This window comes from Panthera onca, chromosome B2 (assembly GCF_046562875.1).
Source record: "Panthera onca isolate mPanOnc1 chromosome B2, mPanOnc1 haplotype 2, whole genome shotgun sequence".
Classification (NCBI taxonomy): domain Eukaryota; kingdom Metazoa; phylum Chordata; class Mammalia; order Carnivora; family Felidae; genus Panthera; species Panthera onca.
In genome coordinates this window covers 34,848,532-34,979,498 of record NC_138343.1, presented here as the reverse complement: position 1 = coordinate 34,979,498, position 130,967 = coordinate 34,848,532, and the positions used below count along the sequence as shown (strand labels likewise).

The 130,967-nt window shown below is 41.0% G+C and overlaps 2 protein-coding genes, 1 long non-coding RNA gene and 1 pseudogene across 5 annotated transcripts; 2 read left to right on the top strand and 2 right to left on the bottom strand.

Moving 5' to 3' along the window:
- The first annotated feature begins 22,126 nt into the window (after nucleotides 1–22,126).
- LOC132666994 (uncharacterized) lies at nucleotides 22,127–30,091 on the top strand. The gene is made up of 2 exons (XR_013555399.2): nucleotides 22,127–22,384; nucleotides 29,909–30,091. It is a non-coding gene; the product is annotated as an uncharacterized LOC132666994 (long non-coding RNA).
- A 2,007-nt stretch (nucleotides 30,092–32,098) lies between these two features.
- On the top strand, nucleotides 32,099–80,332 carry STK38 (serine/threonine kinase 38). 2 transcript variants are annotated; one of them, XM_060615342.3, is made up of 14 exons: nucleotides 32,099–32,385; nucleotides 37,270–37,402; nucleotides 47,976–48,027; nucleotides 48,932–49,054; nucleotides 50,874–50,957; nucleotides 54,967–55,090; nucleotides 57,321–57,475; nucleotides 62,661–62,763; nucleotides 63,574–63,635; nucleotides 68,901–69,018; nucleotides 70,293–70,416; nucleotides 70,608–70,703; nucleotides 71,767–71,861; nucleotides 72,338–80,332. In XM_060615342.3, exons 2-14 carry the CDS (start codon nucleotides 37,272–37,274, stop codon nucleotides 72,466–72,468), a joined length of 1,398 nt encoding a protein of 465 aa, XP_060471325.1. In that variant the 5' UTR covers nucleotides 32,099–32,385; nucleotides 37,270–37,271; the 3' UTR covers nucleotides 72,469–80,332. The 2 variants fall into 2 exon arrangements, with proteins under 2 accessions (XP_060471325.1, XP_060471326.1); XM_060615343.3 differs by having other exon boundaries at nucleotides 37,267–37,402.
- LOC132666993 (large ribosomal subunit protein eL38 pseudogene) lies at nucleotides 40,960–41,389 on the bottom strand (annotated as a pseudogene).
- KCTD20 (potassium channel tetramerization domain containing 20) lies at nucleotides 77,787–115,657 on the bottom strand. Of its 2 annotated transcripts, XM_060615338.2 has the most exons (8): nucleotides 115,496–115,657; nucleotides 93,139–93,344; nucleotides 90,231–90,504; nucleotides 87,332–87,434; nucleotides 86,853–86,973; nucleotides 84,891–85,088; nucleotides 82,994–83,104; nucleotides 77,787–81,694 (listed from the first exon to the last, which is right to left on the bottom strand). In XM_060615338.2, the coding sequence occupies exons 2-8, from the start codon at nucleotides 93,296–93,298 to the stop codon at nucleotides 81,402–81,404; spliced, it is 1,260 nt and encodes a 419-aa protein (XP_060471321.1). In that variant the 5' UTR covers nucleotides 93,299–93,344; nucleotides 115,496–115,657; the 3' UTR covers nucleotides 77,787–81,401. The 2 variants fall into 2 exon arrangements, with proteins under 2 accessions (XP_060471321.1, XP_060471322.1); XM_060615339.2 differs by lacking the exon at nucleotides 115,496–115,657 and having other exon boundaries at nucleotides 90,231–90,478; nucleotides 93,139–93,253.
- Nucleotides 115,658–130,967: the final 15,310 nt, after the last annotated feature.

The following is a 130,967-nucleotide window of genomic DNA, read 5'->3' as shown; positions in this document are numbered from 1 at the left end:
GGGGAATAATTATAAAAGGCCTTCCATTTTGGACGCCTGACTGGCTCAGTTGGTAGAGTATGTGACTCTTGACCTTGGGATTGTTAGTTCAAGCTCATGCTGGGTGTACAGATTACTTAACAAATAATAATAAATAAATAAATAAAAATAAACAAATGGGGGTGCCTGGCTGGCTCAGTCAGTTAAGCATCTGACTCTGGATTTCAGCTCTTCCAGGTCATGATCTCGCGGTTTGTGAGTTCAAGCCCTGTGTCTGGCTTTGCACTGACAGTGTAGAGTCTGCTTGGGATTCTCTCTCTCTCCTTCTCTCTCTGCCCCTCTCCTGCTTATTCTCTCTCTCCCTTAAAATAAATAAATAAACTTTGAAATAAATACAAATAAATAAGTAAAATTAACTTCATCTCTTTCTTTATACTTTTTAACTGTGCCTACCAGTACTTTTAAAATAGCATGGTTCACATTATATTTCTATTAGGCAGTGTTGATTTACAGGGACAAATGAAAAATAACCACACATGATTATGATAAACATTTAAGAACTCATTTTAGTGGGGCATCTGGGTGACTCAGTCAGTTAAGCATCCAACTCTTGATTTCCACTCAGGTCATGATCTCACGGTTAGAGGGTTTAAGCCCCACGTCAGGCTCTGCACTGACAGCTAGAGCCTGCTTGGAATTCTCTGTATCCTTCTCTTTCTGCCTGTCCCCTATTCACATTCACACTTACTCTCTTTCTCCCCAAAATAGACATTTTTTTAAATAAAAAAATAAAAACTCATTTTATTTCCATATCCTTGACAAGTATTTGAAAATAGTGTTTCTGGTACTTATATTATTTAAGCTTCTTTTTTTAAACCTAATTGCTTTGATAGCTCGATAGCTTTTCTATGCTTTTTTAAATATAATCCCCTGAAACAGTTTTTTGGATCGTATTACGTACTTAACAGTCATTTATTCATTCAAAAAGCATTTATTAGGTACCTTCTATTTTCCAAACACTAAGATGGATTTAGAGGACAAAATAGCCCAAACAGAGCCTTGGGCTGCTGCCACCATGGAGCTAAGTTCTAATATAGGGGGGAGTTAGAGAAAGAATAACACAAGCAGTCGTGAAATTATTTATGTGGAAAATTATCTGGAGAAGAAAATGTTGCCCTAAGAATATATTATAGGAGGAGAGCCTGGGTGGCTCAGTCGGTGAAGAGTCCGACTTCGGCTCAGGTCACAATCTCGCAGTTGGTGAGCTCGAGCCCCGCGTCCGGTTCTGTGCTGACAGCTCGGAGCCTGGAGCCTGCTTCGGACTCTGTATCTCCTTCTTTCTCTGCCCCTCCCCCACTTGTGCTCTTTCTATCAAAAATAAATAAATGTAAAAAAAAACTTTAAAAAAAGAATATATTATAGGAGAGAGTGGCCTGATTAAGTAAACCAAAGAAGGCTTCCCAAAGAAGACACAATTGAGCAAAAGCAGCAGGGCAAAATTTGTGAGAGGCATGAGAGAATGTTCCTGGAAGAGGGTACAGAATGTGTAAAGTTCCTGCAGTAATTTAGAGGAATTAAAAAAAAAAAGTGAGGAATAGATTGGAAATTTTATTAATGTGTAGAATGTTCATTTTATATATGTATTTATTCATATATCAACAAGTACTTACCGAGTGCCTACTAAGTGCTTTCCAAGAAGCAAGGTGAATCAGTCACAAATATTACACAGCCATCAAAAAGGATGAGTTTGCACCATTTGTGACAACATGGATGGACCTCCAGGGTATTATGCTAAGTGAAATAAGTCAAACTAAGAGAGACAAATAGCATATGATTTCACTCGGGTGGATCTTAAAAAAAAAAAGTGAATAAAAAGCAAAATCAAACCTGTAAATACAGAGAATGAACCAGTGGTTGCCAGAAGAGAAGGGGTGAGGGAAGTGCAAACTGGGTGAGGGGAGTGGGAGATACAGACTTCCAGTTATGGAATGAATAAGTCCCGGGAATAAAAGGTACGGTATAAGGAATATAGTCAAAGATACTGTGATTGTGTATGGTGACAGAAGGTAGCTACGCTTAGGGTGAACATAGCTTACTGGATTAGCTTTTGGAATCACTATGCTGTATTCCTGAAACTAATGTAACATCGTGGGTCAACTATACTCAAAGATTTTTTTTGGCTTTGGATTCTCTCTCTCTCTCCCTCTCTCTGCCCCTCCCTTGCTTGCTCTTTCTCTCCCTCTCCCTTTCTCTCTCCCTCTCTCTCTCTCTCAAAAAAATAAACTTAAAAAAAATGAGTGCTGGGGCGCCTGGGTGGCTCAGTCAGTTAAGCGTCCGACTTCGGCTCGGGTCATGATCTCACAGTTTGTGAGTTCGAGCCCCACATCCGGCTCTGTGCTGATAGCTTAGAGCCCGGAGCCTGCTTCAAATTCTAGGTCTCCCTCTCTCTCTGCTCCTCCCCCACTCATGCTCTCTCTCTCTCCTTCAAAAATAAATAAAAAACATTAAAAAAAAAATGAGTGCTTACTATGTTTCTCTGTGGCAGGCTCAGATAGCTGCTACAATGCTATGTTAGAAGTATGAATACCGTGGAGACTTTCCCCTCCTCCACATAGAAGATTATATGTGGCAACCGGACTTTTTATTTTCAAGGGGGGAGGGGCTCTTGTGCCTGAAAAGGAATAATTGATTAACTCTGGTGTTTTGATTTATGTTAAATTAATCAGTTTCAAATTCTTGAATCCATTTTTTTTTGGTATGTTTAAGCTAAACTTCTAATCGTTGTTATTTTATTTTCTAAGAATCTACTGTTTCTTAGTAAGATCAATAATTCTCACTGTCCTTAGATAAGTCTTAACTAGAATCAGAAATCTGGGGTGCCTGACTGGCTCAGACAGTAGAGCAACTTTTGAGCTTGGGGTTGTGAGTTTGAGCCCCACGTTCTGAGCTGACAGCAGAGAGCCAGATGTGGGGCTTGAACCCATGAACCATGACATCACGACCCAAGCTGAAGTTGGACGCTCAACCAACTGAGCCACCGAGGAGCCCCAATACATTTAATTTTCTGAAACATTGCAAAAGTCTATTACAGCAGACTGAAAATTCTAACACGCAAGATCTCCAGTGTTCATGGATTGAAAGGCTTTACTATTGTTAAGATGGCAATACTACCTAAAGCAATCTATGGATTCAATGTAATCCCTATCAAAATTCCAAAGGCCTTTTTTGCAGAAATGGAAAAGCCAATCCTCAAATTCGTATGAATTTGCAAGAGGCCCCAAGTAAACAAAAATAGTATTAAAAAATAAGAACAAAGTTGGAGGACTCACACTAATTCCAAAGCTTACTACAAAGCTTTGGTACTCAACTGATTGTAGTATTCGCACAAGAATAGACATATAGACCAATGGATAGCATTCAAAGTCTGGAAATAAAGCCATGCATTTATAGGCAATCGATTTTTGTCAAGGGCCAAGACTATTCAGTGAGGAAAGAATAGTCTTTTCTACAAATGATGTTGTGACAACTGGATATCCGCAAGCCAAAAAAAAAAAAAAAAGAAAAAGAAAAAGAAAAATGACGTTGAAATCCTACCTTATACTGTATAAAAAAAATTAACTGTAAATGTATCAATGACCTAACTATTAGATCTAAAACCACAAAACTGTCATCTTCATGATCTTGGATTTGGCAACGGATTCCTATATATGACACCAAAAGTACTAGCAACAAAAGAAAAAATAGTTGAATTGAACTTCATCAAAATTAACAATACTTGTGCACTAAAAGGCATTATTTAAAAAGTGAAAAGGCAGCTGCTGTGTAATAAAGAATTTGTCTGGTCAGTGTTCCAGGTTCCTGACACTGAGCTTCTAAAACCCTTGGAATTTCCTGAGCAACCACATGATTGGAAGGTTGGGACATTGAGCCAGGCCCCACCCACTGCTGGGAAGAGAAGGATGGGGGTGGGAGCTGGTGATTGAGTCCTGTAGCCAGTGGTTTAATCAATTAAACCTATGTAAACAAATTCTCATTAAAAACTCTACACAAGCTCAGTGGAGCTTCCTAATTGGTAAATACATTGATGTGCTTGAAGAGTGATGCACTCTGATTCTATGAGAAGAGAATACAGAAGCTCTGTGTTGGGGACCCTCCCAGACCTTCCCTTATGCATCTCCCTAGTTTGTTCCTCCTGACATACATATATATATATATATATATATATATATATATATATATATGTATATACACACATATATATATATATATATACACACACACACACACACACACACATATATATATATATATATATATATATATATATATATACATATATCCTTTGTTTTATTTGTTTATTTATTTTAAATAATCTCTACACCCAACATGGGGCTCAAACTCAGGGCCCCAAGATCAAGAGTCACGTGGCCTATATTCTTTATAATAAAAACGGAACAGCAAATATAGCGGTTTCTTGAGTTCTGTGGATCAGTCTTGTGAATTACCAAACCCAGGGTGTCGTGGAAACACCTACATTTGTAGCCACGTGTTCAAGGGTGCAGGTAGCCTGGAGACATCCAGATACTGAGGCTGGTGTCTGAAGTGGAGTCAGTCTTGTTGACTGAGTGCCAGTCTATGCTAACTTTGAGTGTCTAATATCAGACTGAATTGTAGTACCCCAGTTGGTGGTGCAACAGGTTGGGGTTGAAATGGAATAACAACCTACAGAGTGGGAGAAACTATTTGCAAATCATATATCTGATTTAAAAAAAATCATATATCTGTTAAGTGTCTAATATCCAGAACTAGTATAGGGCACTCTTACAACTCAACAACAACAAAAGAAGCAACTCGATTTAAAATGGCCCCTCCCCTGCTCATGCTCTGTTTTCTCTCTCTCAGAAATAAACATTGAAAAAACAAAAATAAAAAATGGCACAAGAAGAGATGCTCAATATCATTAGTCATTAGGAAAATGCAAAATAAAACCACAATGAGTTACAACTTCACACCCATTCTGAGGGCCATGATAATAATTTTTTTTAACAAATTTCTTCTTTTTTAAGTTTATTTATTTATCGTTGAGAGAGACAGAGATAGCATGAGCGAGGGAGGGGCAGAGAGAGAGGGAGAGAGAGAATCCCAAGCAGGCTCTGCGCTATCAGCACAGAGCCAGAGGCCAGGATGGAACTCACAAAACTGAGATCATGACCCAAGCCAACACCAAGAGCTTAACTGACTGATCCACCCGGGCACCCTATAATAATAATTTTTTTAAAGGAAAATAACAAATATTGGTGAGGATGTGGGGAAATTAGAACCCTCATGTAGAGCCAGTGGGAATGGAAAATAGTACAGCTACTACGGAAAGGTTTTGCCATTCCTCACAAAAGTGAACATAGAATTACCTTACGACCTAGTAATTCCACTTTCAGGTATATACCCCAAAGAATTGAAAATTGGTACTCAAACAAGAACATGAACATGCATATTAGCACCAATATTCGCAATTGCCAAGAGGTAGGAATGTTCCAAGTGTCCATCAATGGATAAACAAATTGTAGCGTACGTAAATGTAGGGATAAAAGTGAAATATGATTCAGCTACAAAAAAAAAAGTACTGATATATGCTACAAAATGATAAACTTTCAAGACGTGCCGCTGAGTGAAGGAAGCCGTCACAAAAGGTCACGTATTGTATGATCCCATTGATAGGAAATATTCAGAAGGAGTAAATTCACAGAGATAGAATGCAGGTTGGCGTTGTCAGGGATGAGTGGTGAGCAGATTCATAGTGGATGCCGAGGTTTCTTTTGGGATGACAAAGATATTTTGGATCTAGGTAGAGATGGTGGTGGTACTATATTGTGCAACTGAATTGTTTACGTTAACATGGTTAATTTTGCATTATGTGAGTTTCACCTCATGATTTTGCGGTTCATGAGTTCGGAGCCTGCATCGGGCTCTCTACTGTCAGCACGGAGCCTGCTTCAGATCCTCTGTCTCCCTCTCTCTCTCCCCCCTCCCCTACTCGCTCTCTCTCTCTCTCAAATAAATAAATCTTTAAAAAAATTTTTTTAAGGGAAAAGAAGAAAGAAAATTGTAACAAGCAAAAGTATCCTAAGCCTTTAAGCAAATCTTATAAATCCAATATAACAGACTAAATATTTGTGTCCCCCCACAATTCACATATTAAAATTCTAATCCCAACATGATTGCATTTAGAGGTGGTCCCAGTGCGGTTACATGTAGAGGTGGGCCTCCAAGAAGTAATTAGCTCATGAGGGTGGAGTCCTCATGAATAGGATCCGTGATCTCGTAAGAGGCCAGAGGACTATCTAGCCCTCTTTTAACCACGTGAAGACACTTGGAGAAGCAGGCCGGTTGCAACCCAATAGAGGGCTCTCACCAGAACCTGACCGTGCTGGCACCCTGATCTTAGACTTCCAGCTTCCAGAAATAAGTTTATGTTGTTTGTTTTTCCTTTTAAATTTTTTTTAATGTTTATTCATTTTTGAGAGACAGAGTGAGCTGGGGAGGGGCAGAGAGAGAGGGAGACAGAATCCAAAGCAGGCTCCAGGCTCTGAGCTGTCAGCACAGAGCCCGATGTGGGGCTCGAACTCACTGACCACGAGACCATGAACTGAGCCAAAGTCAGATGCATAACCCACTGAGCCACCCAGGCACGCCAAGTTTATGTTGCTTATAAGCCACGCAGTCTACCGTACTTTGTTAGAGCAACCCAAGCTAAGACATTTATCAAATCTATAGATATGATACATCAGAGTTTTGACCCTCGACGAAAATGTGGGATCTGAACACTGACTAAATATTTGATGACATTAAGGAATTATGATTAATCTTTAAAGAACTATGCTAATGATTTTTAAAGTCCCTATCTTTTGTTGTAATTCCTTTTAAAAAATGTTTGTTTTGAGAGAAAGAGAGCACCAGCGGGGGAGGGACAGAGAGCAAGAAAGAGGGAGAGAGCATCCAAAGTATGCTCTGTGCTGTCAGAATTTGAGCCGAAATCAAGAGTCTGAGCCACAGCTGACTGAGACACCCAGTCGCCCCACTCCCGTCCACTTTTCGTTATATGTTTGAAATTTTCCACAATAAAGTAAAAGGAAAGGGAGAGAATCCATAAGAGGAGAGCAGGAAGAAAAGGAGAAAGGGAAGAGTTATCCTGTAGCTAATGTCATAAAAATGTAGCATTTTATAGATTATGGCACATTTTCAGGCAGTTACTTAGAAGGGACAGGTGAGCTCCCAGCTTCTTCGTTTAAAGGCCAGCCTGACACAAAGACAACACTAAATGTTCATCAGAAATGACTATGAAAGATCTCATTCCCAGCCCTGTCCACACTTGCCTACAGGCTCTGCAGCAGTCAGTTCTCTCAGGCTTGGCCTTAGAGCAAAAACAAACTGTGAGGTAGGGACCCCTAGCAATAGTACCCCTTGCTTCTGGCGTCTTCCAGCCTACCTGAGCAGACCTGGATTGCTTCCAACTGCTTGCCACATATTTTAGAATTTAAATTACAAGTATACCTAAATAAAGCTTTATTCTCCAGATAAAAACCTGTAGCTTGTTTCATGAGTTTTTGTTTGTATTTTTTTTCCTTATTTTTGAGAGAGAGAGAGAGAGAGAGAGTGAGCATGGAAGGGGCAGAGAGAGGGGGAGAGAAAAAAATCCCAGGCAGGTTCCACACTGTCAGCACAGAGCCCAATGCGGGGCTTGAACCCACGAACTGTGAGATTACTACCTGAAACCAAGAGTAGGAGGCTTAATCGACTGAGCTACCCAGGCGCGCCCCTACATTTGTTTTAAAGTTTAAGGGGCAGGGCCAGCAAACGAGGGCTTGTCATCCCAGGTTAGAGTTGATAGTTTTGTTCAAGTTACACTTCCTCCCTCTCAATCACCATGTTGCATCTAGGGAAAGTTAAGTCCTCTCAAAGTGTGGCACAGAATCAAAAAGTTTGGGAAACGCGGAGTTTCAGGTTTTCAAACTTTTTTTTTTCTTTTTTTTTTTTTTAATGGTGGGGAGCGGGGCAGAGGGAGAGAGAATCTTAAGCAGGCTCCATACCCAGCATGGAGTCTGTCCGAGGTCTCCATCCCACGACCCTGGGATCACGACCTGAGCCAAAATCAGGAGTCAGAGATCTTCAACCCCCTGAGCCACCCAGGCGCCCCTCAAACTTTCATTTTCAGTTGGTGATCCAATTTCCCCTGGACTGGAATGTCACATGACCACTGAAGTTTGGGAGTGAGCTGAGGGTTAATTTGAGTAGTTGCCTGTTCCTGACACTGCCTACCCCCCCAAATACCTTTCTCCACATGTAGCCCCTCCTCCCCCCAACCCAGCACACCCACTAATCTTTCACCCTGGGGTTTTCTCTAGAATTTATCCGACTTATAAAATGTAACTTTACGCTTGAAACAAGTGGAAACTGGGATACGGAAAGGTTAAGTAACTTGCCCAAGGTCACACAACTTGTAAGGAACGGAGGTGGGGATTCGATGGAGGTGACTCTGGAGCCTGATGATTATTTGAAGAGTGCAGTGTAGCCATGCTCAGAAATTGTGGCCGTTTGGAAAGGCTGCCTTTGACATCTCTGGGTGTGTGTGTGTTTGTTTTTTCAGCTCCAAGGAACAACATGTTACAAGAACACATGTCCTTCCTTGCTGGGCCAGCCCCCTCTGGCAGCTCTGTTCTTGAGCCTTTTTCTGATTTCAGCACCACCCTCTTCCCCCCAGGGTGGGGCCTGAACGTCAAAGCCTGCCTCAGTGTATTACCTTATTTGGTTCTCAGACCCACAAAGAGGTCTGGAAAAGGATCCAGCCTGAGTAAAAGGATTGCTTGTGCAACTAGGGGATGAGAAATCTCTATTTCACTGACCGTGGTTGGTGCTCTGGAAATCACACATACAGGGAAATGAGTTTGCTGAGAAGAAAATACAAGAAGCAGCTGAAGAGGGGCTGGTAGAGGCGTCAAGATGTCACAATTTCTAGTGTGAGCTTAATCCTGTGTTTGGAAAGAGATTTGTCTTTCCATGGCTATCTTTCTTTTTTCCCCTTTTTTTCTGAATTTCTAGGGTCTACACATCAATCTGTAATTTATAGCCAGGGAAACTCAGTCCTAGAAAGTGTAAAAAAATTAGGTAGCGCGTCCCATAGCTGTCATAAGTTGGCATATGGCTTACAGGTAGCACTTAACAGCCTTTTTTAAAATTTATTTTGGGGCGCCTGGGTGGCTCAGTCGGTTGGGCGTCCGACTTCGGCTCAGGTCACGATCTCGCGGTCCGTGAGTTTGAGCCCTGCGTTGGGCTCTGGGCTGATAGATCAGAGCCTGGAGCCTGTTTCAGATTCTGTATCTCCCTCTCTCTCTGCCCCTCCCCCATGCATGCTCTGTCTCTCTCTGTCTCAAAAACGAATAAACATTAAAAAAAAATTTTTTTTTAATAAAATTTATTTTTATTAATATGGCTTTTTGTTTTAAGTTTATTTATTTATTTTGAGAGCGAGAGAGAGAAAGCATGAGTGGGGGAAGGGCAGAGAGGGAGGAGAGAGTGAGAATCCCAAGCAGGTTCCACACTGTCAGTGTAGAGCCCCATGGGGGGGCCAGGTGCCCCTCTCCCTCCCAATGCTCTTATTTATTCCATGAAATTCTCTGAGGTAGATGTTCTCATTATCTCTCTTTTATGGATGAAAAAACTGAGGCACAAAAAGTTAAGTCACTTACCCAGTGTCCCAGAGCTCAGAATTACCAGAGCCAGGTTTGATCCCTGTAGTCAGGATACTAACCACAGGCCCACACTCTTCTGAGCGCTGCCCCCCACACCACAAGTATCTGGAATCCTAGTCTATTTAACCCTTCACATATTGGTTCCTTTTCTTTTGCATCTCTGTCCTCTCCCTCCCAGTTTTTTATTTCATTTCATTTCACTTCATATCATTTTATTTTATTTCATTTCATTTATTTATTTTTAATTTTTTTTAATGTTTTATTTATTTTTGAGACAGAGACAGACAGAGCGTGAGCAGGGGAGGGGCAGAGAGAGAGCAAGACACAGAATCTGAAGCAGACTCCAGGCTCTGAGCTGTCAGCACAGAGCCTGACGCGGGGCTCGAACTCACAAACCGCGAGATCATGACCTGAGCCAAAGTGGGACGCTTAACTGACTGAGCCACTCAGGCGCCCCTATTTATTTATTTTTTTACTTATGTAAGTAATCTCTTCACCCAGCTTGGGGCTTGAAGTCACAACCCCAAGATCAAGAGCCGCATGCTCTACCAACTGAGCCAGCCAGGTGTCCCTCTCCTTCCCCATTTTGGAAGTTCCCAACTCTGTGGCTCTTCATTCTCAGGGCCCTTCAGGGTGCTTCTTCCTCTACTGCCTGCTAATGCAGGGAGGCTTCATGGTTTCCTCTTGGTCTCTGTGGGGCATTCTGATTGAATGGGGGGCCACCAAACGTGGAGTGTCCCAGTTGGGTATGGGCTGGCGGCATATGCAGTGAAGGAATTCACCCAAGGCAGAACGAGAGAGATAGAAGTTTATTGACTGCACTGCAAGGGAGCCATGGGCAGGACAGAAACTCTGATGAGGTGGTGGTGAGGGGCTACACTTTTAGGGCAGAGTGAGGGAGTGTGGGGATGTATGGAATTTTCCCCTTTTTGGTAATCTAAGGGACTGCGCCTGGTTGTAATTGGTCAGTTAGGGCCTATGGCTGTTTCAAGGTGGGTCACCTAAAGAGCCTGTGTGCATTCAGCCCACTGGTCACTGTGGGTCTTTTGACCTTACTCAGGTTTCCATTGAGCAAATTTGTTGACTAAAAGTGGCCTCTACAGTCTCCTCCTGGCTCCCTATATGTCTCTCTCCATAAGGAGCTTGGCTACTTTCAGGACCTAAGTTCTTTGCTTTCTCTTTGGTGGGGTGCTTAGTCCTTCATGCTTAAAACATATATCCAGGAGCACCTGGCTAGCTTAGTTGGTGGAGCACGTGACTCTTGATCTCGGGGTCTTGGGTTGGAGCCCCACGTTGGGCGTAGAGTTTACTTAAAAATAAAATAAAATTTAAAGAACGCAAACATCCAAATATGATACATGCCCTTCTGTTCCCAACGTTCTTCAGACCCCCAATTCACTCTATCCTATGCCCCACATTTGGGTCTCACTGCTTTCAGGCTACTCTTGACTGACCATGAGCCTCATGGCCTTCATACCTGGCCCTGCCTACTTCCTAGTCATGTTGTCTTTCCTTTCCAGAAACAAGCTACATACCTCTGTATCTGGTCCCCTTTGCCAAGAATCCCTGGGTTTTTCAAACTTTTGATCCCAACAGTAACAAGTACATGTGACCACACAAGCCACCTACTACCCACAAGTACATGACCCAAGGGTGGGCAGTGTCTCGACAGTGTTTGACAGCACTGTGTTCATGTTCAACTTAGAATATAGGTGCCAGGTCATACCAGTTAGAATTCCAGTCCAGTCTGTGTCCACACCCAGGGGAGTTATTCAAAATATTTAACCCTGGTTCAGCCTGGACCCTAGCTAATGAAAACAGTCATGAGAGGGTGGTGAGAGAAGAGATTGGGGTTCAAGCTGGGCAGGAGACAGGCACTGGGGTACGGATGGGCGTTCTCAGAGTAGCAGCTATTTAGCAACAAACACAGAAGTCTTTGAATATTTTAACAGCTGTTACCTCTGTTCCAGAGCCTTCCAGCTGAAAAACCAGCCCTGTGTACCTACTCCTTAGCTTCCGTGTCCCTTACTGACTCTGCCATCTAAACCTGCTTTCAGATTCCTGGCTTTTCTGCTTCTTGGTACTTTCTGCCCCATCCTGACTTGGAAATTAGCCCAGTAGGTCACCCCTAATTAATTCTAATTTCTGAAAGAAAACAGTCAGCTCAGAGAGAAGTCAATGAAGGGGGCTTTAATGGCAAAAGAATGCATTCCAGGCCTGTCGGGCCACAGAGTTTGGCTTCTGTGCCACACCGCAGGTGCTGGAAGGGGCAGCACAACAGACTGTGAGACACTTGGTAATGGTCCTGCTGCAAATGAGGGAGTTAACAGCTGGGAGGTGAAACGGTTCTCCATAGAGTATGACCACGTTGCTAGGAAGCAGGCGCCCAGCCTGGGCATACCGTGACAAGTCTTCAGAGTTCCTTGGCAACCGAGACGTTTAATTAAATCTAGAAGCAAACTCCTATCAGGATTCTTGGCTGTTGGCTGAGACTGGGACCTTGAGCAACTTTTCAGTATCAAGCTCTTTTGAGTCTCACTATCATGTTTCATATTGCAAAATGGGAAAGGGAGAATGGCCTGCCTGACTCAAAATGGGGTGTAAGGATTAAAACAACTCTTTGTTTTGAAAATGGGCAACTGAAGGGAGAGACTCAAACATTTAAGTTCTGTTCTAGTGGGAACTATATTTAGGGTAACTATGTAACCTCAGTTGATGAGCAAAAGCTCTATTTTACTAAGAACGCCAGCTAATCAATGTAGAGGTGATGTTAGAAGTATAAAATCAGGGGCGCCTGGGGGACTCAGTTGGTTGAATGTCTGACTCTTGATTTTGGCTCAGGTCATGATCTAACGGTTCGTGGGCTCAAGCCCCGCATCAGGCTTTGTGCTGGCAGCGAGGAGCCTGCTTGGGATTCTCTCTCTCTCTGCCCCTCCCCCACTCAAGATATCCCTCCCTCTCTCGCTGTCTCTCAAAATAAATAAACAAGCATTAACAAATTATTTAAAATAAAAGAAATATAAGGGGCGTCTGGGTGGCTCAGTCAGTTGAGTGTCTGACTTCGGCTCAGGTCATGATCTCATGGTTTGTGGGTTCGAACCCCACATCGGGCTCTGTGTTGACATCTCTGAGCCTGTAGCTCGCTTTAGATTCTGTCACCCTCTCTCTGCCCCTCTCCCGCTCACACTCCATCTCTCTCTTTTTCTCTTTCTCTCAAAAATAAATAGACATTAAAAAATTTAAACATAAATAAATGTAAAATCAGCATGTTTAAAAACATTTTTTTAATGTTTATTTATTTTTGAGAGAGTGAGAGACAGAGCATGGGCAGGGGAGGGGCAGAGAGAGAGACGCAGAATCCGAAGCAGGCTTTAGGCTCTGAGCCATCAGCACAGAGCCCGGCACGAGGCTCAAACTCATGAATTGTGAGACAGTGACCAGAGCCGAAATCTGACACTTAACCGACTGAGCCACCCAGGCGCCCCATAAAAATCAGCATCTTGCAAGCTCTAATAAAATTGATTCAAGCAAGGATTGTCAACTGGTGTTAAAAGCATTAGGTACTCTACCCATTACAGTGGCTAAAATTAAGAACCCTGACCATACTAAATGTTGGTGAGGATATGGCGGAATTGGAGCTCTCACGCAGTGCTGGTGGGAATGTAAAATGTACAACCACTTTGGAAAACAGTTTGGCAGTTTTTTCAAAAGTTAAATATGCATCATACAACTCAGCCATTCCACTTCTAGGTATTTACCCAAGAGAAATGGAAGCATATGTCCACACAAAGACTTATACATGGATGTTTGCATCAGATTTCTTTGGAACCACCAAAAAAACTCTTGGAAGAGACTAAGGGTATGACTCATAGATCCCCTCAGCCATCTCAATAAAAGAAAAAGCTAGAGATGGGATTATCTAGGAAAGATAAGTGGAAGAATCTCTTATCTACCGCAGTGAATCCCCATGACAGGCACAGGAGACCCACAAGGCTATTGAGAAGGTTATACTCAGTAGAACTGCTTGGACTGAAGGGCGCCAAGTAGATAAAATGAAAAAAGGCTGTCAGACCCCACAAAGTCTACGGACAGGAAGCAGGCTGATAAAACTCCTCAGCTGTGAACACATATACCTTTCCTGAAAAAGGAAGGATGACAGGATGAAGCCTCAAACCCAGAGAACAGAGCTGAGAGCCAAAGGATTATTCCCAAGACTTGAAACCTGATGGAGTTTACCTGACTGAATTTTGGAATACTTGGGACCAGAGATTTCCTTTTTTCATTCTAGAATAGGAATGTCTATAACTCTTATTCTATGCCAGTCCCACCATTGTCTTTTGGGAGCAGAAAACTTTCTAGTTTCACAGGTCCACAGATGGAGAGGAACTTTGCCCCAGGATGGTCTATATCCAGAGTCTCACTCATATCTAATTTAGGTGATTTCAATGATGAGATTTTAGGCTTTGAGTTCATGCTCTATTGTGTTCAGATTTGGGGGATCTTGGAATGGGTGAATATATTTAGTATAAGAGATGGACTTAAATCTTTGGGGATCACAGAGCAGATTGTGGTAGGCAGAATAATCGTTCCCCAAACATGTCTGCATCCTAATCCCTAAAACCTATGAATGTGTATGTTATATGGCAAAATGGAGTTCAGGTAGGATATGGAATTAAATTTAATCAGATGACCTTAAAATATATTATCCTGGATTATCTGGGTAGGCCCTATATAATCAAGAAGGTTCTTAAAAGTGGAAGGGGGGACACGTGAGTGGCTCAGTTGGTTAAGCATCCGACTCTTGGTTTTGGCTCAGATTGTGATCTCGTGGGTTTGAGCCTGCATCAGGCTCCACGATGACAGCATGGAGCCTGCTTGGGATTCTCTCTCTTTCTCTCTCTCTCTGACCCTCCCTCGCTCATTCTCTCTGTCTCTCTCTATCAAAATAAAATAAATAAAAACTTTAAAAAAAAAAAAATGGAAGAGAGGGTGCCTGGCTGGCTCATTTGGTGGGGTGTACAACTCTTGATCTCAGGGTTGTGAGTTTGAGCCCTGCGTTGGGTGTAGAGATTACTTAAAAATAAAATCTTTACAAAAAAATAGAAGTGGAGAGAAAGAGAGGAGTATGAACAATGGTCAAAGAGATGAAATGTTGCTGGCTTTTCAGGTGGACCAAGGGGACCACCTGCCAAAGCAGTGGGCAACTTTTAGGAGCTGGAAAAGGCAGGGAAATGGATTCTCCTCTCAAGCGTGTACAAAGGAATGAAGTCCTGCTGAGATCTTGACTTAAACCCAGTGAGACCCATGTTGAACTTCTAACCTACAGAACTGTAAGATAATAAATTTTGTGTTGTTTTAACCTACTTCGTGCTAATTTGTCACAGCAGCAATAGAAAATCAACACAGGGGGCACCTGGGTGACTCAGTCGGTTGAGCGTCCGACTTTGGCTCGGGTCATGATCTCATGGTCTGTGAGTTTGAGCCCCGCGTCGGGCTCTGTGGTGACAGCTCGGAGCCTGGAGCCCTGCTTCGGATTCTGTGTCTCCCTCTCTCTCTGCCCCTCCCCCGCTCATGCTCTGTGTCTCTCTCTCTCTGTCAAAAATAAATAAACATTTAAAAAAATAACACAGTACTCTTTAAAAATGTGCCATTTATTGTTTGCTATACCTAAATAATTCAATGAATGGTTGACAGAGAACTGGATGCACAAATAGTCTCAGTTAATAACCATATTGGTTCATTTTTAGTGTCAAATTGGAGGAGTAGATGTAATTATATTGTGGGAGAATCAGGCTATCATTCCCCTTAAGACTGGTGAATTTCAGCATCAGTAATGGGTCTAGACATTAGGTGTCTTCTGATGATGTAATATGAATACATAACACTACTAAAACTATAGTCTAGCCAAAATGTCTAAATTAAGTCTGTCACACATTTATTTATTTATTTATTTATTTATTTATTTATTTATTTATGTCACACCTTTAGATACAACTTTTATTTTTTATTTATTTATTTATTTATTTATCTATTTATTTTAATGTTTATTTATTTTTGAGACAGAGAGAGACAGAGCATGAACAGGGGAGGGGCAGAGAGAGGGAGACACAGAATCCGAAACAGGCTCCAGGCTCTGAGCTGTCAGCACAGAGCCCGACACGGGGCTCGAACTCACAGCCTGAGAGATCATGACCTGAGCCAAAGTCGGCCGCTTAACCGACTGAGCCACCCAGGCGCCCCTAGATACAACTTTTAATTTACAGTAAATGCAAAGTGCAAGGTAAACACTGGTGCAAAGAAGTAAACAGAGAAATCAAAAACTGAAACATTCTGCAGGACACTTGGCCTGGGCTCTCTGAAAGTCAATGTCATGACAAAAGGATCAGAAGACACTAAGGGTCATAACCAGATCAAGGAATATACCAATACTGCTTTCAGCAAACTTGCTAAGAAGGATATTTGGGGGGAAATTTGAATATAGTTTGGATATCAAATAAAACGAAAGTCTACAGGAGTGAAGAGAAAGAGATTGTTGACTGAAAAAAAGGTTCACAAAATAATATGTAGGATATAATTTTATTGAATTAAAAACTAGGTATATAAAAAAAAGATACAAATTGATGTTAACTAAGATCTTAACAGCGGTAATCTCTGGTAATGGGATGATGCTATTATGTTTTTGCTTAGTTGGATTTTCTAGCTTTCTACCCTTACCCTGGACATGCATGATTTTATAATAATAAAACATTATTTTTAAAGGAACATTAGGATTACATGAGACATATAATTTTTTTCTTAGATTTTTATTTAAATTAAAAAAAAATCTTTATTTGTTTTTGAGAGAGAAAGACAGAGTGGGAGTAAGAGAGGAATAGAGAGAGAAGGAGGCACAGGATCTGAAGCAGGCTTCAGGCTCTGAGCTGTCAGCACAGAACCAAACGTGGGGCTCGAACTCGTGAACTGTGAGATCATGGCCTGAGCCGAAGTCAGACCCTTAACCGACTGAGCCACCCAGGGGCCCCACAGATTTTTATTTTTTATACATTCTTGTACCATTTCCCTTTGTAGGGAGCAGGAGCTTAGAAAGATGAGCTTTTTAAATGATTCCATCCGAAATATACATTGGAAGCAAACAATATCGAAACAACCAGTGGGCAGGTGTAAAACATTCCATTAATACTGTTTTGTCTACCTAACAGTAAACATTGGTTCTGTCCCAACCCACAAAATTGATTTTGTGGTCTCCAGAGCAACTTGTTTTAAAGGACACAAATAATACAAACAAAACATCTGGACTACATTAAGCACACCTATGATTACTTTCGTAGGTCTACCACCATGGTAATAACTAACATTTACCGTGTGCTCACAAGATGCCCAGTATGCTTCTAATGGCTTTGGTTGTATTCATTCACAGGTTTTCAAAACTTTTGGATGGTGACTCACAGCAACATTTTACAGAGTAATACAGCACAGTCATACATATATACATACTTTCATACTATATACAACAGAAACGAAACTTTCAGAAAACAATTATGGGGGTGGTGCTGGGTGGCTCAGTCAATTGAGCATACGACTTTGGCTCAGGTCATGATCTCCCGATTCATGGGTTCAAACCCCACGTTGGGCTTTGCACTGATAGCCTGCAGCCCGCTTCAGAGCCTCCGCCTCCCTTTCTCTCTCTGCCCCTCCCCTGCTCGTGCTTGCGCTCTCTTTCAAAAATAAATAAACATGAAAAAAAAAAGACCAATTACTTACCTTATGTGCAATGCAATCTGATATCTTCTATTTAAAAAAACAAAAATGCTGGGGGCTACTGGGTGACTCAGTAGGTTGAGCGTCCGACTTCAGCTCAGGTCATGATCTCACTGTCCGTGAGTTCAAGACCCTCATCGGGCTCTGTGCTGACAGCTCGGAGCCTGGAGGCTACTTCGATTCTATGTCTCCCTCTCTCTGCCCCTCCCCTGCTCAAGCTTTGCCTCTCTCTCTCAAAAATAAACAAACAAAAAAATTTTTTTTAAATGCTGGTTAACTCATTAAATTGATTTCATGATTCACTAATGGTTCTTGACCTACAGTTTGAAAAAACGTTTTAACTCGTTTAATACACACAGACATGCATAAATTCCTATGCAGTAGGAACCATTATTGTACCTATTTTTCAGAAGAGGAAACTCTGGCACAGAGAGGTTAAGTAACTTCCCTAAACACACACAGCTAAAGATGAAGTGGGAGAACGAGAATTCTAACTCAGGGAGTCAGCACCAAAGCCTGTCCTTTGAACCACTCTCTCATATGACTCTCATCCCACCAGCCACATGGTGACAGATGAGTCTCGGCTGATATGTGTTTCTGATTCCACAAACAAGTGACTCACATAGTATTTGAACAGGGTATTGGCATATTTGACATTATGCAGATTTAGGGAGCATAATTTCTGACTTTTGCATTTCATGATGAACAATAGTTCTGTGTGAAGAGCATAGGCTTCAAAGTCAGATAATTCTGGGCTCCACATCAGGAACAGATCCAGATTTGGTGAGGACTGAATTCTATACAATATTGAAAGCTCCTCTTAAGGAGAAGACTAAAGCTTATGCATGCAATATTAGGTGCAGGCCCTTGAAAGAGTTCCATGTAAGACAGGGTACCTTGAATTTCCTTAGTTTCATTAGCTTCCCATTTAATTTGCCTCTGTCTGCCCTTTATTAGCCTTTTATTTCTGACACTCAGTTTTCAAATCTCTGAGATAGGATTAACAATACTTGTTTCTGGGGCACCTGGGTGGCTCAGTTGGTTGGGCGTCTGACTCTTGATTTTGGCTCAGGTCATGATCTCAAAGTTTGTGGGATCGAGCCTCAAGTCAGGCTCCATACTGAGCCTGCTTGGGATTCTCTCTCCCTCTCTCTCTGCCCCTGCCCCACTCATGCTCGCTCTCTCTCTCTCTCTCTCAAAATAAATAAATAAGCGGTAAAAAACAAAACAAAACAAAACCCACAATTCTTGTTTCTTACGGATGCCAGAAAATGAGCTCGAGGGCCCAGCACGATGTTTATTGAGTAGGTATGCAATAACTGATTGCTAATAGTAATATACAATAATAATGATGATGATGATGAAAAAAAAATAGAATTCTTCAATTAGGAGCCAGTTTTTGAGCAGGCTTTTGAAATTAAAAACATGATATGGAGAAAATTATGTTGTCAGTTCATTTAAGCCTCAGCTCTGCAACTCAGCTCTCCCCAGAGTCCAATTATTTCAGTTTTCTCCAATGCTGTCTCTCCAAAGAGAAGTCTAAGTGAGCATAAAAACAGCTTCCAAAAACAAAGGCAGATAGAGAGAGTATCATGGGAGAAAGTCATCTGCAGGGGCCCCCAAAGGCCAGATTTCCATTGCACGGATGTCAACAAGAAGAAAAGATATTAATCAGCCAAAGAGAGCCAGATCTCAAGGTGCATTTTGGTGTTGAGAGAGAGGCAGCTGGACAGACCTCATCCTGGTCTGTGTCAAGTATAGCCACCTACAGGCAAACATTTGGTGCTTTGTTGTTCTGTTGTGTCCTGAAGGATTATCACAAAGCAAGAGGCCTCTGGAGTTGGCTTCCTGCCTCTTGAGAACCAGCAGTATTTGAAGAAAAAGCATGAGGTCACTTTGCCTTTGACTTGCATCTTAAATCCTCCTCCCAGGGTTTGAGATTCTAAAAAAAAAAAAAAAAAAAAAGTGTGTGTTAATACAGAGTACTTGAAAATATAATGGGAGTCTTTCTCAAACATGTGGCTTCTCCTGGTTATCTGTGGGTTTTTTTGTTTGGGGTGATCATGCTGTTTCATTTAGGTCATACACAATAAATGGGGACATGTGGGAAGACCAAGGTCAGAAGATGGTAGGAGGTATTTAGATTAATTAGGTAATTAAGGGGAGATATGGGGGTGATCATTAACTTTCTTGCTAGCTACATTTGGGCACAAGCACATGTTTAATTTTCCCTAATATTTATAAATGACTCATACCCTCTGCAATTCAACAACCACAAAATCTTCACATTTTGCTCCAGAAATTTCTCTGTGTAAAGCTGAAGATCAAACAACCCTTCTTTGGGGCGCCTGGGTGGCTCGGTCGGTTAAGCGTCCGACTTCGGCTCAGGTCATGATCTCACGGTCCGTGGGTTCGAGCCCCGCGTCAGGCTCTGTGCTGACAGCTCAGAGCCTGGAGCCTGTTTCAGATTCTGTGTCTCCCTCTCTCTCTGCCCCTCCCCTGTTCATGCTTTGTCTCTCTCTGTCTCAAAAATAAATAAACGTTAAAAAAGTAAAAAAAAAAAAAAACCAAAAAAAACAACGCTTCTTTTTCTAACTCTCTGGAAAAATGATTTTTTTCCCCTTCTGCCATATCTGTTTATCTACTAAAGACATCAGGAAGTTCTGGATTCATCTATTATCTCCAAATCCATATTTCCCCAGATTCTCAATATCCCTACTATTGTGTCAGGAGGCTACTTTGGAATATCAACTGATGGCTTTTGTCCCCAGGATTTTGTCCCGTGCATGACCTTTTCCCCCATTGGGTGAACTAAATCTTTGTGGTCTCAATTCAGGCAAGGGTGGGCCCAGCTAAAAGAGGAGTCTTTTCGTGACTTTGCAGCCAGGACCCTGCGGGAAACAGAAAAGACTCAGGTGAAAAGACAACACCCAAGGTTTGGAAGAATCTACTTGACCTCTACATGAGATCAGGATCCCCTGACTGAGGAGATGGTGAGTGGAGAATTCAGAAGCTTGTGTACTCCAGGCCCTGTTTTGTGTTCCCTACAACTGGGCCAGGCCTTCTGGGGTAGGGGTTAGGAACAAGGATGAGGGGAGGGAGCTTCTATAATTGTTTTGGTGGCTTCAGTGGTTGTCGTTAGGCGAAATTTCATACAAGGAGGTCGTGTGGCCACCATCAGGCCACTTGGGGACTGATGCTTCAATCATTTCCAATGGTTGCTTTGGACAAGGTCTGGAAAAACATAGGGAAAAAATTAAATGTGTGAGGACAATGAAGGAAAGTATTCAGATCCTTTCAAACTAACATTCATGAGGACTGTGAGCTGTTGGTACTTTTCACCCGGGCAGCACATTAGGTGATATACAAGAGCAAAGAGCCACCCTCCCCTGTGCCTTGCCACCACCGCAGTCCCTGGAAATTAGATACAACTCAGAGGGAACATCTGGGGGGTGCAGAATGAGCCTAAGACATCTAATTGCAATCTGTGATAATTGCTACTCAGGCAAAACAGGGAACTGTACAGACAGGTCTGGGGGAACGGGGAAGGTTGCCTTGTGCGGAGACCTGAAGGGTGAGTTAGAGAAAACTAGGTGTTCGTGAAGGTAGAAAGCAAACATGGTCCCTGGGCTGGCATTTACCAGGTGAGCCACCCCAAACCATTTATGAAATGTTGTCATAAGGAAAAGAACAATGGAACAAGGATAAGGGACAGGCCAATACTGGTGAATGCTGCAGAGAGGTCAAGCAACGTGAAGACCATTGGATTTAAAGAATACAGAAGACACTGGTGTTGCCTTTGTCAAGGCTGGTCTCAGCAGACTGTGGGATGGAAGCAAAATTGCAGGAGCCTGAGATATGTGGGAGGTATAGAAATGAAGATGGTAAACAGAGACACCTCATGAAACGTGGCTGGGAAGGGAATGGTAAAGCGTAGTAGGTAGGAGTCCGATATGCGGTCAAAGGAAGAGGCTTTTAAAGCTTTTTTTTTTTTTTTTTTAATTTTTAAATTTTTTTTAGTTTATTTTGAGAGAGAACACGAGAGGGGGAGGGGCAGAAAGAGAAGGAGAGAGAATACCAGCGCAGAGCCTGACGTGTGGCTCGGACTCAGGAACCACGACCCTATGACTTGAGCCTAAACCAAGTCAGCGGCTTAACTGAGCCGACTGAGTCACCCAGGCGCCCCAAAGAGGCTTTTAAGTCGGAGGTTCTTTGAACGTGCATCAACATTTCTAGGAAGCAGCAAGAGTGGGTAAAGGAGAGCGGAGAGGGAGGGTGGACACCCAGTTGCAAAGGACCCCTGAGGGACTAGAAGTGACACAAACCGAAGCCCATGTAGGAACTCGGCCTAACCAGGAGGAGAAAAGCCTGAGAGTGCAGATGTCTGTAGATTTGGTGGCAGAAGGCGAGGGAACTGTCTGATGGTCTCTGGGAAGCGGGAAGTGATAGAATCTGCTAATTGGGGTGTGTTGGTGGGTGGGGAGGTTGGTAAAATCAAAGAATTGAAGAAGGTGAAAAAGATTTGAAATAGCTAGTAGCGCGGGTACAAATTCCAGACGCACACAAAACCCCCTTCTATTTCAGTGCTTTTATTCCGATTTCGAGTCCTCACTCCTCTAGGTGGCAGACGCTTCATCTGGGTCGGTTCCAGAAGAGCCGATGGAGAGGCAGTCTGATTCATGGGTGTGGGGCTCAGAGGAGGGCTGTGGGCTGAAAACACCAATCTGGGGGGCATCAGAACACAGTTTGCCCAGGAGTCACCGATGTGGCTCAGGGGGAGAGAGGAGGACACAGAGCTAAGCTTGGAAAAGCTCCAACATCTAAAGGTCTAGAAGAGGAAGAAGCAGCCGAGGAGATGCAGAGACAGGAAGAAAAGCCCGAGAATGTCATATCACAGAACTAAGGCAAGTGAATATTTTAAGCAAGTGAAATAAGAGGTCGACTAAGATTAGGATTATAAAATATCTGTGGGAGTCAGATCTTCTTTCTTTGGGTTGGGGGAACAATGACAACAAAACAGTGAGAAGACATAATAGTAATCATAATGACTACTTTTTATCAAGTTCCCAGTGCCTGATTATATTATTCAACCAGCTAATCGATCAGTCACGTTCACGAGAACGCACCGTGTGCCAAACTCTGCTATGGACAGTGTTTCCTCCCAAGGGGCTCATCAGGGCCCCTCAATCATTCCAATGATCACACAATAAAACACGACAATATTTCTACATCTCCTGTGGTGAATGGTGGATGAGGCTCCCGAGGCTGCCTGGGCCCCTTTGGCTACACTGAGGGCTGGGAGATGAGGTATCCCCTACCTCTGGTCAAGGTTTTTCCTATTCTTTTAATAAGTATGATGGTAGAGGAGCTTTATTGTCGTGAGGGCAGAGCTGGGAACCACCCAGAGGAAGAGCTGCCCGTGGTCATTAGGGGGGTAGTCAGAGCTTCGGAGAATGAGGGAGGTTTCAAAAGTTAGGTGCTTAAAAAAAAAAAAAAAAAGCTACATTAGATTGTTCAGCTTTCGGTAATGAGAAAGGAGTAGGGAGAGAGAAAGAGTGGGAGAGACAGGGAGAAAAACTTATTCTAAAAATTAGACAGAGGCAAAAACTTATTCTAAAAATTTGGAAGAGGGCACCTGGGTGGCTCAGTAGGTTGAGTGTCCGACTCTTGAATTCGGTTCAGGTGATGATCTCGGGGTTGCTCCTGCTTAAGATTCTCTCTCTCTCTTCCTCTGTCCCTCCCTCCTCCCCCTTCTAAAAAAAATAAAAATAAAAATTAGGAAGACTAAGCTTTGAGGGTCTTGAAGCAATCTGAGGTTCAACCTTAAGAGTTAGGAGGTGAAAATACTTGTGAGTTTCTGTCTGGCACAAGTTGGCCTGTAGGTGCTGATACCTTCTCTGATTGTGCGTTGTGCACAATGGGAAGCACCTTGAGAGAGAATCTTGCTCCTACAATAGAGTGCAGCTGAAAATAGGACTTCAGGGATGAAATGAGACTGTCAGTTGAATAATAGAGTTCACTATTGAAAAGAACCCCTTTTAGATGAATTCGTTTTGGTATATCTGTCACTGAACCATTATATAACCCTAAACAAATGAGGCAGTTTTATTTGCCTTGACATGAAAGGATTTCTGGGGCACCTGGGTGCCCAGTAGGTTAAGCATCCGACTGTTGATTTCAGCTCAGCTCGTGATCCCGGGGTCATGGGTTTGAGCCCTGTGTCAGGCTCTGCACTGTCAGTGCAGAACTTGCTTGGGATTCTCTCTCTCCCTCTCCCTCTGCCCTCCCCCCGCTAATGTGCACGTGTGCGTGCTCTATCTCTTAAAGAACATTTTAGGGGCGCCCGGGTGGCTTAGTCGGTTAAGTGTCCGACTTCAGCTCAGGTCACGATCTTGCGCTCCGTGAGTTCGAGCCCCGCGTCGGGCTCTGTGCTGATGGCTCGGAGCCTGGAGCCTGCTTCGGATTCTGTGTCTCCCTCTCTCTCTGCCCCTCCCCCGTTCATGCTCTGTCTCTCTCTGTCTCAAAAATAAATAAACGTTAAAAAAAAATTAAAAATAAACTCCTTAGCACAGCTGGTCTAGGCCTTTAGAAAAAAAAAAAAAGAAAGAAAAACATTTTAAAAAAGGAAAAAAAAGAATTCTCGAGATGATTTTCTTTTATTTAATTTTTAACGTTTATTTATTTTTTTAGAATTTTTTATGTTTATTTTTGAGAGAGAGACAGAGTGTGAGCAGGGGAGGGGCTGAGAGAGAAGGAGACACAGAATCTAAAGCGGTCTCCAGGCTCTGAGCTGTCGGCACAGAGCCTGATGCAGGGCTCAAACCCATGAACTGTGAGATTATGACCTGAGCCGAAGTCAAATGCTTAACCGACTGAGCCACCCAGGTGCCCTGTTTATTTATTTTTGAGAGAAAGACAGAGCGTGTGGGGGGCGGGGGTGGGGGCAGGGGCAGAAGGAGCGAAACACAATCTGGAGGAAACTCCAGACTCTGAGCTGTCAGCACAGAGCTGGACATGGGGCTCAAACCCACCCACAAACTGTGAGATCATGACCTGAGCTGAAGCCGGACACTTAACTGACTGAGCCACCCAGATGCCGCACCAAGATGGTTTTCTTTAGTGAGAAGTACAAGGTGCCAAACTGTCTTTAGAATGCTATTTTTAGGGCACCTGGCTGCCTCAGTCGGTAGAGCATGTGACTCTTGATCTTAGGGTCGTGAGTTCAAACCCCACTTTGAATGTAGAGCTCACACACACACACACACACACACACACACACACAAAATAGAATGCTGTTTTCAAAAAAGGATATATATGGATATGTTTGTGTATGCAAAAACTATGGAAACAAGAAACTAAGGAGAAAACCGGCCCACAGGGAGGAGAGCTTGGTCACCAGGGATGAAAGTGGGACATTTGCATTGTATACTCTTTTGCATTTTGTACCAAGTATAAGTATTATTTATTTAATAAACAAAATATATGTAAATACATGAAAGTTGCCTTTGGTGAATCATTTTGCAAGGTTCATTTGTAGTGCAAACAACCACTCCCTCATTTGCTTTGGAAATGTTGACATTTCTGTCCTGGATTTTCTTAAAGCATGAAATACCAGAGTCTACAGACCACACCCTGAGCGTTCTAAATTTGAGGTCACTGACAAAACCAGCCATGCAAGTGTGACTTTCCAAAAGGCCAAACATCGTCAAGAGAAGCAGAGTGAGTAGCAGGGGGCTTAATGCATGCCCAGCATCTGACAAGTTCAGAGGAGTGGGTGGAAGTAGGACAATATCCTTTCTTTATAAATGGGGGAACCTAGAGGCACCTGGGTGGCTCAGTCGGTTAAACGTCCGACTTCGGCTCAGGTCGTGATCTTGCAGTTTGAAAGTTCGAGCCCCACATCAGGCTCTGTGCAGACAGCTCAGAGCCTGGAGCCTGCTTCTGATTCTGTGTCTCCACCCCCCCACCCCCACCCCCATCTCTGCCCTTCCTCTGCCTGTGCACTCTCTCTCTCTCTTAAAAATAACTAAATAAACATTTAAATGGGGGACACTAAAGCCTGAAGGGGAAGAGACGTGCCTAATAAAGATATCATGCCATTTGTGTCAATAAGGGAGAAAAATGACTCTATATGCATATGTGTGTAAAGAACTCTGGAAGGAGGGGCACCTGGCTGGCTCAGCTGGAGGGGCATCTGCTCTTAATCTCAGGGTGGTGAGCTTGAGCCTCATGTTGGGTATAGAGATTACCAAAAATAAATAAATAAATAAATAAATAAATAAATAAATAAAATTTTTAAAAAGAACTCTGGAAGGAAACACAAAACACTAATACCAATGGCTAATTATGTGGAAATGGAAGGTGAGAAGTGGGAGGGAGGGAGACAGAGGTAGGAATGAGATTTTCATTTTGAACTTGAAAGAATCCTTGATCTATTTTTTGAATAGAACCCTGTTTTAAAACTTTATAAGGAGAGAGGCACCTGGGTGGCTTAGTCAGTTAAGCGGCCGACTCTTGATTTCGGCTCAGGTCATGATCAGGTTCATCAGTTTGATGAACTGTGTAAGGCCCTTTGCTGACAGCATGATCTGTTTGGGATTCTCTCCCTCTCTTTCTGCCTCTCTGCCCCTCTCTCTCTCTCAAATAAATAAATGTTAAAAAAAAAAAAAAACACTTTATAAGGAGAGATGGGCCATGACATCTACATGACTTAAAAATTCAGTTTTCAGGGGCACCATCAATTAAGCGCCTGTTGATTTCGGCTTGGGTCGTGATCTCACTGTTGGTGGGTTTGAGCCCCGTGTTGGGCTCTGTGCTGGCAATGCAGAGCTTGCTTGGGATTCTCTCTCTCCCCCTCTCTCTGCTCTTCCTCCACTCATGCATGCTTTCTCTATTTCTCTTTCTCAAAAAAATAAATAAATGAATAAAAATTAAAAATAAATAAGTTAAAATGTTTTCAGTTTTCAAGGAAGATATCATGAAGCTATGGCCTCAGAGATAAAGAATGTGATGTTGAAACCACAGGTCAAATCCTGCCGCTTCAAATGCCAATGACTGTGACTGTCTGAATTATTTTATCACATTGAGATTTGTTTGAGATAGTATGGGCCATCAGCTGGCTTAGATCTCATTTTTGATATTAGGCAGATTTGTCAAAATCATGTAATAATAGCCCATTGCTAGTTTGTGGATTCAGTCGTATGGAAAGGCACCAGAGGGGAGGAGAAAGATCAGTGGACAGCAAGTCAAGAAACCTGCTTCTAATGGAACTTTGCAATTTAATGTACCTGTGACTATGGGCAACTTAATTCCAATCCATAGGCCTATATCATATTTGTAAAATGGAAGGATTAGTTGAAGTGATCTCTAGGTTTCTTTTTAGCTTGGATATTGGGTTTTGAAAGCTTTATTCACAATTTAGAACTAAAGGGGAATTTATGAGATCATATTTCAAAGCCAGGAAGTAGTAACAGTCTGTTGGCTCTTTTGCTCCTTTGATCAGAAGCTACAGAAGAACTAGTGAGTGATCTTGGCCTCTCTCTCCTATAACCACACACCCACACCCTGATGGCAAGTATCTAGATCTGTGTTCCTCAGAGCGTCTGTTTAGGGAAATGCCAACTAATGTTCTATGAGACATCAAATACATTTATGGCATCTTGTATAATAAACGTTCCTGATGGAGAGTCACAATGCTATTAAACGTCCCGAGAAGGCCTGCCATAAGGAAATTCACATAATTTTACTTAACCCAGCATGTTTCAAACATACGGAAATAGAACACTTTGGCATATCCTATCCTCTGTTTGGAACAAATGGGATTCACACGCCTACATTTTTAGGGAATTTATGAGATCAGCTATCAGTTGGCAGTTAGGACAGTTCTGGGACCTCTGCAAATATGGGAAGATTTAGTACATTCCTCAGGGAGCTTGGGAGTCTTGTGATTCTCACAGCTCTCCACCCCACCAGTTAAAAGAAAATCTTTCAACAGTGGGAGCCTCAGGACCTCCTTTGTTTTGCAGGAAAGTTCCCATCTAAGCAAGGAGGTCGGTGACATCTCTTTCACTGCTGGTTTTGATTTATTTTTGCTTTGGGGAACTTGTTTTCATCACTCTTTTTGTTCAACAATTACTGTTCTCTTTCTTTCCTAGCTCCATAAGGTTTGTATAATTTCCTCCCTCCTAATATTTTCACTACCAAACGGGTAGGTGGGAAAGGTTCATGCATCATTTGGGTACTGAACCTGCCGGTGCTTCACATCCTTCATTTGTTTTTGAGAGTTTTCAGCCTCAATTCCCAAAGAAACACTGACTCATCAGGACACACACACACACACACACATGCATGTGCATAGTCATTTGGAAAAAATTAATTTAATCTGTATTTCTTTTTTTAAAATAGTTTATTTATTTTTTAATTTATATCCAAGTTAGTTAGCATATAGTACAACAATGATTTCAGGAGTAGATTCCTTAGTGCCCCTTACCCATTTAGCCCATCCCCCCTCCCACAACCCCTCCAGTAACCCTCTGTTTGTTCTCCATATTTAAGAGTCTCTTATGTTTTTGTCCCCCTTCCTGTTTTTATATTATTTTTGCTTCCCTTCCCTTATGTTCATCTGTTTTGTGTCTTTTTTTTTAATGTTTTTATTATTTATTTTTGAGAGAGAGACAGAGCGTGAGCAGGGGAGGAGCAGAGAGAAAGGGAGACACAGAATCTGAAGCAGGCTCCAGGCTCCAAGCTGTCAGCACAGAGCCTGATGTGGGCCTTGAACTCACGAACCGCAAGATCATGACCTGAGCCGAAGTTGGACACTTAACCGACTGAGCCACCCAGGCGCCCCCTGTTTTGTATCTTAAAGTCCTCATATGAGTGAAGTCATATGACATTTGTCTTTCTCTAATTTCACTTAGCATAATACCTTCTAGTTCCATCCACGTAGTTGCAAATGGTAAGATTTCATTCTTTTTGATGGCTGAGTAATACTCCATTTGTGTGTGTGTGTGTGTGTGTGTGTGTGTGTATACATACACATACATACATATACATACCATACATATAATACATATTATATATATATACACATACACATACACACACACATGCATACATATATATACTACATCTTCTTTATCCATTCATCTATCGATGGACATTTGGGCTCTCTCCATACTTTGCCTATTGTTGATAGTGCTGCTACAAACATGGGGGTACATGTGTCCCTTCGAAACAGCACACCTATATCCCTTGGATAAATACCTAGTAGTGCAATTGCTGGGTCGTAGGATAGTTCTATTTCTAATTTTTTGAGGAACATCCATACTGTTTTCCAGAGTGACTGCACGAATTTGCATTCCCACCAACAATGCAAAAGGGATCCTCTTTCTCTGCATCCTCACCAACATCTGTTGTTGCCTGAGTTGTTAATGCTAGCTACTCTGACAGGTGTGAGGTGGTACCTTATTGTGGTTTTGATTTGTATTTCCCTGATGCTGAGTGATGTTGAGCATAAAACCTGTATTTCTGAAGACTTCTCAATTATTTTGGCCCCATCATTAAGCAGTTTAAAGAAAATACAAATCTCAAAGCAGGCAAAAACGTACTATGCATTGGCGTACCTGTAAGTCTGAAACCAAGAAACAATACGAAAAGCTACTTTTGCACTTAGTTCCTTTTTTACTTTGAATTTTTCAGGATTTCTGCCTAAGCAAACCACCTTAGTTTTCTTTTTAAGATTTTATTTTTAAGAAATCCCTACACCCAAAGGGGAGGTTTGAACTTACAACCCCAAGGTCAAGAGTTGCATGCTCCATGAACTGAGCCAGCCAAGAGGCCCCAAGATTCCCAGTTTTATAACAGGTTTATTTAAAAACTCTTGGAAAACCAATAACCTGTTAGTATACTAAATTATTCTTCAACCCCATGGGACTTGAGTTACATGGTATGATTAGCACTTTTTTGTAAGTAAGCTCTACGGCCAAAGCCCAAAGCGGGGGCTGGAGATTACAAGAGATCAAGAGTTGCACACTCTGCCAACTGAGGTAGCCAGATGCCTCAAATATTAACACTTTATGTCTTACTCTTTTCCCCAGTTCCAGACCCACTAGCCTTTTCCTTCTCTAAACACTGCCCCAAATTGTTCTTTGTCCCAGGGAAATCACCTGTTTCTAATCCATCAGGCTGACCTGCCATAGCTTCACTGGCTGAAGCTCATCCTTTTGTCAAAGACCACATGGGGCACCTGGGTGGCTCAGCTGGTTAAGCGTCTGACTTCGGCTCAGGTCATGATCTCACTGTTTGTGGGTTCGAGCCCCGCATCAGGCTCTGTGCTGACAGCTCAGAGCCTGGAACCTGCTTTGAGTTCTGTGTCTCCCTCTCTCTACCCCTCTCCTGCTCACACTATGTCTCTCTCTACCTCTCAACAGGCATCTTACCCCTGGCAGTGTGTGTCTCACCCACTGGAAGCAATGACATCAGTTGCCTCTGAATATTCCTTCCATGAGAAGATAGGAACCGTCCTCAGCTCCTGCTAGCCCAGAGCTGCTCCAACTTTAACATGTATACAAATCCTGTAGGATTCAATTAAAATACATATTCTGATTTAGAAAGTCTGGGCAAAACTGAGATTTTGCATTTCTTTTTTTTTAAGGTTTATTATTTTTGGGAGAGGCAGGGAAAGAGAGAGTACACAAGCTGGGGTGGGCAGAGAGAGAGACACACAAACACAGACTCTAAAGCAGGCTCCAGGCTCTGAGCTGCAAGCGTGAAGCCCAACGTGGGGCTCGAACCCACAAACCGTGAGATCATGACCTGAGCTGAAGTCAGACGTTTGACTAAGCCACCCAAGTGCCCCAAGATAATACTTTAATGCAATATTTAAAAAATAACAATTAATGTGAAAAATGCATGATGAATAAAATATCAGCATTTAAAATAAAGACAGGATCCAACAACACCAGTATTAGAGCGAGGCAAGTAAGGCCAAATTCTATGGGTTGTAGGGTCAGACCACACTCAGTCTAGGGTGGGTATTAAGTGACTGGTGGCACTTAGGTTTTGTGCCTGCTTCCTGGCCACAAGTGAGTCTAGAAGAGCAGCATATTCTGGCTAAGCTATTCTGAGGAAAACCTTAGTATTTATTAGAGTTAGGGTAGAGATAAATCACTATAGAACTATAGAGAATAGAGGACAAAATACCTCTTGTGAAACTGGGGAGGCTCCAAGGAAAAGATAAGGTTTGAGCTGGGGAAAAGGGAAAGCAGAAAGAATATTGGATTTGCAATCAGAAAATGGGGTTCCTTTCTTTGCTGCTTGCTTTACTAGCTGTGACAATTCAGGCAAGTCACTTTGCTTCTCTGATTGTAACTCTTTATGTGTTTACACTTTATGTGTAAAAACTCATCCTATGTGACGTGCCAAAGATTTGTGAGGATGAACTGAGATTAAATGAGTGAATGGGGTTTCTAAACTGAAAAGCACTATGCAAACATCTTGGACTGTTATTAAGTCCATAAGGAGGGACAGGATTTTGACAAAAGGCATTGAGGGAGAAGGGCCTTTGGGCAGAGAGAATGAAAGGTGAAGTGGTTTTTGTACGAGGCTAGACAAAAGGAAACTGGGCTTTGAAGTCTAGGAAGATGAAAGCAGTCAAGGAATGCCTGTGTTTAAAGACCATTAAGGAAACAAAGCCCAGGACCCCAGGCTTGAAGGGTAAAACCAAGCTCTGTGGTCTCACAAGTACTCAAGAGTGAGACACCTTACTCTCACATTTTGCTTCCTAGATGGTCTTTTTGAAGGCAGGCAGGCACTATGTCTTACTTATCTTTGTTTCCAGCAGCCTGACAATTTCTGGCCAAGTGCACTGCGCTCAGTTCTCAAGGAATGAATGAGTGTCCGTCCAAAGGCTTGGGACCTCTACCCCAAGGGGTGGTACAGATTAAGTGGTTGGGTAGCTTTGAAAAGCAGGTTCTTCTGTGCACACTGGGATGCTCTCCTGATAGCCTGGTGTTAAGAGAGCTCACCAGATCCTAGGTAAGGACGGCACTCTTAAGGAAGAGTAAGATGGGGCCAAGGGCTCTAGCCGTCTTATTGCTACCATGACTGAAAATCAAGGGAAGGTGGGGGGATGACGACTACACGTGTTAACATTTAATAAAACTACAGATGAGTGTGAACACGCAAGCACACACAGACGCACAAATGAGTGCACGGGAAACTGGTTAAATCTGAGTAAGGTCTGCAATCTAGTCAATTGTATTGGCGTGGCCAGTTGTATTGTGCCAATGTCAATTTCCTGGTTTTGACAATGTAGCATAGTTACGTAAGCTGGTGAGGGAAGCTGGGTGGGTGATGGGTATATCGAGACTTCCTTGTATTAATTTTACAGCTTTTTGTAAGTCTAAAATTATTTCAAAATAAAGCAAAGAAACCAGAAACAAATAGAGCCTCCCTCTCGAGCCCAGCCTCGCCCACCCCAACAGCGCCCCACACCTCACACTTCGCCCTCCGTACCCCCTCTCCTGCTCAGGTAAGGCGGGGAGAGCGGGAGCTGCAGGGCCGCGCACGCGCAGTCCTGAAATCCCCCGCCGCGTCTCTAGGAAGTCACGCTTGCGCAGTCTTGGCCCTTGCCCGCCGCGCCTGCCCCACTACGCGGCGGGGTACTCGGCCGCCTTGGCCCCTTCGCGCTGCCGTCTTTTCCGGCAGTTGGAGCGCTTCCTGTTGTCCTCACCCGCAACCGCCCCTCGGCCCGGACTCCAGAGTCCCTCAGGCGTCCCCTCGTCTCTTCTGGTCGGCCGGGTGCTGCCGCTGGGGCTTCGCCTGTCCGCCCGTCGAGAGACATCGCTGGCCGCGCCGGCGTCCGCGGCTGGTCGCCGCCCCCAGCCCTTCTTCCCCCGGGGCTCTGGTGAGTGTCTCGGTGCCACTGTCTTCAGGCCATCCCAGGTTTTTCCCCTCGTCTCCTCCCGACTCTTTTTGGGCTTCTTCCTTCCCGCCGACGCCCTCTTTCCAGCCCTGTCCTGTCGGCCCCTCCGCCGCCCTCCTCAGCCTCCTGACAGTCCCCCTCCTCTGGGTTTCCCGAGGGTCCCCTGTCACTCCTCTCCACGTTTTCCCAGTCCCAGGCTCCCCACCCCATTCTTTCTTTCTTTTTGTGCAGCTGGGGCGGGGAGCCAGGCTGTCTCTCTTTTCCATGTTGCCAGCTTTGTCTACTCGTTGCAACAGCTCAGTCTCCTCTGGGACCTCAGTCATTGCCAGTTTTCCCTTCTTTTGCTTTTTTTCTGGGGTCTGAGAACCTAAGAGCTGTTGTGTGAGGCAGGGGTGTGGAAAGCCCACCTTGGGGTGTGGTTCCTTTGAGTCTGCTCCCTTCCCGGTGGCTAGTCTTAGGGTACTGGGCTTCAGATCATCTTAAAATCACAGGAAAATTGAGCGGAGATTTTTTTTTTTTTTTTTTTTTTTTTTTAAGAGTAGAAAAGAAAAGTCGATAAGGACTGGGAGGAAAGTCTGTGTCAGAAAGTGTATGGAACAGCTCGTAGAGAGACCAGATCTCCCGGCTGCACTTTGAATTGACCGAAAGACACAAAGAGACACTTGTTGTTTTTGAAATGTACAGAGGAAGGTTGGCGCGAGGTAGACCTTGTGCTTCCTCCCCCTTTCAGCTCACCTTGGCTCTGAATTAGGATTAGCCAGGCAGTAGATGAGGTTTCCCTAAATGTAAAACATGACCACGATAATGGGCTCCACTGTCTACCCCCAGACATTCGAGAGCGGCTTGCTCACAAGGGGACCAGAGCACTATCCTCCACCTTTGTAGAGAAAACCACTTCACATGCCAACTCCATCCCTACCAAACATACGTAGCCCCAGCTCCTAGTAATGGTCATAAAAGATGAGTGCCTTCTTCGTAAATCTTTATAAGGTGCTTACTAAGTGCGTAGCATTGTGCATGAGACTGGAGAAGGGTATTAAAAGTACTTCCCATTGGCTTACAGTTCAGGAGGAGAAATTAGGATGCGTGATGATTCTTCTTCTTCTTCTTCTTCTTCTTCAAGTTATTTTTTGTTTACTTTTGAGAGGGAGAGAGGAAGAGAGAGAATCCCAAGCAGGCTTGTCAGCACAGAGCCCGACGCGGGGCTCGATCCCCTGCAAACTGTGAGATCAAGACTGGAGCTGAGATGGAGAGTCGGAGGCTTGACTGACTGAGCCACCCAGATGCCCCAAAGATGGGTGACTGTTAAGGAGTAGTCTTAGCCTCCGTGTTCATTTGCCCAGATGGAAGGTTCTGGATTGTCAGTCACAAAGAAAGAATTAGTGAGAGAAGGGGTGTTCGTAGAGGTAACAGTACCATTGTAAAGTCAGTCAGCCAGGCATAGCCATCTAGGTTGAATAAAACAGTGGTTTTCATGTGATCTGCTTTTATGTTTGCAGTACCTACCCCTGCCTTACAAAGATCCAGTTCTCTTATTAAATTTTTAAAACTTTTAAGGGGCTCCTGGGTGGCTCAGTTTGTTAAGCGTCAGACTTCGGCTCAGGTCCTGATCTCAAGGTTCGTGGGTTCAAGCCCTGCATCAGGCTCTGTGCTGACAGCTCAGAGCCTGGAGCCTGCTTTGGATTCTGTGTCTCCTTCTCTCTCTGCCCCTTCCCAAGCACGTTTTGTTTCTCTCTGTCTCTCAAAAAAAAAAAAAAAAAAAAAAAAATAAATAAATAAATAAATAAATAAAACTTTTAAGAATTTCTCACCTACCTATTCCCTAATTCTGCAGAGTTGAAGAATGAAACAAACAGGGAAGGGACCTCCAGTAGTCTGTAGGTCAGGGCATGAAGGCTTGAATTGTCAAAAGCATAAGGGAAAGCTCTGTCTTATAAAAGGTACTTGGTTGACCCAGTAAGCCTATAAATTGCTATAGGGCAATAGTAATTGTATCTTTTGATGAAAGGTTATTAGAATAGGCTCATCCTTTTATGAGTGAAGGAAGGGGAGGAGGAGGTTTTGAAGAAAGGTCAAAGGGAAGGATAGTGCAATCTTTGCTATTACATTAGAGACTGTATGTGAAGGTTGAAAATCATTCTGCTAGAAAATTTGTTAGCCTATTATATGATCATCTTTGAGTACGCTTAATATCCTGTTGATCTTTTTAAAAGCCTAGGAAGCCATGCCAGTGACTTAAATGAGTCAAAACTTTCTCCACCCCAGTATTTATATACCTATCAATGTAAATGTAATTTTGTTCTTTAATTTTGTTGACAACTGAAAAATCATTAACTTGCTCAACTTATGTTTATTAACCACTTATTACATGGAAGGTGCTGTTTGTCTTAGGTTTAAACACTCTTCTAGTTGCATTTCTATGTTAAAATAATTTCAGTTGTTAAAATGTAACCACATCTGTGTATTTATAAAAATGTCTCCAGAAATGTTCAGACCAGGGAGGAGTACAAAGCACTCCCTTACTTCAGACTTGTTTTTAAATCTGGTTTCAAAATTTCTTCACCAGACTTAGAGTGCATGTGGTTTTCATTGTGGGTGGAGGGGGTATAGGCTGACAAATAAGGAACCACACCCAAGCTTCATAAACCAGAGGTTTTTGAAAAATCTGATACCCTAAAAACATTTGCGTTTTCTTTGTTTGGTATTAGCAGAAACTTCCCCGTAAAAAATATAACATCATAACAAATAACATAAGGTAGAGCTGAGTTCACTTGAATTTGTGATCACTGATCATTTTGGCACATCATCAATAAAAACATTTGAAGTAGAGCCTTGATTTTGAATTTCTTTGCTCTGAAAGAATTATTCTTTTATATGATTTTCCCTGAATATTTTTTTAATAAAGTTGCTTAATGTTAAGCCTTTTGTCTTAGTAATAATAAGTATTTGCACATTCCTTAATAGCTTTAATCTACGAGACAGTTTAAAAAGCTGCTAAGTATGGGGCGTCTGGGTGGCTCAGTCCATTGAGTGTCCGACTTAGCTCAGGTCATGATCTTGCGGTTTGTGAGTTCCAGCCCCGCGTCGGGCTCTGTGCTGACAGCTCAGAGCCTGGAGCCTGCTTCAGATTCTCTCTCTCTCTCTCTCTCTCTCTCTGCCCCTCCCCCAGTCACACTCTGTCTCTCCTTCAAAAATAAAATAAACATTAAAAAAAGAATAAAATAAAAAATAAAAAGCTGCTAAGTATTAAAGGGAACCTGAAGGAAACTTTTCATAGAATGTACTATCTTTGAAAATGGCCCTTGGCCCCTCCTACTTTTACTCCGCTTTATATTGGGATGAAAGGACAGACTTAAAGGCAGGCAGTCATGTTGGAGGAAGGCATGATAAGGATAAAATACTGAACATTATTGCCAATGCTGGAGCAGGTCCAGATTGGTGAATGGTGTGGCCAAGTGTGACAATATGGGCTGGCAAAAATATCTGGGGTGGGGGTGGAGGATGAAATTTAAATTTAGGAAAAAATGTTCTATAAACTATTTAAACCTTGTTGGTATCAGTTTTCTCATATGTAAAACTAGGAGGTTAGGGTCCCTTGTTTTTCAGATCTCTTCCATCACTAAAATTATGATTCAGGTTATTTCTTTGTAACGATGTTTTTTTATCACAGTTATTTGTTTTAATTTGTAAATCCAAATAGACAGCAAGCATTTATCGAATATCATAAGATATGTCAGTACATGAAATACCTATAAATGGACATTTTAGTCATAGGTTTTTTTTAACTATAGGAATGGCAGATTTAAAAGTTATTTGTAGTTAGGGGCGCCTGGGTGGCTCAGTTGGTTGAGCGTCCGACTTTGGCTCAGGTCATGATCTCACAGTTTGTGAATTCCAGCCCCGTGTCAGGCTCTGTGCTGACGGCTTGGAGCCTGGAGCCTGCTTCGGATTCTGTGTCTCCTTCTCTCTCTGCCCCTCCTCCACTTGTGCTCTGTCTCTCTCTGTCAAAAATAAATAAATGTAAATTTAAAAAAAGTTATTTGTAGTTTAATAGTAATAGTACATATTCATTGAAGAAAATATGGAAATTATGGAAAAGCACAAACGAATAAAATGATGTATTGCGTTCTTACTGCCTAGAGTTAAGCCGGTGGTAACATTTTGATATGTATTTCAAATAATTCTGTGCACATCTGGTAAACACATAAATCGATAATTTAATCAGTTCTGTTGTTGGATATTCAAGTTATTTCAAGTTTTCCTTTGCCATTACACTGCTACATTGAGTCTCCTTGTGTATGAATCCCTATGGGTCTTTGATTTCTTTTAGGTAGATTCTTGGATGGCAAAGAATTATACTGTGTCTATATTATACCTTCTTAATTTATGCTTATGGTGTTACGATATTGTTCTCTTCCTTTTTTTAAAATTAACAAGATGTTTTAAAGATATTCATGTCACTTTTAGGTACAGATAGATTTGCTTCTGACTACTGCATGTTATTTCTTTATGTGCACCCACAGCATTTTATTTATTTCCTTACTGAATTGGCTTCAACTTCCTATGTCACAAATGATGGCATAATAAACATCCCCTCTAATGCACATCATTGTGCATATCTCCTTAAGAACATGTGTGACAATTTCTTTAGGCCTTATACCTAGAGATGGTATTTCTGGGTCATAGGACATTAATACATACTTATTTTCACCAAGTATTCTGTTTATGTGGCTTTTGTTATATATTTACATGTTTGTCTTCCAGAAAACTTGTACCAGTTTACTTTCCTACCAGGGAGGTAGGAGAGTGATAGTTGATGGATTCTAACTCCAAAACTAATACCTCTTCTTTTTTTGTTTCTAGCAGCCATGGCAATGACAGGCTCAACACCTTGCTCATCCATGAGTAATCACACAAAGGAAAGGGTGACAATGACCAAAGTGACACTGGAGAATTTTTATAGCAACCTTATCGCTCAACATGAAGAACGAGAAATGAGGTAAAGAATTTTGTTTGAGAAAATTGTGTCATGGTTTTGGCATTCCTGTCTAGTGTCACAAAACACATTCATAATACTGTTGAAAGGAGATAAGAATAGCAGCATCCATATTATATCCTATCCCATTAGAATGGAAGGACAGTGCCATTGATTTCCAAAGTCCTTGCTATTAACCCACTTATTTCTACTACTAGCCAATAACACAGGGGTGCCTGGCTGGCTCAATCAGTGGAACATGCCACTCTTGACCTTAGGGTTGTGAGTTTGGGCCCCATGTTGGGTATAGCGATTACTTAAAAATAAATTCTTAGAAAAAAAATAACACAGAATTCCATAGTAGTATGAAAACATTGGCCAAATTCTTAGATTTATTGTTAAAGTAGTGCGATGTAGTAGAAAGAGCAGCCCTTATGGAATCAGACCTGGGTTTAGAATCCTGCCTTTACCATTTAGTAGCTGTCTGAGGCCAGGACCAGTTTCTTAGACTTTTTATGTATCAGTTCCCAATCTGGAAAATGGGGATAATACTTGCCTCGCAGGATTGTTGTGGGGATTAGATATAATATATGTGAGTATCCACCATAGTGCTTCTCACATAGCAATCACTCAGTCACTTAGCACCTGGTATATATTATTTATATAGTAACTCGTAATTAAAATTTTGTTCCCAACATTTTATTATGAAAATATTCAGAAGTACAGAAAAGTTGAAGGAATTATACAGTGAATACCCGTATATACATCTAGATTCTTCAATTACCATTCATTGTTTTATCACATATCCATCTATCCATCTCTATCCATTCATTAAACCATCTTAATTTTTTGCTGTACTTCAAAGTATGTTGCAGATGTCAGTATATTTTACTTCTTGTATAGCAAATGAGTTCAATGTGTGTATATATATACATACACATATTTTTAAATATTTTAATTTAAACAGTTTAAATATTCATTTTGAGAGCGAGAGAACATGTGTGAACAGGGGAGGGGCAGAGAGAGAGAGGGAGAGAATCCCAAGCAGGCTCCTTACTGTCAGAACAGAACCTGATGTGGGGCTTGATCCCACGAACTGTGAGATCATGACCTGAGCTGAAATCAAGAGTCGGACGCCTACCTGAGCTACCCAGGCGCCCCACAAGTGTATGTACCTGTAGAACTGAAACTCCTACCAAGACATAGAACATTATCATCATCCTAGAAAGTTCTTTGATTCTTGGAGATGTTCCTTCAACCCCAGGTAACCACTATTGTAATTTTAGATTACTCTTGCTTATTCTATACAAATGGAGGTTGTAAATGGATTTATATATAGTAAGCACTCATTTCAGTAAGGCTTTTTTCACTTAGCCTAATGTTTCAAGGTTCATCCATGTTGCTGTTGTGTCAATAGTTTGTTCCTTTATATTGCTGAGTACCATTCTATTTTCTGACTATACCTATACCTCTGTTTTTACATTCTTATGTTGATAAACATCTGGGCTTTTTTCCACTTTTTGACTGTTTTGGATATGTTTCTATGAACGTTTGTGTACAGATCTTTTTGTGAACATTTGCTTTCAATTCTTGGGTAAATATTTAGGAGTGGGATTGCTGGTTCATAAATATACATAAGTATGTTTCATTTTATAAGAAACTGCTAGACCTTTTTCTAAAATATCAATAACGTATGAGAGTTCGAGTTGCTTTACATTTTTGCGAACAAAACGTCTGTTAGTCTTTTAACTTCAGTTATTCTTATAGATGGTTAGTGGTATCTTACTCTTTAATTTGCATTGCCATGATGATTAATGATGGTGAACATTTTTTTATGTGCCTTTTGGTCATTTATATTTTGTGTGTGTGTGTGTGTGTGTGTGAAGTGTTTCTTCAAATTTTTTGACCATTGAGTTGTAGGAGTTCTTTATAAGTCCTAGTTACCAGTCTTTTGTCACATAAATGTTCTGCAAATAGTTTCTTTCAGTCTCTGGCTTTCCTGTTCATTTTCTTAACAGTGTCTTTAGATAAGCAAAAGTTAAAAAAATTTTTAACCTTTTTTTTTTTTTTTTTTTTTTTTTTTTTGAGCGAGACAGAGTCCGCACCAGTGGCAGAGGGGCAGAAAAAGAGAGTGAGAATCCCAAGCAGGCTCCACACTGTCAACGCAGAGCCTGGTGCAGGGCTTGAACTCATGAACCGTGAGATCATGACCTGAGCCGAAGCCAAGAGTTGGAAGCTTAACTGACTGAGCCACCTAGGCACCCTAAATTTTTTTTTAATGTTTATTTTTGAGAAAGAGTGTGAGTAGGAAAGGGGCAGGGAAAAAGGGATACAGAAGATGTGAAGCAGGGTCTGTGCTGACAGCAGAGAGCCCGACGCTGGGCTTGAAGCCACAAACCATGAGATCATGATCTGAGCTAAAGTTGGATGCTCAACCGACTGAGCCACCCAAGTGCCCCAGAAGTTTTAAATTTTGATGAAATCTGGAGTGCCTGGGTGGCTCAGTCGATTGAGCATCCAACTCTTGATTTTGGCTCAGGTCATGATTCCAGGGTTGTGGGATCAAGCCCCACATTGGGCTCTGTGCTGAGTGTGGAGCCTGTTTGGGATTCTCTGTCTCTCTTTCTCTCCCCCTCCCCCTCTCCCTCTCCCTCTCCCTCTCTCTCCCCCTCTCCCTCCCCCTCTCCCTCTCCCTCTCCCTCTCCCTCTCCCTCTCCCTCTCCCTCTCCCTCTCCCTCTCCCTCCCCCTCCCCCTCCCCCTCCCCCTCCCCCTCCCTCTCCCTCTCCCTTCCTCCCTCTCCTTCTGCCCCTCTCTATTGCTCATGCTCTCTCTTTCTAAAATAAAAGTAATGCTAATAAAAAAAATAGTTTTGATGAAATCTAATTTGGCATTTTTCTCTTTTATAGCTATTGCATTCTGTGATCTCTAAGAAATCTTCACTCCTCCCAAGGCATAAAGATATTCGTTTACATTTTCTTCTGGAAGTTTTATAATTTAGTATTTACATTTAGTTCTATGATCCATCCTGAATTAATAAGTGTATGAGGTGGGGATTGAGATTTATTTTTTTGTTATGGATATTCAGTTGTTTTAGCACCATTTGTTGCAAAGATTTCCTTTTCCCCATTAGATTCTTCGGCATTTTTATCAAAAACCAAATACCATGTAGCGTGTATCTGTTTTTTTTTTTTCTTTTTAGAAGGTTTTTTTCTTTTCTGTCTTTTATTCTTTCTTTCTTTCTTTCTTTCATTCATTCATTCATTCATTCATCAGTGAGGGAGAGCCAGAAAGAGAGGGAGACAGAGGATCTGAAGTACACTCTACACTGACAGCACTTCAACCCACAAACCATGAGATCATGACCTGAGCTGAAGTTGGGTGCTCTAACCAACTGAGCCACCCAGACACCCAAGATTTTATTTTTTTAAAGATTTTATTTTTAAGTAATCTCCACACCCAACATGGAGTTCACACTTACAACCCTGAGATTGAGTTGCATGCTTTACTGATTGAGCCAGCCAGGTGCCCCCATTTGTGGATTTTTTATTCTCTTTCATTGATCTGTTTGTCTCTATGTCAGTATCACACTGACGTGGTTACTGTTAGCTTTGTGCTAAGTTTTGAAGTCATGCAGGTTAAGTCTTCAACTTCGTTGTTGGTTTTTTTCCCCCTAAGATTGTTTTGGATAGTCTAGTTTCTTTGCCTTTCTTTCTTTCTTTCTTTCTTTCTTTCTTTCTTTCCCTCTTTCTTTCAAGAATTTTAAAAATTTTAATACAGTTCAAATTAGTTTGCTGGGTTCATTTCAGCTCCTTTACTGCCAAATCTGAGGGCAGGGACTGCTTCAGTTTCCCTGCCTTCTCTCTGTCTGTGATGACCAAAGTGTAAATGTATCTGCTCCATCAGACTTTAAACTTCACATTATCCTTATTGTTCTTGATCTTGATGGACTTGGCATCCTTTCACCTGGCTGTGAGCAGAAAATCCTTGATTTCTTCAATTTTGTAAGACATGGCTACGAAGGGTGCAGGCAAGCATGCAGCCAGCATGGCAAGTGGCAATTTTATTTTCATATAAGTTTCAGAATCAGGTTGTCAATTTCTAGAGGAAAGCTTAATGGAATTATGAATATAATTGTACTGAATCTGAAGATCACTTTGGGGGAGCATTGACATCTTAACAGTATTGAATCTTCTGATACATGAACGTGGTATATCTTCCCATTCTCTTAGGTCTTTAATTTTTCTCAGAAGTGTTTTGTAGTGTTTAATATGGGGTTGTTATATGTTATTTTGTTCATCTATTGCCAGTACTTTGGGGTTGTTTTGATGTTGTTGTAAGTGGATATTTAATTTTTTTTCCAGTTGTTGCTGCTGGCATATAGAAATATACCTGAATTTTGTATATTGACCTTATGCCCTGCAACTTGCTAATTTACTTATTCTAGTAGCTTTTTTGGTAGGTTCCTTAGGATTTTCTGTGTAAACAATTATGCATATTCAAATAGAGAGTTTTGCTTCTTTTCCAATCTATCACCTTCTTTTTCTTGCCTTATTGGATTGGCTGGGATATCAGGTACAACGTTGACTATATGTGGTGAGAGTAGACATTTTTGTTTTGTTCCTGATTTGAAGGTAAAAGCACTCACTATTTCACTATTAGTTGTGATGTTACCTGTAGGTTTTTCAGAGATGTCCTTTGTAGATTGGGGAAAATTTTCTTATGTTCCTGTTTGGCTGAGTTTATAACATGAGTGTGTGTTGAATTTTGTCAAATCCTTTTTCTGCATCTTTGCATCGCTGTTTATTCTTTTAATATGATGAATTACATGGGCTGATTTTTTGCAGGTTAAATTAACCTTGCCTTCCTGGGGTAAAGCCCTCTTGATTATAATATAATGTATTCTTTTTGTATGTTGCTGGATTTGATATACTAATATTTTCATAAGAGCTTTTGCAGCCACACTCTCCATGAGGTATAAATCATGATTGAACTTTAAATATGCAGATCTGAAAGTGAAATAGCAAAATATTTTATAGCTGGTGGTGGCTAGCTGCTGTTCACTGAAACAGAGAAGTGCCTGCAGAGTGCCCTATGTTGGGATCATGGGGAATTCAAGGATAAATTTGTGCAGTATATCTCCAGGCATGCTGTTGGAGATAGTTATTTTCAAATACAACCACTCTCTTGAAATTGTAGTTTCTGGTATTATAGAAAGAAAACAAATACTTACGAGTTCTGATTAAGATACTTGTTTTATTTGATAATAGGTTTTTTTGTTTTTGTTTTTTTTTTACTTCAGAGAGAGAGTGGAAGAGTGGGGGAGAGAGTCAGAGAGAGGGAGGGAGGGAGAGCGAGAGCAAGAGAGAGAGAGAGAGAGAGAGAGAGAGAGAGAGAGAATGAATCTGAAGCGGACTCCACACTTAGTGCAGAGCCCAACACTGGGCTCGATCCCATGACCTGAGCTGAAATCGAGAGTCTGACATTCAGCAGCTAAGCCACCCAGGCAACCCTGTAATACTTGGTTTTTAATCCTACTGGCTCTGCCTTAAAGTTCATTATTGATATGTATCATGTTCTCTAGTAATTATACGATAATGGTGTTATGTTATTAATAAGTGTTACGTTGTGATTTACACTAAATTACACCCCAAAATGGGTTGAAATCAGTGCTTTTTTTGTTTTGGATTCTTTTTTTTTTTTTTAATGTTTTATTTATTTTTGAGACAGAGAGAGACAGAGCATGAACAGGGGAGGGGCAGAGAGAGAGGGAGACACAGAATCCGAAGCAGGCTCCAGGCTCTGAGCTGTCGGCACAAAGCCCGACGCGGGGCTCGAACTCACGGACCGTGAGATCATGACCTGAGCCGAAGTTGGACGCTTAACCGACTGAGCCACCCAGGCGCCCCTGTTTTGGATTCTTTTTTTTTTTTTTTTTTTTTTTAATTTTTTTTTTAACGTTTTATTTATTTTTGAGACAGAGAGAGACAGAGCATGAACAGGGGAGGGGCAGAGAGAGAGAGGGAGACACAGAATCTGAAGCGGGCTCCAGGCTCTGAGCTGTCAGCACAGAGCCCGACACGGGGCTCGAACTCACGGACTGCAAGATCGTGACCTGAGCCAAAGTCGGCCGCTTAACCGACTGAGCCACCCAGGCGCCCCTTGGATTCTTAAGATGGAAATACCTTCCAAAAGCGGTGGTGGTTTTGCTTTTCTTAAAGATCAAATTAACCAAAAGAGATTGCGCAAAGGGAATGGTAGACACTTAAGAGGATTAGGATGTGTGTTTTTGGTAAAATTTTTTAATGATTTTTTTTAATGTTAACTTATTTTTGAGAGAGAGAGAGAGCGCGCGCGCGCGCAGTGGAGGGGCAGAGAGAGACAGAGACACAGAATCCGAAGCAGGCTCCAGGCTCTGAGCTGTCAGCACAGAGCCCGATGCGGGGCTTGAACCCATTAAGCACAGGATCATGACCTGGGCTGAAGTCAGACGCTTAACTGACTGAGCCACCCAGGCATCCCTCATCTTCTTTATTTAATCCTTGTTTTGCCTCTGATGGTAAGGTTCTCTAGGAACACCACTTCTATTCTTTCTTATGTGATCCTAATTATGTGGTAGATATTGATTATTGCCTAGATATTCAATTTTTTTTTTAACGTTTATTTATTTTTGAGACAGAGAGAGACAGAGCATGAACGGGGGAGGGGCAGAGAGAGAGGGAGACACAGAATCGGAAGCAGGCTCCAGGCTCTGAGCCATCAGCCCAGAGCCCGACGCGGGGCTCAAACTCACGGACTGTGAGATCGTGACCTGAGCCGAAGTCAGAGGCCCAACCGACTGAGCCACCCAGGCGCCCCTTGCCTAGATATTCATACAAAATAATTTATAGCAGCCTGAAACCAAAACCAAGGAAACTGGCATTTTTTTCTTAAAAAAAATTTTTTTTAATGTTTGTTTATTTTTGAGAGAGAGAGAGAGAGACAGAGTGTGAGTGGGGGAGGGACAGAGAGAGAGGGAGACAGAGGATCTGAAGCAGGCTCTAAGCTGTACATCAGTACAGAGCCTGATGCAGGGCTCAAACCCACGAGCTATGAGATCATGACCTGAGCTGAAGTTGGATGCTCAACTGATTGAGTCACCCAGGCACCCAGCATTGTTTTCTTATTAAATATTGCGTTGTTTCTGTTCTTCATAAATACTATTTTGGTGGATTAATTAAAGCCACAAAAGCCTAATTTAATAGGAAGTAATGGTGTGTTTCCTCCCCTCTTACCCCAAATCAAATAAGAATTTTCCTACATTCTACCCTTTGAGAATTAGCAAGTTCTACTACTCCTGTTAGATAGTCTTACCCAGATTTCCCCCTGTCTGCATTTGGTCTGATCTGATACTGAGTTGTAATATTGTGATTACTATTAGTCAGCAAGTGTCAGTTTTATTTAAGTCCCAGGAATGGGTAAAGCTTGACCTTTGATTGTTAATTCACTGATTAGATATATCAGTCAAACCAAAGTAATTTGTCGAGATTTTTAAAAAATCTGTGATATTCATTTTTAGGATATTTCTTGAGAGTTTTCTCAATTTTGATCATGGAAATAACAAGTAGTGTTTATTTCTTTACTATTTTTCCTGGTTTTAAAATGTCTCATCAACAGAAATTAGAAATATTGTCTAGTCAGCTGTCTTGTAGAGTGGATTAGCTCTTTTCTCCAATTTCTGCAACCTCTGAATCAAGCTGTACTGGGAGGTGAACTTAAGGTTGGCAAAAGGGGCTAATATGCAGTCATAAATATGTTTGCACATTGCATAAATAATTATGCAGTCATAAATATGTTTGCACATTGATACACACTTGGATCTTTTCCTCCCCATTTGGCAACACACATTTTATGAAGTTGGCTGTGTACAAGACGCTATTCTTAGTGGAGAAGGAGGATTCAGCTACTTGCCCTTACCATCTCCTATGAGAAGTGGGCTCTCATGCAGATAAGTAGAGCTCACAGAAAGCCCTTGATGGGGTGAGGTTGGGGGTGGCCTCCAAGTGTAAGTGGGCAGTCTTTCTCCTGGGGTTCTGCTCTGGACCTTTGGAGTTGAGTGCAAGAGTAGCTTCACCAATGGCTGGAGTGTTAGCTAAACTGGCTCTTCCACCAGGGACACACAGTGGAGGGGCCTGCTTTTCTTTTTCATTATGAACACTTTTAAACATACATATAGATAGACTATATGTCTTTCTATGTTGGTATCTATGTATCTTACAATAAACCCCCATATACTCATTCCTCAGATTCAGTAATCATCAAGATTTTGTTAAATTTGTTTCATCTATTCCATTTTATTTTTTCTTGCAGTTGTGTTTCAAAACAAAATTTAAACATCTGTCATTTCCTACGTACTGTAGGGTACATCTTGTAAAAATATGGCCGTTTACTTGTGTAATTACAATGTCATCATGAATCTAACAAAGTTGATGGTAATTTCTTGGGATCATCTCACAGAAGATATCATTTGTAAGCCTCATTTCAGGCTATGCTTGCCATTTTTGGTGTCTTTAAGATCTTCATTGGCTTGGCCCCAGTATCATTACCATGGATAGGCTTTTTTCTGGATACTTTTCTGATGAACGAATCTGATTGTGTTCAAGGAGTTGATTCTGATAACTTTGCTCTCAGGTAGATATTCTACAGAAACCAATTTAATTATGCTTGCAGTCAAGCTATGGAAAGCTTCTTAGTTGGAACTGAGATTTAAAATATAGTCAGAAGCAGGTGTGCCTGGGTGGCTCAGACTGTTACGGTCTGACTCTTGATTTTGGCTTGGGTCATGATTTCATGCCCAGCACGGAGCCTGCTTAAGATTCTCTCTCTCCTTCTGCCTTTCTCTCCCCCTCTCTCTCTTTCGGAAAAAAAAAAAAAAAAATACACAGTCAGAAGCAACCATCTCTGGGACACACATTATATGATAGCACATTGGACTTCTAGCCTAGTCTGGTGTGGTCATTCAAAAAAACATAGTCGGAAATTATGGTGTTTGATACTCAAGGCACAAAAAGAGCTAACCATGGTTGAGATATTATAGTTCTTGCTGTGATGTTATCTTTGATTCTTTTTATTCTTCTCTACTTCAACTATTTAACCACTGAAATGGAATTAATTTACACTCCTGAAAGTACCAGTAATACAGCCTTCTCCTTCCAGTAATGTGCACACATAGATACATACCCCAAAATATTCTGGGAACTCAGAGAAGAGAAGTGGGCAGACTGGGAGCCATGCCCGTACTTCCCCGACTACCCCCACCCCCACCCCCCCGAATCAGGGTCAGAGTAGATCTTTTTACTTCCTGAGAGCTTGGATATGAATTCTTGATGTCATCTGATCCTGTGGATGTGTAATATGATTTCTAACATGATACTGATTTAAACTAATTACTATTATTGCAATAATTATTTATTGACCAAAATAAAACCCATTATCTTTCCCTTGGTCCTTTCTCTGTGTTTCTTCTCTTGGTTACTGGTGTCATTATCCTCCCACACAAGAAATTGTAAGATTTTTCCTTTGACTTCTGCTGCCAGTTGGTCATCTTTGCAATAGCTCGGTTCACTTCATTCTAGGTTTCTAGCCTTAGTTCCAGATCTTTACTGCTCGTCTGAATCGTTACTAAAGCTTTCAGTCTGCTTCAGTCGTTGTCAGTTGCTTTCCCTGCCAGCCCGTCAGCTTATTACTGTGGCTGTCATTTTAAAATAGAACCTCATCACCTCACTCCTTTATACACAGGCCTCTGTAGCTTTTAGTCGTCTACAGACTGACATTTGAAGTGTGGCATTTGAAGTGCTGTGTGCCTCCCCCGCATTGACTACATGCTGTTGCTGCGTGTACTCGTGTACTCTGTACTTTCATTCTTCCCTGTCCTGCTCACATTGCCTGCTATCAGGAATGCTGATAAGTGATAGAGATCCCAGCCCATGTGCTTTCATTTATTATGCTGAATAAATAAAGGTTGTGTGGAATTGGTTATAAGGAAGTTTTACTTGTTTCACTGTGAGATTGTAGCTCAAAAATACTCTTGGATGCAGTTTTTAAAGTTTAATACTCCAAGGATTTAGAGTTAAGTTTTAATAGTGGTGCCAATCACGTATTTTGACCATTCCCTTTTCTCCCCTCCACCCCAAATCTCCAAATTCTGCCTTTACTAGTGTTTATTGCTCTTTGTTTGTGGCAGGGAGGAGGAGGAAGATGTAAAAATAAAGGAAGTAGATACCAGTCTGGGAGAGAGAGAGAAACACCCTGATAGAAGAGGTTATCAAACACCAGCTGTTTTGTGGTTTGTTAAGCAGGAAATAACTTAAAAATAAAGGAAAGAGAACTTTTCATTTTGAAATAAGATTCTTTGTTGCATTAACATCTTATACAATCTTTTTCAAAAGGTAGAACTAACAGAGGGTGGGAATCTTTTCACTTGTCTTTAGTAACTGTAATTTGTTTTAATGAGGCACTTTGAGATTTACCTGTTTTTATCATTACAAAAAACCCTGTGTTTGTATAGGCTTTTTCAGAAAGTTATCAAATGTTATTTCAAATATTTTTATTTATTTTTAGACAAAAGAAGTTAGAAAAAGTGATGGAAGAGGAAGGCCTAAAGGACGAAGAGGTAATTAATATTGGGAAGTTTTTCCTTGAAACCCAACGTGGCGAGTCTTGTGCAGCAAGTTGTTAGCCTTGGTGCATAGAGAAAGGGTTTTGGCTTAGTAGCAGAGGGACTTAGGAGGGCTGGTGCACTTCTGGATTTAGATATTCATGAAGATGGAGAAATTAATTACTGAGTACCCAGGAGAGGAAGTCTTATTTAGGCCCAGTTGTAATAAATTAATTAGATTTAGAATTCCAAGAAAAGAAAGAGATGAGATCAAATTAAAATTTTAAAAGGAAACCATAGCATATTTACAGAAATCATGGAAATATCTCCACAGAAGTGGTGCAAATGCCTGAAATCATTATCAAGGCAAAATATTTCTCAAATCAGCCCTTCCCCCAGTGTCTACAGACTTGGTAGGAGAAAATACAGTTAAGAAACTGTGCAAGGAACTGAAATGACCGTGGAAATGCTTTCAAAAATAGGAATGAATCATAGAATCCAGGAAAATGGTGAAAAATACCAAAGTCTTGTCGAATTATAGAGCATAAAATGAACTCGAATGTGTTAAAAAAAAAAAAAACAAAAAACCCACACTTTGATTTTATATAAAAAAGTTTAAAGGAAAATATTGATTGTTTATTCTGCCTTCATTAGAAAAGTTCGAATAATTGACTGCTGAAGTAGGTTAGTCAAAGTCCACCGGAGGCACCCCGGTGATCAATATGGTTTGGTTTTGTATCCGGAAGCTGGGGAGGGGAGGAGTGGCCTCTTCAGGGTTCTTCTGTGAGGCTCTCACCTGTGAGAAGGTCATGATTAATCGGCATGGCCCTGCTTTCCAGTCATGAGTAAGACTGCTATGGAGTTGCGGAAATTCAGCTCCCCCCCTTCCCTCCTCTCTCCCCCTTTATTTAAACGTTAGAAACGACTGAGGAGATCAGCACATGCTCGGAAGGAAACAGAGTTTCTTCGTTTGAAGAGAACAAGACTTGGATTGGAAGATTTTGAATCCTTAAAAGTAATAGGCAGAGGAGCATTCGGTGAGGTAAAAACCACAACTACTTACCAGATAAGATACAAAAATACCACAGAACTTTGAAGCTGCCAACGTATCATAAGCTCATGATTGTTGATAGAACTGAAATATGGGGTAGGTGGGTCAGACGTGCCAGGCCCACATTGTAACTGCCGTCTGTCCTTTCCTCCCCCTCCACTGACCCAGATCTCTGATTGTTCTTCTGTTTTGCCAGAGATGATGTTGACGCTTTAAGTATTGATTTAGAGGGAGAGTTGAAAGGTAGAAGGAAATCAATATTTACTATTTACTGAGTGTTTCTCTCCTATAATCATGACAATGACTCATTTTATAGATGATGAAATTAAGACTCCGAGAGAGGATATGTAATGCTCCATAGTCACATAGCCATTGAGCAGCAGTACCAGAAGTTGGGCCCAGAAGTTCCTAATCTTTTTTTTTTTTTTAAAGTTTTCATTTTAATCACCTAGTGCTCATGATGACAAGTGTACTCCTCATTCCTCACCCCGTTTCCCCCATTCCCCCATGTCCCCTCTGGTAGCCATGAGTTTGTTCTCTATAGTTAAGAGTCTACTTCTTGGTTTCTCTGTCTGTCTCTCTTTTTTTCCCTTTGCTTGTTTGTTTTGTTTCTTAAAGGAGTTCCTGATCTTAAAGCTCTCGCTTTTCCCAGTCTCACACTGCCTCTTCAGGAGCAAACTAACAGCATATATCCACCCTTTATTTCTTCCCGCTAGATTTGTATTGCTCTGAAAAGGTGGCCCCAGGAGACAGAGATTATAGAAACGGGTTATACAGGTAGTGGTAGAGAGTTGAAAGCATTTGTCCCACCAGGTCTTGTAGATGCATCTTGCTCGGTCATAAGAGCAGTCTATGGGGAGGGTTTAAATGAGCCCCTGCAAGGTCATCCTCATTAGTGGAAAACACCCAAAGTGGACGACTCACCCAAAGTGGATGATGCCATAGTTTCATTAACTTTGTATAAATTGAGCAGCATATTATTAAAAACCCGTACCTAGGGGAAATGTGAGTACATACTCAAAGGCACAGGTGAAAGATTAAATTGATCCCTCAGTGTTCAAAATCCCTGTTGGCTCCTGGAGACAGGGGAAGGTATGGTACTACCTCTAAAAGAACTTTCTGTTTAGTGAGGAAGGGACGTGGGACTCAGTCAGGAAAAACATGAAGAAAGGTGCAGGGAGGAGATAGCCTAAGTATCTTGGTGGGGGTGGGGGGTTGCAGGGGAGGATGTGCAGGGACTTGCCAAGAAGTTTTTCTTTGGGTTTGTGGACTATTGATTTTCTTTTCATCATAAAATTATGTGCTCTAAAAACATTGGAGGATAAGAAAGAGGAAAACTGCACAAAACCCTGTTTCCCTAATGACACATTTTAGGTTTTTTCCTTCTAGACATTTTTCTTGCACATGAGCTTTTGCTTTTGTTTTAAACACTGTTGCAATCACTTCCTTAGGTTGTCTGAGCTTGTGGGTGACAGGTGCCATGGTTATAATGAGTCCTTAAGTTCAAAAGGGAGGGTTTTCAAATAGGATTGATTTGTTCAACAAGGGAGCCAAACTGTTCAGATCTAGAGATACCTGAGAAAGTTTTCAGGACTGACTTCACCGTGTATAATAAATCTACTCATTTTGGAATGTTAAAAAGCACTTTTTTTTCTGGTTTTTTTTTTTTTTTTTTTTTTTTTTAATTGCTCGTTGTTTATATTAAAATTGTAACACTTTTCCAGTTTAAATTACTTCCTATAACACATGAAAGCATTAATTACCTTGGCATTGTGAACTTTTGACTTGGCATTTCTTTTATAACTCTTAGGTGCGGCTTGTTCAGAAGAAAGATACAGGGCATGTGTATGCGATGAAAATACTCCGTAAAGCAGATATGCTTGAAAAAGAGCAGGTAAACCACAATTGTAACGGTGATCTTAGGCTGCTTATCAGCTTTTTGTTACGTAAAACTGTTCCTTTTGTTTATTTGAAATGTATTTTCTTATTACAGTTTTCTTTAGCACTGTCATGTACAAATATACATGTATTACTTTTCTTTCCCCAACAAAGAAGCAGTTACATGTATTTTAAAAGTACAAATAATGCCTTATGTTATGTGCAGTCTTTTAAAAGTTGAAAACCTATTAGAAGCATCTGCTGTTTGTGTCTCCCAATTGATCACATGCTGTGCTTGTCATGAGGAGCCTATTTTTGGGGTCACACTTGCTGTGATGACACGTTCCTATTGAATGCTGATACACACACACACACACACACACACACACACACACACACACACACTTTGGCACTGAGCCTTAGGAATTAGAATTTGGAATTTGCAGTCTAAAATGTGTCTTAATATGCTTCATTCTGTATACCCAAACCAAAGTTGGGTCTTCTCAGTAGCTCATTGCTACCTAAGACAGACCAGTCTTCTTTCTGAATGAATTTGAAAAAATCTAATGCAAACGGTAGAGCAGTACAGTTTCTCCTTTAAGGAGCAAGAACACTTTCTAAAACCTAAACCTACTTTGCAAGTAGATGTATAAGATGCAAAAGTAACTTTATGCAAAATAAATTTTAAATTTTGGATAATATATTAAAAACAAGAATGCAACTTTTCTGTAAATCTAATTTAATTTAGCTGTTTGCTTAAGAACAGATTTTAGTGGGCGATGCCTGCATATGTCCTGTAAAGGATGAGGTGCTCCAGGAAGACAGAGAGCCTGTGGCAAGGAGAGCCCTGGACACAGAGTGAAAGAGCAGGGTTGGAGACTGGCCCCACACCCAGTCTTTTTTGCCTTTAGAAGGGAGGTGTAATCACTGAAGCTTCTCAGTCCTTTTAAGTGCCAGTGAAATTTTGAAGTTTTTATTTTCTCTTTAACTCTCATGTGTTACCTATAAGCTTAGACTCCCAGGAATTTCGGTTGACAGTATCAAATACCCTGGCAGTAAACATTCAGACACTATAGTTTATGCTGATACCAACCTTACTCAGAATGCTCAACAGCCCTATTTATGTGTTTAAAAATTAGTGTGTGGTATGGGTATAGGCCCTGAAAGAGTTTTAGCTAGTCTTGAAAAGGAAAATGGAAAACTGTAGTGATGAGTCAGTATATTTTGTATTTCACAAGTAAGTTTTATTTTTATAAGACCTATTTCATATAACTTTATTTATTATTTTTTTAAATTACTTAAAATAATTTTTTTAATGTTTATTTTTGAGAGAAAGAGAGCGAGACAGAGTGCAAGTAGGGGAGGGGTAGAGAGAGACAGAGACACAGAATCTAGAGCAGGCTCCAGGCTCTGAGCTGTCAGCACAGAGCCCAATGTGGCGCTCGAACTCGTGAACCCCGAGGTCATGACCTGAGCTGAAGTTGGATACTTAACCGACTGAGCTACCCAGGTGCCCTTCCTATAGTTTTCACCAAGTCTCAAAACCTTTCTTTATCAAATAATTAGTGTTCAGAATAAAATGTAAAAAGTATGCATCATGATTTTCACTTATTAATCCTTCATAACATGTGCCAGTTGCCCAGCATGGTAACAGAGGACAATTCAAATATACAGTGTAGTGTAAAAACATTTTTTCAAATACTGTGCCTTCTTCAAAATCATTTTCTAAAGTGTTCCTACATGAAAGTAGAGGAGCTTTCCGTGAGAATTAGGATTTTAAACAATGTATTAGCTTACTTGTTAGCTCACCTTGCTGTTGGACTGTGCTCCCTAGATTTGATCTCAGTGTGATCCAGTTAAAGTTTCTGATCACAGACTCTACCTGAGTTGGCCATCTTGAAGAATCGTGGTTGGTGCTAGGGCGTGAGAGGAAGTAGACCAGTGCAGACCCATCACTTGGGTAGGGCTGACCAAGTTTAGACTCAGAGCCTAACTTTTTGTAGGTACAGGTTCCTTTCCCCTAGGAAAAGTTTTTTCTTTGCTTTTACTAAACTGAACAGGAGTTAGAGCTACCCACTGAGAGTTTAGGTCGTTATTCTGATCCATAGGGTGGGAATTTTGCCGTCTGGAAAATAAATTTTAAAGGACAAGAGACCAGCATTTAGCTAGCTTTTTCATGTTTCTCTTACATTGCTAAAGGAAAACCTCCAATTGTGATGCTAGTACAGTATTAGGAGGGGACAAAAGATGGACTTTTATCTCTGCTTTCCTAGTGCTCAGGATAGCAACTAGCATGTGACTCCACCCCATTAAATATTTATGGAACAGAGAAAGGGAACCTCTGATGTGAGTTGCACCTTTGGTTCTTCCTTCCCTTACCCTATGTTAACCTCACTCCACTCTTAGATCTTGAGGTTCCTAGTTGCTGTTTCAGCCCCAGGAGAGAAGGGCAAGGTGTGCGTAGGTGGCCTGTAGCTTTCCCCTTAACAAACAGAGAGTGTTGCCATCACCATTCTGTCCTCCGAGGTGAGTGACGAGTGGTAATAGTTCTGCCTCCCCCCCTTTTTTTTTTGGCTCCCTGCAGCAGGTAGAGGCCTTGTTGGGAGCCAGGAGAGCAGAGGCAGCTGGAGGCTGGCTTGCGCAGTCTTTATGTCCGGTGATGACTGGGGCACAGCCACAGCTGCGGTTGAGCAAGTGCATTAGTGTTTCCCAAAAGCTTTGCTTCTGTATTAAAGCTGAGTAAAAGCATTAGCCTTTACTCAGCTTCTTTGTGATTTCATAACACTGTTCCTTACCACCCTTATCTACCATTTTCCCACCCTCATGCCCTAAGGAGAGAGAAATGTAAAAATGTAAGTTTTCTGCAACATTGAAGCTATTTAAAAATTTCCCAAAGAATTTTAGTAGAGACTGGAAACTGAGATATGTAAACTCAATACTTCCCTTGGGCCTGAAGGGAAGAATGAGGCAGGTTAGGGGTAAGACAGGAGAGAAGGGTGGGACCTGTGTCCAATTGGAAGAGAGAGTGCCTGGCTTTGCTAAAGACATTGCAATAAAACAAAGCATCGTATCGAACATCGTATTGAACAAAACAACAATCATGCGCTGAGTTTGCCAACCGGAAGTGCTAGTTTATGAACTTTGGTACATCTTTACCTGTGAACATAGGGTAGGACTGAAGCCCTGCTGCATATGTTAAGAACAAAACTTCTATTCAAGGATCGCACTGGGTCTTAATAAATGTAGACCTGGTTGAACCCACCTTTCATCTTGTGACATTTAGTGTAAGAGGAGAGGGGACAGGATTTGATAATACGCAGTTGTGGTTTGATTACTCTTACATATTTCAAGTCGATAAGGTAAATTTGATAATAAAACATTATTATGAAATAATGTAGTTCTGTCAGTAGTTCTGCCAGTTCTCCCAAACCTTTTGGCAATTTGGTCTCCCTTGGCTAGATATTTTAGTAAGAGCAGAAAGCTGGAAATACCATAAATTCGAATCAGTAACTCTTCTTAGGTATTCTTGTATTTCCATTCCGTAAGAATTGAGCACATACTCTGTGCACAGCAGCGAACTGAATACTGTGGTATAGTATTCTAGAATTGTCAGCCAGGGCACTGTCATTGCGGACACCATTGCAGACCTGAGGCAGGACTTGTTTAGAGAGTTTCATCTTGGGGACTAATTTTTGTCATAAAAGGTTATTAGAACAAAAAGATGTGCAAAAGAATGGTACTTTTAATTAATCACAGGTTCAATTGACAGCACTGTTAAAGTTGCCGTTTGCATGACAGCCATTCATTTTGTCCTTTTGTAAGCCTTTCATCACTCAAGTGTTCATGACTGAATACCGTCAAGTCCAGTGTTGTCAATTTTGAGTTCATAGGTTTGCCTAAGCATAAATTAGATCTTTTGCATCATCACAATTGAATACTCAAACGGTACTTAACTTGTTTAAACAAATATACAGTCTAATGAAGCAGAGCAAGGCTTGTCATTAATCAAATGCGTATACCTCCAGGTTGGCCACATTCGTGCGGAGCGTGACATTCTAGTGGAGGCAGACAGTTTGTGGGTTGTGAAAATGTTCTATAGTTTTCAGGATAAGCTAAACCTCTACCTAATCATGGAGTTCCTGCCTGGAGGTAATTACTTGACGATGAAAGGTCATTTTTCCTTTTTGTTCTGTGGTTTCTCTCTCACATCAATTAACCCTCCTTTCTGCTTTTAATCGTGTTCACAAAGTTGCTTTCTAAATCTTTTTTAGGTCTGTAAAGGAGGTCAGTAACCTGTCTTGTGCTGGGGTGCCTTTCTACAATTCTTAGTGCCATAAAAGTAACCTTCTCACTCATTCTCATGATTTCAGATGGACATTTCTTTCTTTTATTTTTCTTTTTAAATGTATAGGAATAAACTAGGGACTCTGCCTGCTCTCCTGTCAATGGGAATCACGTATAATCAGTTACCCAAATGACCAGATTGAAGCTATTATGTGATTTGCTTCAACTTTTTATCTTTTGGTATAACTTACATTAATAAGGAGTGAATTTCTCATTACCTATATTAGTAGCCAGACTCAGTCTCTCATTTCTGAGATTTCAAGTTTTACATAACTCAGCATGTGTGTCTCCTAAGACAGCTCCAAAGTAAACCCATAACAGAATATACCATCTGTCCTGGGGAACAGTCTGTTTGCCAGTGAACAGATGAGCTGTGAGCACACTCTGGTGGGGGAAAAAAAGAAAACTTTTTCTCTTTTTGGTTCTATAGCAAAGCAAATGTAACTATGGCATAATATTTTGATCTTGTGACAACTTTTATTTAGATCTAGGGTCACCAGTTTTTTATGAACAATTGATGAAAGTTAGGGAAGAGTCTGATAGAATGGGGAGAAACTTTTTAACATTTAGATGCTAGTTCTTAAATAGGAATAAGAAGCAGCTCAGTCACCAGCCCCTTGACACGGGTCTCCTCAAGCCTTACATGCCCCGTCTTCCATAGCTTCTCATGTCTCCTGGACCCCGCCCTTTGCCCTCAGTGTTGCTGGCCTCAGAGCCATAGACCATCTGGCTTGAGCTCTCTGATCTGGGCAAACTCTGCTCTCCTGAGCCACAGCACTGAGGCCACACAGCTACCTTAGAGCTGGCCTGAGTGCCCCACCTCCACATCTCTGGTGTGCCTCCAGATGGAATATGTAGCTGTCAGGAATGATTAGGGAATCCTGTTTTTCAAGTCTTGGGTCAAAAAAGAGAGCATAAATGGTTTAATTTTTGCCTGAGTGTAAAATATCCAGTTTTCTCTAAGAATACAAAAAATTCCCCCAAAGTTATAAGTGAAATTCAAAAAGCAGCATGATGCTCTATTAAAATCAGAGGTTTCTTTCTCTTTTCCCTGTTTTCCGACCATAACTGGCTTTATATGGAATCTAAACTGAATCTTTGCTGTTTCTCTTAGCTTTAAACTACTTCTAAATATTTTCTTTGCTTTGCTTTTGTCTAGCCATTGAGTTAGGATCAGAATCTTTTTTTCCCCACCATTTTATGTTGCTGATAGTAAGCAGAAATAATTAAATTTTGACTTTGCAGAAAACTAGGGAGTTTACCTTTTAACCGCTAGAATACTGATCCTGTGTTGTAAAAGTCGCATAAAGCATATTGGTGTATATTTACCTATAGTAACAGTGGAGAAAACACTCTGCTGATCTTGGGGCGTGTTCACCTTGCACTTCTGAGAGGCAGCCATTGCATACCCCAGTATGTAGCATTTTCAGTTCCTTTTTAGCTTTTGTTGACTTACACTGTGCTACCTAAATCTCACCTTTTTATTTATGTTCAGGTGTTTTGTAAACAAATTGGAGAGCTTGTTTTCAGTCTCCTCATATATTTAGTTTTTGTTTGGCATTTCAGCCTATATTTATAACAATGGCGGTATAACCTATGTGGAAATGGTAGTTTGCAGACAAATTAAAAAGTAAAGTAACTTTTTCCCCTAGTCCAAAAACTTACCCTAAGGAATTTTTTTTTTTTTTAAAGTGTGAGAGAATTTTCCTTTTTCTCTCCAGAATAAAATGGGAATCACTGCTTAGTGGTCAGCATCAGGTTAGGTTAAAAGCATTTTGTTCTCTGTGGCTGTGAATGTTTTACCTTTAAGTATTAGAAACTACTTACCATTTCCACCCATGTCGGCAGTGTGGGTCAGTTTCTGGAACACAAAAGAGTCCTGTTTAGCACTGCCTTATGTAGGCAGATAGGGAAGACCTATCTGAAAACTGGCACTTACTCATGCATTGTTGTGTGTGTGTTTGTGTGTGTGTGTGTGTGTGTGTGTGTGTGTGTGTATGTATGTGTGTGTGTTGGCTTTGTATCTTGTTTCCAGGGGACATGATGACCCTGTTAATGAAAAAAGATACCCTGACGGAAGAAGAGACTCAGTTTTATATAGCAGAAACAGTATTAGCAATAGACTCCATTCACCAACTTGGATTCATCCACAGAGACATCAAGCCAGACAACCTTCTCCTGGACAGCAAGGTACTGTGGTGGGGGAATAGCCAGTGTGTATTTCCTCATCTGAGCAATGTCTGCTTTAACACCTGCAATGCTTGTGGTAATCACAGGGAGCCACGAATTGCTTTGTATAGTCTTTGTATAGCTTTCTCTTTTTTTATAGGTAAGTTTGCTGCTACTTCCCCTCTCTGAAAGGTGTATGATTCTATAATTTGAACACTCTTCTTAAAAATAAAGGACATCTTTGAAAATGATTAAGAGGAAAATTGATTTAAAGTTTATTTATTTTGAGAGACAGAGCGAGGGAAGGGCAGAGAGAGGGGGAGAGAGAGAATCCCAAGCAGACACTGCACTGTCAGTGCAGAGCTTGATGTGGGGCTCGATCTCACGAACTGTAGTATCATGACCTGAGCTGAAATCAAGAGTTGGACGCCCTGAAAACTGATTTAGAAGCTTATTTTATAATAAAGCCAAAGGTACCGTCTTTTCCTAGCCCATAATTAACTATAATTTTAGCATATAATTAACTCTACTGATGCATCACCTATTGGGAATCCCTTTGTTGGGCAACCTTATTCTTGAACCCAGTCAAGAACTGGGAAGTAAGGCAAACAAAAACAGCAGTCTGTGCCAGAGTTCAGGTTCCAGATCTTTTGTCCTTTGCTTAAAGAAGAGTCTTGCTCAACCTCTGGACTGGCCTATGTATTCTTTAGCCGTGCAAACGAGTTCAGTTGCTTGTTTTTTTTTTTTTTTTTTTAATTTAAAAAAAAAAATTTTTTTTTTTAACGTTTATTTATTTTTGAGACAGAGAGAGACAGAGCATGAACGGGGGAGGGTCAGAGAGAGAGGGAGACACAGAATCTGAAACAGGCTCCAGGCTCTGAGCAGTCAGCACAGAGCCCGACGCGGGGCTCGAACTCACGGACCGCGAGATTGTGACCTGAGTCGAAGTCGGACGCTCAACCGACTGAGCCACCCAGGTGCCCCTCAGTTGCTTGGTTTTTAAACTCACAGCAGATCAGAAGAGAACCCCTGTGTTGCTAGGTTTCTGGCTGCTCCTTGGCAGGCCTCCCCACTGTCCAGTCCTCATTTATCTATAAAGTGAGGATATCGATCCAGAGAAGCTCCACAGTCCCTTCCAGCTTTAACATTTTAGGGGTGCTGGGTGGCTCAGTTGGTCAAACGTCTGGCTAATGGCTCAGGTTGCAGTCTCGTAGTTCTTGGGTTTGAGCCCTGCATCAGGCTCTCTGCTGTCAGTGTGGAGCCTACCTTGGATCCTCTGTCTCCCTCTCTCTCTGACCCTTCCCTGCTTGTGCTCTCTCTCTCTCTGAAAAAATAAAAATAAACATTAAAAAATTTTTTAGAATGTTCTGTTACACAGAATTGTCTGGACTTTTAAGGAGAAAAGTGAATTGAATTCTTTGAGTATTTTTCTTTCTCTTTTCTTTTCTTTTCTTTTCTTTTCTTTTTTTATGTATTTAAGTAATCTACACCAACATGTGGCTCAAACTCACGACTCCAACATCAAGAGTCACATGCTCCACCAACTGAGCCAGCCAGGTGTCCCTCTTGTTGTCTTTTAATAGTTTTCTTGCTGTCTTTGAAAAACCTGAACTTGAGGCGCCTGGGTGGCACAGTCGGTTGAGTGTCTAACTTCGGCTCAGGTCATGATCTCACAGCCTGTGAGTTCGAGCCCCGTGTCAGGCTCTGTGCTGACAGCTCAGAACCTGGAGCCTGCTTTGGATTCTGTGTCTCCCCCTCTCTCTGCCCCTCTCCCACTCATGCTCTGTCTCTCTCTCTGTGTCGAAAATAAATATTAAAAAATTAAAAAAAAAAAACAAGAAAAAAAAAAACCTGAACTTTTGGTGTAGGTTCTTTAAAAAAACTATCTTTCTATTTCAAGAAGGCTGGAGATTTATCAAATAATTTCTTTTTCGTGATCATAAGAATAATGTGTATGCACAGAAGAAAATTTGAACAGTACAAAGAGTTATAAAGAAGAAACATACCTATAATCTCATCATTCAAAGATAACCACTATTTTGGTACAATAGCTTCAATACCTTCTCTATTTGTGTCTATAATTGATATACAGTTAACATCCTAAAAGTAGCTTGTAGCTTGGTATTCTGCTTTTAAAATGTTAATGTATATATTGGGGCACCTGGGCGGCTCAGTCGATTAAGTGTCTAACTTGATCTTGGCTCAGGTCATGATCTCACAGTTTGTGAGTTGGAGCCCTGCATCAGGCTTTGCACTGGGCATGGAGCCTCCTTAGGATTCTGTCCCTCTCTCTGCCTCTCCCTTGCTTGCTTTCTCCCTCAAAAGTAAATAAATAAGGGGCGCCTGGGTGGCGCAGTCGGTTAAGCGTCCGACTTCAGCTCAGGTCACGATCTCGCGGTCTGTGAGTTTGAGCCCCGCGTCAGGCTCTGGGCTGATGGCTCAGAGCCTGGAGCCTGCTTCCGATTCTGTGTCTTTCTCTCTCTGCCCCTCCCCCGTTCATGCTCTGTTTCTCTCTGTCTCAAAAATAAATAAACGTTAAAAAAAAAATTAAAAAAAAAAAAGTAAATAAATAAACTTAAAAAAAAGAAAGAAAGATTTAGAATCTTCTCTGAAGGTTCTCTGAACCTAAAAAAAATGTTAATGTATATAAACGTATTTTTCTGTCATTCTATGTATATAAATTTTTTTAATGTTTATTTTTGAGAGACAGAGACAGAGCACAAGCAGGGGAGGGGCAGAGAGAGAGGGAGACACAGAATCCAAAGCAGGCTCCAGGCTCTGAGCTGCCAGCACAGAGCCCGACGTGGGGCTCAAACCCATGAACCATGAGATCATGACCTGAGCCAAAAGTTGGACCCTTAACCGACTGAGCCACCCAGGCGCCCCTCAGATATATTTTAATAAAGCACTGGCCCTACTTTGTGTAGTCAGGTTCAGATGCCCTGATCCTGTGCCCCAGGTGCCTTAGTGCAGGTTTAGTTGCACCCTGTAGTCTCTGTTCAGGTCTAGCAGACATATTGAAAGCCAAGAACCTGGGGCCTCAATATAATGAGGAGGAGTGGGGAACCCTTTTAGGTGCAGGTTTGCTCTCTACAAGATGCTAGCCCAGACTTGTAGAAAGATGTTTTCACAAGCGAGCTCATTTCGGTGTTCAACCATACAGATTCTAGAAGTGAAAGTGTAGATGTTTTGAGTTCCTGCCACATACTTAGGATACCTACAGAATTCCCTGAAAATTTAGGCTTGAATAGCATTTGTTCCAGATACTGCTTTTTAAGACACTCTCTTTTCTTAGAGGTGTCCAGGTGAAATGTAATTTTGAGAACTCTAAATTAAACTCTGTTCCTTGACTTATACAACAAGTTGTTTAAAGATCTGAAAAAAATGATACCAGGTTAGCAGGTTCAAATCTGTCTTTGTTTGGCAGTTTACTTTGTTGGGCATATATACACGCATGGGTACACACACACACACGGCCAAACCTAATGGGATTTCTTCAAAACAAAACAAAATAAAACTGACCCATCTGAGCAGGGCTTCTGTAGCCTCATGTATCCTGAGAAGTTTGTATATTAAGGCCCAAGGATGTCCTGGAGGAAGGTGGTATGGATAGATCACAGATGTTGAAGTCTTTGGCCACACCACTTTTTTTTTTTTAAGTTTATTTATTTATTTTGAGAGAGAAAGCAGCGGCAGGGGGTGGGGGTGTGGAACAGAGAGGGAGAGAGAGAATCCCAGGCAGGCTCCACACTATCAGCACGGAGCCTGGTGCGGGGCTTGAACTCACAGACCGTGAGATCATGACCCGAGCTGAAGCCAGGAGCTGGACTCAACTGACTGAACCACCCCGGTGCCCCTGGCCACACCACTTCTAAGTGTGTGACCTTGAGCAATGTAGATCCCTGAGCATCAGGATTCCCTCCCCTATTTTTGGTTTTACCTCCTTATCTACTTGAAATTTCACTACCCCAAGAACACCTGTCTCTTACTTAGAGCTAGTTATGTGCCAGGCACTAGGTTAAGATCTTTACATGCATTAATTGTCATCATTCCTACCAAGAAGATATCATTATCTCCATTTTCCAGGTGGGATCAGGGGATTGGAGAGGGTAAGGGAATCTTGGTCTGGGAGAAGAAACATGGATTGATTTTTGGCTTTGGTTCTGCCATTTCACCAGCAAGCCATTTAATGAGTCTGAGTCAGTGAAATGTGACTTAAGAGTTATAAATGAGATTACACATTTAAAGCGTGGGGCCTGGCTCAGAGGAGGTGTGAGTGTTCCTTGAAGAGTATGATAAAGTCAGACACTTATGACTGAAATACAGTATAGCAACATTTGTCAAGAACTATGTAATAAAGTTTATTCTCTGTCTTTGGAATAATTTATTCCTTGGAATGTATCCTAATGAAATAGTTCAAGCAGAGAAGAAGTTATATGAACAAAGATTTATTTACTCATTAACAATCATTTATTAAGACCATCCTCTGTACCGTGCATGGTTAGATTTGGGGGCACAGACCCTCTCTATCACAGGGTGCTTATAATCCACATTACATGGAGTGAGGAATTAGAAATGGAATAAACACCCAGTATGAGGAGGATGGTTAGGTAAACAATGATGTACTAAGTCATTTGAATATTATGTACACATTAAAAATGGTGATTTTGAAGACCATATAGAAACACAGGAATATTTGAGTGCATTAGGTTAAGAAGTAGTAAGAGTATCTTTATTTTTTTAAGTTTATTTTGAGAGAGCGAGGGGCGGAGAGAGAGGGAGAGAGCGAGAATCCCAAGCAGGCTCTGCATATCAGCGCGGAGCCTGACTTGGGGCTTAAACTTACAGACTGCGAGATCACAACCTGAGCTGAAACCAGGAGCCAGACGCTTAACCGACTGAGCCACCCAGGAGCCCCAAGAAGTAGTAAAAGTATTTTTAGATGCCATGGAGAGTTCAACTATGTTGGGAATTTTATGTTTGGACAAAAAGATAATATGTAAGAATTGAAATACTTTTATTCGAATAATAGGATTTGGGGTGATCTTTTAAAAATTTATTTTTAATTTATTTTTCCCTATAATCAAAGAAAAAAAGACAGTATACTTTGTGGAGGTGTATTGGATACTATAAGGAGCTAGAGAACAGAATGTTTGTTCCACATCCATGAATGTTCATCCATTACCTTGTTTCTTCTTCCCCATAGGGCCACGTGAAGCTTTCTGACTTTGGCCTTTGCACAGGACTGAAAAAAGCACATAGGACTGAATTTTATAGGAATCTGAACCACAGCCTCCCCAGTGATTTCAGTAAGTGTAAACAATGATGTTAGCCTTTTTATCCCTTACCTGGGCATAGAAGAGCTGTTACCCTGGTAACCAAAATATGCAGGACAGATTAGGAGATTCTCCTGGCATGAATCTAGAGAATAAAAATATCTTCTCAGGTGTGCCTGTGGTTTTTATTGTATGTGAGGCAAGATGAGTGCTACCAGATGTACTAAGGCCGATGTTGCAAAGAGCCTTCTTTGGAGCTCTACTGAGAAGGTTACTGGGGATGAATGTGGGGCAGGCAAGCAAAAGTAGTAGAGGAAAATGTCCTGGGACCAGCTCCAGATTAGATTTATCCCAGGTGCTTCTTTCTGTTGTGGCAGAAAGACATTGATCTTTATGAGTGTTACTTTCACTCCAGTCCTGTCAAACCATTGAAACTGTGTGGTACAGTTACAGTTTATCCTGGAGAACTTAAGCCAAAAATGTACTATAAATTCAGAAGTCTCTGATTATGTACCAAGTACTATTCTTGGAAACTTGATGGTAGCTTTGAGAAATTATCAATGTCTAGGTCCACTTTGGGACCTTTGCTTCTGATGAAACTGTATTCCCCGTAATTCTGATGAAGTCCTGGCCACATGATCCACGTGACTGTATGATTCTTTGAGCTAATGCTTCAGTGCCTTTGATTTGGATTTACAGACTTGCTGGGAAGTGTTATTCAGAGTTACTAATGTATGGGCAGAAAAGCAAAACTTTAAGGCTTCATGTGGCTTGAACCAGCCCAAAAAAGTAGTAAACATACCTGTTTGAACTTTGATTAGAACTTGTCGTCTCTACTTTTAGCTTTCCAGAACATGAATTCCAAAAGGAAAGCAGAAACCTGGAAAAGAAATAGACGTCAGCTAGTAAGTAATATCTGTGGCTTCTTAAATGCTACAAACCAAGTATGAACAAATTTTAAAAATAGGTACATAAATTTGCATTCAGTAAATGTTTACAGCACATCTGTTCCTTGCTTTTAAGATTATCTTAATAGAACGCTGTCATTGTGTCCGTGGAGCGAAAGGTAATCTTTTGAAGGAGGGAAGATAGTATTGTTCAGGTTGTGACATTTTCAGTGGAGGACTTCATTTTGAGTTCTTACGTTCGTGACAAGCCCTTTCCTTCCTACTCCCCTTGTTGCCTGTTTTTATGGTGGTAAAGGGGTTATCTTTAAGCTGGAGGTCTCTCAAGATGAAACTAAGTTACAAATACCTACCCAGAACTTTAAGGCAGTGGGTCTCAAACTTTTACGATTTTGATTCACTTAGGCAAGTCAAGACTCTTCAATTCACCTGCCCCACCCTTTCCTACCTTGTGGTGGAAAAGAGGACTTAGTGATAAAAATTGGAGAGCAGTTTAAGGGAAGTGCTTATAATTTACTTTATAAGTATTTAAGTATATACACATGAAATTATGTCCTACAAGCTTAAAAATAAGTAACATTATTGCATTTACCTATTGATAGTATGTTGGAAGTTATTTAAATAAGTATAGATTAACCAGTGAAATATTGCAGTCTAGGCAAACTTTTATTCCGAATCATTCATTTATATTTGAAGTGCAGTCCAGTGTCTAGTTCTTGGGAAATTATTGACCGGACATCATAGAAATGTGTATCACGACATTCTTAGGCTTCGTTAGAAGCCCATAGCAAATGAGGTAAATGATGGTAAAGTTAAACTAACAACTGGTCGTAGGAAGCAAGAGTAGCGGCTGGGGAAAATGATGACTAACTCGGAATGATGGCCACGCACATGTATCATCTAGAAATGGCGGCACCTCTGCTAGTCGGTGTATACGGTAGTGACTTGGCAGGTTTGTCAAATAGTGTGTTCGGTCAGACTTCTTATTCTTAGTGAAACGCTGAATCAGAGTTCTCTGTAGTATCTTTAGTAACTCATTTAGTAGGTCGCTGGTAGTAGCTGGCTGTCATGGTGAAAAAGGATGCCTGTAAGGTTAAGAAAGCATCAAAAGAAAGGCTTGCATTTTTTGATTTGAGGCCCACTGGTAGGCCTCAGACCATGCTATGAGCATAATGAATATTTTTGTTAAACCTGGGCCGTGGAGGAGGCATGGTCTTAAACCAAACACTTCTGGAGATGTGGTAACTGAAATTCATCTTTGTTATCTTTTTTCTAACGTTAACTTGGGGATACTTAAGGTTGGTATAGTCAGTCACATCATAGTCTCCTTTCCTTAGGAACTCTGATACTCTTGAAGTGTTTGAATTCTATATGTGGTTGAAAAACTGTTTACATAGCGTGTTGAGGGTTAGGAAATGCCAGGAACAAATTTGATCAGATGCTTCTATTGTGTCTCTCCATAGAGCAGTAGATCTTAACCTTGGCTGCACATCAGAATCACCTGTGGACTTCAGAACCTATTGATGTCTGGGTCCCACTCCCAGAGATTGATTCGGTTGGTTTGGGGCATATAATCTGTGTATTTGATTTTTTGAAAGGACTCTGGGTGATTTTACTGTATAGTGAAGGTTGAGGGCCTCCACTAAAGAGACCGTTTCTTAAATAGTAGCTCCTGCATTATTGGGAAACTGATATTTACCTGTGTTTTGGAAGCTAACGTAAGATAAGGCTCTTCTGTGATTTTTTATTATTTTTTTTAAAGCAAGCCAGGGTTTAACTTTTGGCCACTGGGCTAAAATATTTATATTTGTTTTTTTAAGTAATCTCTGCCCAACGTGGGACTCGAATTTACAACCTTGAGGTGAAGTTACATGCTCTACCAACTGAGCCACCAGGCACCCCAATCCCTGGTTTTATAATACAAATCTTTTAACAAATAAGATTTACTTAGCGCTTGGCTTTGCTGTAATAAATCTACTTTCTGAATTGAAGGGTTGCTGTAGTTTCTTCGCCTTTATAATTAGAATGAAAATACTTCTTGGGGAGGGTCCAGTCCGTGTCTCAGACTTTATTTTTACTTACTTCTTTATTTGAAGTTATTTATTTTTTTTGAGAGCAAGCATGCGTGCACATTGGAGCAGGGGGTGGGGCAGAGAGAAGGGAGAAGGAGAGAGAGAATCCCAAGCGGGCTCCACGCAGTCAGTGCAGAGCCTGACTGGGGCTCTATCCCATGAACTGTGAGATCGTGACCTGAGCTGAAATCAAGAGTCAGATGCCTAAACAACTGAGTCACCCAGGCGCCCCCATGTCTCAGACTTTGAAACAACTGGCATTTCTGTTATTTAATATTTGTATTTAAGAGAAAACCATGTAAAAAAGAAAAAACAATGTACAATTCTATATGGGAAAAATGGATTCCTGCCTTACAGTATACACAAAAATAAATTGTAGATGGAAAATAAAACTTGAAAAATTTTAGAAGAAAGAACAGGGCAGTGTATTCATGATCTTGGAGTAAGGAAGGATTTTTTTTTTTTTTTTAAATATGAAGATAAGTACCGGTCATAAAACTTGATTTTACTACTTTAAAGGAAAAAAAACCCTTCTGTATATTGAAAGACATAAACAAATGAAAAATAAGCCACATGCTCCCACTGCTTTGGGATTATCTTATAATTCATGTGCATGCCCTACAAGCAGCACTTCTGCCCCTAGTCATATAGTCTGGGGCATCTTGTGCTTGGGAACCAGGAGCCATGGATAAGAATGTTCACTGCATTTTTGCAATAGCAAAAAACTGGAACTAACCCAGTGTCCATAGACAGGAAAATGGTTACACTGTGGGATAGAATATTTTACAACCATGAAAATAGTTGAACTACAGCTGCATGTGACATCATGGACCAATTTTAGGAACAAGACATTGAGAAGAAAAATAGCAGAAGACTGCATGTAGAATGACATCATTTTTACAAAGCCCCAAAATAAAACTAAGATCTCATTTAGAGAGAGACGTGGGCAAAATTAAATTTCTTTAGGAATGATAAACAAAATTGACCTGTAAGGTCAGATTAGGAGGTTAGGAGAGGTGGGCTGACAGAAGGGAGAGGAGTGCAAATTTAGGTCTAATGACATTGGGAATAATTCAGTTCTTTAGTTGAACTTATAGTTATTCATTTTTATTATCATGCCTCATAATTTGATAATCACACATTTTTGGGTATATAATAAATTATCACATCACTTAAAAATGATAATAAAAATGATAATCCTCACACTGGGAGAAGATATTTTCAATTTCTAAAACTAAAAAGGATTAATTTCCTGAATCCCAGGATTAATGCCGTGATTCATAGAGAATTCCAATGAATCAATTAAAAAAAAAAAAGATAATGCAACTAAAAAAACAAATGGGCAAAGGATCTGAATGGGAATTCACAGAAAAAAGACCTGAGTGGCTAATTAATATATAAATACATGTTCAAGCTTACTAGAAATAAAGGGAATGCAAATTAAAACATAAGATCCCATTTCATGTTCATCAGATTGGCAAAAATTAGAAAGTCTGACAAAACCAAGTGTTGGTGAGATATGGAATACCAGGAGCTCATCCCCGCTGGGGGTGTTTAAATGGGTATAACCACTTTGGAGGCTAGTTGGAAGACATCTGGTTAAGTTGGAGATGTTCATAATGCAAGACCCAGTGATACTGTTTCTGGTATATCCTCGAGAGAAATTCTCACTGTAGTGCCTAGGAGGTGTCACGGGAATGTTTACTCAGGTGTTGTCATAGTGAAACATTAGAAGCAACAGAAGAATGGATAAAAAAAACATTATGACATTTGTATAATGGACAGGTGTACAGCAGTGAAATGGGTGAGCCAGAGCTCTGTGAATAAATCTCAAAATCATAATGTTAAGTTAAATAAGCAAGTTGTAGCATTATGTAGAATAATTAAGCACCAGATGAAACCTTTTATTAAAAGTTGAAATGTTCGGGAAGTAATATCATGCCAGTTATGCAAATATTCATACAAGCATAGCACTGCAACTTTAGGGTGGTTTTGACTTCAGTAGGAGAGGAGGGAGGATCTGGTTTTAATTGTGTAGTTTTGTGTTTAAAAAAGTTGATCTGAGACAAATATGGCGGATTATTCATCTTGTTAGTATGGGCAGTTGGTACACGTGTGTTGTATTGTCCTGTTTTTTTTTTTTCTGTATGTTTGCAGTATTCCTTAGTAAATATTTTCCAAAGACAACACAGGTATACTTTTTTTTATTTTAGAAGTTCTACAAGGGCGCCTAGGTGGCTCAGTTGGTCGGGCATCCGACCTCAGCTCAGGTCATGATCTCGCAGTTTGTGAGTTCAGGCCCCGCGTCGGGCCCTGTGCTGACAGCTCAGAGCCTGGAGTCTTCTTCGGATTCTGTGTGTCCTCCTCTCTCTGCCCCTCCTCCACTCGTGTGCTCTCTCTCTCTCTCAAAAATAAATAAATGTTAAAAAAAAAAAAAGTACTATAATATCAGAAGCACTTAGATAAATCTGAGTCTTCTGTGTTGTAAACTCTCAAATTCTGAGCACAGTGGAAGGCTCTGAGTGTACTTCCCCCTAGTATTGTAGTCCTTGTATATGACAGTAGATTACTTGAATTTAGAAAAATTTCCCCTAAGAACTATTTACATAAATAAGTAAGTTTGGTAAATTGATGTAAATCTCTAACCTATAGGATATGACTAGCTTGTGATAGATAATAAAGCTTCCCTTTATGATTTTGTCAAATCGAGGAATGTTGGTGGTAGAAAGAGGGAGGATTTAGACAAGGTACTAAATTTGCACACTGAGCTCTGCCACTTAACTAGTTCTGAGCCTGTGAACAAAGCTGCTTTGGGAGTTAGATTTTTTGTATCTGCAAAGTTGGACTACTAAAGTCCTCTTTACCGAGTTGTGTCAGGACTAAATAGGCTCATAAGCATTTAAGTACAGAGCCTGGCATTCTCTGGGTACTCAGTCACTTACGGTACTAGTGAACATGGATCCTGTGTCCTGGTGGACTGTGGGCTTTGGCTGTATTTGGGAATGGTCTCTCGCCTCACTGTTCATTTTGGAAGTGCTCTGGCAAATCAGACTTGCCATGAAGCTCCTGGGCCATCCTGTGCAGTTAGTTTGGGGGTAGCCGTAGATGGTGCTTGAAACCTTTGGTCTCTGGAGCAGAACTCTGGGCACCCTCCTGCCTGCTGAGCCCCCCTGATGCGTGCTACCTGTTTCAGGCTTTCTCCACAGTAGGCACTCCTGACTACATTGCTCCTGAGGTGTTCATGCAGACCGGGTACAACAAGCTCTGTGATTGGTGGTCGCTCGGCGTGATCATGTACGAGATGCTTATCGGTAAGTTGCATGCTTTCAGGGGGCTTTCTCTGTGCAGCCAGGGTTGAGTCACATACTGATAATAGACTGTTTCGATTAGGGGTGGTCTAAGCACTTCTCCCCTCTTGTCTTTCAACGTGAAGTTTCCTAGGCAGAAAGCTTGGCCGTCAAATAGCCAAGTATATTCTCTGGCCTGCTGGCATCCTGCGGTTGCTTTGCTGATCATTTATCCATTCTGCATTTTCATCCTCTCCATCTGGCAGCTCTTTCAGTCACTGACATTTGTTAAACATTCGTTGTATGCAGGGAACTTTAACTGGGCATTGCCTCACATACTCTTTACTTATTTGCTGTCCCCTTCCTTTCTCTAAGCCTTCAAAGCATGGAATCCTCTGATCTCTCTCCCTCTTATTTGGATGGTGTGTCTGGGTATTTGGGGGACACTCTGGTCGGCGGGGGGTGGAGTGGTCATATGCCCGAGAGCACTAGAAGAGTAAGTGTATCGTGGCTGCACTGAGTGATTCTGTGGGTGACTAGTGTGGCCTCTGGCGGCGTTGTCTCTGGAGACGCTGGATGGATGCCGGTGGAGGCAGATGTAATCTGTGTGGAGGGCACGCGGAGTAATATGGTATGAGAGTATTTATCCTCTTGCCTGTAGTTCTCAGTAAGAGGCATGTGGTCACTTTTAAAGCCTGTGGGTTTTTTTTTTTTTCTTTTTATGTTTGTTTATTTCTGAGACAGAGACAGAGCACAAGCGGGGGAGGGGAGAGAGAGAGGGAAATACAGAATCCAAAGCAGGCTCCAGGCTCTGAGCTGTCAGCTCAGAGCCCGACGTGGGGCTCGAACCCACCAACTGCGAGATCACGACCTGAGCCGAAGTCGGACGCTTAATGGATTGAGCCATCCAGGCGCCTGTTTTTTTTCTTACCAACTTGTTTGGCACTTTACCCGCGTAAGGATATTCCTAGAACGGAGTCATTTCTTAATGATGTTCCACCCTTTCCTTCTTCTTTGGGCGCAGTGGTTTCCATGTGTGCAGCCTCTGTGTGTCCTCCCTTCTTTTCCCAACTTCAGCTCTGAGCCGGCTCCTTTTGTGGTACCAGAAGCACAAACTCACTTTGAGTTTAGGAGTTTGGGGGAGAATGAAAAATTAGTTCAGATGTTTTCTGGAATGAGTGGAAATCTTGTGCGTGTCATGGAGGGTTGAAGATATATAGAATCATCTTAAGGAGAATACTTCAGGCGGATTCAAAGTTCTGGGATGTAAAAGCTCTGAAGTGCTTTTTTTATTACAGGCTACCCACCTTTCTGTTCTGAGACCCCTCAAGAGACATATAAGAAGGTGATGAACTGGAAAGAAACTCTGACTTTTCCTCCAGAAGTTCCTATTTCTGAGAAAGCCAAGGATCTAATTTTGAGGTATTAGAGAACACCTCCCACCCAGGCTTTTTGACATGAATGAATTCATATTTTTAAACTTAAATTATTACCTGGGTCTGCCCCCTGCTCTCTCCCATCCCTCTGTTTAAAAAAGGGGGGGAGGGGGGCGTTCTTTTTCTTTTTCCAAAGAGATTACTTGAGGTATGCTGAAAGGCCTCTGTGTTTTCCAGATTCTGCTGTGAGTGGGAACATAGAATTGGAGCCCCTGGAGTTGAGGAAATCAAAAGTAACTCTTTTTTTGAAGGCGTTGACTGGGAACATATCAGGTATATCCATATAAAAGTTTTTGGGATTATTTTAGAAAGTCTGTAATTTGTTTAATAGTAATTTAGAAACACTGTTATTGGTAAGTCACGTAAGGGAAGAGAGCTGCTCAGAGATTCAGGGTCTTTTCTTGTCTTTGTTCGCGGTGAGGATTGGGAGTTGGGGCTTCCTGTCAGCCGTGTGGCGTGGGGTATGGGGAAGCCAGCAGTTATTTCCAGAGTGAAGTGAACTTCGGGTTCCGTGGTGAAGGGAGCACCTAGGAAGCACGTTGCCCTTGCTTTCACCTAGAACACACCAGCTTCTCTATACCAGGGGGCCACCAGCAGGGCTGTCCCCACGCACAGGGAGGTAGGGAAGAAAGTGGAAGAAGGATGGGGGTGGGGAGGGAGGTGGACGGGGCCACGGTGGCGGTTGCGGAGCGCAGCCAGTGGCAGCAACAGCCTGCACCGCCTGCTGCCGTCCGACCTTCTTACTCAGGTTGGTTGGTTGCCAGACAGAAGGCGAAGACGTCATCTCTCGTGATTGTGTTCTGACTTACATTCCTGTAAGTTTTACCTCCGCCTCAGCCACTCTCTTTGTTGACAACCTCTGGTAGAAGGAGGCGCAGAGCCTTTCGTGAGGGAGCACCCAGAGGTTTACTTGCCCTTTTTACAGACAGGGCAGGCCTTGAGGGGAGTGCATTAAGTTTAGATTTTCATTTTTCTCACTATTTTTGTCTTTCTTCCCAGCTGTGAAAAATTGTTATTTGTATTTTTTCATTTGGTTTGGATGCGGTCAGGTGGCGTGGTCGCTCAGTGTCGCGAGCTTTTCAGAGAAAGTAAATGCTGCCTGCCAACGGATAGTCCTCCCACGTCAGACCCAGGGGCTTTTTAAGTTTATTTATTTTGAGAGCGAGCGAGTGAGTAAGCACAGGCCGGGGAGGGGCAGACAGCAAGAGAGAGAATCCCAAGCAGGCTCTGTGCTATCAGCGCCCCGACCAGAGGGTTTTTTTGGAGAAAGACTTAATCAGCAGTGATGCGCGTGATTACTGACCACAGTCATTTTTGACATGTCTGTTCTTGGCAGAGAGAGACCTGCTGCAATATCTATTGAAATCAAAAGCATCGATGATACCTCAAACTTCGATGAGTTTCCGGAGTCTGATATCCTTAAGCCAACAGGTAATATCACCAACACTGCCTCCTGCTGCCTCATAGGTACATCATTTCCGCTCCCATTTTGGGGTTGTGTTTACAAGTCAGGTAGAGGAACGTCAGTTCTTTCGGTTCTTTGCGAGTAGTTTTCCAGTGCTAATGCTGGGCAGCAGTGACACCGTGTCGAATGGAGACTGAATACAAACTCCCATGTTTGAACTGGATGGGTAAATCACACAGGTTTGTTCTTTGGTTTTTATTTGTTACATTAAAGGTTAGATAACCTGAAATGACAGAAGTGGGAAAATACAACTTTTAAAGTATCCGTGAAAAATAGGAGGTTCAAAGAACATAGGCAAGCAAACGCAGGCAGTTCGCAGAGTGAAAAACAATGTTTCCCAAATAGAAACTGTGGTATCTTCTTCAGAATGTCATGTCTTCAGTACTGAGTAGTCCATTCGGGTGAGGCAGTGAATCAATTCTCACATCTATTTCTTTCCCAGTGGCTACAAGTAATCACCCTGAGACTGACTACAAGAACAAAGACTGGGTCTTCATCAATTACACATACAAGCGCTTTGAGGGCCTCACGGCTCGGGGGGCAATACCTTCCTACATGAAAGCAGCAAAATAGTATCCTTGAACTAGAACCCTAAATGGAGCGGAGTTCTTTGTACAACATTGCGGTTTTCCTCTCACATGCTCTTTTGAAAGAGTTTCCAAGAAGTTTCCGGAACCCACCGGTGTGTCATGGTAAACTCCTGAAATGCGATAGTAAGTGGAGTCTCTTCCGTAATGCATCCGAAAACCTGTAGAACAAAGACGACCATTTCTACTGCATCGGCCATAAACAGCTGTGCTGCTTCTTCAGAAGCATCGTGAGCCAATTTGATAGAGGTTTTAAAAAACTCGTTTTCCTAAGTTCATCAGAATGAAGGAGAAAAAACAGCCATCATCAAACATTATTGAGATTGTAACACGTACTTACTGAATATCAGCCAATTTCTGTGATTTTTGTGACAGACACGCTTTCTGCCAAGCCCACCAAGTATTTCTTTTCCTTTACAGCTAAAAGCTCCATAGTACTAAGGAAATAAAGCAATAACGAAAGCCTCAGCAGCCAGCACTCTGGCTGAAGGAGATGCCCCACCGTCCTCTGAGGGGGTGGTGGGGGGCTTCTCCCCATACCTCGGCCTCGGGCGAGTGGCTTGGATAGCCACCATTCACGGTGCACTTTATTTATGGTACTAGCATAAAGACCTGCAATCCAGTGATTTCTCTCCTCCTGCCCATCTAAAATACTCAAGCTGCTTTTCTGAGTGTTGATGGGGGATACTAGCTCCATCTCTCACTGCTTTCAGAAGGCCCAGAAGCCACGGGGCCTTGCCAAGGAGTCCCAGATCACAGGGAAAACCTTCAGTGTCTCTTCATGGCCGTATCAGAAAATCCGTAAGACGGACGTTGTTGTGGACCAGCGATAGCCGCAGGCGCTGCCAGCAGGAACTCGGTTCTTTCCTGGGAACACAGCAGGGAGAGTCCGGGCAGAGGCAGGAAGCCTGGAACCTCTCTTGGCTAAGGTGCTGCTCCTGCTTGGTCTCTGGAACCTCCTTGGAAGTGAAGGAACCAGCCCCCTAGAAAGTGCAGAGCCAGCCTACGAATCCGTGTAAAGTTCACTCCTCAGTCCTTGATGCAGCCGTGTTTTGTCTTCTCTCTCGGTATTTCTCCTCTCCGATTTAAGTAACCATTTTGCCTTGGAATCATGATTACGAATTTTTCCTTTGCAGATGCCTTCCTGGGGGATGCGCCTCCACCCAAAGGGTAGCCTGCAGCTCTGGCTGACCAGGCCTCTCCGCTGTGGCATTCTCACGAGAGACCCTCTGAATTTTAGCACAAAGTGCCTTTTCTTTCACAGCTGCCACCACCTTTAGAGGAATTTTGCTGCGTCAGAAAAATGTGGAGGCTCCATTTTAATGCATTATTTTAAAATTTTTGATGACTCTTCAAGCATCATTTGCACCTGTGTGGTAATTTTGCCTGTTGCAAAGCATCATGGCCAAGCTACAACTGGGAGTCTGCTTTCTGCTAGGCTTGAGGTTAGGATCAACTTGACAGTGTGTCCTAGCTCAGCCATTCAGCAAAGAAAAATGGGGTAATATCAGAGTTACAGTAGTAAATGAAACTGCTTTAGGTTTTAATGTCTTAGAGGAAGAAAAAAAAGGAATATAGGGAAGTATTAACTTTGGATGAAGGTAATGTTTGCCCCTTAATCTTTCATTCGTGGTCTGTTAGTGACAAGGAAGTAAATGAGATTCTTTTGTGTAACTTGGTAGTTCCTTTGTATTACCCAATAGTTGACGTTTTGATCCCCAGGTGTTTTGCAAGTATGTGTGGTAAGCACGCTCAAGAGAAGTTAACAGGAGTGGTGATGGTGTGTGGGGAGTGGCAGGGGATGGTTTGTTTTAGGGGAAAATGCCCACATTTTAAACTTCTGAATAAAACTGTGTGAGAAAACACCGTGAACCTGATGTGTTTTAAAGCAAGTGTGGCTTGTGACTCTAAGGGGCAGAGTGCTGGTGGCTTCTTCCAGCCCCTTTGCGGACCATTGCATATGCAGGCAGAGTGTTTTTCTGTCTCGGGGAGGCTGGGACCTGCTTTCGCGTTAGCTGAGAACGCGTCTTCTGAATCGGTGTTTGTGTGAGAGCCGCTCCTCTGTTGACCCTGAGCGTCTGTTCTTCCCACCGGCTGCAGGGCTGCACGGTGGGGTTTCCCCCTGCAGCTAGGCCGAGGGCAGAGTGGCTGACAAAAATGCCGTCAGTTGGCGGGTCCTTTGTACAGCTGTTTACCCCGCCTGGGGTCAACCGGGAACCTCACAGCCTCCTGGGATGGGGCTTCTCGGCCCTCCAGGTCCACCGGGGCAGGAGTCCTGTTGGGTCCCCCTCTGGCTTAGGGAAAGGAACCCCAGAAAGAGGTGGGAAAGCAAAGGCCATCCGGCGTCAGAACTGCAGCCACAATGTGTATTGTCTTTGCAAAGCGTACGGGTTTCAAGAGACATGTTGGGAACCATTGGTTCAATGTTGGTCCTGTTCACAAATAGTTCCGTTTCCTGCTCCCGTAGGGGGAGTTAGAAGACAGGACTTGAACTGTATGGCATACTGAAGTGAAACTGAATACCGTCAGCATTCAGTCTCCTCTTGATTCAGGAGTGCATCAGGATTCTCTTCAGTACCGGTTTTTCTTTTTTCATTTTTTAAAAGTAGGCTCCACACCCAGTGTGGGGCTTGGACTCACAAACCTGAGATCGGGAGTCGGATGCTCTTAACGACTGACCAGCCAGGAGCTGTTTCTTTTAGAATTACTTTGAAAAGTTAGCTATGGAGGAGTTCCTCCGGGGTTAACATTCAGGCTCCGAATAGCAGATTGCGGTTTCAAGACTTCCCTGTCTGGCATAGTAGGAATCCTCTGCCATCAACTGCCAATGCCCCTTCTCTGAATTGTTTGCTTGGAAAGCCTATTTAGGTTTCACTTTCTCCTGTTTGTGTCACTCCTGGCCCTCTGTGTCTAACCCAAATGGTGTTTTTTCTGGAACTCTGAAAGGATTCAGTGAATGGTATTTTCCTGGAATGAGCTGTAAGAGCCACCACTGACTTAACCACCTCCATGATGCTTTTTCGGGCATATTTGCAAAGAAAAACATCTTGCCCAGGTAACAGTGAGGCATCCATAATATACAGAGCACAGTACTGGGCCCTGTGGGAATGCGCCAGGGAGCCTGCCATGGTTCTGAACCGCAGAGCGGTTTGAGAATTCCCACCAAGTGGCTTGAGAGCAAGCGGCGTCAGCTGTGAAGCCGCTACGTTAGTGGTGGTGTAACAGTCCAGTTAAGCCGACCTGGCGGTGCTGGGGAGCTGAGCGAAGCTCCCCGATGAGGTTAGCCAGCAGTGACTTGGCGGATGTGAGTGAGTGGTCTGGGATTTTAGAGGCCGGCAGGTGTGGGCTTGTAGTGTGGCAGAGGTGTGGAGCCGGTGTTCCTTCGCGAACACTGCAGTGGCCTTTGTCGCTTCCCCATTTCCCTCTCCCGCTTCAACTCACTCCCCTCACTTCTGCCCCTCGTGGGAAACATGTATTAATTATCCTGTGCGTGAAACCTGCTAGTCTTCATTTTTATAGTCATTTCTCCTGTCACTGGTGTCCTGACAGCCACATCCATTGACTTCCCTTCAGTCCTCGTCTTGACCAACCTGCCGCACACATACTCTTGAAACAAAAACCAACCTCTGCTCCGACCTGACTTCCTTCTTGGTAGTTCTTCTGCTACCACTTAAATGCTGGTGCTCCTCCGAGCAATGCCTTTGCCTTCTTACTTGTGTGATCTCGGTGATCTCCCCGACCCTGTGACTTCGGCTGCCATTTCTGCGGTGAGGTCTTCAAAGTGGGCAAGACTTCCTGGACTCCTCCCCGGAGCCCTAGACCATGGAGTCAGGTGACACTAGACACCACCGTCTGGAAGGCCTCACGCAGGCTCAAACGAAAGCCATCCAAAGGAGCGCCTCTTACCTGCGTTGTGTTGTTTAATTTATTTTTGAGAGTGAGTGTGCGCACACGCCCAGAGGAGGGAGAGGGAATCCCAAGCAGGCTCTGCACTGTCAGCTCAGAGCCTGATGTGGGGGCTTTGAGCTCATAAACTGTGAAATCAGGATCTGGGCCAAAATCAGGAGCCAGACCCTTAACCATCCATCTGAGGCACCCAGGCGCCCCTCCGCAGGAAACGTCTTACACCGCGCCCATCAGTAAACATGCACAACTCTGGATGCAGCCATCCATCCTAGCAGTGTCTTCACGATTTCTTACTGAATGTGCTGCAGTGGCCTCTTAGCTGACCTTTGTCCCTGGTCCTTCCCCTTTCAAGCCCACTGCCCTCTCTGCTGCCAAAGAAATTCTTTCAAATTTCAAGTCTGATCATGTCATTCTCCTACATAAAACCCTTTAGGGCTCCTAATAGTTCTTATAAATGAGACCAGACATCTTTGTCTGAGGCAGAAAGAGTCCTGCCTTACTCTGGCTTCATCTCTGCATCACCCCATCTTCCCTATTATCAATTCACCTTTGCTCATATGGTTGAGTTGGCCTGGACTGCCTCCCCTCTGCACATTCATGGATCCAAAACGACGATTTTCATTCTTCACGCTTTGGTTCACGTGTCACTTCTAGAATCCTCTCGTGAAGTCTCCTCATGGTAAATACTGGCTACTCCATCCTTCTGGGTTTCCTGAGCGACCTGGACTGCTCACAGAGGTTTTCCCCACACAATTATAAAACCCCCTTGAAGAGTGTCTCCAGATCATCGTGTCCCTGTTGTCCTGCAGTGTTTGACACAGAATATACCCAACAGGCCACGTCTTCAGAGCATGTTCTTAACCTCTGTGCCAATGAAGGCAGCCCTGCTAGGGAGGGGCTGGCTTTAGCCCCACTTTTAGTTTTACCACCAGTAAGCTCCCAGGCTAAGTGAGCTGAGGAAATTCCGAGTAGACACCGGACTAGAGTCAGGCCAAACCACAGAGACCAAAGGAGAAACCATCAGCTCTACAGCAGTGCTTCCAGGGGACCTTTCATTCCTGCCATGGTTCCTCACTTGCTTTAAACCAAAACCAGAACATAAAAGTCCGGGAGTTCTCTCGCCTTTCAAACTTACATTTGGCTTTGTGGGGGGGTCCTACTTGGTTGGATTTGAGGATTCAGGAGGTCTTGAATTCCAGTTAACCAGGGACTCAAGAAGGCAGACTATTAGGGTTCTGGAAACCTCGGAGTTACAAAGAAATAGGGTGGGAAAGGCACACACAGACAGCCCCACAGGAAAGGAAGAGGCTCTGTTCTGGGCAGTCAAGGTGCTACTTCTTTCAGTCCCTTTAATATCTTGACTTCCAACTTTATTTTCTGCTAAAAAACAACATGAACACAAATGATAATATTTTATTATAGAAAAAGCATCCCAAATACAGGATTTCGTAAACACTGGTAGGTGAACAAGTGCAACTTTCAAAGTAAATACAAAGTAAAGAGGTAAAACCTATAAGCATCTTGCCTTTAAGAGAAAACGTACTGTTCTTCCGCAGAGGTGATCCCACCCACAGCACGAATGTGGCTCCGTCTCTACCAGTGAAGGCATCAGGTTCCCTTTCTGAACTCGTATGCCCATTTTAACAATCTCAAAATAATGGCAAGAAGTGGCATTGAATAAATTACTAAAATCCCTTGATTCTTAACTTTCTATTGACTTGACAGAAAAAAAAAAAAGACTCCATATCACACTTTGACAATTTGAGTTAAAAAGCCTGTGCTCTGATTGTTTTCTGCAAATACATCCATCCTTCCTGGGCTTATGCCACAGTATTTTCATAGACTTGTATACATTAGATATCACATTGGTTTCTTGGAATTTAGCTTAAAATAATACTGGCTGTTACAAATTGTGCAGTCAGTCTAGCTACTTTCTAGCTTCCTTACCATTTTTGCTGTCATTTTTTCTGATACTTTCCCTCCACTTTGGAGAAACCGTTAAGTAATCTCACCAGACACACGTTAACATTCTTTGCCCACTCTCCAGCTCAATGCCAAATGTTTCCTAGTTAACGATACATGATAATGATGCATTAACAAACTCAGATTCTAAACCTCAAATTCAGGTTTATCTTGGCTTGAGATACCTCTGAGTAAGACAGTCTGAGCAAAACCATCTTACTTTGAAGATGGTTCTGTATAAACAGCCTGGCTTACTTATTTAGGCACTTAGAAAAAGAAAAAAACAACAAAACAAAACACCAAACCTGAGTTCCACCTTTATTAGAAATACCTCTTACCCAGCTGGCCATTAACGGACTCTGAAGGGAATGACGGCAACCCAGCCACCGTCCCCGTGGGGACTGCATGGTCCTGCCATTATGGAATGTCCTGGCCCCAGGAACAAGCAGCTATGGCTAAGGGGAGCCACCAAACTACAGTGATGCTGAGCTCCAGACTGGGAGGGTGGGGGTGCAGAAGAAACCTCCCTCTCCACAAGAAGGGACCTGTGAGCCCCACTTTTCCTTTTGTCACCATCATCTAGGGACACTGGCAGATTTGCCTATACAGGTTTCTGGCTCACTCACCCTATGGGTTGGGGCCAAATGCACATGAACCCAGTCTGGGGAGGAAAAAAGAACTACTCCTTGAAAGCCTGAGGAAACTAATCATTTACATAGAACAAAGTGTTATTAAGTACATGCCATACTTTCATACCTGGCTTTTTACCTAAGCAAGAACTAATGAGTTTTAGAGTATTAGCTGCGGCATGTTTGTACTTAAATGTTAATACATAAGATGTACAACAGAAGTTATACTTACCAGACCACACAGTTAATTCTAACTTCCTCTGTGATGGCACGGAAGTCAACTGATAAGCATAAAGCACCATTAAACAATTATCTGGGCTGGTCAATTAGTGGGTATGAGTGTAGGGCTGATAAGGTTAAAGCCAAACCTGACAAATGAGTCCATGAGTTTCACAGACCTAAAAGTAACCTCTGGCTACAAAAAACACTAATCCTAAACTTTAACCCTTGCCATCAGCCTTACAAACTGGATGCCAGTGGTAGTCAGAAGAACTCTGTAGGTGGGAGATGGCTCAGTTTAACCCCTTACTTCTACTTCTTTACGAGTAATGAACAGAGCATGGATTTCCACTGTGCTGCCGGTCACATGCACAAGACAACACACTTCTTAAGAACATTCTTGTTCTTCAAGCCTGGAAAGAGCAGCTTTTGACATCCATCTGACTTTACTTTTGGAGGACTAGGACTAGGGCAGTCATAAAATGGAATCCACTGGGGCACCTGGGTGGCTCAGTAGGTTGAGCATCCGACTTCGGCTCAGGTCATGATCTCACAGCTTGTGAGTTCGAGCCCCATGTCAGGTTCTGTGCTGACAGCTCAGAGCCTGGAGCCTGCTTCAGATTCTGTGTCTCCCTCTCTCTCTGCCCCAACGACGTGCATTGTCTGTCTCTCTCAAAAAAATAAACAGTAAAAAAAAAAAAAAAAAAAAAAAAGGAATCCACTAACTTGTCCTATGGTATCTTATGGGAATGGAATTTAAGAAAACTAGTCACATTATCTTAAAGATGTTAAGGAAACTATGTACCTCTTTGAAATTTGTGATGAGTAAAGGTTCTGGGTAGGTGATAAGAAGACCACCTTTACCACAAAATGACAAATTATCCCCAGACACTTAACATCTGGCTCTAGACTTGAAATTTAGCTCTGCTAATAGCCATGGGGACATAAGGGAAAATGGTTTAGTACTTGGGGGGAGTGATCTCGGTTGTCCTACACCAATGCATTATTAACACAAGAGTCGACAGATCAAACAAAATTACTAGGTGTAATATCCCTTCAACTCCTCCTTCCTTTGGGGATGACAGTAGTATGGTTTCTTTACGCAGTGTGAGCTGTGTAACTGGCTACTTCAAATATCCTGATATCCAAAAGAATTCCACAGTATGAAAAGAACATACAAAGAAAAATCCTGCGTTGGGACAAAGCCTGTGAGGTGATGTTTCCGCACTCAGCTTCACCCCAAATGTCCCCTTCCCTGGAGCTTTCAGAAGTCTCTGTTGAGAAACTAAGCACTTGTGAGAAATTTCTGCTCATCCCTTGAAAACCTTTAAACCGTATCAACTGAGGTTTCCCAGCCACACCCATAGCAATGTGCTGCCCTAGGGTGAAGACCTAAAGGCTTCACACCAGATTCCGAGACAGGATGATCAAAGTGGCCTGATTTGGAGAGGTTCTTGTACTTGAGTTGTGAATTTCATTCCAAATAATTGATTTGTGTTGGCTCAAAAACCTTGAGCCTAAAAAGGTTTCATAAACACTGTTCCACTATTACTAGAGTTCCTGTCAAAGAATCTGTATGGTTTTGAATTATTCGTCGCATTAATGAAAAACAAAGCTGAACTTAAACTCTTTAAGAAATTTCCTTTTGGACATTTTGATGACAGCCTAGGTCTTCCGGATGCAATCTGGGCACAGAGGCCACCAGGAATGGCATCTTCATTAAATCCTGAATAAGAATCCCGTTAGTACCTGGTTGTGGAAGCCAGAGATTGTCTCTTCTTAAAGTCTGGTCCCTTTGCTGCTCAGTAATTCACTTCGCCTGGTATAAAACAAACAAAACAAAAGCCAAGAACAAAGTGTAAAGGATGAGGACTGCTTTGATGAATAGGAGGCAACAGGAGTCTTGACTTCCTTTCCTGCTTTTTGCAGTTATGCAAAGACTGAGTAAACAGCACCAGACCCCAAATTTTCAAGTTACCAGGGCCACTGCCAAGCTGGTGGCTTATTTACCAGTGAGTGCCTTTCATCCCCTGCCGGAGGCACAGATTTCTCAGTAATGAAAAGGACACAGGTTATTTGTGGGAGAAAGGGAGAGGATGGAGAAGCATGTCTCCTACTCAGGGTGAGACAAACCATGGGAGGACTGGCTGTGGACATTCTGGACAGAGAAGTGCTCCGAAGAGGGGTAGGTCCATAGCTGGCCCTAATCTTGAAAGTCATTAGAAGCCATCTGAGAAAGTGGGGCATTCAGCCGGTCAAGTTCATCCACTTGGGGTGGGTGGTGCATTAATATCTCCTGGTCCTCTAAGACATCTTCTCCAGCAGCCACCAGATTAGTGAGGGATTTGCTTCGGACACACTGGAAATCCACGTGGCGACTCTTCCCTTCTTCCTTTTCCCATGACATCTGGATAAAGGGGCGCTGCACATAATTATAGATTACTTCAGATCGGCCACCAGGTCTTCTCTTAATTTTTTCTTTACAGGTAGGATAACCTGAAATAAAGCAAAAGGCCATTCCCATGACTCCAGCAAATTGCTCACTCCAGCTTCCATACTTTCCCTTCCCTAACCACATCAATTGTCTCCCAAATTCAAAGACTGTGCATGAAAACTACTGGGGAAATGACCCCTGACCATGCTCTGCCACTCCCAGCCACCTACACGCGCACTTCCCATCTATCCGGGTGAATAGGTCTTATCCCTTAGAAAGGAAGTAAAAATTCTATCCCTTCTAATGGCAGGGTGCATAATTTCAGAAGCTGTTAGTTCCTGGCAGCAATACCAGAGAAGTCTTTCTAGGCCATGGCTAACTCCAGTCCTCTAATTCTACTGCGTAGAGAACACGCTGTAAGAGAAGCAGTTAAGAAGGTGTGTAATGTGTAGCCTCAAGGAAAAAACAGGAATGTTGCCTAAAAAATCCGAAAGGCTATCACATGGAAATGGGAGAAATCTTACTCAAAGTAGCTTCAGAGGCTAGAACTAGAAAGAAGACAGAAGACAGAGGAAGTGATCTACTAGATCTACTAGAAAAATATTCTAATGGTAGAACAGTGGATGGGCTTCTCTGGGAAATGGAGTAATCCTTATCACCTTGTTCCGGGAGTTTCCAGTTACCAAAGAATGACACAGTGGAAAGAGATTTAACAGATCTCAAAAATCTCTTCCAACTTGAAATTCCAACCTAAGTCAGACACAGTGAAGATCTGATGGGCTCTGTGGGCAAGACTGAGACAGCGAGATTAAAAAAACACTCGTGGAGGTGTGACCAGAATAGCTTCAGCATTCTCTAAGAATCAGTGTCTAAGACCCCTCCATGAGACCACCGGTTGGGAGTCATTGCTCAAGATCATTTAAAGCAGTTCTATCTACACATACAGACCTTCCTCCAAGGTATGTGGTGGAAAAAATTAAAATTTTGAGTCTCCAAGCTATAGTTTTCAGAAGGACCCTTCCAGATCCCAAAAAGATCCTCACCAAGACCTGGAGGAATGGCCCTCGCACTTGGTGAGCCCACCAGTGTCCTTAGTCCTCACTGCTCTTTGTCCCAAACAGTTAAGGTGGAACTTCTTCCTGCAGCTGTTTTAAAGCATTTACAACTAGATACAACATGAAAAGGAAACGTAAGGGCAAACAAAAAAACAGGAATCCTTCAAAGGGGTAGGAATGTGGTTTTCATATGTGCCTATTCTCTAGGTCCTCTGGAAGCTGAGTTTTAAGGACCTAAGCTGTGCCCATAGATACAACCTGCTCCATAAGCCAAGCAAGCTGTATACTAACTGGGATGTTTATTACCTTCAATTCCAATGCGAATGTTTTTCAGGCCCCGCTCCTTTAACACTGTTTTAGCGACATCACGATTCTCAATATATTTGAAGAATCTATAGAGCTTGGAGCTATAAAGAACTGGAAAAAAGAAAAACTGGGTTAGTCACGGAGTAAAGACTTCCAAAAGAGAAGGGAGATGAGCTAAGAGAATCAGACTAATGAAAGATATATCTGACACTGACGCCAAAAAAAAAAAAAAAAAAAGAAAAAAAAGAAAAAAAATCCAGTTGGATCACAGATTAAATGTTAATAGATCAAACATAAGAAAGAAACCACGTGAGAAATTTTTATAGTCTCAGGGTGTGGAAGACCTTTCTGGGTACGGCATAAAAGCCAGAAGCCACAAAATAAAAACTGATATATTCAACTACATAAAAAAACCCAAAACACTGCTGCGTAGCCAAATCACCATTAACACAACTAAAAAGACAACCAACTGGGAAAACTATCTGCAACTCTTATTACAAAGGGCTGATTTCCTTAATATATAAAGAGTGGTCACAGAGCTTTCACAAATCACTAAGTAAAAGACTAACAATCCATTCTGTAATGGGCAAAAGGCACAAATAAAGTTACAGAAGAGGAAATTAAAATGGCTCTTAAAAACGAAAAGATGGTGAGTCTTGATCATGAAATGAGAAATGCAGATTGAAACATTCAAATGAGAGGCTATTTTTTACCTATCAGAGTGGCAAAGATGAAAGTTTAATAAAACGCTGTTTTGTTGAGGGTGTGGGAAACCTGTCACATGTTGTTTTGAGATGGTTTAACCTTTGTGGAGGAAACTTTGGCAGCATCTACCAAAATTATAAAGGAACAAAGCTTTGGCACAGAAATTCCATTTCTAGGAAACTTTTTTTAATAAAGATTTTATTTTTTTAAGTAATCCCTATACCCCAACATGGGGCTTGAACTCAACTCTGAGATGAGGGGGTTGCAGGCTCTACTAACTGAGCCAGCCGGGTGCCCCTTTAGGACTATCATTCCACAGAGATACATGTGTGTGAAAAGACTATGTTTAAAAGGATATTTATTGCAGCATCATTTATAATTTATAGCTTAAATCAACAACACAGCTAGTTAAATCAATTATGGCACAGCCATGCAGAATACCATACAGCCATAAAAAAAGATCACGGAAGGTTTTTATGTTAAGACATGGTACTGGACAGTCTGTAGAATAGGGTATTATTTGGAAAAAAAAAAAGGAAAAATCATGTATGTAATTGGTCGTGCACTGAATACACCTGGGAAGATATAAAAGAAACTGAGAAGGAAAACTGGGTAGATGAGGCAGGGATGGGATCAAGACTTTTCAATGTATAACCTTTTGTACTTTCTGAACTGTTACCAATTCAAAAGGATTTGGGGCACCTGGGTGGCTCAGTCAGTTAAGCATCAGACTTTGGCTCAAGTCATGATCTCGTGGTTTGTGAGTTTCAGCCCCCGTGTCGGGCTCTGTGCTGATAGCTCAGAGCCTGGAGCCTGCTTCAGATTCTGTGTCTCCTTATCTCTCTCTGTCCCTCCCCTGCTCATGCTTTGTCTCTCTCAAAAACAAACGTTAAAAAAAATTTTTTTAAAGGGTTTAAAAATGACACAAATGGAGAGAAGAATGACACCACCAATTAATGGCCTCGGTATCGCCACCACACTGCCACAGTATCAGACATCGGGGGCAGGAGTGGGAGGAATAACAATGTCATATAAGCCGCATAAAAGTTAGATGTGCATCACTAGACTGCACCAGGTGAGTGTGCTCACTGCCAGCTTAACAGTGACAGTCATGCTGGTTACAGGATGCAGCTGTTACTCTGGGCAGCATGTTTCCTGCTGAAAACATCTACACCGTGCAGGGGGCTCCTACTTTGGGAATATTCCTCCCCCATGGGAGGGGGGTGGTCTTCATCCCAGTCCACAGAATCCTCATCCGTCAGCACGACGATGTGGCACTCTCGCTCCCCTTTCTTGGCACAGCCCACCATGATGGGCAAGATCAACTCTTCGAGGTAGTGGTCAAACTGCTTGTGAGCACCATCATTAGACAATTCATGCAGTAAAGCGCCTGGGGAGAGAAAATGCAGGTGAACGTCCTATCTGCCCTAGCGCAGAGATTACCGGAGTGAAAAAGACTATGAGGTAATAATGGCTGTTGTCACTGATAAGTTCCGGAGAGGTGGCCCATTTTAAAGGCAGAAATTGTTTCTTGCTCTGAAGTGCTAATTAAACTGATTTTGTTAAATGTTTCACATTCCATTACTCTTTAACTTTCTCATGCTCAATAATCCCTGAGCATTCTGAACAAGTGCGGTTTTGTTAGCTGTACAAGTCAAACCATAAACATTAATTCTACAAGAGATACAACTGCTGTCTGGGGATGACTGTAGTACCTCTTCTCAAGATGCTCTGGACCCCAATTTCATGGAGTTACAGTACCACAGAAGAGGAATAATCTAAGTTTAATGACACCAAGGGACTTGCTCTGTGTGCTAAACTCAGTAGGGAAACCACAAGTCTAGAGAACTTCATGGAGTATGCAGGGAAATGTATCATGAACCTCAAAGAATAGTTTTTAAAATAACTTCAGGAAGGCTAGGAGATGATAAGAAAATGGCATTTGCAGTCAATCAGTTCTTTTTTTTTTTTTTTTAATTTTTTTTTTTTTTCAACATTTTTTATTTATTTTTGGGACAGAGAGAGACAGAGCATGAACGGGGGAAGGGCAGAGAGAGAGGGAGACACAGAATCGGAAACAGGCTCCAGGCTCCGAGCCATCAGCCCAGAGCCTGACGCGGGGCTCGAACTCACGGACCGCGAGATCGTGACCTGGCTGAAGTCGGACGCTTAACCGACTGCGCCACCCAGGCGCCCCTGCAGTCAATCAGTTCTAATCCCAGCTTTAATGCTTAGAGCTTTGAACATGCTAATTTCTCAGTCTTCTCATTTGTTACATGGGGTTATCACCTGGCTTTCAGGGCTAACTGTTGTAAGAATTAAGCAAGTTCACAGCTATAAAGCTATTAGTAAACAATAACAATAATAAAAATAGGGCACCTGGGTGGCTCAGTTGGTTAAGCATCTGACTCTTGATTTCAGCTCAGGTCATGATCTCATGCTCCATGAGATCAAGCCCTGAATCCAGCCCTGCTTGGGATTCTTTCTCTCTCCCCCTCTCTCTGCCGCTCCCTCACTTGCTCTCTGTCTCAAAATAAACAAACATTAAGGGGCACCTGGATGGCTCAGCGGGTTAAAGCATATGACTTCGGCTCAGGTCATGATCTCACAGTCTGTGAGTTTGAACCCCTCATCGGGCTCTGCGCTGACAGGTCAGAGCCTGGAACCCGCTTTGGATTCTGTGTCTCCCCCCTCTTTCTCTTCCTCCCCCTGCTTATGTTCTCTCTCTCAAAAGTAAGTAAAAAACATTAAAAGAAATTTTAAAAATTAAAAAAAAATAATGATAAAAATAATTCTAAGAAGAACCCAGCCAATTTATGCTGTTTGACTTTATGAGGGAAGGCTCACTCATGTCCAAGAATCAGTATCCTTATTTATTAAAGAACTGAGACACCAGGTCCTAGGAGGGGAAGCAATTAGCTTGGTGACTCACTTGACAAGCTAGATTTAGAACCCAACACATGTTCTCTTTTGTATACTTCCTCACAGTGCTTTGAAGCATGAGAGAGGGAATGGGTTAGTATCACAATACCTGCCTCGGGCAGATGATTTTTAATTTACGCTTGAAACTCTACTAACAAAAAGTTACCAGTCAATTTCAAGCAAACTCAAAGTTCAGCGGCTCAAATGCAGTTGGGAGTGCTCCTGTACTCACTCAGATCTTGACATCGGATAGTGTTGAAGTCAAAGTTTATGCAGAGATAATCACATGTATCTCTAAGGTCTGGAATAGAGATGCCATCTGGACAATTAATGATACCAGTTTTGTAATAATCCTGTAAACAGATTAAAAATAAGAAATGAAGGCGAAGAACAAGACGAAAACTTACTTCCTCAACCCCCTATTCATTCCTAGTTCTGTTAAACTGATAGGATACTAGAACTACCACCAAGCTGGATGACTTATCAGATGGCCAAGTGGCTCCTGGCTCTCCTGGCATGCTTAATCCCAACTTGATACCTGACAGGCAAGAAGTACTTAAAAGTTACCACAATAGAAAATAAAGAGGGAAGGGCAATAACGGAACTACAGACCGAAAGTCAGTTAACAATCTGATGGAGACCTCAAGTCTTCTGACTTGAGTCTGTGCCTGCCCCTGGGGAAGAGGAGGTAACAAAAAGGCTCCTACACACCAGCACGGTTCGAAATACAGTTGCACTGATTCCTTCAGCAATCTCATACTCTCCCTTCTCATTGGGCCGAGTGAAGTTGTACTCTCTTCCTGGTCCAAACATTCTGAAAGATACCAGGCAACAATGTTACCTTCTGCAGTCCAGCTGGATTCTTCACAGAGGAGGCTGACCCCTTGACACCTCATTCAGTAAGACTCCATTCCACGTTCCCATAGTTTAAGAACTCATAAATTAAAAACACAGTGGTGGGATCCAACCCCTATTAAGAAGCTCCCTCCAGACAGAAAAGGTGGCAGCAATTGCTTTCAGCATTTGAGCAAAGGAGAAATGAAGCAGCAAGTCCTCCAGGTTCACCTGTGGTGCTTCTGGGACAGCAAATCAAGTTGGAAAATCTCTGGAGTGTGTGAGGGTTGCCTCTCAAGCCCTCCCCACCACCGAGGAACCCACCTATAAACTGGCAGCTCAAGAAGACAGGGGGTCTCACGCTCCTGACCCTTCCTGTTCTTTTCCTCCCTCAATTAGCATTATCTAGGATGCCAGTCCTCAGTATTTCTGAGTTTTGCTGTTCAAACATCTAACGTGATAGATGAATCCAGAGCGCTAGGTGTAGATGTTAATGTTCTCTGTTTCCTGATACATTTTTTTAATGCTGGAGTTCTGGGGGAAACGCCCCTCTTCCATCCGAGGAGTAGCTCTAATGATGGGAACTTCAGGTCAACTAGGCAGGGATGGTAGATACTAGGCTCATCAGTGGTTTGACATAGTTCAGAGGGGTCTGCTCTGCGCATGAACTCAGAAGTCATGAGGGCACAGGGAGATCTTCCGTTTTCTTACTCTTTTCCCATCCTTCCTCCCTCCAGTAAAACTGGCCTCACAACTTCCACCACTCCCACTGTACATCTGAGTTATGGAATGGGAAACCAGAGTGAGGGACAAGGCAGACAGTCGGGATCTTCAGCCAGCTCGACTTAAGTTTCCAACTGGGCCTCACTGCCACTTCCTTCCTGAATCTGCTGGGAACCCCTATGTTCAACGTTCAAAACTGTTATCCGCCACCCTAAATTGGCTGCTTTTCAGAGGTCTGAAAAAGACTCCAAATAACATGCTTTTCAAACCACTATACCATACAGAAGAAATCCATCTTGATAAGTGTCTTCAGAGAATGCTGACATGTTTCTGGAACATTCTGGCTGAAGTTTAGCCAAGACAGCTATGAATCAAAATAGTCAACGTGCCATGTAATCCACCCCCCCTCCCCGCCCCCCAAGTATCATCAGCGGAACCTAAGCTCAGAGTTCTCTATCTGGTAGTGACATGGATTAATGTTAATCCATTCGCAATCTCTCAGCTTGTCCCCTTGTGACTACTGGCCCACACCTGTAAGCTCACTGCCTAGGCTTATGCACACGGTATATAACCTCAGGACAGAGCAAACCCAAGCAACTCTCAGAACAGATGACTTCAGCTGACTCAGCTGATGAACCACCCAGATAAAGAATCAGACTCTCTTGTCATGGGACAACTCATTCCTAGATTCAAAGGGCGTCACCCAAGAGTCTATTAATCTATTACCCAGAAAATGCTTGCTTGCTTCTCTTGGTCACTGTTTTCAGAGCCAATCTACCTCAAAGAGCAGCCTGTGTTGAGGCTAATGCTGACTTTGAAGCGGGGGAGGGGGGTGCAATAGTGTAGTGATACCAAGACCGAGGACAGGAAGTCAAGTCTGATAAACTATAGGGCCAATTTGGAAAATGTTTTAATGTCCTAGTTTAGTCTTAATTCAGATGTCTGAGAAATATACAAGTTTGATTCTGGTTAAAAATGGTTCATCATGAATCTCTATGTATATGTTCAAATATAAATATATTTGAATAGCTGGATTCCATTTAGCCTAAAACTCAACAAATGAGTATGGTCCATTTTGATTTCTAAATCAAAGTCCTGAGTGAGGTTAGATCTTTAAATAAGATCTACTTCGAAGTAGATAAAAACCCTCAAAAGCCAAGTGTTTGTGTGTACACATACAAGTTATTGTTTTTACTCCTACCCCAATCTGCTCTTCCTCATGTTAAGGTCTGTGGTTGGCCAGAAAGAGAATCTCCTCACTCCCAGCCCAGGCTCCAAGAATACTTTCTGGACAGTGCTCCTCCTTGGCAGGCTCTTTCCATTTCCTAAACTCTAACCCTAAAATGCTGGAGGCAGGAGATGGTAAGACTACAGTCTAAAAGCAGCACAGAGGGTCGAACATGAAGAAAAGAGAGCTCAATCACGAAACAATGAAAGAGCCAGATATAAAGATTTGGCTTTGGAAAACTTGAATAGTGATGGAGACATTAGAAAACGACAGCATAATCCTCCTGCCAAGCATAACGGGCAATGGATGGCAGGTGAAATGCTCTTTAGTAAAATGCCTTTGTTCTTATGTCATGTGGAACCCATGTCTAATTCTATCTTTTATTAAAAGACAAAAGAAAAAAAACAACAACATAGATCTCACCTTAACTCTAGATCTTTGACGTGGAACTCAGAAGATTATTACTTTTGTGAGGTATACAAACGATGGGGTAATAGAAATCAGGTCTCTGACTTCTGCTTTAGAGTGAGTTTATCAAGGACTAAGGAATGCTACTCAGCAGATTATTTTCCACAGTTCTGACTGCTCAGGTAGTTGTGGGGGCTCATTTTACTATACTGGCTTTGTAAAGAAATTAAGTACATCCCCCAAATTATCAACAGATATAAGGTGTTTTACAAGCTTGCCCTCCCTGTCTCATAAAAGTATGAAGGTAGAAAAATAAGCAATCAGTGCTTCTTTTCCTCATTCTAGTGCAAGATAAACAGCAGGTATTTCTATTCATAGGGAACAGAGTGGATTTGGAAGGAAATTATCATCAATTACCTTCCCAACATGGTATCCGGATGAGCAGTGAAAATTTGTGGATTCACAACAAAACGTGTGCCATCTACAAGAAGTGTCACTTTCTCTGGCGCCTGGGAGTGAACGTTACTGCCAAAGCCCACAGTGCTGTTTCCAAATCGTTCTGGAGCCATAAAGGGTTCATGGTTCCGCTTATTCCCATTTTGGAAGCAGGAGCCTTTGATGTCTTCGGGAAGTGGCATTATGTGAGGGAACTGGAGATTTGCTGGCTGAGAGGCATAGTCAAGTGAAAGGTCTAAAAGATCATACAAACAAATCAAAATAACATGACAGCAAAAAGGCTTGGGGGGAAAATAAAACTGCTCTTCTTTAAAAAACCAACTTACCCCCCACCCCCCATTTTTAGGTGTTCACAAGCAAAAAATTCTTGCCTCGAACAAATCAAAGAAAAATAAACTAGAAACTCATATTGGATCACCCTGAGCTTTTCTCCAGGTTTGTATGTTGGGGAGGAGAGAATGAAGGCAATAATGCCCATTTTATAATAAAATGGTTAAAATTTTTTAAAGTAAACTATGTGCATGGCTTAAAAAAATTTAAACACTCAAGAATTTCTGTGGACAACCAGCAAGGCCCTACCACACTCCGTGCCCTCCCCTGTTTGTTTCACAGAGGCAATCACTTTTTACTTCCGTTTCCACTTCTAGTTCTAAATAATACTCTTATATTTCCTGTTTTTTCTTTTCTTTTTTTTTTTTTTTTAAGGAAACTGCTGCCTCTGTGTGCAGGAACTATTTCATTTTCCACATTCAAAAATTTCTAAATGTTTCTAAATTTTACTTCCCAGAAGGGATGATAGTCTCTAATTGTCTAATGCATTACTTTTGCTAGAAATTCACATAAAAATGCATTTTCACTATGCACAGAAGAATCCTAACATTGCCAACACCCCATTTTTTGTAAAGGCAAGTCTTGCCCTCAGCAGAAAAGTTCCACTGCAAGTGGCCTTGGGTTAGGATTCATTCCCAGAACCTCAGTTTTCTATCCTAGTATCACCAAAGAGTCATTTTAAGTAATTTATTTAATTTTCCAAACCTTGTTCATTTCTGTAAAATGAAAATAATGTTCACGCCACCTCCCTCACAGGATTATTTTATCAACTGAAATAAAGTATGTGAGAGCACTTCAAAGTGTGTTAATACTGTATCATGCAAAAAAGGCTTAAAACTAAATGCTGTAGCTGAAATCTGGATGTACACAGAAGACAATCAGGGGAAAGTATTTATAAAGGATTGCCATAGGATTCTTTTAAATTGGCAGTTCTCCTAATATATTTTAAGTTAAAAAAAAGTTTTTTAAGGAAAAAATTCAAACATACCAAAGCACAGAGTTAACAATATGCATATCCTGACACCTAGATTTGACAAATTAACACTTTTCTACATTTTCTTCAAATCTTTTTTTTCCCCCCAAATCTCCCATTCCTCATGTACTTTAAGTTTGTACACAATAATTCACGAACATGATTACTGCCCATGACCTCTGGGAAATGAGTCTGACTTTGGGCACTTAGATAACCAAATAAATTGTGACCTAGAGAACACTCACTCCCCCCACCCCCACTCCATTTGCTTCTAGAGAAAAGGAAACCAAAATCTAGACCAAAAACCTATTGAGGATTCACGTCCTACAGCTTTTGACAAATTTTCAATGTGGCCCTGTGTCTGCATACCAAGAGCCAAGCTTCCACAAAACCCATAGGCAAGCTTACAACAAGAGAACACTTTAATCACCAAGACAGGCTTTCACATTCAAAGCGCTGTTCTAAAAACTGAAAGTAGGTACCTACACCACAAATTCAGATTTTAGAATGCTCGATTCCCTCCCTGCCCGCTGCCCTCTCCCCTGCACCCCCTCCCAGCAACGAAGCAATTTAACTCGGGCTGATTCCTGAAGGACACCTCAAGTTGCACCCAGCATAAATGGGTGAGTAGGAAAAGAAACTCACTGCACAAATTCTCCCTGACGGTACACTCTAGGATGGCAGGCACACTCTGCTCCTCTGGCAGCTAAAACATGTAGAAGAGCACGGCGCTGGTCAGAAAGACACAAGTTCAAATCCCAGTCCCCTAACTCCCAGCAGTGTGAACCGGAACAAGTTTTCTAAGCTTCTGAAGCCTCACTTTTCTCATCTGTACAAGGATTAATCTAAGCAGAGATCAGCAAACTTTCTGTAAAGGCCAGAAGGTAAATATTTTGGGTTTTGTGGGTCATGGTCTCTGTCACTGTAGCAGGAAAGGAGCCAAAGACCATATGTAAACAAATAGGAGCCAAAGACCATCATGTAAACATGATGGCTGTTATTTAAAATTTTTATTTGCAAAAATAGGCAGTGGTCTAGATTTGCCACCCTGTATTGAAAAAAAAAATGTATGTAAAGTTCCTAGCACAGTGAATGCTCAATAAACTGTAACTGATATTATTAGTGTTGCCACTGTCTTTATTAAAAATTAAGAAGAACCTAACAGTCTATCAAGAGCCTGCACGTCCAATAACTAAAAAGTCTTTTGGTCTCATGAAGTAAGAAGATTATTAATATCCCTGTCTTCCAGATTAAGAAAGCAGGGCTCAGAAAGATTAAGCAGCTCATCCAAGGTTACAGATGATAGTAGCAGAGCTAGAATTTGAATGTGTCTTCTGACTCGGAATCCAAGACAATCTTTCTTATACTATCATTGCCACATTAGATATGCTGGACTGATTACGTGGAGATTTTTTGTGATGGTCAGCTGTATAGAGCTGTGATATGTAAGCTAAGCCAATTGGCTGGATATTTTATTTGGGTAAAGAATATGCATGCCTTCTGGGTAGAGTGGATGCTCAGATGTTGGAAAGCCCACCAAATGAAGTCAAGATCTAAGCGTCATACCATCGCTCCTGGGGCCTAGAGGATAAGTAAGGTTCTGAAGACCAGAAGAAGCCGGGCTATTTGTTTCTTTCTCTTGTGCCGCAGCTGGGCTTTCATCCGTCAGGCAGCCAGCCTCCTGCCGCAATAACCTGTCGCTCTCACTGCCACGGTGAACATTCATCCTTGGATTCTGTATCCTGAACTGTCTGCTTGACCAGAAAAAAATCCTAGAAGACAGGAATATGCAGGATTTAGAACGCTCTCAAAACAGATTTCCAACGACTTCCAAGGAAAGAAAGCCAAACTAGAGAACTCACCAAAAGCTCTCAGTCTTGTTCTGAGAAGAAATGACATCTTAAACATTTCTGTAATTTTATACTTACAGGAATTGAGCTTATTTAAATGGTCTTTACCACAGCACTAAGAATATAAGCATGTTGATAAACTTGTTACTTGGGAGTAATTTTAAGCTGTATCCAAAAACAGGTATCAAATCCACAGTTTTGGCCACAATCTTGATCAATACTACAAAGTAAATGGTAGTGCAATAATTTGATGATGTTTATATCACAGACACAAAAGAGGGGAAGAATCCAACTGGTCAATTAAAGAAAACCTGCCTCTATTCAAAAACAATTGAGACACATATGTTCCTGCAACAATTAAGCAATAGGAAACAAAAACAAACAGCCATAATACTCACGGGAGTATTATGGGAGTACTCAAGCAAAATCTGACTTATCGTGCTCAAGTTCTTCTTTATAAGTTCTCTCTTTCTGCACCTATCCTCAACCCTAGCCCCCACCTCAAAATTACATGAAGACGTCACTGGCGATAAGGCTAACTCTCTCCCAAGCAGTGCACAGTCGTGACCAAGAACACATAATGAGCTACGGCCACGTGCAAGGCATTTGCTGATCAGGCAGATGTGGGGGGCGGGGGAGGGCAGTTCAGGAGGCTTCATACCTTTCTTCCAGACAATCAAGCCCTGCAGCCCTTCCATCCTTGAGGGATGCCCAGCTACTCGAAACATTTCTGAAGTTCACCCTACTTATTAGCATTTTCAGTTTATACTGTACTGATTTCCACTTGGTGTTCTGGTAGAAGAATCCTCTTTCATCACTACCAATTTTTATGCAAATGGACTGCATGCTAACACCAGTTCAGGAAGAAGTTAGGTCACTAAAGGCAGTAACATGTAGAGGTTAAAAAAGATCCCCAGGGACTGGTAAACTCAAAACCACCACTGCTCTCAAGTTTGATTCAGAAAGGCCAAAATCAGGTCTACTGAACAGGATAAGAAAAGGATATAGAACTGGGAAGAGCATTACTGCCAACAATGGAAAGACCAAAAGGGGGGTTGCTTCTTTAAGCTTAACAGGTTTTGAATGGCAATGTTTCCACTGAGCAGTACAGATACTGCTTCTCAGCTCTTCCACTAGCGGCTCAAGAACCAAGTTCAAACTTCTCTTTGTTGCTCTCCTAAAGACCTCCTGGACCAAAGATGGTAAGCCTGAATAAATCCATCTCTTGAGAATCTGCACAGACTACACTGTATAAATTACTTCATTTATTCCTTAAAATGTGTGAAGAACAGTCACATTACAATGGAATAGTTTGAAAACAGTTTCTTCCTAGTGGAATCAGGGCTCAAAATGAAGTTTAACTTGTATATAATGAATTGAATTAATACACAGCAGGATGGAATTGAAACTTAGCAAGTTAGGCATCTCCAATGAGGTAAAAGAAAGTAGCCCTCTGAGCACTTAACAGGCATTTTACTTGCATTTAATTTTTATTGCAAATAATACATGAATATTTCCCTTCTTAAAAAGGATGCTTTGGGGCGCCTGGGTGGCTCAGTCAGTTAAGCGTCCGACTTCAGCTCAGGTCACGATCTCGCCGTCCGTGAGTTCGAGCCCCGTGTCGGGCTCTGGGCCCGACTCAGGGCCTGGAGCCTGCTTCCGATTCTGTGTGTGTCTCTCTCTCTGCCCCTCCCCCATTCATGCTCTGTCTCTCTCTGTCTCAAAAATAAATAAACGTTAAAAAAAAATATTAAAAAAAAAAAAGGATGCTTTGATCATCATCCCCAATCCCAATCACTTCTCCATATCACAGCTTGCTGGTTTGAATCCTTTTGACTTTACAAAAATGAATTTATACTCTACAGATATGCTGGTAAAAGCATATGGTTTCAAAAGAACACACAAACTATATACTATACATCCATCATTCTCATTCTGTAATGTTTTTCTAAATTACTGTTCTTGAGATGCATCCATGTTGAAAGATCAAGATCTGGTTCATTCCTTCTTCTTCTTCTTTTTTTTTTAAAGAGAGAGGGAGAGAGCCAGTGAGAGAGAGGGGCAGAGGGACAGGCAGGGAGGAAGGGGGAGGGGGGAGAAAGGGGGAGATGGAGAAGGGGAAAGAGGGAAAGGAGAGGGGGAGGGGGAAAGAGAGGGGGAGGGGCAGAGGCAGAGAGAGAGAGAGAGAGAGAGAGAGAGAGAGAGAGAGAGAATATCGACCATGGAGCCTGATGCAGGGCTCGATCCCACAACCCTGGGATCATGACCTGAGCCGAAATCAAGAGTCAGATGCTCAGCCGACTAAGCCACCCAGGTGCTCCAATTCCTTCTTAACTGCTGTAGAATAGTCTGATTCCACTTTTCTATCCATGAATATTTAAGCTGTTTCTTAACTATTACAAACAATGCTTCAGCGAACAAGATTAGAGTATACTATGAAGCTCCAAGAAAGGACCCAGATTACAGACTTCTCCCAAATGTATCTGGCGTCAGAACTCCTTTTTTCAAGAAATCATCTCAGGATTAAAGCTTAGTGGCACACACTAAGAAATTACCTAATGCAACATTTACCCAAAGTCTCCTATGAAGTAATTCCTCTGTAATTCTAGAATGACAGAACAAAACTTTGAAACCTGAAAAGTTAACTAACACCAAGTTTTCAACATACACCAGAGCAACCACTTTAAACATACTACTACTCCCCTTCCAGGATTGGTGTTTCATTCAACTTTGAATTTATGTTTTCAATGCCTATCATGGTTCAATTCTGTAACCATCCCCCAAATGAATCTTGGTCCTTAGAACAGATCTAGGAAAAAGGAAAAAATAAATAAGCAAAGCACTTCAATAATATAGTCTCTATTGCTACAAAACTATCTTTGGTCAAAACACAGTCCTAAAAGTCACAGCAACATACAATTACGAAAACTAAAGGATCATGACACCCCCTGGCACACTTAACAGTAAATGAAGAGACTGCTTCAGAAAAGAACTAGGAGTCAGAAATATATTAATAACAGAACTCAGACTATATAGCCATTAAGCAGAGAAAACTTAACATCCAACAAGCTGGCTGAAGCTTCACTTCCACACAGTATGGGAGAGCATTTTTATACACTGTAAAGAACTACGCAAATATATTTATTATTTATATCATAGACCTCGCATGAAGGCCCATTCTTTGTTAAGTCTTCATTTTGCTGACCTGGAACAGCATCATAATCTCCCATCTTGGAAAATTTACATACAATCTTTGATGGTGGAAGTATCTCCACATATTCCTTACACCTTAAAATGGACACACCACAGTTTCTCCTTAGAACATAATCATCTCGAGTATTAATCCAAAATAACCTCTAGATAATGTCTATGTATTTTTTTCTTACTTGCAATTTCCTCTAACCAATTATTTCTGAAGAATGTAAGATAATTACATGGATCACTGTGCCATTAAGTTCAATATCTTGCCACTGAACTAGTCAACATTTTTTGAATAGATTTTAAAATCTAGTTGTAAAGTGGTCAGGGGCAAACAACCCTAATATGGATCTATCTCAAAAGCATAATGCTTTCAGACTGTTAATGGTACAAAGGTATGATTTTTTTTTTTTTTTTTTTAATTTGAGAGCATCCAAGCACGCATGTGCAAAGCAGGACAGGGGCAAAGAGAGAAGGAGAGAGAGAGATCCCAAGCAGGCTCTGCACAGGGGTTCAATCTCATAAACCGGGAGATCATGACCTGAGCTGAAATCAAGAGACACTTAACTGAGTGAGCCACTCAGGCATCCCACAAGGGTATGATCTTTTAAAAGGTAGTATCCTTTTTTTTTTTTTTTTTTAATAACTTCAGAGTAATCTGGGTGGTGATAAGGTAGGATGCCACAGAATTTGCTACATAAACCAATCTACCCTTCACCTGTACTCTAGAAACCAGATTTAGAAAGTAGTCACATCTGTGCCAAACCTTCATTTCAAACAAATCCCAGTCTTTTCCATCTGTTCTTTAAAAAAAAATTTTTTTTAATGTTTATTTATCATTGAGAGACAGAGCATGAGCATGGGAGGGGCAGAGAGAGGGGGAGGGAGACACAGAATCCGAAGCATGCTCCAGGCTCTAAGCTGTCAGCACAGAGCCCGACACAGGGCTCAAACTCACAAACCGTGTGATTATGACCTGAGCCGAAGTCGAAGTCGGAGGCTTAACCCAACTGAGGCCCTCTGTCCATTCTTATGTAAAAACCACTATGTTCCTTTAACTATTTTAATCACCTATCATTGACTTTGGCCTAGTTACATTATGTTTTTCTATTTATGCATAGTAATAACCCTGCTAATGTTTTCTATTAAAGGTGAACAGATTTTCCATTTTGCTTCACATACATTCTCGGGTGATAGCCAGAAGGGTAACAGTGAGGGCAGTGGGAGACAAGAGAGGTAGAAGATAATCTAAAATATCTACATGATCACCTTCTAAGATATCATTAACTGGTAGCAAAGAGGTTACCATTTTCGGAATGTACTCTGGGTGTATGTTTTTTTTCCCCCAAAGTTTGTATTTATTTTGAGAGAGAGAGAGAGAGAGAGAGAGCACGGAGAAGGGCACAGAGGAGAGGAAGAGAGAGAGAATCCCAAGAAGGCTCTGCAATGTCCGTGCAGAGCTGGATGCGGGCTTGAACTCATAAAATGCGAGATCATGACCTGAGCTGAAATCAAGAGTCGGACGCTTAACCAACTGAGCCACCCAGATGCCCCTCTGGGTATATATATTTTGAAACAACTTCTATTGAAGCTTTTCTGTCATGTTCTATTCACCCCCTTTGCAAGTATGACCCTAATGTTCCAATCTCAGAAGAAATTCAGTCTTCTATTTAAGGAATTCTGGTTTTCCTTTTTCCAGATTATTTCTAAGAATACTGAATAAGACCATTCCAGTCTTAAGCCCATATAAACTCTATTCTTAACATTCTAAATATCAGAGTTTCCTACATTGTTTCTCAACCCATAAGAATTTAGCTGTTTACATGAGCAAAGAAAGAGACCCCTGTTAGTAAATTATTTCCACTGGGTCCTCCCTTCACATGTGTGTACCTCCTTGAACTCTGGCAGACTGGTGAGGCATGAATAACTTCTTAGAGATCTCTTGGTACATTTCTCTCCAAGTGTGATCTTCCATTATGGCTCTACTTTTTATAACTGTGGCCCTGTGCAGGTTCCTAAATCTGAGTCTCAATTTCCTCACTTGACAAAAAGGAAGTAACTGTTAGCCACACCGGGTTGATATAAGGAGTAAATCAGCACTTAGTACAATGCCTGGCACGTAACATTCAATAAACGTTGATTATTGTTTTATTCCCAAATCAGGGAGTCTACAAAGAAATTTTACAAACCTAATCTATTTGGTACTGAAACAACCCCAGGAGAGATGCTTTAATTATCCTCACTCAAACTGGGGGTGGGGATGGGAATCAAGTTTTAGAGAGGTTAGCCAATTTGCCCCAAATCCTAACTCTAGCTAAGAGGCAAAGGTAGATTCTAAACTTAGGTTCTTGGATTCCCATATTCTTTCCATCCAATCACACTGCTTCCCCCGAACCATCTTGCCTTTCATCCATTACTGATTATAGAACTATTGTTTGTCACAAATGAAAGAGAAAGTAATATCCAGGGTCATAGCTGCTGTTCTTAACATGTAGGAGTTATGGTAGTAATGTAAGAATCCTGTAATAGAATGGTTATATTTTTCCATGAAATAGCATTGTTAGTACTTCACTACTTATAAAAGCCATTAAGTACTCACTGAAAAAATTTCAGTCAATATACAAAGACAGCAATACTTTAAAAATCAACAAAGCTGTGAACTCTTTGCACATGTTAACTCTGGGCATCTCCCCACTATATTCTTGGAATAAACTCCTAGAAGTAAAACAGATATGGAAAAAAGTAAATAATTTTTAAGTTTTGATAGGTACTGCCAGACTGTCCTCTATAAATATACCAGTTTAAACTCTTTCCAGCAGCATGGAGCATCCATTCTCTAGAACCCTTGCTAACAGCGTTTCAGTTTTCTTCATCTTTGCTAATCTGATAAAATTACATTAAAATGAGCTATCATAGTTCACTTAAAACTTTCATCGATACTTCTAAAATTTCACCTTTGAAAGCCTTAGAAGTTTTGAGTGGGTGGGGAAAGACAACCCTGCTGGGTAGGTATTAGGTAATAGCCATGATCTATTCACATCCAGTTTTTCAGGCTTGACTAGAATCACTGGATATTTCCCATGACTTGCTCTCATTTCCCTGGATGTCTGTGAGAGAACAAGGTATAATCGTACAAGACCACCCACAAGATAAGCAAAGCAGGTTCTGACTTTGGCTTCATTATTAACTAGCCATGTCACCAAAACATTCTATAAGCTTCATTGTTTTCATCCATAAAAACAGAGGATGGTACCTGCCATTACTAAGCTAGACAAACCTTTCTCAAATAGGATGCACGGAAAAGCTCTCAAAAATCACGAAGCACTATACAAAAGACAAGTGATAAACGCGGAGATTGATGTGAATCTCCCTTGAACAACTGCTTAGTTAGCATTTATTTAGCTCTCTAAGCTCATCATGCTCATCCTCCACTTTTGGATATACTTACTATGTTTTATTGTATGATTCTACTGATTTCAGTTACCTTTGTCATTTTGATTCAGTGAAATCACACCGTGTACTGTTTCTGGAATTCTACAAATTATTTTTTGCCTCAGTTGCCTAACTTCATTTGCACTTGACCTTCTGTGTCTTTCCATTTTTCTCCTCAGGAAGATACCACATCCTCCTCTTCTATCGTCAAACTGTCTTTTCTTTAGCTTTTTTAGTCCTGCAGAATTTTAAAAAACAAAGAATAATCCTGCACACAGGTAGTACAGGTTTATTGTTCCTGGCAGAAATACCGAAAAGACAAAAATCACCCATAATTCTTCTTCCAGAATTTCCTAAGCATAAACACATAAATATTTTTTTATTTTTCACAATTTGAAATTCTGTAAATACTATGCTACATTTCTCAACATAACATGATTTTGGCTGTAGGTCAATAATCACACTCTTACATCATTTTCAATGGTACATATTATTCTGTTACATGGTTATACCAAATTTCACTCAACTGATTTTGTGTTTTATTGTTTCTTTTTTTTTATAATCTTTAACCCATATAGAATCTGTTTTGTATATAGCATGAGATAGGGATCTACCAAAATTCAAATGGTTAACCAATTAACTGCGTTAATGTATTCTGAAGAGTCCATTTTTTCCATACTGATTTGAGGTGTCACCTTCATCAAATACTGACATATGATAAATGCTTGACCTGGTTTTTACACTCTGTTCCACTGATTCATCTATTTCTGTGCCAATGTCATGTATAATTTCAGTTTAACAATCTTGCCATCATTTTTTTTTTTTTTTTTTTTAATTTATTTTTGGGACAGAGAGAGACATAGCATGAACGGGGGAGGGGCAGAGAGAGAGGGAGACACAGAATCAGAAACAGGCTCCAGGCTCTGAGCCATCAGCCCAGAGCCTGACGCGGGGCTCGAACTCATTTGCCATCATTTTTCTATGTCACTTATCTGGAAGTTCTAAAATGATATTTCTAAGTTGTCAACAGGGAAATGTTTTCTTCTGACTTTTAAAATTATGTCTGAACTATTTATGTTTTTTCTTCAATGAGTAATATATTTTATTAATTTAGAATTACTGTGATAAGAGTCCTAGAACATTACATTTAATGGATAGAGGTTGTACACAGATTCTCTGTACTAGTTTGTTACCCAGAATGTAGCTTTGTTCCTTTTTTTAAAAGATTTTATTTTAGTATTTTTTAAACGTTTATTTATTTATTTTTGAGAGAGAAAGAGCAAGCAGGGGAGGGGCAGACAGAGAGGGAGAGAGAATCCCAAGCAGGTTCTGCACTGTCAGGGCAGATTCCGAAATGGGGCTCGAGCCCACGAACTATGAAATCATGACCTGAGCCTAAATCAAGAGTCAGATGCTTAGCCAACTGAACCACCCAGGTGCCCTAAAGATTTCATTTTTTAAGCAATCTCTACACCCAACATGGGACTCAAACCCACAACCCTGAGATCAAGAGGTGCATGCTCCACCAACTGAGCCAGCCAGGTGCCCCTGTTTGTTCTTTTTTTATAGGAAGTAAAAACTTGCTTTACCTAAAAAGATAACTGCCATAACTCATTCCAATGAAATATTAAAAATGTATGGATAACTGAAACTATTAATACTAATTTTGCTGTTTATTGTTGAGACAATGTTTAATCAAATTTTTAATTCAAAAGTAAAACGTAAGTTTACTTCAGCTATTTTAACACATACAAATACATTATATGGATTAAAGATAGATTATGCAGTCTAGGTTAATATTGCAGCTACACCAGAAGACTGCTTCTGTGCAGAAAAAGAACTTATGATACTGTACTTCTTGAATACTGGTCAGTACATGCCCTTCTTATATACTCTCCCTATGAGCCTATGCAACTGTTTAACCCCTAGTAAACATCAACCCTTCTCCCCTAACTGCTTTATCTTGTTTAGATTTCTTTTTAAATTTTTTTTTTAATGTTTATTTTTGACAGAGAGAGAGAGAGCATGAGCAGGGGAGGGGCAAAGAGGGAGGGAGACACAGAATCTGAAGCAGGCTCCAGGCTCTGACCTGTCAGCACAGAGCCTGACATGGGGCTTGAACTCACAGATTGCGAGATCATGACCTGAGCCGAAGTCGGACGCTCAACTGACTGAGCCACCCAGGCGCCCCTTGTTTAGATTTCTTTTCAAAGAACTGATGCTATAAAATGTTTTCCCATTTACCATACCATTTCTTCACAAAGTCTCAAATTAAGGGAAGCTATATTTAACCATACCCTATCTTGCCTCTCCCATATTTGCCAGCAAGTGCTTTGAAGCTAGACTGAATAGTTTGGTTTGTGATTCCACCACTTATTAGCTACGTGAATCTGGGCACATGACTAACTTCTTGAGATTCCATTTTCTCATCTGTAAATTAATAATACCATCTATTTGGAAGAGCTATTTTAGGGATCACAAATACTTCAGATCAAGTACGATCTGTGGCATATGGTAAACACTGAAAAATTGTTAGCTGTTACTATTATTCATATATTCAAACCTAGCTTCAAGCTTATAAAAATCATACTCATAAAAGTTTTAATCTCTGCTTGTTTCTCCTTTTTTGCATTATTACCTAGCTACCACATTATCCCTCATTTCAATTCCAATACTAACAACCCCTTTATTTACCTGTGTATCTGTATTTTTTTGTTAAGTACTGGATTCTGAATATGTCTGTTTGCAGAGGTAATGAAATTCATTTATGATTCCACTGGTAACTCTTAATTTCAAATATTTACCGATAACAGACATGTTATTTTTGTAAACCAAACCTCTAATTTTATAACTAAAACCTAGACAGCTTTCAAATGAATCTTTTGAATTGACTAAGCACTTTTATCAGCTAGGTTATTTTAATCTCTCAGAATTTAGAGAAGTTTCTGGTAACCTCTTCAGACTGTCAACAAATTAGCAAACATATATAGTCAGCATGTATTTACCAAACATCTACTGTGTGGAACACACATAACACCGTGCCAGCAAAAAGGGGCAAAGGACTGTGGAACACCTTCAGGGCTGATCCTAAGCTCCCATGCTGGTTAGGTGGGAATATGTGAAAAAGATAAATAAATTTAACTAATACATACAGAATAAGCGGTTCTAACCCTTGGTTTGATTGTCAGGCCTATCTTCCCAGAGTATATTAACATAGGCTCATTGTGGGGTCCAGCAGTTCGTAATTTTTTCTAAAAAGTCAACTTAGGCGGCTCTCATATGCATTTAGGTTTGGGGATCATAAAAGAAACATAAAAGTCATAAAAATTCATATGAGAAAATCACCTCTAGCTGGTGTGCTTGGGAAAAGGAAGTCTTTATCAGACAAAATCTACACAGGGCTCTGAAGAGATTTTCTCCCCAGTTTTTGGACACTTCAAATCTTCAGGAAAATAGAAAAATCATTACAATCAGTACACAGGTGTATACCCCTCAGATTTACCAATGATCATCCTGCCTCATTTGGGTGCACTTTGCATTCCTTCCCCCTCCACAGATTTTCCAAATCACCTGAGAATTACAGATATCACACTTCATCCCTAATACTTCAGTATGCACAGTCTAAGAATTACAACATTCCCCTACAAAACACAACAGTACCATTTTCACATCTAAGAAAATGGACAATTCCATAATCTCAACACATAATCCATAATCAAATTTACTAATTTGGTTTCATATTTTCTTTTATAGACTTTTCTGGGGATCCATAATTAAGGCTTGTTTCTTGCATTTTTTTAAATGTTTTATTTATTTTTGAGAGAGAGAGAGAGAGACAGAGTACGAGTGGGGGGAAGAGAGACAGAGAGAGAGAGAGAGAGAGAGAGAGAGAGAGAGAGAGAGAGAATATGAGAATGAGTCCTAAGCAGGCCCCAGGCTCTGAGCTGTCAGCACAGAGCCCAACACGGGGCTCAAACCCATGGACTGTGAGATCATGACCTAAGCCGCTCAGAAGCTTAACCAACTGAGCCACCCATGTGCCCCTAGTTGTCCCAAATTTTTTAATCTCGTATAGTCCCTCCCTCCATCTTTTTTTTAAAATGAAATTTACATTTTAAAAGAGACTAGGTCAGTTCCAACATCCTGGATCTGTTTCCACACAAGTAAAAAATTTTCTCCTATGTGTCTCAACAAGAATACTACACAGATGGCAGCTGTATCCTTCCAAATGCCATCACATTAGAGACATAACGCCACCATACCCTACTATAGGGGAAAAGCTTGGCCACTTGGTTAAATGGTGACTATAGATCTCTCCCCGCTGTAAAGAGAGATGTAATACTCTCCCAATAACCTTTCACCCAGTGGTTTTGGCAATCTACTGATGATTCTTGCCTGAGTCAGTTATTACATTTGGGACTACAAAATGAGGGCTAACTGTGTTGTTCCTCCTACATCTACTGTATAGCAGCCTTCCATGAAGTGCAACTATTTCTACACTTTTCCTTTATTTCTCCCTTTTAAGTATCATTATGAACTCAAAGATTTGTTTTAATCTAGTGTATTATAATAATCCATTACCATGATTTTTTTTAAAACTGTCCCCAATTTTTGGTTTAAACTGTCCCAGATATGGCTAGTGGGGTTCTCTTCAAGCCACTGTCTGTCATTTTAACACAATTCTATGTGCTTTTGAGGCTACTTCCGGCGTAAGATTTCTCCAAGCGCACCTTTTACCATCTCTGCCCCAGACCTGGAATCAGCCACTTTGCCAGGAGCCTTTGTTCCTTTCAGTGGGCAATGGCATTTATAAATCAGGATCTGAGCACTAACTGTCCTCACAGCTACTGGGTTGTCACTGCTTCTAGGCCATTTCAGTAGATAAAGCTGGGGACTTTTTTGTTTTTTTTAAACAAGCAAGAATTTACACTGATACTTTCAACTCAAATTCAACACTATAGTTTTTCTTTATATTAGCATCTTTTCCCTTACAATGAAAATCTTGGTTCATAAACTAGTTTCAAAATTATAATATCAACATTATTACTCACAATAAACATACTAAGTTTTAAGTCTACGGGGGGGGGGGGGGGCAGTTCTTTTTGTCCTTTTGTCCTTTTGGCAATCTACTGATGATTCTTGCCTGATGTATTATCAGTATGATATGTTCAAGTTATTTTTTTCTCTGTATGTCCTATAGGTTAGGTTTATTTCTCTCTACACTTACTATGTAAAACATTTACATGGTTTAAGTTACAGTGTTACCAGAAAGGAATGTTGAGAGAAGTGTTTTTCCCTTCCCTTTTCCCTCCAATCTTTCCCCATCTATTCCCTACAGATAACCAGTTTTATTAATTTCTGTTTATCCTTCATGTTTCTCTTTGAAGAAATTAGGATAAAATGTGTATATACATATAAATTCTTAATTCCTCTTTTTCTTATACAAAAGATGGAACACCATATCCAATCCTGTCCTTTGCTATTTTTACTTAACAATATATCCTGGAATTCACTCCAAAGGAGTGATTAGAAACCAGCCTCATTCTTTTTATTACTATGTAATACTCCACTCTGCAGATGTTAATATGTAGAACTTTGGTAGAGAAAAGAGGAAAGGGCAGGCCAGATAGTGCAGATGGCATAGAACAGGCAGGAAAGTAAAAGTGAACAAGGCTTTATTACTACATAAAATGGGGTGGGTGGGAGACTAATCAGGCTAGAGTGAAGGGTTAATGTGAAAGGGTGGGGAAATCAGGTTCACCATCATATCATACAACTCCAGGGAACCCCATGTATACCATCATCTAAGAAGCTATACAATGCACAACTTAGACGACTATACATACTGGCCCTGGGGAAGTTGAAAAACACGATGGAGCCAACTTATGGGGGCCTTGAATTATAAAGTAAAATAGAATTTTGTCTTGTAGCCAAAGTTTTTACATATGGAAGGCTCATGTTCAATATGTTTGAAGATAAATGCTTCAAGATAAATACAGCCACAGATGGACTGGAATAGTTAAAAGAAGAGGCTATTGGAATTGTCTAAGTGTGAAATAACAGGATCTCAATAGGTTATTGTCAAGAAGGGTAGTACTTAAGACATAGTCCTCCCTTCATACAAAGAGCTTACAATCTAGTTGAGAAAAATCAAAACACGAGAGTTATACAAAACAGAAAAGTGGCATTTTTGGAATAAGAGACCTAAGTGATTATATTGTCCAGTGGTTCTCAGGTCTAACTGATAATCAGAGTTACATAGAAGAACCTATTAAAAACATATTCTTGGGCCCCATTCCCCAGAGATTCTGATTCAGTAAGTCTAGGGTAGGATCTGAGAATGAATTTTTAATAAGCTCCTCAGGTGATCCTGTAGACTAGCTATGTTTGGGAACAAATGATTTAGTATAATCTTTCATTTCATGGATGAGAGACTGAAGCACAACAATATTCTTTTTGAAGAATATTCTAGGAGACTTACAATCTTGGGGTAGAGAGGCCTTTATAATCAGGACCAAAAACCCAAAAGCTAAAAAAGAAGAGAAAGACACATGTGATTACAAACCCCCTCCCAAAAACAAGAAACTAAAAACTTTTGTATGGCAAGAGATCCTATAAAAAATAGATTTGAAAAATCGTATTTGCAACATACTACACAGAGTTATCACAATATTCAATGAGGGGTTATAAAAATGCATGAAACTAACCCAACAGAAAAATGGGCAAAGGATGGAAAGAGAGACATACCCAAAAGAGAGCTGGTGAAGCTGTATTAATAGCCTACAAAATAGAATTTAAGGCAAAAAACCGCACAAGTTGGAGAAGACATAAAATTCAAAGACGTCTATTGGCAGAACCATTTCTGTTCCTCATTTCTTCTATCTTGGAAGAAAGCCACAATGAGAGAAGAGATGCAGGAGAGAAGAGGACATGCCAATTCCATGGAAAGGCTGGAGCTGATTCCTTCCCTTTTCTTTCCTTCTCCCCTATGAACTGCTGAGGCCAGGCTAACAGGCAGGCAGATAAAAGCACGACGACAGTAGTGACAAGATCATAATTGCTCGGACAGATTTTCCTGTCTTTTCTACTTGACATCCCCAATTTACTGCCCTCAGTACCTTTTTGTCAATATACCTTACATCCAAGAACAGGTTTTATGCACCAAGAGGCTATATTATAGTTACTTGGATTTAAATTAAGACTTAAGACCTTGTGTTCAACTTGTAACTAAGACTGCCCTTACTTTCTGTTACAAATTTATCAAGTTAAAAAAAAAACTACTATACTGGAAACAAAAAGATTTAAACAATATAATAAAAAATCTATACTTACCACCCAGTTTAAAATACAAAATATGACAATACAGTTGAATCCCCTATAACCACTATCCTAAGTTTTGTGTTTCCATCAAAGATTTCAAACTATATCTACAATCTTAACGTATTTTCTTTTTTTGTTCTAGCACTTTGATTGCCTACCAAGCAAATCTTCAAGTAATGAAAAAACTGGTAAATCTAAAAAGTGAAACTGATGAATTCTAGTGTATCTCAAGAAGTTCTTAAATATTTAAACAGCAAAGTTTTCTTACATCCTTAAATTAATAATTGAATCTAAAACCTAATTACTCAAGAACACATTTTACATTAGGATCACAAATTAATCAGCTGAGGCTATTCAATATGTCAAATTACTACAAGCCCTACATCTTAAGTACAGATGGCCATAAACTTTATTCACACATATCTCGTATCACATATGGTTCTAAGTCCTTTATAAATGTTATTTAATAGTCACAGAATTTTATGAAGTAGGTGCCATTATTACCCTCATTTTATAGGTGAGGAAACTGAGGAAGAAAGAGGCTAAGGAAAGTTCTCACAGTCACACAGCTAATAAATAGTGGCGCCAGGCTTCAAACCCAGGCTTCTGGCTTCACAGTCTACTGTTACCATCATGTTATGTTACCTCTCCTTATAGGGCTGATTTACTTCACGATTTCTACGTAAACTGTATAGGTTTAGAAATATAATTCCAAGCCCAAGATCTACGGCTTGGGCATACAACCTTTCTGTGCCAATAAGGGGCATATCTAGCACCTTTTCTGTTTAAATAGTTGCTAGGAGAGGACTTCTGTATTACCTAAAAACTGGATAAATGAAATTCTGTCATTTCTACACACGGTGTTTCCATCTTTTGATTGGATTCAACGAGTTATGGTCATGCTAGTGACACCTTTATGCTAAGAACAATCCATGGCACATAACAGATCAGGCAAAGTCTATGACTCCTAAGAAAAAGCCAGTCAACATATTATGGCATCTCTGGGGTGAGTTCCCTAATGTCCAGGACACTCTTCTGCTTGCTAAAAACCTAAAATCCTATAAAGGAAGAGATACACAAGCTGTTAAAGATTACTTATACAAACTTCCAGGAAATATCAAAGCAATATGCTATTAGCAATAAGGTCTTGAAAAGAACAGTACAAGCCAGTGCAATTAAAAAATTTAAAGATGTATTAGTCAACAGAGTAGGCCATTTTACAGGAAAAAGCTAAGTGTGTGTATGGCAAGAAAGTGTGTATATGAAGGTCTTGGGGACAGACCCATGGATCAGTACTATAGCTATAGATCATGTTGAAAACTCTGGAGACAATCCAAAATCATTGTGTGAGATGGTTCAAGGCCCAGTACCAATTAGTGTCAAAGTTTTTCCTGAATACTTAGCAGAAATTATAACAGTGCAGCGCACGCACACACACACACACACACACACACACACACACACACACACAAATTACTCCAGTTCAAAGACACTTGACACTGACCGAGACATCATCAATCCGCTAATAGCTTTTTAGGAAAAAGAAACACTAGCATATTAGATACATATGTGATTTTAATATACATCAGGATTTCAAAAATATTGAAATGTGAAGGATTACAGTATATATTAGTGTTATGTTTTCTTGAGAAGGACTATCCTTTGTACCTAAGTTACACCTGTAATTCTTTTTTGATATTAAATGCTTTTTCTTTTATGAAAGAATGGTGACAGAAAATCATGGCCAGATTTCTTTTTAAATGGGCTTCCAATCTCTTCCCCCATAATTTTACCAATCATGAATCTCAAAAAATCTGGATCCCAATCACCTAGGACTAAAAAACACTTCTACCAGTTCAGTGTAACCTAACTAAAAATATCCAAAAATAAAAAGTCTCTTGGTTTGCTCACTCAAAAAGCTGGAAAGCAATCCTTGGGGAAACATTTTTCTTCTTCTTGGGTTGAGCCAAAGTCTGCTTTCCTCCCCACACCCACCATGTCTTCCATGCTTAGTTTTAGTCCTATCCCCTGGAATAATACACCCTTCAGAAAAATGGGTAAAGCAGAAAAAACAACTGCTTGAAGGCATCAAACAACTAGTAAGGGAGCCAAGACTAGACCGGAGAGAAGCTGTGATGGTCAGTTTCATATGTAAACTTGCTTAGCCTACAGTCCTAGGTCAATGAGACACTAATCTAGGTATCACTGTGAAAGTATGTGGCAGATGTGATTAAAGTCTATAATCACTTCAATTAAGGAAGATTATCCTAGATAATCTGAGTGGGCCTGATCCAGTCAATTGAAAGGCTATAAGAGCAGAACTAAGGTTCTCTGAGAAAGAAGAAATTCAACTGTGGATTGCAGCCTCAACAGTTCAGAATTCCAACCTGCCCTTCCTGACGGCCACAATCCTATAGGCCAACTCCATGATAACTATCTTAACATATATATGTATTTATATATAGATGACATATATTATTGTCACATATACACACAGAGAACCATAATCCATAACTAGAACCTTTCCATAAAGAAAACTCTAGGACCAAATGGCCTGACTAGCAAATTCTTCCACATCTTTAAGGAAGAAACTACATTAATCTTCTACAAACTCTTCCTGAGAATAGAAAAAGGAAGAATATTTTCCAATTCATTTTCTGAGGTTATTTTCTCTTATAAACATAAGCACAAAAATCCTAAACATTATTAAAAAAAAATCAAATCCAGATACATAAAAAGGGCTAATACACTATAAGGTTGGCTTAACATTCTAAAATTAATATAAAAATATAATTTACCACATTAAAGACTAATAAGAAATGTTTCAGATTAATAACTAAAACAGCAGTAAACAGTATGATTTATTAGGTTTAAAAAAGGCAGGTTAGAATAAATATATTCATGGAAAAAAGACTGAACATATTAATTATTCTCCCTTAATTATAGGCTCATTATATGTGTTTTTAAATTGTATTTTATTGAATACTCCTGAGTCTCTAAGATAAGTGTTACTACTTCTAAAATGGGAAAAAAGGAAAACATTCTCTGTAAAAACAGGGACCTCTTCAAGAAAATGTTTTTTTTAACGTTTATTTATTTTTGAGACAGAGCATGAACGAGGGAGGGGCAGAGAGAGAGGGAGACACAGAATCGGAAGCAGGCTCCAGGCTCTGAGCCAACAGCCCAGAGCCCAACGCAAGGCTCGAACTCATGGACCACGAGATCGTGACCTGAGTTGAAGTCGGATGCTTAACTGACTGAGCCACCCAGGCGCCCCAGAACTTTTTTTTTTAAAGCTTAAGACAGTTTAAGAGAAAGAAAATATTACTACATAAGAGATTTTGAAATTTTTCAATTTAGATGAAAGAACAAATATGCTTACGAAACAAATAAGGAATTTATTAGGCTAAAATATGTGGAATAGTTTCTTAAGCAGATTATTTGACAGGATGACAATAATTTGCTTTAAATCCAAATGCAATGATTTCATGCAGAGGCATGTGTTTCTTAGGGTACTCAACTGCAAGCATGGTTCTAAGTAACGGGTGGAAGGTAGGATAGGTAGGCAGGCACAGGATAAAGGACGTTGCTTCAGCCCCGGGGCACTCAACAATGAGGGCAATGGAGCACTGTGATTACCTGGCATATAATTCTCTAAACAGACTGTTAGGAGCTAAAAAATGTGTTCCCCTCAAAATTCTGATGTTGAAGTCCCAACTCCTAAATCCTCAGAATGTGAGTGTTTGGAAAGTAAGATTTTAAAGAGATAATGAAGTCATTAGGGTGAAGTCATTAGTTCAGTATGACTTTTAAGAAGAGGACATGAAGAGACACACACAGAGGGAAGCCCACAGGAGACACACTAAGAAGCAACCATTTATAAGCCAAGGAGGGAGGGAGGCCTCAGAAGAAACCAATCCTGCAGACATCTTGATCTCAGACTTCCAGCCTCCAGAATTGTAGGAAAAAAATTTCTGTTGGTTAAGTTAGTCTGTGGTACTTTTTAGGTAGTCCTAGCAAACTTATATACAGAAACAACTGCAAAAATTCTATTTCATGCTCTACCACCAAAAAAGAGATTTAGAACAAACACATGGAAGGAATCTTAGATGATTTTATGGTACAGACTGTGATCTTCATATAGAGCTATAGATCACTACCTGTTTTAAAGGAAAAATGTTCTTTTAATAATCTCAATAATATACTGCAACTTTGCTCTCTAATTTTAATAAGTATTTCTCATTTGCATAGCATATACAATTTAAATTTTATTTGTATTTGTTACTTCATCTGATCCTTACAACCTTCTCTAGGAAACAAATAGAAACCAAACCCTCTGGTCCCAGTCACAGATCTTTGCACTATTTGTATCCAGTATTTTCCAAAATTTTAGCAAGGTTCCCCCGTTTTAGTAAGAACAGAGATAAAGTTTACATCTATACTTATCATAAAGCCTGAGTAGAAAGCACAATCTGAATCTAAAGAATACCTTGAAATAAAATTTAAAAAACAAACAAACAAAACCAAAGCCAACATTTATTTCCTGAGAATGTACTATGTGTCAGGCACAGTTCTAAGCTCTTTACATAAATTAATTCATCCCTAATAACCCTCTGAGGTAGGTACCTATGACAATCTCTATTTCAGGGACATAAGCCTGAGTAGAAAGCACAATCTGAATCTAAAGAATACCTTGAAATAAAATTTAAAAAACAAACAAACAAAACCAAAGCCAACATTTATTTCCTGAGAATTTACTATGTGTCAGGCACAGTTCTAAGCTCTTTCCATAAATTAATTCATCCCTAATAACCCTCTGAGGTAGGTACCTATGACAATCTCTATTTCAGGGACATAGAAACTGAGGAGTATTTTATCCAAGTTAATAAATAAAGGCGCCAGGATTTGAACTCAGGAAAGCCTGGCTTCAATTACCACATTCTTAACTACTACCCAATGAAGTGAGCATAAATCTTAATGCCTTTGGAGGCAGGCAGATTTAAGTCTGAACAGACTCTGGGCAAACTTAAGCTGTTTGTATCTTAGATTCCTTGACTATAAAATGGAGATAATACAAGAATGGATGTAAAGCATTTAGTACAGTGTCTGGCACATAATAATGTCTAATTATTAAGCACTGACTCTTCTAATTCTTTCATGAATATACAAGGACAATCCAATAATATTTAACTTGGGGACTGCAAGCAAAAATACCAAAAGGTTCTTTTTGCATACATACCCCTTTCCTTCTACCTTCCAGAAATGCATATACTACCCCAATAACCTCATTTCCCTCATGAAAATATATTTAACCAGATTATATCAGTTTTATATTCTGTCTCCCACAGAATACTTAGTAACTTCGATAAGGACAACAGTACAGTTATGTGACAACTTCAAAACATTCTGGACATTGCTCAAACATCTACTATTTAATAAAAATTCACCAGTATCTTAAGCTTAACTGAATTTTTTTTTTTAATTTTTATTTTTAAACGTTTATTTATTTTTGAGACAGAGAGAGACAGAGCATGAACAGGGGAGGGTCAGAGAGAGGGAGACACAGAATCCGAAACAGGCTCCGGGCTCTGAGCTGTCAACACAGGGCTCGAGGTGGGGCTCCAACTCACGAACTGCGAGATCATGACCTGAGCCGAAGTCGGCCACTTAACCGACTGAGCCACCCAGGCGCCCCTTAACTGAATTTTTAAAAAAAATACTAAGTTTGTAATGTCTCTGGGGAGTACAAGGTAACTTTTTGCTTTTATTTGAACTTTTACTACTTATTTCCAGCTTCAGAGTCCTTATTTTAGTACTCCCACTCTTCATGATTTGTATGTTTAGATCACATTCTCGTTCAATCTCCATTTTTCCAGAAAACACTACTTTTGTAGTCATGTGGAAGTCTTTCCATTTTCTTCATCTACTTATAACTGAATTTCTCTCAACCTTTTCCATTTTTGAAGCATTTGTCTTGAGATGATTTAGTGGAAGAACACTCAGCTAGGAGCCAGGAGTCCTTTCCTCTGCCACCTCATCGCTCAGATTCTTTACCTGAAAGATGAGGACTCCACTATGTAAGTTTGTAATAGGTTTCCTTAGATCTCAAAGCCTCTGATTTCCATGATTCTGGGTCTTCCCGCAAGAGGTCATTCAGCATTCCAACAACTTCCCTAAACTTTTTACTCCAGTTAGCCAAGTAGGGACAGGCATGGTCAGATTCAGGGGCAGAGGGAAGGCACGGTAATCAGGAAGCCCAGGGCTACAGAAGGAAAGACACTGACATTCTGTAAGCCAACAGAAAGAGATTAATGAGAGGAGACCAAAAAAGAGACACCAAAACCAGAAAAATGTCAAACCACCTAACTCTAACCTCACCCCTTCGTATCTCAAGAGGATCTAAGAAACAGAAGAAGCTTTCAGCAGCACAGGTTACTCAGTCCTCATTTTCGTCTCAAGGAAGCAATGCAACCGTGTGCCATCTTTGCAATGTTGTTGCTCAAGTGGCCTCCTCCAGGGCTTTGCACAAAACAGGCATTACCCGGGTATCTGATGACTGAATGAGAGGTCATCTGACCTGAAAGCCCTCATAAATGCTACCCGTGCTGCTAGGTACCATGAACTCTGAGGACTCAAGGCCACAGGAATTACACGGCACTGGCTGCCCTGGTTCTAATGGTCAGACTGGGATGAGAAGATGTGGCCTAATGGTGTTGCTTAAATTCTGATGATACTCGAAGCAGCCCCCAGAAGGAAAAAGCACAGATTAATAGGCGCTGGCTATCTCTAACCCACCAAGGCAGTATCAGAACGTGTATGGAAGTCATTTCCTAGCCTGGTGTCAGAGTCCAAGAAAGCCCTACCTTTTCTTAAGTTTCCCACTGGAGAAGCCGGCTTCTTGGCTTAGGACTGAAGGGAGAGTAAATCAACAAAGGGGTAAGGGAGTTGGGCAGTTCTAAAAATTCTCAGGGCAGCCCCAAGATGGTGTTTCTTAAAGTGTGGTATAACAGACCAAGGAAGGGGGTGCCTGCTTAAAGTGCAGTTTCAGGGACCCATCACAGATCTCTAGAACCCAAATTCTGGAGTGGTACTGGCATTTTTATGAGCAAACTTACATTAGTGAACTACTGCCCCAGAATTGGGGGATGAGGGGGTGGGAGGGATTGGGGTGAGGTTCTTTGGACTCCGGATTCTTTACGTTCGACTACACCACTTTGTTTTGGGGGACCATTAAAAAAAAAACCCTCCGTTTCGCAGGTTAACTAACGCAGCTGCAGCTAGTTGCTCAACAGCTAACGGGGGCACAATGGAAGGACCTGGAAAATGCATTTTCACCAACTGGTTAACCAGTTCCTCCACGGCCTTGTTTATCCCATTGTGTTTGTTCATTGGCTTCGTGTTTAAAAACAAACCGGTTCAACGCAGGAACTTTTCAATTAAGAATCACACAGTCCAAAATCGAAGAGGTTTGTTGGTAGTGCAGAACGAGGCTTGTAAACCTGAAGTCACTGCTATAAAGAGCATGGTTTCACTTGAAAGAAAAGATCACCCAGATGCTCTGCCCGGCGCTTCTGCACTCAGAGCTACTAACGAAAAGCCAGCGGCAGAGAAGACTCGGAAGCAGGGGTGGAGTGCGAGCAAAAACGCACTCTCCGCTTCAGGCAGAGTTTGATGAGAAGTGCGACCAACTACCTAATTTGTAAAGAGTTCGACTCACTGCCAGAAACCAACCCACCAACCAACAAAAACGCGTCTGCAAACGCGTTATCAGGAAACACTCGGGGCTTTATCGTCATTTCTCTGCCGGCGGGACGAAAGCACCACAGGCCTGCAGAAAACAGTCAAGTTACACTTCAGCTGTCCCCACGGCTGCGCTCGCGATTTCCTGAGAAGGTGCCACCCCCTTCTCCGGACTGTAAGACTTTATCCTCGGCACGAAAACCGGCGCCCGAAACCCGCTTGCGGACATTTTTCGTCGCGGGGATTTCAGTCCCCCGCGGCCTTTCAACTGGGGTCCGACTCGGCGGCCCGAGGAGATGCCCCCCTCCCCCCGCCACAGAGGCAGAGTCCGGGCCCTGCCCGCCGCCACACTCGCCCTACCGGGTGCCCGCGCCGCCACTTACCTGACGCTCCCGCCGCGCTCTCGCGCTCGGGGCCCGAACCCGCCCGGGAGGCGCGCGCACACCGCGCCGCGAGGAGCCGCCGCGGGGACCGGCCGTGCCGCAGCGGCGCGCGCCCCCCACCCTGGCCGGCGCGGCCACGCGGCTGAGTCACCCGGCGCTTCACATTAAGAGTCCCCACGGCGCGCGGGGCACGCCGGGAAGGCCGGGCTCCCGGCCCGCCGCCGGGGCGGCCGCGGAGAGGTGTCCTCTTTCTTTCCCGACACGCCCCCCCACCCCCGTCCGTGGGAGGACGCTCTCACTCCAGCGCAGCTGGGGTGGATTCGATTTCTGAGCTGCGGATGCCCCCTCTCAATTATTAAAGGTATACAACGGAAAGTTACTAGTTACCTGGGTTGTTAAATAATCTTCGCAAAGCCCCAGGACAGCAATACTTAAAGAGAATTGCGGAGCCCCGATCTCTCCAACCGTTTGGGGGAAGGGGGTACGTAGCAAGAGTAACCGAGGTCCTTAAACACGTTTTGCTTAAAAACTATTCTGGATATACGTTCTGGCCAAAGGAGGGGGGGGGGGGGGTGAAGCCTGGAGCCTGCTTCAGATTCTGTGTCTCCCTCTCTCTCTGCCCTCCCCCGCTTACACTCTGTCTCTCTCAAAAATAAATAAACATTAAATCAACCGAAGCGGATTATTGGAAAACTGGTTGTGCTAGTAAAATATTTCAACACCCGAAAAACAATGTATGGTCCGTGTCCTATAAAACGAGTGCTGAAAACATAAAGGAAAGAAATAGCATCAATCCTTATTGTCTTGACTTTAATTTTTTTTTTTTTTTTTTTTAGAGAGAGAGAGAGAGAGAGAGAGGGAGAGAGAGCAGGGGAGAGAGCCAGAGGAGGAGAGAGAATCCCAAGCAGGCTCCATGTTCAGTGTAGAGCCCCACCACCTTGGGATCACGACCCCTCCAGAAACCAAGAGTCCGATGCTCAACCAACTGAGTCACCAAGGTGCCCCTATTGTCCTCATTTCTAGTGGCTTTTGTGTTTTTAAAAGTTATAAAGTTATATTGATTATGCAAACTGCTTTATTTTAAAATTGTTGAAAACCATATACGTTAATAGCATGATTTCTTAAATTCTGAGTCAACTTTTTTTGTTACAAAAGTCTCTGGAAACTAATTTGGGGCTAAAGATTAGGATTAGAATTGAAGTGGAAGGAATATGAGGAAACTGTTTTGATTCTCATTCCAATAGGTTGCAAATGGTTGCTGGATACTTGTATAGCAAAATTGCATTGTCAGGGTCAATAACTTTAATTTTGAAAACTGAAGCTATACATTTTTCATTATAATTGGATCTTAGAGGTCTTAGACAATCTTAGGATCCAAACTTTACAACCAAAGTAACATAGAGGATTGTTCAAACTAATGCCTTTATTTCCATTTCTATAAAGTACAATGTTATGCCTCCTTTCTGGAAAACTTTCTCTGCAGACTTGTAATATACAAAAATCTGGCACAAAAGTCAGACAAGTCATTACAGGCTAATGACTGTATCTTTTAATTAATAGTTAAGACTAAATTGTTCTCTTTTTGCCTATAATTTCATATAATGAATAGAATATCAGATCTAGCACTTTTTTGGGGTAGACACCAAGGAGATGAAAAATGAGAAATGTATATTCACAGAAAGCACTGGTTCATGCTGATTTTTATCATTTATTTATAAGTTAATGTATCTCCAAACATGAATCTCTCAGAAGTATTCATATCTGAAGCTGAAAACCCTTTCTAATGTCACATTGGCAGACCTGGAATTTTCCATTTCCATAATGGCTAGTTCAGAAGGCGATACAGTTTATCTGATCAACTGTGATGAGTCTCCTTAAATATGATATCTACTACCAGTAAATTTTACAAAGCACCTTTTCCACTATTTTACATTGCTTAAAATTCTCAACAACTCTGGGAGATGGATTTTACTACTCAGATTACAAATGAGGAAAACAAGACATAAACAAGAATCTAAGGTCATTAAACTATGAAGTGGTGCTGGTGGGCTGAGAATCTAGATCATTTGCCCCCCAAATTCTTGCTCAGCATCCACTGAGCATATGGCAGTTCTGATAATTGCCTCCAGTTGAACTCCTCAGTGCCTCTAGGAAGCACCTTAAATGCCTTCAGCTGTCAACACCGAACCATTTAAGGTTGATTGTATCTCAGAATGAAAATATTTTCAAAGCAATAACTATTATCAGTTATTGTATAAGAAACTGATTATCCTTTTTACATAGTACATCATATGTAGTAAATGTAAAAACAATGCAAAAATCCCAAGATTTTTGAACTCTCAAAGTAATTATATTTGCATTTTTAAAAACTAAATGATTTAGGTTGTATGATTTCTAGATCACTGCAGACGTACAAAAAAAAGGAGACTTTTTAAGACTAATCACTTTCATTTGTAAGTCCAAAATTGTGCTCAAATGTAGATGTAAATAGCTATTTAATTTCTGACTTTCTGGAGAGGGGCCGGAACCCTGCAGTTAAACCAAAATATATTCACAAGAATCCTTTTTCAAAACTTCACTTCTATCAGTTCATCTTTGTTAACAATCTCTTCATGAAAGTCACAAAGTAAACGAAGAGTGGACCTTGAAAACATAATCAACCAAAGAATCGTGAATTTTAAGTTTTTAGTGGCTGGAATTTGCTACTGGATCTTTATTAGTATATATCTGCTTTACGTACAACTTCGGTAAGCCTTTTAGTCTCACTTACAATGTCTCATCTACAAATTCAACAAAACATGTAGCCACAACTCAAAGGTAGGATCTCAGGAGAATTATGTAGCCGATGATAGCAGGCTTTCAACTGTAAAAAGTTAAATTTGGTTATTTGGGTAACCAAGTAAGAGATAAGGGAAAGTGAATCTAGGTAAGAGTATTCCACTATTAAGTAAAAGAGAAATGATAGAATATCCCAGTTTCGTAACTCCCTGTGAATTAATATAGGCATTAGGCCTTAACAGCTAGGATCGTAAAAAGAGAATTAGACATTATGTACCTCCTGAGGAAAGACCACACCACCACTTAAAATGCTGCTAAAGAGATCAAACCTGAATCTGATATAGACTTGAGATCCAGCTGCCAGTTTGTAGGAAACTCAGGAATATGTTGAACTGTATCATGATCATGCAATCTGCAAAGTCCTCACTATGGGAAACTACAAGTCAAAGAGCCTCCGTTCTTCAAGATTATGAAGTTAAAAAAAAAATGACTTAAAAGATATATCAAAAAAAATTTTTAACTGTGTTTTGTGTGTTAAGGGAGAGACTATACTGTCTAGGAGTGAACATTTGGGTGGAAAAATCATTAAAGAAAAAAGGAAATGAAAGTGATGCTATAAAAGTTAGGATAATGGTTACTTACAAGGTGCTGGTGGTAGCAAATGATTGAGAAGGGACACTTGGAAGGAGCTTCTAAGGGTAGGTAGCAAAGTTTCTTCACCTGGGGATGGTGTTTGCCTTAGAATAATTTCTTAAGGTAAATATTTCCTTTATAGTATCTTCTGATTCTGTGTTTTGTTTTATTTTATTTTATTTTATTTTATTTTATTTTATTTTATTTTATTTTATTTTATTTTATTTTATCTTATTTTGTTTTATTCTATTTTATTCTATTTTAATGTATTTATTTTGAGGGGGGAGGGGCATAGAGATTGTGAGAAAATCCCAAGTAGGCTCCACACTCATCGCAGAGACCAGTATGGGGCTTGATCTCACGAAACATGAGATCATGACCTGAGCTGAGATCCAGAATTGGACATTTAATGGACTGAGCCACCCAGGCGCCCCTCTGTGTTTTATTTTATGATAAAAAGATTAAAAGGAAAAAAAGGTTGGAGAGACAGGCCAGTCCTACCCAAGAGCTGAAATGTATTTTCTCCATACCTAGCTATTTTCCAATGCATCCATTTGGTTTCCTGGAACACTATTAAGGCTAAATTATTTAAAGAAGAAAAATGCGTAAAAAAAAAAAAAACCAAATCCTTGGGAAGACAGTCTATATTGTAATACAGTTTTGAGTTATTGTCTTTTTTTAGAAGGTAAGGGATAAGTAGGTAGTAGAGTATATTTTGAGTGTTAGAGAAAAGGTAAATGGAATGATGAAAGATAAGGAACAGTTACCTGAAACTTAATGGTTAGATTCCTATAATGGTCAGGAGAGTAATCTATAACATTTCCCATGGAGATTTTGATAGGGGCAAGAGCTCCCTCCCTCGCTCTCTCACATGTGAGGACAATTCATCTCAGAATTCTCGAACTTTTTAAAAGGGCATAGAATGCTTAGCTTGAGACTCAAGAATCAAATAAACCTCTGTAAATAGAAGTCCTATGGGGAGCCAGAATAGGAGAGTCAGAAAATGTAGAAATACGTTAGCCTGGGGCTACAGCAGACGCTGGGTGTAAACTGATAATATGTTTATCTCTCATTACTTGTGTTACAGTTTATAGACTCTGACCTTCCAAATCCCATGCACCAGCTCTGATAGCACACATTGTCTCTGTTTATGAACACAGAAGTCTCACTTGAACCCAATACTGAGAATGCTGGGAATTTTTTTTTTTAACTTTGTAAGAGTTTTTTTTTTTTAATTTTTTTTTTAACATTTATTTATTTTTGAGACAGAGAGAGACAGAGCATGAATGGGGGAGGGGCAGAGAGAGAGGGAGACACAGAATCCGAAGCAGGCTCCAGGCTCTGAGCCATCAGCCCAGAGCCTGACACGGGGCTCGAACTCACGGACCGCGAGATCGTGACCTGAGCTGAAGTCAGACACTCAACCGACTGAGCCACCCAGACGCCCCAACTTTGTAAGAGTTTTAAATGAACTGCATCTGAAAAAGAAAACAAATAGGCCCTTAAATATATATTCTTCAAACTAGGGTTTGAACCAGTAAACTTTAGGCTTGCAAAATAGACTCCAGTTACCCATTGACCCACCACAGAAAACCAAGACATTCTTTTACCTTGCTCAAACCATACCTGCTCTTTCCCTCAAAATTTCAGTAACTGAGATAAGGCAGAGTCTGTTTACTGAAGTATGTGTCCTGGCCCCTTACCTTCACTCTTTAGGAAACGTTATCATGAAAAACAGATAAACAGTAAGATAAATGATGGGAAGTAGGGCAATTCAGGAAGGTTTCTTCTGCTTGTTAACCAGGAGCCCAAACAGAGTGTTCTTGTTTATTCGGAGTAGTAATGCCCACTTGGAAGTACATCACCGTGCTTGTGACAGTACAAACTCCCTGAAAAAGGAAGTACAAACACATGAAGTGGTATCCGATTCCTAAGGCAGTGTGATGTGGTGAAAAAGACATTGGAAAAAGAGCCAGATGACCTCAGGTTAAGGCTCTTCCAACACTTACTGGCTGAGGAAGTCACACACAAGCTTGTGTTTCCTAATTTGTAACATGATAATGTGTTTTCCTTGAGGTTGTTATGAGGAAGAAAATATCAAATATTTATGCAAGAGTATATAATCAAAATATATGCAAGAGTATATAATCGAAAGCACTAGAGAAATTTGAGGTACTCTTAGTATTTGTTATTTTTTTTATTTAAAACAATTTTTTTATTGAAGTATGGTTGACTATTAATGTCATATGCACATGTTCCATCCAAACTAATATTATCTTTTTTAAAAATACTTTTTTTTAATGTTTATTTATTTTTGAGAGAGAGAGAGAGAGAGTCAGACAGAGTGTGAACAGGGGAGGGACAGAGAGAGAGGGAGACACAGAATCCACAGCAGGCAGGCTCCAGGCTCTGAGCTGTCAGCACAGAGTCCGATGTGGGGCTCAAGCTCACAGACCCGGGATATCATGACCTAAGCCGAAGTCAGACGCTTAACTGGCTGAGCCACCCAGGAGCCCCAAATAAATATTATCTTTAAAAGGAACACCCAGTGAGATAAAGTTGTCCTCCTTAATGTCAACCATAAGTTGTTTATATATCAAAATATACTGCTTTCCTCAACATTGTGCAGTTTGAATGAAAATAAAGCCATGTTTGTGATGACCACTGGGTATTGTATGTAAGTGATGAATCACTGAATCCTACTCCTGAAACCAATATTGCACTATATGTTACCTAGCGATAAATAAACATTTTTTTAATTAAAAATAAAAATAACAAAAATAAAATAAAACCATGTTATAGTGACAAAATAGTTTCAGTATTTTCTCCTTTTATCCATAATCATTGGTAACAATCGAGTTGCTATTTTATTTTACTTTTATTTTTGCAGTTTTTAAAAAGTTTAATTTGAGAGAGAGGGCATGCACATGTGTGCATGCGTGAGGACGAAAGACAGAGAGAGAGGAAGAAATGGGGCCAGCATGCAGCCCCATGCAGGGTTCGATCCCATAAACTGTGAGATCATGACCTGAGCCAAAATCAGGAGATGGTTGCTTAACTGACTGAACCACCCAAGTGCCTCTTTTCTTCTTTTCTTAAGAGGGCATTTGGTTCTCTACCTGATGTGTCTTTAGTGCAGTTTTTTAATGGTACAGTAAGTAAGTGTCCTCATAAATTCTTATTTTTAAAGGGTTGCCAAATACACACATACACATACACACCTGGCTGAAGAAATTATGGGAAACTACTAACTCAGTCCTTCCTTAGCCACTCTTTGTTCTTTTGTTTTGTGTTGTGTTGTTTTGTTTTAATGTTAGCTCTATGCCCAAAGTGGGGCTTGAACTCACAACCCTGAGATCAAGGGTTGCTTGCTGTATGTACAGACTGAGCCAGGCAGGTGCCCCAAGCAGTCTGAATTTTTTTTAATTTAATTTTTTATTTTTTTAAATTTACATCCAAATTAGTTAGCATATAGTGAAACAATGATTTCAGGAGTCGATTCCTTAATGCCCCTTACCCATTTAGCCCATCCCCCCTCCCACCACCCCTCCAGCAACCCTCAGTTTGTTCTCCATATTTATGAGTCTCTTCTATTTGTCCCCCTCCCTGTTTTTATATTATTTTTGTTTCCCTTCCCTTATGTTCATCTGTTTTTCTATTGAAGTCTTCATATGAGTGAAGTCATATGATTTGTGTCTTTCTCTGACTGACTAATTTCACTTAGCATAATACCCTCCAGTTCCATCCACGTAGTTGCAAATGGCAAGATTTCATTCTTTTTGATTGCCGAGTAATACTCCATTGTGTGTGTGTGTGTGTGTGTGTGTGTGTATGTGTATATATATATATATATATATATATATATATATATATACACCACATCTTCTTTATCCATTCATCCATCGATGGACATTTGGGCTCTTTCCATACTTGGGCTATTGTTGATAGTGCTGCTATAAACATTGGGGTGCATGTGTCCCTTCGAAACAGCACACCCGTATCCCTTGGATAAATGCCTAGTAGTGCAATTGCTGGGTCGTAGGGTAGTTCTGTTTTTAGTTTTTTGAGGAATTGTGATCATTTCGGCAGCACATATACTAAAATAGTTTTTTGAGGAACCTCCATACTTCCAGAGTGGCTGCACCAGCTTGCATTCCCATCAACCACTCTGAATTTTAATAACATGATAGCAACATAAAAAGAAGGTTGAAAAGAGCAATTTCAGAATGTTTCTCTTCTTGCTCTGATTCTCTGAAGCACTTTAAATAGCAATTTGGGTTATTCCCTCTTGTTCTTTATTGTAAATGCAGGTAGGCCCTAAGATGCTGAAAATTAGATGTTCAGGCTTGGGGGTCGAGATCAGATACAAGTATCCCTTGGTTTTTGAAAGTCTGAGTGATACTACTCTGCTTTTACAAAAAAACCTGTATTAGTTTTCACCAATCGAAAGAACTCCAAAGAGGAATTTTGTTTTTATTTTTAAAAAGGCAAAAAACAGAAATCACGTTCAGCATTTGTTTTGCAGCAAACTGTTATAGAGGCAGTGTGTACACTCAGCACAAGTTTCTTCCCCCGGAACCACACTCAGCGTCTCAGCATCAAGCTGCCATAGCTTCGAACTGTGTCTAAGAGCATCTGGCTTTATCTCCATTTATGTCATGTATTTATTAGCAAGATGTATCCTTAAGGTGTCAGAGAGGCTTAAGAGAGGTTATTTTCTTGGGCCTGGGAATGCTCAACATTTTTTCCATATAGTTACTGGAGATTTCTTCTTCTTCTTATCTTTATTTCATAAGAACGCTCTACTTTCGGGTAGTGGGGGATACCTGTGCTTAGAAATTGACTTTGAGAGAGGTGCCTGGGTAGCTTAGTTGGTTAAGCGTCAGACTTCAGCTCAGGTCATGATCTTACAGTTTGTGAGTTTGAGCCCCGCCTTGGGCTCTGTACTGACAGCTCAGAGCCTGGATCCTGCTTTGGATTCTGTGTCTCCCTCTCTGTCTGCCCCTCCTCTGCTTATGCTCTGTCTCTCACTCTCTCTCAATAATAAATAAACATAAGAAAAAAATAAAGAGGGGCGCCTGGGTGGCTCAGTCGGTTAAGCCTCCGACTTCAGCTCAGGTCATGATCTCACGGTCTGTGAGTTCGAGCCCCGCGTCGGGCTCTGTGCTGACAGCTCAGAGCCTGGAGCCTGTTTCAGATTCTGTGTCTCCCTCTCTCTGACCCTCCCCCATTCATGCTCTGTCTCTCTCTGTCTCAAAAATAAATAAACGTTAAAAAAAAATTAAAAAAAAAAAAGAAAAAAATAAAGAAATTGACTTTGAGGAGGAGTAAAATGAGAAAAGGCTGAACAGGGATTAACGAGATCAGGCATCTGGTATCAGCCTGGTCACTTGTAGGTCAATCATCACCTCTATGTCTGATTTTTTTTTCTTTTTATCCAAAAGTTAGAAGTTTTAGATCAAATGATAGCTGCCATTTATTGACTACCTTCCATATGGTAGTGTTAAGAGATAAACTGATATTAAAAGATATTAAATTGATAAAAGATATTAAAAATTTTAAGAATTTATAGTCATAAAAAAGAGTGAAATCTTGCCATTTGCAACAACGTGGATGGACCTGGAGAGTATTATGCTAAGTGAAGCAAGTCAGACAGAGAAAGAGAAATACTGTATGATTTCACTCATATGTGGAAACTAAGAAACAGACAAACAAAACAAAACAGAGACATACTCGTAGATACAGAGAACAGACTGAAGGTTTTTGCCACAGGGGAGGAGGGGATGCATGAAATAGGTGAAAGGGATTAAGAGGTACAATCTTCCAGTTACAAAAGAAAGAAGACACCGGGATGTAATGTACAAGGTAGGGAATATAGTCAATAATATTATAACAACTTTGTATGGTGACAGATGGTAACTAGAGTTACTGTGGTAACCATTTCATAAATCTATAAATATTGAATCACTGTGTTGTACACTGGAAAAGCAATATTGTATGTCAATTATTCTTCAATAAATATAAATAAAACTAAAAACATTAAGAGCTTATTTGAGCAAAAACTGATTTGAACCAGGCATCATCCAATCCAGTAGATAGAGAGGAGCTCTGAGGAGTTGTAAAAAGGAAAGACTTATAGGCAGAAGTGAGTGGGAACAAAGAAGTTATTGCTAGGCAAAAAAGCAGGTTGGTTATTGCAAAGTTACCTTACTTTAGGGGATTACAGGGGTCTATTAGACAAATTCCCTAATGGGTGCTGATCAGTGATTCCTGATTGACTGGTTTAAGATTCCATTTCTGAGAGAGCCAAACCTGTAATTAAGTTTCCATTTGGTGATGTGGAGCATAGCATAAGCAATTCCATTTTGGGTCTGTTGTCTTGTATTTTAACAGTAAGCAGATGTTAACTCTAATTCTCCTAGCAGCCTGGCAGGACATAGTCCCATAATAAAGATATAGAAATCAAGGCTCAAAGAGATGAAGTTATTTCAGGTTGCATTAGGTGAACTCCATGGAGCCATTTTAGCTTTGAAATTCTAGGATTACTGGGGCACTTGGGTGGCTTAGTTGGTTGGGCGTCCGGCTCTTGATTTCTGCTCTGGTCTTAATCTCAGGATCATGAGTTCAAGCCCCTTGTTGAGCTCCACACTGGGCGTGGAGCTACTTAAAAAAAAAAAAAAAAAAAAAAAAGAAAGGAAGAAAAGAAATTCTAGGCTTACTGAGAAAATCTATCCCTTTGGTTTCATGTTTCCGTTTTAGAAATTTCATTGTTCGGGATTCAGTCACAAAATGCCTTTCTTTCTAAGGAAAGGGCCTTAGAAATCATTAATGTCAGGGTTTTCGATTGTTAAGAAGGAATCTAAGGTCCAAAGAGGATGAGTGACCAGCCTATGGTTGTGATTTATTTCCTCTTTCAAGTTTACCTGTAATGCTCATTGTAACCTGATTCTACCTGGGTGGAAATATGTATAGGAAGGTGTGTCAGGAAATGGGAGTTTTTATTTTTTAATATGAAATTCAGTAATTTTTAAATGTTTATTTTGAGAGGAAGAGAGAGAGAAAGGGAGAAGCAGAGAGAGAAAAAGAGAATCCCAAGCAGGGTCTGTGCTATCAGGGGAGAGCCCAACACGGGGCTCTGTCTCATGAATCATGAGATCATGACCTGAGCCAAAATTAAGAGTCAGATGCTCGACTGACTGAACCATCCAGGCATCTCAGAAAGTGGAATTTGGCCTGGGCTCCAAAAGCTTCTTAAAAATGACCTTGGTATGTGTGTAAATATTGTCTATCCAAATAAGCAGAATTTCCAAGACTCGAAGGTCACTGGAGGATGGTCCTTTTCTTTGGAGAGGTATAAATTGATGTAGTGAAACTTTTGCCTAGAATCACCGACCACTGAAAAGTCAAGAAAGAGTCACACATAATTAAAAAGCAATTTAATTTAATGTGTCATTAAAATAATTCTTAAAAAGTAAGCACAAATATAGAGATATTTTTACATTTTAAAATTTTCCAAACACTAGGGGCGCCTGGGTGGCTCAGTTGGTTAAGCCTCCGACTTCAGCTCAGGTCATGATCTCACTGGGACTCTGTGCTGACAGCTCAGAGCCTGGAGCCTGCTTTGGATTCTGTGTCTCCCTCTCTCCCTGCCCCTCCCCCACTCACACTGTGTGTGTGTGTGTGTGTGTGTGTGTGTGTGTGTGTGTGAAAAATAAACATGTAAAAAAAATTATCCAAACACTGAAAACAGGATACATTTCTGTAAATAATAAACTTTCAATAAACATTATAAGTAATTATTATTATGGCTGAGAGGTAGAATTCTGATGGAAGGAGAAGAAAGAAGGGGGGAGGCAATACTACATTAAAAGAAAAAAGGAAGAAGAGAAAAAAGGGAGAAACATGGGAAGAAAAAGAGGTGGAGAGAAGGAAAAGAAAGAAGAATGACAAAGAGTTAGCAAGGGAGGAGGAGTCAGAGAGGGAGAGAGAAACTGGAAGTGGAGGAAAGGAGGAATCTGGTCTTAGAAAGGAGAGAAAGACTAAGAACAAAGAAGATTCTCAGTGGAGGCCAGGAGAGAAGAGTTAGGAGTGTTCCTTTTTTCATCAACAAACGTTTGTTGCCTACTGTGTGCACTCTGATAAATTCATGTCCTGGGAGAAACCAATTATGTATCACTCTACTGGAAGAGAGCTAATGATTTCATTTCTTTAAGCACCTTTTCTTTTTCTGAGAATGAAAAGTAATCTATGCTCATTTAGAAAATTTGGAAAATAGAGAGTGGAATAAAGAGTCTCTAATTCTCTTCCTCTGGGAAAAAGAGGGAAAAAGAACCCCTGACTCTAGCCTATTGATATGTTACTGTCTTTGTTTTATGTTCTTTCTGGTGTTCGGTTTGAAGGGCAGCAGCTCCCCAGGGCACACTCTTCTCCTGGAGATGGCAAGTGTGTAAGCAGAGACACTCTAGGCCCCTTCAGGCCCGGGTTGGAACTAGCACACTGTCATTACTGCCCCATCTCATGGAGCCACTGAAGCAACATGGGGCCAATAATCGTATGGGTCTATCTAACTTTATATCATATAAAAAGTATAGCTTCCTAGATATAACATAAATTTATGTTTGTACTTTTACCTCTTCTGGGACAATGCAAGGACCATAGAACACTTTGAAAGTCACTTTTTAAAACAACTATGTTGTCACACCTCCTCTTCTCTCCTGGAATGACATGCATGGTTCATAGGAACTATGTACAAATCCAATTTAAAAAATCTATATAATGCCCTTCTCATAGAGGAGAATGAGCGGAAAGTAATTTACAATAGCAGTTATCATAAAACGGTACATATTTCAGTATGCTAATACTCAGGCTTAATACAAGAGAAGACTCAATTAAGTAGTCATTTGGTTGCACTTACATATAGAATCACTGGGAATGTGACAGCCACAAATACAGTCTGGAAAGGTATGTTAAACTAGGAGCTCAATTACCATGTGCGGCGCTGTAGTGTATGATCTGATTTTCGGATATGGCAAACACATTTTGGTAAAGTTCAGAAAAACAATAACAGTGAAAGTATGTTTCTCTTGATTTCTCTGGATCTAGGCTATAGATGAATTCTTAGAAAATCCGGTGTATGTAAAACCCACACAAATAATTTTGGGGTTTATGTGTGAAACGGATTTAAGTTCTAAACTCAGATAATTATACATGGACTTTTTGCCTACTTTTTGTGAATAGCCAGAGGAACAGCGTAAATATAGTATACAGGTTGCAGTACAATTTTGGGGGGGGGGCGGGCAGAATCTTGACAGGCATTGGAGTAGGTCTAGGGTACCTGATTGGCCCTGTTAAATCTGAATATAAACCTCTACTAATATCACTATACAAATACACAACAACATTTTCAACAACACCCCGTGGGGACTGGTACTGCCCACAGTGGAGTCCACTTATATATTCTGTACCATAAAGTTTTTGGTCACTGTTGTAACCTAGCATCTAGCACAGAACCTGGCACATAGTAGGAATTCAAGGAATATTCTCTTAAGTGATTGAACACAAGGGTGTTCTTTTTACTTACGTAGCATTTTTCATCTTCGCTAGGATAATGACTCACAAATTTAAATTTCCAGCCCTGATCTCTCTTCTGAGCTCCAAATTTGTTTTGGCAAATGCTCACTTAATATCTTCACTTGAATGACTTTCATTCAGGGACAGCATTGAATATACTCAATTTACCATTTCCTGTCACCAACACCCCTCTCCCAAAATAAAATCTACCACTAAACAAGGCCAACTATTAATTCTGTGCTGGAGTTCTCTGGTTTACTAACTGCCACCATAATCGACTTATCTGCTTCAACAAAAACCTGGGCATCTCCCTATGATCCTGTTTTCTAATCAATCAGTTCTACTCCTTCAGAAATGTGAGCGATTATTAGTTCTCTCGTATGCCAGTTTCTCTTGGATATCGCAAATATAGGTTTGGTTTCACTTGGCCTTTATACACCCAAACTGTTCTACCAAAACTAAGGAGGATTTCAGTTATACCATGAACTAATTTTCTAATCTGATTAGAATTTATAATAGCTACCTCACTTGATTAGACTCAGCCAATTTATTTACTGTTTCATTCCATTTTGAACTCTTTTCCAAAGAGCCCACAACTCTTATGAATTAACACAAAGGTCTACTAAATTTTAGATTTGTTCGTGACTTTATCTCTAAGTTTTTATTCTGAAAAATTTAAAACATAAAGAAAAATTGAGGGTGTAGTATATTTCACACGCGTATAACTACTATTTACATTAAAAATTGTCAATGTTTCCTCATATTTGCTTTATTCATTTAACTATTTTACTGACTCATTTGAAAGTAAGTGGCAGACAACCTGACATTTTACCCCCCAAATATTTGAAAATGTAACTCCTAAAAATAAGGGCACAAATTAAATAAATAAATAAAATTAAGGGCAAAAATTAAATAAATAAAAATAAGGGCGATCTCTGTATTTCTGTAATAGCTTTATTGTGTCCAGGAAAAGTAACATTAGTTCCTCAATACCATTTTTTTTATAGCAGTCTTTCTTTTTTTTTAAAAAAAAGCCAGAATCCAAAGTTCACACATTGCGCTTGGTTGTTTTATTTCTTTAGCCTTTTTAAATCTAGAGCAATGTTCCCCATCTGCCTACCATTTTATCTCTCTATAATACTAATTTTTTAAAAAGATTAGTCAGTTATTTTTTAGAATGTTCGCATGACTTTTTCTGACTTGTAACAATTTCCAAGGTTATTCTGTTTCAGAGGATTTGTCTTTATCTTTCAATATATGATTTTTACTGAATATTAATTTGTTTTAATATTTGCAATTTTCAGTTGTTCTTTCCTCCCCTTAGACTATTTCCTCTTTTAGTATCCTGGTCTTGTTTCCTGGATACAATATTTTTCTGATGATACTATAATTTCTTGGAAGTGTTTTTATGCTCCCTGTTGTCTCTGTTTTTTGTGATTCCTTTTCCTGATTCTTACATATTGGAGGTTTTTTTACTTTCTCATGGTGAAGGTTTTTCTCTGTTGAGAAAATCTGTTGATTTTTGTCCATTCATATATTAAGAGTGAAGTCCTAAAAGCTGATTGGAGGCCCCAAGTGTGTGTTTGAGTCTTGTCAGTTAAAGGCTGTTTCTTTAGGAACCCCCAAATGTCAGTATCTGTGGCTCTTTTTTTCTGGCATGGTTCATTTTTTGCTGAGATGTATCCTTTATTCTTTGCTAGACAGTAGAACCTGGCTGCAAACGTCCGTGTCTGAGCAGAAGAAACAGACTGGGTGTCTCATTTTCAGTTTCAGACTTCATTCCTCTCGATATCTCCCTCTTACTCCGATCTATGTCTAGTGTTGCCACATCTAGAACTCCTTTGGTTTCCTTTCTCCAGAGGTGACATTTCCTGTTTCCTGTGGAGGTAAAAGTAGTAGCCTGATGATATCAGGTGGAGTGGGGATGTGGGGATCTGTCCACTTATTAAACAAATTTTCAAACAAATCTCCCTTTTCAGCACTACATTCCTCCCATCTCCATTTCGCTAACTTCTTGAGTCTTTCCAGGGTTTCTCAGGGTGACCTGCCTTGCTTCTCCTTGGTTTCTCCTTCTCCAACCACTTTGGCTTGACCTTCTTTGCGTCTGCTAAATCCTCCATTTTCTATTTTCACGCATTGCAGTTTGGGGTGACTACCAGTTCAATCAAAATGAAATCTGTCTTTTCCTTTGCTTCCTTGTTATTTTTGAGAGAAGTGATAGGGGAAGATCTCTGCTATCTTGAATTGAAAAGCCTTCACTGTTTTTTAGTTCTTCAAGTGCCTTGAATTCTTGACTACCTTTGGGCTTTTGCATGTGGTGTACTGGTTCTCTGACACATTCCTTTTCCCTCCCTCCTCTTCCCTCTTGGCCAATTCCAAGTAATCTTTTATTTATTTATTTTTAATGTTTTATTATTTATTTGTGAGAGGAGAGAGAGAGAGAGACAGAGTGTGAACAGGGGAGGGGCAGAGAGAGAGGGAGACAGAATCC

Excerpts from the sequence above, each read along its gene's own strand:
- STK38 (XM_060615342.3), top strand. The coding sequence starts at position 37,272 with ATGGCAATGACAGGCTCAACACCTTGCTCATCCATGAGTAATCACACA. Across the intron at positions 63,636-68,900 it reads AAAGAAATAGACGTCAGCTA|GCTTTCTCCACAGTAGGCAC; the intron begins GTAAGTAATATC and ends TACCTGTTTCAG. Across the intron at positions 69,019-70,292 it reads CATGTACGAGATGCTTATCG|GCTACCCACCTTTCTGTTCT; the intron begins GTAAGTTGCATG and ends TTTTTATTACAG.
- KCTD20 (XM_060615338.2), bottom strand. The coding sequence starts at position 93,298 with ATGAATGTTCACCGTGGCAGTGAGAGCGACAGGTTATTGCGGCAGGAG. Across the intron at positions 90,505-93,138 it reads TCTAGGCCCCAGGAGCGATG|ACCTTTCACTTGACTATGCC; the intron begins GTATGACGCTTA and ends ATGATCTTTTAG. Across the intron at positions 86,974-87,331 it reads CTGTATTTCGAACCGTGCTG|GATTATTACAAAACTGGTAT; the intron begins GTGTGTAGGAGC and ends ATCTGTTTACAG.